We start from the raw sequence: 125,744 nt of genomic DNA on the forward strand, positions 1-125,744 counted from the left end.
GAAAACAGTCCACCACAAAGGACATTTCATAAAAATGTAAAAACTGCATCTGAAAAACTGTTGCATCATGATGTTTCCAATATAGGCACTTACTTAATAAAAAACAAAAACAAGCTTGTACTTTGCTGACATTTCCTGGGTCTTAGGAGGTTAATAAAAATAAATAAATAAAAAAATAAAAAATAAAGGAGTAATAACAATAATAACAATTTAAAAAATAAAAATAAATTATTATTAATAATAATAATAATAATAATAATAATAATAATAATAATAACGAGAAGCACACGGAGAGCGCAGACCTCCACCAAGGTGTATCAGTGGGCCCTCCAACCCCCATTCAAAGCCTGGGTATCGGTATCATAGCTGGGAAAGTCAGATCAGTGACTTTCTAGTTCATTTAAATATACATAAATATTCATTAAATTATGTGGGAAATATAAACTACTTTCTCATATAGAATAGACAAAGTACACAAACATTCTGTAATGCATTTTCCACCCCATTGCATACTATGTGTAGGGCGCTAAGTATCAAATGAAGGGAATAGAAATACATGGTACATTTCCACACATATACTGTTTAATTTTACATTTATGATAAGTGTACAGGGTTTGATTCCTATGACTGGAATCAGACATTTTTGGGATTTAGTCACCAAAACTACTTTTTTTCTTGGGCAGAGGGTGTCAGAATGCAACCAAATTGCCATATACACTCTTATATACATGTATTTCTTTTTAATCTCCAGACAAAACCAGGTGAGTTATTTCCCTTTCATTAGTCTTCATGCTAAGCTAGGCTAATCACTTCCCCATACTACAGTAAATCCATATTTAAGGCAAAACCACAAAGACAATGTTTTCAACTAACTTGTAAGGAATCAGACAAGGAAATTCCCAAATTATTCAACAACTGTAAAACTGTAACATAAAATTTGGATCTGAAAACACAGCACTTGAATATATGTAAGTGCAGTGGAATACAAAGCCAACCCCTGCAAATAAATCAAAATGCCTAATGTGGTGAAACACTGCATCAAATATACTGTACAGACCATAATTAAAACTTCATGGAATAAGAATTGCAATCATAAAGATGAAATAAAACACTGAAACGTGACTTCAAAAAGGACTGACAAAGCTCAAGTCATAGTGCATTTATGTCTTCTCAACACATACATTTGTAAATCAAGGCTCATGTCCTGAATCCGAATGTTCATAGACATTTTAAGTGCAATCAGAGTGTGTTAACAGTCTCTCAGTAAAAAAACCTCCAAGGAAATTAGTGTCAGCACTCAGACCGTAAGGCCTTGGACATCCAGTCAGACCTGGCCACCAGTAACTGCAGTCTGTCACCTGACGACTGGATCAGCTCCTTTCCACTGAGAGGAAAACAACGACACAAAACCAGGTCAGGTTGTCAAACTCTGAAATAGCAGATGTTTTTACATTCAGACTTCAGTCATTCTTACCCCTCGTAGTCCAGTCCAAGCAGACTGATCCCATTTACAGCCAGGATCCGGTCCCCAGGTACCAGCTTCTGACACCGGGCTGCAGGGGAGTCTGGGACCACCGCACGGATGAATAAGCCCTTCACCTTCAACAAAGTATCCTGGGAAATGGAGTCAAAATGTCAGGGAAACTCATTAAACGTCGATCTATCGTGCCTTGTACCGTAATTTTATTCTGTTAGGTGTCTTAAGTTAAGTTTTATTCATTTGTTTCTTCAGCCCTTTGTTGTTTATAGTTATCTTCCAGCTTTATAGTTATACTGCATTTTTTTTTTTTTTTTTTACTATGTTCCTTGATGCACTGTGAGCCTTAGAAATATGCAGTTTCACTCGTCTGTATGCACTGTTCATATGCAAAACTGACGTTAAAGCTGACTTTGAGTTTTAACTTGACTAAAGATATAATTTGTAAGATTAAAGGCCTGTTTTCAAACTGTTTATGTCATGAGTATATTAACACAGAACAGGAATATTCTGTGGCGAAAAAGCAGCGTTTTATTTTTTCCGAACAAGGCTTATTTTTCTTAACTTCTGCGGTGTAAATTAAGAAATAAAGCAATTATTTGTGTGAAACAGACATCGTGTAATAACAATGATGGACCTGGATCTGTTGATCTCCAGCCACATTGTTTAGTATGAAACAAACATAAGAATAAAGAAGAACTTGTGAAGCAGCAAAAAACAACTGAACTATCAGTGAGGAGTTTCTGTAATGTGAACGTTATATGAATTAAATACAGTCTGCACTGTGTGTTACTTTTTATCTGGACACTAGATGGAGACACCCATGCTACAAATATGACTCAATCACTATTTCTGTCAAACATCCTGGTGCAAACTCACATTGCCACCAGTGTGAATGGTTTTGACCAGTGGCAGCTGCTCGTCTTTCAGACAGGGGAAGCTCATTGTCGGCTTACATCAAAAAAAAAAAAAAAAAGTCAAGTTATTCAAACATACATTCGGCCCTCGGTTTCTTTTTAAGAAAATGGTCAGTGACCTTATTGTACCAAGTAGGCGTCTTTTCCAGGGACTGGACCAGTGTCCTCTGAATGTCCAGCAGAGCTAGGCTGCTTAGATTGCCTTGGCCCAGTGTGTTGCAGGTGTAAGACTTCAGCCTTTTGAAACAAGAGATGCTCCTTTCACTCCGACCTAGCCAACAGTTTGATTGATTTAACTATCTACAAAACAATATTAAACTTAAGGAAGAAATGATTAAATTATGTAACTGAAACAAGAAAATGCTGAAATTATGTTAAATTGAAACAAGGAAGTCCAATAAGTGTGTTTTATTTACAGTGCAAGAAATGAACGAGTAATTTCGTAGTGGTTTCCCTGATTTCGCAGCAGAATGTGTGACGGTATTAAACTGAACTGTGTCAGTGAAGGAGTAGATCTCAAAATAGCTGTCAATCAAACGGGATTCAGCCTTTCGACTGATCCTCCAATCAGCACGTGGGATTCTGGCATCCAGCCCGGCCGAGCTCCGCCCACAGCTCCATTCACCCCCAGAGACGCCCGGCGTCCGGGGGCGGGACAACATCGTGGCATTTATCCAATTACCGTCCAGTTTTGAGGCAATGAAAAAAACTGTTCCACTCAGTCTCATTGAAGCCCATAGACGCCCGGCGTCTACGGACAAATGCACTGAGCAGAGATCGAATGAGAAAACAGCGCAACGGGAATGTATGAGAAGTGAACAACTTTGAGTCTGTTGGTTTGTGATAAAGCTGATTCTGAACAAACTCGTCTGTGAGATGAACGTGTTCTAACACATTTGGAGTCAATAAAATGTCAACACTACTGTACATATTTAACCATTTGATTTTCGTAATTTTAGGGGAAGCCGGGCTTCCCTTGCAGTCTATGAGAAATCGCCACTGGTTTTGACAGGACACAAAAATGTGAAATATACACACACAAATATTTTACATTTTTGTGTTAATTATTTGCCATCTCCCTGGTGACTAAAGGTCTTAAAACTGTAGTACTAATTCCTTCTATTAACAGTGTAGAAGGATAAACAGCTCACGCATCTCCTGAGTTGGACCTTTGGAGATTCTGTTTATTGACTTTTTTTTTTTTTTTTTCTGACAGACAGCAGGGTTATAATTGCAGTTAAGTCATATCAAAATATTTTGGTTTGTTTGTAAGAGTTTACTATTAGCATCACTATTGGCTCACACCTCGTACTTCCCAAGTTCCACTCTGATTAACTTTAAATACAGTCGTGGAAAAAATTATTAGACCATCAAAAGTCATCAAAAACAATGGTTATTTTGGTTATCAAGAAAACCAAGAAATATGGCTAAATATCAGCTCTTAAATTAAACTCTTGTGAGCTATTTTTGTTATTATCATTATATTTGACTGAACAAATGTACCTTTAGTTGTACCAGACATTAAAATAGCTGAGAAATTGAAGAAAACAAGAGGTGGTCTAATAATTTTTTCCGCAACTGTAATGAGGCATACCTGTCCTCTACTCACCCGTGTGTCAACTAGTGCAAGTCCAATTCCTCTTTCACCTCGTTCCAGTTCCAAGCTGAAAACTTCATCGTTACCATCTTCATAATAATTATCGCTTTCATCCTCCTGCTCCTCCTCTTCCTCTTTAAGTTCCACAAGGGTTTTCATAGTATAGCAGTCTGGTTTGGACCGGTCTACTTTCAGTGCAGCTAAACATTCAAACACTAATCCACCTGAGTAAAAAAAACAACACATGTTCAGTTTCATGTTTCTAGATCAGGGGTGTCAAACTCATTTTAGTTCGGGGGCCACATTTAGCCCAAATTGAACTCAAGTGGGCCGGACCAGTAAAATAATAACAGTGAAAAAAGTAAAATTATAGTAAAATTATTAAAATTATGATCAGGTTTACATCTACAAAGTTTCCCTAAAAATCTAAATAACATGAACAAGCTGAATTATCTTAAGAAAAACAAGTGCAATTTTAACAATATTCTGTCTCGGTTTATCAGTTTATCATTTACACATGTGCATTACAATCGCACAAAACATTTAGTTACAGGCAGAATATTGGTAAAATTGCATTTACTTTTCGTAAGACATTTCCGTTTGTTCATATTTGTTCAGGTTGTTCAAATTTTTTTATAAAAGTATAGTTTGGTAATGTAAACATTTTCATGTCATTTTACTTTTTTGCACCAAAAAAACAAAGAGAAAATTTGGGGTTGTCATTATTTATAGGTTATTATGATAATATTTTACTGGTCTGACCCACTTGAAATCTAATTGGTCTGTATGTGTTTGTAGGTGGATTGATTGTTAATTTCTTCAGTGTAATTTTTGCATTTCACAAATTCATCCCAAGGGCCAGTTGGACCCTTTGGCGGGCTGGATTTGGCCCCCGGGCCGCATGTTTGACACCTGTGTTCTAGATTAATGGATCATAGCTATGAGTGTTAACAGTTACTGTACCTTCATCATGTACATTTCCATCAGACGACCAGGGAAATGTCTCACTGTCAGCTTTCAACCATTTATCCTGTTCTGCCTTGACTAAATCAGCATGATCTATAATATGAAGGGTGTTGGGTGGGGTGAGTAAACAGTAGGGGTCCAGTGCCACCTTCCTTGTGTCATCGCTTTCAGTGTCTCTACTCTGAAGCTCCAGATTACGAAGCTTCTGGGACAAAAGGAGTGCACCGCTGGAGTTGAAGTCCTCCAAATGGTATGGAGGAAGAGGACAGGATGGAGATGGAGGTGATGGAGGTAAGACAGGAGAGGTGGTGGAGGGAGATATGTGGTTCTGGTCATTCACCTGAGAGAGGGCAATCTCAGCTGGTAATGTGTCCAAGATTTTTAAGTTGGATTTTGGAAGAATATCAACACCATTCTCAACAGGAATGGGACTATCCTGGACAAAAATAAACAAAACAAGTGAGCATTACTCCTGAGCTTCCTTTCATATTAAGTCTCTCACAGTGCATGCATTTTACCCAGACAGTTCATCTGTTACAAGCCAAACCAATGGCAAAAATTCCACAAAAAGAAGCAACGTTAAAAGACTAAAGCTTCTGTTTATAAAATTTAGTGATATCTAGTGGCGAAGTTGTATACTGCAGACAACTATACACCCTTTATCCCTACAGTGACTATGGAATATGCTATGGACCAACACTCCAATATAATAGTTACATGAATGCAAAATAAGGCTGAAAAGAGAAAAAGACACTGTGATCATCCCACTCTGCATCCTATTCAATATAATGGCTTCTAAGGTGACAAGTGTTATGTAATTTCTGCAAGTATATTTTGTATATTATTATTATTATTATTATTATTATTATTATTATTATTATTATTATTATTATTATTATTATTATTATTATTATTATTATTATATTTTATTCTATTAGGACAGACCTTGATTTCTAAATGTGGAAATTTACATCTAATCAAATAAAGTAATCTACACTATTGCCCAAAAAATTAGAATGATTTTGTTTTCAGACATATTCCTCTTTTTATTCCTATTTATATAAATCTGTAACCACCTTTGACCAGATGCAATGATTACATACTGAATCCCACTTACACTTTATCTATCAAGTTTAAATTATATTGTCACAATCGTTTCATGAGAAGAAGTAAAAATATCTTATTACAATTTTATGGGCAACTGTGTATTTAAAGCAATGTCATATCTCCAGGTCACCAATAAATTAATGAGTGGATGCAAACTAACAAAGATCTAAGGAAAACACTTCAAAATTGGAAGGCAGGAACATCTGAATTAGAAAATATATATACACCTTGATTTCCTCCTAGTCTACATTAAAAGACAAAATATAAAGATAGATGATCCTGACGTCATTTCATGCCATTAATGGAAACTTCTATGTCAAGATATGGAGCAAAGTGGTCGAGTTACGTTCAGCTCATCAGACAGAATCTAATCGACAACCACATATTTAATCCTCTCTTCCTGTCTGAAAACACCTGTCATTAGACAAAATCGGTGTCACAAGGTAGATTTTCTACAGCACTAAAACATTGGCAAGAAGACGCAGAAGTCTCATGTCTTCTCAGACTACCTGGATTACAATATGGTGAAAAGTTCGTTGTTGTTTTTTTTTTTTTCACTGATGCTAAAACCTACAGTCCTACCTTTACCATTAATTACAAGACATATTCACCATGGTATCATTTATGCCACACCACGCTTATACAATGTTGCAATACACATTTTTTTTAAGCCCATAGATGCATTAAGTCTTCACCAAGATCTCAATGGGGTTTGAGTTTGGACGCTGGACTGATGTCTCATGCTCCCTGAATCATTTTTTCACAATTTGAGCTTGATGAATCCTGGCATCGTTCAGTCTTTATGCTCCCCCATAAACTGTTTATGAAATTAGAAGCTATTCACTGCATCAGTTATGGTTACATATATTAATAAACACAGTAATTATTCAATGGAAGGCTCTTACCTCTTTGTTTAGTTAAATTCAGGTTGGGACTTTTTGGTCTATTGTTCAGAAAAGCTATGATAATAACTGTAAAAATATGAAGTATTACAAAGCTACTATTAGTAAAGAAAAATAGATTAATCTCTCTGGAATCATTTGGCAGAGATGAGGTTTATGCCTATTCCTGCACTCCTTTTTTGTCCTCTAATCTACAACTTCACAGACCCTAGTCGATGCATCACATGCACCAATAGTTAGATATTGTACCACTTCCTGAATAGTGCCAGGACTTAGCTTCTGAAACTTGCCTTTGTTAGTATTATAATGGAAATAAAAGCAGAAAATTAGGGTTGGGATACATGTTTGACTCCTGATATGCCATCGTTGCCATCAGGGAAGAAAATGTTCCATTACTCAAATTTTCCACCCAATTATTTACTTTTTTGCTGTGCCTATTTCGTGTACTACGTAAAGCTTAAAACCATACAGGACACATGTTGTACCTGGTGATCCCCAGCGGCTGTGACTTCACTGGATGGTGAGTCAGAGAGTGTGGAAATAAACTCTTTGAGCTTGTCCAGTTGTTCCCTCAAGGCAAAATCTGTTAATGCCTGTCTCAGTTGGAGCTGGTAACCCATGTCTGGCAGCACTAGAGGATGGTGGGTATCAAAACTCTCCAGAATTTCAGCTAAAGACAAGGAGGCATAATGCAAATAAAATTACACCTAACAATAATCATAATGCTGATAGTCATATTTAAAATTTCTACTGCAAACTGCATGGTGCCAGTTTCCTGTTCAAACTTTAACAAAACATGCCTAACAAAATGTATGATTAACCCATAAAGACCCAGAGTTACTTTTGTGGCAGTTCCCAAATTAATTTTTCTCTATATTTAGCCTTTCTTAAATGATTTATCACCATTTATTATAATATTATCCTTTGTATTTTGCATTTTTTTTCAGTGTAAATCAGGTATTTTCCTATATTTAATTCAGTCATCATGTAGATGTTCATTAAAGCTCAGATTAAAGTTGAGGGTTATTATATCAAAAACTGAGAAACTGAGGAAAAAGTTACTTTTTCAGTGTAGATGTCAATAACTGAACATAAACCATGTGTGTCGATCCACTGTCATTGATCCAACTCCACTGGTTTTACTGGTGAATCAATGATGTAGAAGATGATGGTGTTTCCACGTTCACTATGGAGCGACCAAATGGGTCATATGTGATGACCGTGAAAAGATGATAAACTGCATTTACACCAATTTTTTCAACAAATTAATAGGTTTAGTGGATCAGAAGTTATTAAATATTTTATATCAGTGGATGATATTGGTCGACATTGTATGTTTGGGTCTTTGGGGTTTAGGAAGAAACAGTGTATTTAGCAAACATATGACATGATTTAAAAACTAATGCAGGTTTTTGCAAATACAAAATATATATGATGTAAATTTTAAAGTTGTAGCATAATAGGGAGTTCTGTCAAAATTAGCTCAGCAAGATGTAAATTCTGTTCTGAGAGAGTTCTAAAATGACTGTAAAATCAATATAAGCTAAGATACAAAATACACAGTAATGCAGGTAACATCATTTGATCCTTAACGTGTCTGGAAATAAACACCACGGGGATGCACTTTTTGGAAGAACTCTGCCTAACACCAGCACTTTTCATTTGACTCGTGGCACCACCTGCTGTGGTAGAGGACAAATTACTGCAAATTATGTTTGTGAGGATGTCATCAGCACAGTCACAGTGGAAAGACTAAAAAAGCGGAGGGACTTTTATTTTTGTTGATGATTTTATAAGATATGCATTTTGGTGAATGTGAGACATGCTGTAGCTGTTTCTGAAGCGTGACGTGATTATACTGTGTATGTGAAAAATATGTTTTGTGTTCATTAGTGAACTTATGCAGCACGCATTGTTTGTTTGGTGGTTTTTGGCAGGAAATTAGCTCCATAAACCCGCAGCAGAAACAGTAGGATACCAGTTTGTTGACCTCTCACCAGTTTTGTGTGCTGCTACATGGTCCTGTACAGATGGAGTCCAGGTGTGTCTGCAGGGAGACACTGGGCTGTAAAGACTCAGCAGGTGGTTCAGCTGAGCTGGACGCAGGGCAGGGTATTTAGACCGCAAGGACACCCAAGACGCCTACTCAAACATGTAGACAAACACACAGGCATTACAAAGTAAGACACATCACTGACAGCACTGACCAAAACATTACTTGGATTAAAAAGTTCATAATGAAAACAGTAAATCTGTTGGGTAAAGACATCAGATCCTGCATGGAAACTGTAATAGTGTCAATTTTGTGTTTACACTGATTAATTTATGACTATACTAATTTCTAGACTATAAAGGACAGGAAGCAAAGCATTTATGGACCTTGTCCATCTATCATCAGCATGTTTAGTGTTTATTTTACCTGTAGTAAATTCTTTCTTGGTGTAGCCAGCAGATTTATAGCTGATGAGAGCGTCTGTGTGTGCTCCAAAGCCAGTTCTCCCAGTCCAGTTGCATGGGCCCAGTCCAGGAGCAAGTCCAGGTTGGCACGCATTTGGACTCCTCTGGACCACTGGTAGAAACCTGGTTCTGAGCCTTTGTACAAGAGAACATCATTATTAAAATCAACAGCCTTTAACCTTTTCTTTCTGTATTTTAATATGAAGTTGAAATACATCTGTTAAAGTATACACCAGTGGTCTAGATGCTATCAGGTATACACTTAAACTAAACTGTACAATAGTATGTAACAATATGCTTTTGTTGTGGAAATCTGTCTTTAGTAAAGTTGAATAAATGTTTTCCAAACACTGAGTGAATGTATGTAGTAAAATTAAATTAGCTGGGGAAGGCATCTCCTGCTTTTACTTCTATTCATTAAATTCACATTGTGTGCTCTTTGTGTTACAAAAAGTGAAATATGATGGTTTCCTACGTAGGGGGGCGCACATGGTATCCATTAAGACAGACCCAGCAGCTGTTTGTACATTACGGAGAGTATTCCCAAGAACAGCCTGTGACAAAACAACTCTCTCACTCATTTTTCAAGTCATCTCACAGGTACTCACTGTGTTAGATGTGTTTACTGACAGCTAACAGCCATAGTTTCACATGTGTACATGTGCAACACAGTCCTCCTAGTGTTGCATGTGTAATATATCATGTTATGCTGTCAGTGAGATCATTTTTTTAGGCCTCAGGGATTTATTTTAGTAGAAGTACTGATATTACAATACTCCACTGCAGGTAAAAGTTCAGGGAAAAAAAACAAACTTAAGGAAAAATGTATTATCAGCAATAAAGAATGATCTGTGCAGTAAAATGGTCCCTGCCAGTGTATTACTGGTACTGTCAGTACTAGATGCAGATTTAAGTGTTACACTTTACTGCTATGTATTAATTTAACTTATTTAAAGACAGATGGGTAGTTTAACCCTTTGCTTGATAAGTGGGTCAAAAATGACCTGATGAAGTTGTTGTCTTTGCAACATCTTTATAATGAAAAGTTCTTATTATTTCATATTCCAGGTATTCCTCAAAAACATATTTTTGACATCTTGTTACTGAAATGTTTAATTTACATTTTATAGATTTTATGAAATTGTAGTTTTTATATTACTACCCCTAGTTTCAATAAGTGAGTCAAAAATTACCCACATTCATTTCTAATGGAATTTCATATCAGCCTTTGATTCATTCTACAATTCATTCATCCTATATTCTACAGCAAGACCAAATGATGTGGACCAGATGGTTTGTACCTACACCTGCAAATGTCAAGCACAAAGGTAATACACATTACACAGAGCCATGTGCCATTATATTATAGCATATGGACCACTACACTTGACACTGGCACCCTGAATGCCTTCACCTTTTTCATGGCTTAGCACCATGAATTGTGAGTGGTATCGCCACTGCACGATGGGTTTTCCTCAATAAGTTCTCAAAGGAGTTTGTCACACCATACATGAGAAGGCGATTGGAAGGTTGCCCCCAATGACAAACCCTGATCATTGAAGGAATGGGAAGGTGTGGGGTGACAAAAGCCAGAACTCAGCCACAGGAAAGAACCAGACAGGGCCAAACAAAGAGAAAGAGATCTGCCCAAGTAACGAAGATGGTTAAGTCAGCAGTCCATGTGTGGAATGATCACCAGAAACAGGTAGTTTATCACAAATGCATACACTGATGTGAGAGAAGGGAGGAAGAGAGAGAGAGGAACTGGACCGTTACTCACCCACTCAAACATACACTTGCGCACTTATACGTGGACTCACTCACTCACAAAATGGATGTTGACATTGTTCTATTGCTGTATACTATATACTATATATAGTTTGCTATTCACCTTGCTTGTCAAATTTTCAAAATACAAAAAAAAACATTTTAAAATCGTTTAAAATGTTAAAAACATGAAACAGAAAAATATTTTGAAAATGAAATCATTCTTTTGTGGACCAAAATATAATATAAATGATTATTTTTAAGATGACAAAAGTGACATAAAAGCACATTGAGTCCAACACAGGTCACGTAGTGTAGGGTCCAGACACATCGAAGGGTTAATCTCCATCATGTTCTATAGCATTGCGATCCTGTGAGAACCACATGTGAAAACAGACCTGGAACATTCTCTTGACATTCCACATAATCCAAGAGTTTATTTAGCTTCAGAAAAAAGGGAATTTGAAACTCAACCAGTCAAGGACCACTTTATCTTTCACATATATTTAGAGAAGTAACTAAAGCTGTCAGCAAAATATAGTTATGAGTGTAAAGTACAATATGTGCAGCTGTAAGTTGCATAAAATGGGAATATAAGTACATAAAAATCACATAGTATGAGTACAATACTCAAGTAAAACTACTTAGTTAGAGTCTACCAATGGTTGCAATCACTGTGTCCTCAAATATTTTACTACTACTGCTTGCATGTGGATGCATATATTCTATAAGCAAGTGGTGCTTTTTATCATTCTGCAAGCTTTGTAGATGAACTCAAATCAAAATGAATTGGTTCTGCAGCCTTTGCAATGTATTTTTATGGTCACTAGGGGGCAGGACACACTCAACCAACTGTCTGTCTATTCTGTCAAGGGGCAATTTATCTATCCTAAGTGACAATTTAGCAACATGGTCTATTATGTTCTAAGAGATATAACACATGAAGACACTTATGCAGTGGTACCTCTGTCCATAAGCAAGTTGAAGAGCGATGCGTTGATGAAATAGAAAAGGTAGGCGATGAGCTGGGAGGAAATCTCTGGATGAAGCTGACTGTCCAAGAGTAGCCTCCAGGTCTCAGTCAGGACCTCCACCATCTGTTTGATACCACCGGAAAGCTCCAGTTCTGGATTCTCCCTGAACAGATTGCAGTCCAGAAGACCCGGCAGGGTAGGGTACAGGGCCTGAAAAGACAGAATCGGTTGAAACAAAGAGGACACATGCAGCTCCATGCAGAGTGACTCACTTTACCATGAAGAAATGGAGACTGTTGACAATTCCTGTGGGTCAGCTTGAGGTTGGAAAAGTTACTTTGTGGAGTGGATTTATTGATTTCTGGAATAAACTAAAACATGTAACCCTCCAACCCAGATTTCGGACCACCCATACTACATCTGCATGTCAGTTTCTGCTTCTCACACCATTCCATATAATCTAGCTGGTATCAGATAAGTTTCACACAACCGGCTTTGTCCTCCCAGGGAATCAAAAGAAAGAAAGTGAGAATAAGACTGGAACATTTCCTTCATTTCAGCCAAAGGTCCATCCTGCTCTTCAGAGCAAATCCGGACAACGATAGCTTTGTTCAGGCTAATTGTACACAGACATCCCCCTTCCCCTCCAATCTCACTCTTACACCCACCAAGCTTCCGAGACCAGTGCCAGCCATAGATCCACATTCCTAAAAAGCTGAATATGGCTCGTGTGGGCTTGGCATGGTGCTGCAACAAGACTGCTGAGTGAAGACTTCTGAAGGAATCCACCCTGAGGAGATCGTTTTACATTTTACTGTAAGGCAGAACAGCAGAACATAAGCCACGGCTCCCATCACATGAGACAATGGAAATGGGTGAACATTAAGCCAAATAATCTTCCAGTATTTCTGGTTGGAAAATGTCACTCAGCAGGAGGATTCATTCATTCAGGAACCCTACATTCTGGGATTACCACATGCATTCATGGCACGTTCAACCCCACAGTAAGAAAAATAAAGTGTCTATTCTGTGTTGTCTGTCTGCTTGATAACTTTTTTGCATTCTGTGTGATAGAGAAGTAAACACGCTGTCTGCCCACAAGCCTGGATGTGTGGATCTGGATTCACCATGACATGTCTTTGGATAGAATAACTAGTCACCAATGGCGCCTTTTGTTTTCCATCCCACAGAAATCTTCACATTGAATAGATGAGGATAAATAACCCCATAAGTAAACAAAGATTTAAGAAAATGTTACTGCTTCTATTAATGTCATTGCTGTCCTTAACATGTCTTGTCATTCATAGTTCTCTGTGCATTCCCCATATGTTTAGTCAGACTTATTGTTCACACCCTGGAACATTGAAACGCCCCCTGCTGAAACTTGTTGTTCACACCCTGGAACATTGAAACGCCCCCTGCAGAAACTAAAACTGGGGTCAGACACTGGCTACACTCCAGTAACACCAATATAGATCACTGACAAAGCCGTGTATGGGAAAAGTAAAGAGCAGCTGCAAGAATACATCATTAGACCTTAACCAGGTTAATCCTAGTGTCCTTGCTGCATTCTTCACAAATCTTACTGTCAGTCCTGAAAAAAAATGGCTCTGAGCCTGCTGTGGAGTGACAGGCGTGATGGATGAAAATGGCACGCCTGGATTAAACAGCAAAATGAAGGAGAAAATGATGCAACACATAAAATGTTTGCTTATATTTCCATTTTTTTTCTCAAATTCACTTTAAAAATGCAGAAAACAGTGCATTTTTTCTTGAGTTTTTTTTTTTTTTTTTTTTTTTCTTATTTAGAATGTGAAAGGTCACTTGTTAGTGGTCTAAAAACCCACTGGTATAAAAAACCTTCACTCAGCCCAGCTGTCATGTAATAACTTGTTTTCTACCTTAACACGTTAAATACAGCATATGTGACATGTTGTTGAAATCCAACCTCTAGCACCAAGTATTATGTCTGTTCTTTGTTAAGTTATTAAGTGAAGTCATGTGGAGTGACAGACATGATGGATGACAAAGGGATTAAATAGCAAAGCCAAGGGGAAAAAACTAGCCTATACTAACCTCAACCATGTGAAAATGTTTGTGTAATGTATCTACTCTTTGTTAAATGAAATGAATAACCCTTAAAGACCCAAAAATCCACCATCTACCAAAATCATCTACTGACGTAAAATGTTTAAAACCCGTTGAAGCACTGATTCTATCAATAGATGGAAATAATTGGTGTAAAATGCAGTTTGTCATCTTTTCATGGTCATCAGATATGACCCATTTGGATGTTCGGAGGTGCCATAGCGAACGTGGAAACACCGTCATCTTCTACAACATTGATTCACCAGTAAAACCCATGGAGTTGGATTAGTGACAGTGGATTGACACACTTGGTTTATGATCAGTTAATGAGAGATTTTGCTGAAAAAGTCACTTTTTCTTCAGTTGTCTCTATTTTTGATATAATAATTCTCAACTTTACTCTGAGTTTTTGTGAACATCTATATTATTAGTAAATGAAATGTAGGAAAATTCATGATTTTCATCAAAGAAAACACAAAATAAAGAAGGTAGTATTACAACAAATGGTGATAAATCACTTAAGGGTGGTTAAATATAGAGAAAAATTCATTCTGGAACTGCCACAAATGTCACACTGGGTCCATATGGGATAATAACAAAACATATGTCTACAGCCATCACAACTAGCATCTGGTATAAGAAACAGTCATAAAACTATACTTCTACCGAACTACCAAACTTTTCTATAACTTCAAGTACAATATTTTACCAATACAACTACAATTTAGCCATTGCCATTCCCATTTCCTCTGCCAGGCTACATAAAAAACAGCATTTTAACTCTTAAGTATTTGCTGCATAAGGCAAAACTGTCATTTTCAAAGTCATCACCATCTATAAACTGTGTTTTCTTTATTCACACTATTTCTATGCTTGTCGTTTGTACAGCAGACACTGTTTTTCTCTGGTTTTTAGTGTAAAAAAAGTGTCAGAAAAGAAAACTGGCCAGAGCAGTGTGGACATGAGCCCACATAGGCACCAACTTACATGATAAATTGCATACTATATTTTTTCTTAAGAATCTACTGACACAGGACATCTGGAAGTCGTTTACAGGCTAGTCCGAGGCAGGTACTTAGATAACCACATCCCCTTGCACTGGCAAAAAAACACATATTCTCTAAAACTGTGATAGACAGCAGCTACTCAGGAATTTCTATAGTTTCCTCTTTCGGAGATACAGTGTCATATCACTGATTTCCTTCCTGCACAGGAAGCTGATATAGAAGATCCCTCAAACCTGGCACATCAGATACAAAGTGGATCTGAATCCTAACTGGCAGGACATGTGAGACGGTGGCTTGGCTGCTTCTGTCAGAGCAGCAGTGCGTTAATGTTATCCACTGATGTGGTTTGATACTTGACATGGCTTTCTTTTTTTCTCTGCCCCTTTGCTCGCTAATTGAGCATTGCCGGTAAGCAGCATCCAGGTCATTGGAAAGGCTTTGCTTCTTTTCTGTTTCATCTACTGGGAGAGAAATTTGGAATTTGTTGCTGTAGATGTGATTGTTTGAACCTAAATGGACCAATCTCCTCATTAGATTTTTTTTTTTTTTTCTTTGGACAGTGATTTGACACACACCCACACAGCTCAAATGGAAATCAGTCTGAAACTTTCCCGGCACAAATCCATGTAATGGGTGTGGTGCTTTAGTAAAAGTGCATAAAGCTGGATATTGTGGCTACAATGAAATACCACTCACTCTTTCTCTAAGTAACAGTGAGAACACAAGAACACTAGACAAAATGCAGCTTTTAAAACTGAGCAGACAGGGATCTTTGTTTGAACGACTTCATTACTAGATATACTTTGCTGCTGAAAAACCGTGTTGTAAACTTTTTTTCTAATTAACCACTGGGACTTACTGCACAAATCATTGTACTTTATTAGCAAAGACTGGGTAACTAATATTAAAACCTGACAGCTATTGTTTTTATTTATGCTGCACCACATCAGTTCTTTATTAAACCAGTTCCATTCATTATTCAGCTCACTGAAGTGACTGGCTAATGCTCAACATCCCCCGGGCAAAAAAAAAAAAAAAAAAAAAATGGAAAAAGAACTTTAGTTTCTGCCCGCAGTTGGAAACCTTTACAACACACATTAAAACCTAACACAATACCATGTTCTGTGGGTTAATGTAAAACAATGCTTACAACCTATTCGCTTTTATAACTATATGGTTTATTGAATTCTGGCACATTGTTATGGTTTTAAGTATTTATTTGGTTTTATTTGAGCCCTTGACAGCACTGAAAATGTGTCCAATGCAATGATTTAAACAAATGCCAAATGAATGAATGAATGAATGAGCAGAAGAAGAGTCATTTTTTAAATCGTTCCTTTTGACAGTGCGTTCTTCTGACCGAAGTCCATATGGTTCCCAATTATTTTTTATTTACTCTTGGAGTTTGTGTTTAACCCATAAATACCCTGTGTTACTTTTGTGGCAGTTTCTATAAGAATTTTTCTTTATATTGACCCATTTTTTAAGTGATTTATCACCATTTATGATCATATTATCATCTGTATTTTGCATTTTCAGTCTAAATCATGTATTTTCCTATATTTAATTCACTGATCATGTAGATGTTCATAAAAACTCAAAGTAAATTCAAAGGTTATTATATCAGAAACTGGAAAAAACTGAAAAAAAGCATCTTTTTCAAAAGATATCAATAACTGAACATAAACCTAGTGTGTCCATCCACTGTCACTGATCCAACTCCATGGGTTTTTCTGGTGAATCCATGTTGTAGAAGATGATGGTGTTTCGGCCTGTGAATGTCCAAATGGGTTATATCTGATGACCATGAAAAGACGATAAACTGTATTTTACAACAATTGTTTACATGTACTGATAGAATTCATGGATCAACAGGTATTAAACAGTTTAGATCAGTAAATTAAGGTTAAGAAATTTAAAAAGGAAGGATGAACAAATGCAGAATATTAAATATGTAAATATATTTATATATATTTTTACATATTCCATACAGTGCAAAACTTTTTTACTTTTGGACACCATAATAGTGAGGGAAAATAAAAATGACGCTAATATGACCAGAAATTAGATTTCATTTTATTTTGTGTTGGATTGTTCATTGTACTTTATATATTTACTTCAGTGGGGAAAAAAACATGTTTTTACTTGTAGTTTTAATTTTTTTTGTGTTATCTTTGTATGTGAACGATATAATAACTCAGCTCCTGACCATTATCTTTGTATTTTTATTCACCAGATGTTTCCTTATCACTTTCTGATGCCAACAGGAAGTGGTTTTAGAGGTGACTGATGAAAGTGATAGGGCTGAGTCAAAACATTACATTTTCAGGTCAGAAAACCACAATAAAGAGGTCAAAAATGTTAATATGCACCATAAACTAAGTGAGAGACACTAGGAGATAGAATCTGCTGATAACACCTGTGGGTGGGGACTTAAAGATGTGTCCTTTTGCAGCTTTTGGGCAACGTGTCACAGTCATTTGTGAGAATTATTTGTTCCCTTAGACGTTCCAAAGTCACCCTGGCACCACATGAAGACAGCCAGACTGATTTCTTCATCCTCTCTCCTCATAAACACACAAACACAAAAGCCTTCACTGTCCTGCCTCTGTCCCATGTCATAATGCCCCAGTGTGATCTGGCTGGTCAGTCTATTAGAACGTGTCAATGCAGCTAGCTGGGCTCTTTATTCCCAGCTTGTCTCTGATTATTTTCCTTTCTTTAAGAACACATCATAGCCATCAGTGAGAGGCCCACACGGAGCAGGGTTACACTCCAATGGACTGAAAATGTTCCCCTTGTAGCTAAATATAGGTAGAGAATTAGCTTACCTTGCACAATACTTCAGTTACAGATGTATGCAGGCCATTAGCTGATCAAATATCCCGTTACATTATTGACTTTAGCACAGACGGGCTATGTGCAACTGAGTTCTCACCTTAGTAATGTAGTACACACACTGCTGAAAGGAAAGCATGATGACCTCTTCCAGAACAGCTATTGTCTCCTCTGTGGCTGAACGAACGCGGGACAGTCGAAGTTCTAACAGGGCTGAAAAGCAAACATATAGACATACAATCGCGGAAAAAAATATTAGACCATCAAAAGGCATCGAAAACAATGGTTATGCAATCAAGTACCAACTCCTGTGTATATCATGTGACTTAAACAGACAGAAAAGAAAAAATGGAATGCCTAAAAGCACTGTTTTTGGCAGTACAATGCTATCGATGTAAAAACTTAAGTGATTTTGGTTATTATCAAGAAAACATGAAAAAATGGCTAAATGTCAGCTCTGAAATTAAACTCTTATGAGCTTTTTTTTGTTGTTATTGTTACATGTGTCCAAACAAATGTACCTTTAGTTGTACCCGGCATTTAAATGAACAAGAAATTGAAGAAAACAAGGGGTGGTCTACTAATTTTTTCCACGACTGTATAAAAAAAAAAAAAAGTTTAGTTTTTTTTTTTAAGTTTGTAAGCAGCCCAATGGGTTACTAACCAAAGTTCTCATCCTCCCTGTTGTCATCTCTCTCTTCCCTATCCTCTTGTCCATGCTCCATTTGGGTTCTCCACTCCAGAATAAGAGGTAGCTGGTACTGTATGAAGTGTAGCAGCTCCAGACTGTTGGACATCCACACCACCAGGGGGCGCAAACCTGAGATCACCTCCTCCACGCTGAGATGCTGCAGGAAGTCCTCTGAGTCTGAACTGTGATTGTGGTACATAAGGATACATCTGTCGTGTAGACTGTGACGTGTCACATAGAGAATATAGTGCAGAACACAGAAGTTAGAGTACACTTACGTTTCAGGCTGAACTGCAGCTAAGTCCTTTGTGATCTCCTGCAAGACAACAGAGAGAATTTGCATTAGGGAACAGCACATTTTTCTGTTAATACAGCATTGATCTAAAGGTCCTATCTATAACACTATAATAAGCGAAGACTTAACCTTACAGAAATGAGAACACCATATTTCTTTTAGAAGCTCATATTTCAATGTTTCCCAATGTTTTCTGGCTCGTGACCCCGTTTTAACATCACAAATTTCTGGACACCCCAGACATTCAAAACAGATTTTTTTTTTTTTTTGGCTAAAATTAATTTGTTTTTCGATCATGTAATAGTCTTCTATACTATGTTCCATCTAATCATTAATTTTAGATGACATTTAGTCTATATAATGTATATTATTATGGACGGAGGCAGAAAAGCCAGGTGTAGATTACTGCACAAAGTGAGAATTTTATTTTCCTTGGTCAGGATATGTACAGTCAGTCCAGCTTGGATTTACAAGGCTGACAATTAATACTGAACAAACAATAACTCAAACTATGAATTATGAAAGAGCTGCTGCATCTGAAACCGACCACAACGAACATTTGACAGATAAACAGTACCACAGTGCTTCAGTTTCAGCTTCAGAGTTTTTCATGTCTTTTATGTATTGTGATTGTTTCTCTCAACTCACAATATATATTTTTTATAAGCAATTTATTTTTTTAATCAATTACTAGAAATTCCCGGCGACCCCATGTGGAGTTGTGACCCCAAGGTTGAAAAACACTGTCATATTCCTTTCCCTCCCACTGTGCCACAGCTGGATCCAGCCCTAAAGTGCATTATATTACTTACTCTGTTGGATCAGAGTTAAAATCCTTTAGACTAGAAAGCCCAGAATGGACAAAACAAACATGCTCTTTGCTAAAATAGGGAAGGAGAACAGGGTATTTATTTGGGTGCAACTTCACCTCTGTATGTCACTAAATATTACACACTGAACCCTTAAATACCATTACAGATGTTTGGAATGAAGCTTAATTCAAATGACAGCGAAGTTATGCACCTTCACAGCATTCTCATTTCTTAAAGCATACATTTACCAGATTAAGTTTCTTTAATCCACGATTGTGATATTTGTGTAAATTTTAGGGTTGTGTAGGTTTCATAGTGTAGTGGTTATCACATCTGCTTCACACGCAGAAGGTCCTGGGTTCAAGCCCCAGTGAAACCATTGTATTTTATCCATGACCAGCAGAGAAATTGTTGGCTGAAGCGCCCTTGAGCAAGGCACTACACCCCCAATTTGTTCCCCAGGCATGGCATGGCAGTCCACTAATCCTAGTGTGTGTTGTGTAAAAAGCAGCGGTTCAATTTCAGTGAGAGTTGCATGTCCACATGTAAAATATATGCTGAGAAATAATGCTTATTCAACTGTTTTTCCTGCTGAGATCAGCCAAAAGTTTGCTGTTCACATTGAGTTGATTCAGATGTATATAATAGTGAGCCACACATTGTTTTAATGGGGCAATTTTTAAGATTAAGATTCTTAAGTACAAGGGTCATTGATAATCCTAGACTGTATTGTGGTTGATGTAATGGATACCAACCACAATGCAGTGGTTCCAATGTCGAAGTTTCATCAGTTTCATGGAAAATCCTACCATCAACCCCCCCAAGTACTTCACTGCATCTCTTCTTTTTTTCTGCAGCATCAACAATGTGCAATATTATCTGCGAAAATATTAATAATAACAATATAAAATGTATATCTATAATGTCTTTTTACAAAACTGTGATTTTTTTTTTTTGACAGGGCCAAATCAACTTGTGTATGGATGATATAATATAAAGTTATTTACTAAACGTTTATTTATGTTTTCTGTCTTTAATATAGGTGAAGGTGTTTATCTACTTAAAATACAATTTTACAAGCTAAGTAAGTCACTGTTTGTGAAAAAGATAGAAAAGTAACGAGTGAAATGTGTGAAACAGTCAGTGTACTGCATTATCACAGATGATACATATCACCAACACTAAAAAAGCTGTTGCTTGAGAATGACGTAAAAAAATAAAAAATAAAAAATGCAAAAATCACTACAAGTCTGGTCACGTTAAAGCTGTAGAGACATCTTCTATGATTCAGACTGTGGAGAGAGACAATTACGATGATGTCAACTCTGTGACTATTGGGTGTGTTGTCTCTCCATTTATGTTTTACAGTCTGCTACTTCAGCAGTTTTACAACATACATCATTTGTATAAATGCTGCATAATTAAAATGGGATGAAAAAGAAACCTTGTCTGTCACCATGAACTGTAATACTATTTAGTAACTTGTTTGTTTGTACGTTTAATATATTTTCAACAATTAATCCTATCAACACATTTAAATAATTCTGAAAAAATGCAGCTTTTAATCAAATATGACCCATTTGGATGTTCAGATTCTTTCTAGTGAATGTGGATTCACCATTAAAGCCTGTGTAGTTTGACAAATGGTAATGCTTGTAGATACTTGTTTCAATGTTCAGTTAATTAAATAGTTTGCTGAAAAAGTCACTATTTCTTCACTTTTCTCTGTTTTGATATAATAACCTCCGAATTTACACCCACAAGCTTTTATGAACATTTACATACAGTGAATTAAATACAGAAAAAAATCAGATTTTCAAAGAAAAGTGCAAAAGATAATATAATAAATGATGATGAATCACTTAGGAAAGTAGAGAGAGAGAAATTCTGCCATCATGCATATCTTATACAAGCATAGCAGATATTCTCACATCTGCTTTTCCATAACTCACCCATATGGTACTTTGAACTCCACTGGCAATGAGCAGTAGAAGCTTACGCTGGTCTGGTGCATGAAGACATGTGGATGAATACTGAACACACATGCACAGCAAAAATGCAACTGTCAGCGGTGGTCTGTCACTGGCGCTGCTACTTCCCAAAGCGACTATCTCCTTGATAATTTGATCCTCGTGCTCTGTCTCATAATTAAGAGTCAAACTGTGGCCTTGGGCTGATTTTAACAGGGGAGGATCTCTGTAAAGGGACTGTTTGCTGCTCGGGCTCTGCGGCTCAGTGCAAGTAGAGATGCAGGTGTTGCAGAGGATCATTTCCTCAGGGTTACTTGTCGTAGGAGAAGAAGTGGTCTGACCCAACAACCAGGGAGCAGCAGATAGGCTAGGCTCAGGATCATCTTTGTTTACATTCTTCATCACAGAGAAAGAAAGAAAACAATGAAGTGTAAATATTTTGCACAGACAGTGAAATCTCACCGTAATTAACCCTAAAAGACCCAAACAGCTACTGGCAACCAAAATCATCTACTGATCTAAAATGTTTAATAACTTCTGATCCACTAAACCTATCAATACATGTAAATAATTGAGGCAAAATGCAGTTTTTCATCTTTTCACAGTCATCAGATATGACCCATTTGGACATTCAGAGGCTTCGTAGTGAACATGGAAACACTGGTATCTTTGACAAATGACACTGATTGGAGACACCTGTTTTTACGTTTAGTTACAGATATATTTGCTGAAAAAAAATCACTTTTGTTTTTGGTTCGGTTTGTTTGTTTGTTTGCTAACACTCAAGAAGCAAAACTACTGGTTGAATTCATGCCAAATTTGGTTTATAGATTGCCAGTGACCCAGAATGGATGTCATTACATTTTGGGAAAAGTAGGTCAAAGTTCAAATTTTTTATGAATTTTTAAAATCGTTTTTCTTCTCCCATTTACTCATAATTGGTCAGATTTCAGATGTGTATAACAACATCTATTTTGTTTCAATATACTTCAAACTTGGCACATATATTGACCCTTTGCCTGTTATGTCACGTTCTGTTCATGCCATGACGGACGGTGGAAGTGCCGGACTGCACACTTTATGGCAAACCGGCTAATATAGAATTTGATCTGAATGTTTTGTTTGTTTTTTTAACCCTGCTTTACACGTACAGTGGTTGCACACAACAGTTCCATCCTTCTTCACAGACACTAGCCCTGCTATCACTAACTTCTCCAAATAGTGTTCTTTGTGCCATCCAGTAAGGTGAGTCACTTCACAGGACAACTCCAAAACTTTTTTTTTCAGTGCTGGTAGCCATAATCCGTTGCTCATTCGTTTGTTTGCTGCGTTGCTTTTGCCGTCCACCGTGGCATTGTACCCCTAGTCACGTGATAACTGTAGCGTCGGTGCAAAGGGTATGCAATTGATATGATGACATCAGCTGGATTGACGCCAAAATAAGATACAAAATGTGCGAGGGGCGGGGTTTGTTGTGCCTGGCACCACTTGTTTTTTTCTGTTTTGTCATATAATAAGCCTCAACTCAATCAGAGCTTTTATGAACATCTACCCAATCAGTTAATTAAATAAAGGAAAATACCTGATATTCACTGAAGAAACACAAAATACAGAGGATAATGTTATAATAAATGGTGATCAATCTCTTAATAAAAGTTAAATAGAGAGAAAAAATAAATTTGGGCACTGTCACAACAGTAGCACTGGGTCTTTATAGGTTTAGATACATAACCGATATTCACATGTTACCTTATGGGTCAAAGCTGCAGGGTCTTTAAACAGAAACAGGTAGTACTGTCCCAAGCCAATGACATCCCCAGGGTTCAGCTGCACTTCTTTGGTCAGAACCTCACCGTTCCTTGTGACCACAGCGTCCTGACAGGGGCACAGCGCCGTGGGGCTGCCCACTTGGTGGCGACGGAAATAGCAGTGTCTTGGCTTGATATCGGAGGCAAAGAGGGAGATGTCAGCCTTTGGTTCATTTTCATGGTCACCTTGACGACCAATGACAGTGCTGGGGCTCGCGAGAAGGTAGATGATAAAGTCCTGAGTGTAGAGAAATGGGACAAATGGTAGATAGACATTTAATATTACTAGACACTGTGGAACAAATGAGTAAATTACTTCATATTTATTAAGTTCTATCCTCCTTCTCTTTGTTTAGTCAGGCTTGCAATCACTACAATACAGTACTTTTCTTATTTTATAGATATTTAACCCATAAAGACCCAAACATCCACCGCTGACCGAAATCACCTACTGATCTAAACTGTTTAATACCTGTTGATCCACTAATCCTATTAATTTATGTAAATAATTGGTGTAAAATGCAGTTTGTCATCTTTTCATGGTCATCAGATATGACCCATTTGGACGTTCAGAGGCTTCGTAGTGAAACATTATCATCTAATACAACACTGATTCACTAGTAAAATTCATGAAGTTTGATAAATGACAGTGGATGGAGATACTTGGTTTATTCACTTAATGATATATTTTCCTGAAAAAGTCACTTTTTCTTCAGTTTCCTCTGTTTTTGATATAATAACCGTCTGAACTTTTATGAACATTTACATAATCAGTACTTGAAATATAGGAAAATACCAGATTTTCACTTAAAAATGCAAAATACAGAGCATAATATTAGAGTAAATCAGGGATCCTCACCATGTGTTGCATCTGAAGTTTGCCTTGATGCCTTCAGGCCGGCGTTACTATGCTCCTCAGAGGAGAACCAACAGATATTCAAAATTTTTTATTCCTTCAGCTATCACACTTTTAAACTCTGACAGAAGCCATTTTAGTAATTTTATATGATTTTTTTTTTTTTTTTTTTTTTTTTTTTTTTAATATTAGCGGAACCATTAGGGTCTTTTAGTCTTTTAGTCTGCATTGGTATTTATTGATTATTTATTGTTGATTATTTCAATGCATTTATTCATAGTTGCTTTCAATAGTCCTGTATTTGTGCACTGATTTATTTATGTTTATCACATTGCACTTTGGATATGGGCTGATGTCTGAGCTGATGTCTGTGGTAAGCTGCAAATGAATTGCCCGTATGGGATAAATAAAGTTTTTTGAATCTGAATCTGAGTAAATGGTGATAAATCACTTAAGAAAGGTTAAAAATAGAGAAAAAAAAATCCTATGAGAATTGCCACAAAAGTAGCACTGGGTCTTCATGGGTTAATTTTGTGGTAGAAGAGATTATATGCAGCAAAATAGTCAGTGATAAATGATGCACACCAGAATGCCTCAGCTTTCAGGTTTTTCTTAATAATACAACAGACTACATCTCAAATTGTACTAAAATTGTAAATTGTACTTATGTACCTGGCAACAAGCTGCAAAACACTTCTGTTATATTAGTCTATCACATCCTCCCATTGCCTGTTTTTATGTTCTTCTATCATTACATATTCTCTTCCTCATTTTTCCCTTGTACAATTTTAATGTTGTGACAATGACAACATGATAAAGTTCCAGTCTGACAAGCTAGTATAATGAGCAATGATACTCTGCTTCCTTCAAGGTTCACTACTGACATATCACATTGTACAAAAAAGTAAATGATTAGTGCAGCTTTAAGTTTCTGATATACACTGAAGAACACTGTATGAATAAATAAATCACATTTATGCAATTTATGTCCATTTGTGTCATTGCTAAAACTTTTGGCCACCACTGCATGTTTATTTTATGTTACCTACACTTTTTCATCCTTATTTTACACCATTATTTTACTGATCATATGCATGTATTCTCAGAATAAATTAAGATGTAAATCCATGATATACTGTAAGTGAATTAGCAACATAGCTTATGTGTTTTTATAGTTTCTATGTGCTTTATATGTTCAGTAAGTTCATATGATTGTATATTCAGTTACACTCAAACAATATAAAAACTGTTCATAAAATACTACAATTTGGATCATACATATTCAACATTCCATCATGTATTGTTGAAATGGCTCCATTACAACTGGCTGCATTGTATGCCTGCGCACATTCTTTAGTGAGCAAATGGGAAACCTGAGTACTGTAACAGCAAATCCATAGGATCATACCTTAATTGAAGTAATATTTTGAATACTTGTAATAAAATATGTTTTCTCTGTAGCCACGTTTATCTAAGCAAAAAATCTGAGTGGTTTTCCTACCACGGCAAAGAAACCACAGTTGCTCATGCATTAGCTACTGCATGCCTTTCACGACTCTGGCCTTGAAAAACAAATAGAGCTCTGGTCAGTGAAAAAACAGCAGATGTAATAAGCTGAAGTGAGTCTGAGTCTTTAATTTTTTGTATCAGTCTGCGACAAAAAGGAGGAAATTAGAGAATTACACCTCCAGTTACACAACTCCAGTCTCTCAGAGTGAAAACGTAATAGTCTGATCATGTGGAGGCTTTAGATTTGTGTTTTTGATCCATGCGGGATTATGCAAACAATGTTTAATTAATCACAGAGAGTGACGTGAACAGCATGCAGGGATTATTCTGTTTGTCATTTCCCTTGTGATGCCTTTGTTTTCCAAGGGGACAGATTTAATCAGATGAATTTATTCACAAATAAATCTCATCCATATTAGTATTTTGTGTGGTAGATGATTAAAACGCATTAATGTGACGTAGAATCAGAATCAAAGGGCTGTGGGAGTGTGTGTGTGAGTGGCAGTTAAAACCCACTGGTAATCATTCAGGAAGCAGCACTAGGTTTGTCTTTTTCTGTTTCCTGATCAGTGTTTGACACAGTTTTTCTTCGTACGGTTTGCTGACCTTTGACATAATGACTCTCCCCTTTGTCTTTGTCTCTTTGCATTGCAGCTCTGACGCATTTCTCTGCAAAATGTGCCAAAAGATTAACCCATAAAGACCCAAACATCCATCACTGACCAAAATTACCTACTGATCTAAACTGTTTAACACCTGTTGATCTACTAATCCTATCAAAACAAGTAAATAATTGGTGTAAAATGCAGTTTGTTGTCTTTTCATGGTCATCAGATATGACCCATTTGGACGTTCAGATGTTCTATAGTTACCGTGGATCTTCTACCGTCATCTTCTACAACATTGATTCACCAGTAAAACCCATGGAGTTGGATCATTGACAGTGGATGAACACACTGGCTGTATGTTCAGTGAGATTTTATTTAAAAAGTAACTTTTTCTGCACCTTTTTCATTTTCGGATGTAATAACCCTCAACTTTAATCTGCGTTTTTATGAACATCTACATGGTCAGTGAATTAAATACATGAAAATACCTGATTTATACTGATAAAATACAAAATATAGAAGATAATATAATAATGAATGGTGATAAATCACTTTAGAAAGGTTAGACAGAGAGAAAATTTCATTTGGGAACTGACATAAAAGTAGCTATGGGCGTTTATGGGTTAAAACTGATAAAAACTAATACACAGTGATAGGATAAATAGCATCTAAAACACAACCAAAAGATAAAACAAACAATGTAAGGTAAAAAAATAAATAAATTTAAAAAAATATATAATCTTCAACAACAGATTCACCAGTAAAATCCATGGAGTTGTATCAATGACCGTGGATGAAAATGCTTAGTTTATGTTCAATTAATGATATATTTTACTGAAAAAGTCATTTTTTCGTCAGTTTTCTCTGTTTTTGAAATAATAACCCCCAACTTTACTCTGAGTTTTTATGAACATCTTCATGATCGGTGACTTAAATACAGGAAAATACCTGATTTATACAGATAAAATACAAAATACAGAGGATACTATTATAAATCAGTGGTAATAAATCAGGGGTGTCAAACTCATTTTAGTTCAGTGGCCACATTCAGCTAAATTTGATCAGAAGTGGGCCGAACCAGTAAAATAATAACATAATAATATATAAATAATGTCAACTCCAAACTTTTCTCTGTCTTTTAGAGCGAAAAAAGTAAATTTACATTGTGAAAAGCTTTATATCTATAAACTATCTTTTCAAAAGATGTGAATAACATGAACAAACTGAAAAAATAAATATAATTTTAACAATATTCTGCCTCAGTTTATCATTTACACATTTACATTATCACTTACAGATCACAGTGGATCTACAAATACACAAAACATTTAATATCAGGCAGAATATTGTTAAAATTGTACTTACTTCACTTAAGACATTGCAGGTTATTCATATTTGTTCAGGTTATTCACATTTTTTGCGAAATTATACTTTGTTTTAGTGTAAACACATGAAAATATTTACACTTACAAAGAGAAAAATTTGGAGTTGTCATTATTTATATGTTATTATGATAGTATTTGACTGAATCCTGCCCACTGGAGATTGAATTGGTCTGAATGCGGAACCTGAACTAAAAGGATTGTTAATATCTTCAGTGTAATTTTTGCATTTCACAAATTCATCCCAGGGGCCCCCAATTTAGCCCCCGGGCCACATGTTTGACACCTGCATAATAAATCATTTAAGAAAGGTTAGATATAGTGAAAATTTCATGTGGGAACTGACATAAAAAGTACCACTGGGTCTTTATGGGTTAATTGAGCTGCTGTAGTAGTCGGTTTAGATGTGATACTATGTAAACTGTGAACATGTCTGCATGCGTGTGAATGATGACTGTGGGATTTGGTGATAGAAGAGTGTCTGAATGAGATACCTGTGTGAGGCTGCAGCCCTGTAGCAGCAGCAGGTATGGACAGTCATGAGGAGGATGAATGGAGTACTGTGTGGTGTTATCGTCGCTGCTCTCCGTCTCCTCCCTCTCCGTCTCCTCCCTCTCCAACTCCGCTCCTTCCCTCTCGGTTCTTGCCTTCATCTGACAGAGGGTCTCTGTTTTGGCCTGGGACCCGACGTCCCCCTCTGAGGGAACTACGACTCTTTGAGACTGAATGTGATTCTGTTCTGGGCTTGTTTTTGGGAGCACTGAAATATGCTCCAGGCTTTCATTTTCATGTTCCTGATTTTTATCGTGGTTTGTGTCCGGGTTGTTTTCTGTGTCAGAATCTAAGAGGTCCATCTCACTTTTGCTCCGCCACAGTTTTTGGCTTCGTGTCGTCGTCCTCTCGATGAGGGTGGAGGTCACTCTGGAGCGGCTCTTCTGCAGCTTACGAGCCTGGGCATTGATACCTAGCAGGGAGCCGGAAAAAAATTAGGTTTGGGCCTGCAACGTGATCTGCTGTATAAATACATGTAGTGATAGGGCGACACTATTTTTTTAAAATTTTTTTTCCTGAAGTAAAGTAAGGTGTGTGTGAGCTTGTGTGTTCAGTCATTAGTACATCATGTGTTTATGCCAGAATCAACATGGAGAAGCCACATACAGGAAACAGACCTCAGTGGAAAAAAAGACAGAGCTCATGGAAATAAAAAAAAGGTCACCCACACAGCAGGCATATACAAGCTGACACCGATAGAAGGCTATCACAAGCTGCACCATTCATAAAAGCAAAACACAAAACAGCACCACAGCTGTGTCAACCACAACCGGGGCCTCCAGTAGAGCGATAGTAGAAATGACAGAAAGGGGTCCACCCTGTGCACTGGTGTCAACCATGTATGGAAAATTATGGCTGTTTCTCTGTTGCATCATGTTGTGTTAATGTCAGTAGGCCACACATGTTATTGTGTAAAGCTTTTATAGAATCATGTTAAAACAGTGGATTGTTTAAGAGAGGGTGTGTCGCTGGAAAACATTTAATGAAATTACGCTATGTCTGCTGCAGGCATTATCTTAATATGTAAAGTTTTTGGACCATTTAATATCAGAAAGAAGGAGATTCAAGTCAAAATTTGTAGCAGAAATTGAAATAAAGGAAATAAAAAAGTAGACCCATTAAAATATAGTTTGGTCTCTGTGGTTTGGCAGATTTCTCACTGGAAATATGGTGCGCCAAGAACCCACATTTATACTGTGAGAACTCTAAAACTGGATTTAATACTGACAACTTTTTTTTTTTTAATGGTTAACGTCTCTTGTTCCAGGATGTGCAGACACCCTGAGTCAGGATGTGGTGCACTGAAGCACCCTGAGGCGACAGCGGAGTCAGGCTTTATACCGGCAGTGATGGTGTCTTTTTCTTTGGCAGTCTTCTCCTCCACCAAGCTCCTTCTCTGGATTTCAAACCGTCGCGCCAGGCCTTCTCTTGGTTTCCATAGGGACTGCAGGAGGAGGGGCTTCTCGTTGTCTCCGACGACCCGGAAGCCCTCCGTCTTCCACTGGTGCTCGCCGATGGAGCCAATGGCGTCGCAGAGCACGTAGGACTCTGCTTCCTCTTTACGCAGGCCATACCTAAATAAAACAGATACAAAACAACAACACAAATGAAGAAACATTTGCTGAAATTTAATTTTCAATGAAATCTAAATTAATCTGAGAGCCTGGCATTTGCAACAGTTGATGCTGGAGTGGATTAGCTGCTGTGATTTGTTATGCTGTTAGATTTAATGTTAAATGGTTGGTACTTATATGGCACTTTTCCACACTTTTATGGTGCCCAAACTGCTTTACAAAGCCTTCACTCATTCACCCATGCAAGGCACTACTGGGTCCAGTGTCTTACCCAAGGACACTTTGACATGGACAGTCGGAGGCAGGATTCGAATCGCTAACCCTTTGATCATTGGACAACCCGCTCCACCAACTGAGCCACAGCCACCCCAATGGCTGAAAGCAAACCCTAATAATAATAATAATAATAATAATAATAATAATAATAATAATAATAATAATAATAATAATTGATTAGATTTATATAGCGCTTTTCTATGAACGCATACTCAAAGCGTGTACAGAGGATCCATTATTCATTCACAAATTGTCTGTACTGTGAGGGCTACTCTTTTGTGTCTGTTTTTAATCTACTGTATTTATTTGAGAGTTTTGTCTTTCAAATCAAGCTTGTTATGAGCAAATTCTATAGAACGTTTATGAAATACCCAACCTGGCCCAACAGAGTTTCCACATGGATTTATCTACGCCAATACATCACATCCTTCCATTGGATAATTACTCCAGTCATTTATGTCTCAGCTGCAACAAGTTTTTTATTTCTTCATTTCTTAAACAACAGGTTGATAGGGAGCATAAAGATTGAAATAAATCAGCATTTTTATAAATTTGTAGATTTAGTAGACTGTAACATTTCATTGATCGTCTTAGCTAGCTCTTAAACTTGTGCAATCACTGCTTTTCCTTTGGTCATTTTGATTATTTATAGGAATAAGACTTGATAAAACCATTTTTACAGTAAAATCTCATTTAAGACGTTCATGAAAATTATTTCGACTATCCGTTAGCAGCAAGCAACATCAAACTTTGGGTAGAAGTAGTGGGTGATGAGAGGTTGTTTTTTTTTTTTTACCCATTTTTTACCCATTTAGAAGTTTCTTTTGTTGTTGTTGTTTTCCATTAATTCTACCCCTGTCCTTTACCTTGTTTATGGGAAACATAACAACCATTACCTTACAATCAAGTTAAGACTTAGCTAACATCAACACCATATAAAATCCACTACAATTCAACACAAATTGAATCTAAGTTTGCAACTCTTAAACATTGGAGCCTTAGTTTTCTGTTGTTTGCCTGTCTATTCCCTGTAAATGACCCTTGAATGCCGTGTCTATTGCACTAAAAGTCAAGAAAATGAACACTTATCTATACTGGATATTATATGAGAAGAAGTACATGATGACGATTGATACCACCCTCATTTCTGTGCATTGACTTGAAAGTAAATTGTGAAGCCACACTCTAATTGTTGCGCGTTAAACAAATCAAACTAAACCGAAGGGTTGGAGGTTCAAATCCCACTCTGTCCTAGTCAGTCTTTGGGCAAGACACTTCACCCTCCTTGCCTCCAGTGCCAGTCACACTGGTGAATGTTTGGTGGTGGTCAGAGGGGCCATAGGCATGAATTGGCAGCCACGCTTCTGTCAGCCAACCCCAGGGCAGCTGTGGCTACAAATGTAGTTTACCACCACCAGAGGGGGAATGTGAGAGCGAATGAATAACAGGTCAATAATGTAAAGTGCTTTGGGTGCCTAGAAAAGTGCTATAGAAATCTAACCCATTATTATTACTATTATTATTATTAAATCCTTATCATAAATACCCCATTAAGATATCACACAGTACTGAATGTAAAAAGAGTTATTGCCATGTGACTAATGTATTTGCTAATGCATTACCTAACATGTGTGATAATGATAACGTTAAACGTCAGTGTTACATTGTAAATTTCCAACTGAGGGCAGAAAAGTCTTTCTCCTACAAGCTAAATACCACTGGTATTAAATCACTCCATTATGTTTTTGGCTGAAACATAAGCAAACACTGACAGACATTCACCGCCTCAGAGTTCTGGCTGACACTGGCTGTCTTTCACACAAGTCTATGGTTAGTGCTACAGTTTTTCAGAACCACTAAATGAACTGTTTGGCATATACACACTGTGTGCATTGTACTGCAACCATAATAAACAGAAAATCGGATCAAGTCAACTTTATTCATCTCACATATACCAATCACAACAACATGGACATGCTGTGCTTTCATCTCACGCCAGAGTTGTTCGTATTCTGGCTGTTTTTATACACATATGATGTAGCCCAGAGGTGTTCTAGAGTAATGGAAGTGCATATTACTTACCCCGAGGAGCCACACAAGGACACATTTGCAAAGCAGACACATATGGCCTGCAGATTCACGCACAGATAACACATGGACTTACCGTTCAAGGGCCTCTTTGACTAGCTCTTTTGCACTGGAGTGTGTGGTGGCCAGGACACTCTTATAATGAGCTCCTTCACAGATTTCACTCCCAAAAATCTTCAGGATGCCTGGAGCTGTTATCTGATTGGACAGCTCAGATGGATCCTCCACAATCAGAGCATCTGTTGACGTCACTATATGGCAACAAGAGATGTAAAGACAGGGTTTTGATTGGGGTTCATTAGCACAATGCTCATACACCACTGAAGCAAGTAAGACTTTATTAGTAACCAATGGTTCTATCGGTTCATTAGCTCAAAAACTATAATCCTTTATTAACCCATAAAGACTATTACTATTTTTGTGGCAGTTTCCCAATGAATTTTTCTCTCAATCTAACTTTTTTTAAGTGATTTATCACCATTTATTAGAATATTATCCTCTTTATTTTGCACTTCTTCCAGGTACTTTCTCATATTTAATTTACTGATCATGTAGATGTTCATGAAAGCTAAGATTTAAGTTAATTGTCATAATATCAGAAACAGAAAAAATAACCATAACCTGACATTTTCAATAAAATGTCTCATTAACGGTATATAAACCCAGTGTTTCCATCCACTGTCATTGATCCAACTCCATGGGTTTTACTGGTGAATCAATGTTGTAGAAGATGATAGTGTTTCCACGGCAACTATGGAGCCTCTGAATGTCCAAATGTGTCATATCTGATGACCATGAAAAGATGATAAACTGTATTTTACACCAATTATTTACATGAATTGATAGGATTAATGGATTAGAAGTTATTAAATATCTTATATCGGTAGATGATTTTGGTTGCCGGTGGTTGTTTGGGTCTTTATGGGTAAATTAAACCTTATTAATACTAATAATGACCTAAGCAAATCTTCACATAATTTATTGTTAGCAATAAATTAGAGCTCATTAAAAAAAAAAAAAAAACTGTAGATGTTAGCTATCAGACATCTGTTTGGCTGGTTCTTCCATTTCCAATTTGTATACAAACAATTAAAAACTGCATTAAAATCAAGCAATTTGAGTATTTGAGAGTATATGCTTTGGCTCAGATTTTCTTTAGAAAGTGTTACATACTTTTTGATGTAGTTTTCCCTGTGTTGCACCTCTTTGCAGAATGTGAAAGCATAAAAAAAGACAGCACATATGTTCTTATCACCATTTTATGCAGCAATTCCTGATTTTAATGGATTACATATTTGGTAGAATTTATATTTATAAAGCATAAGTTATGTAGGCTTGCTTTTCCCTCCACTGAATGTGTGTGGTAGCAGAAAAAAGTACTTATATCCACAGCAAATAAAAACTAAACACAATTACATTTTGTCTTTTTTCATTTATTTTAAATTAGGATGAACCAGGCCTGCTACGAAAATCCTGAAATCTAATATGTAATAGCTATGAGAAACGTGGAGTCCATGTCAGACTTACAACTCGCCTTCTTGGTTTGGATGGACAGTGAAGACCTGAGGCTTGTGGCCATGGGGCCTGAACTTGAAGAGGGACCGCGGAGAAAGACGCCCGAGAGTCGGTTGGTATGGCGACGGATGCGGCTCTTGCTGGGCTGTCTGATGACCACGCCTTCAGCTGATCTGCTGGTCAACAAACTGCCAGTGGATGACCCAGATCTGACAAATGAAGATGGAAAAGAGAGTCGTTTAACCGTAGATCAACATGGATGCCGCTGGGAGTCTGCATCTTAAACTCTGACTATTCCTATGAGAGAGACAATAATACAAGAACTACAGCGGATGTACAACTCAATGAAGAAACAACAGTGAAAATAATCAAAAGAAATAGAATTAGCACTAACAGACATGTTGAGCTACTGCAATTGTAAAGAAGCCATCTTTGCATCCTGGCATGGCGGTCCTCAACTATGATTATCTTTATTAGAAATTAGAGGAAAAATTCACTTTTCGACGACAGCTGTTTGATTCAAAATTATATAGAGAAAACAAAGCTAATTTCCTAACTTAACCCTTTATAGGGCACTCATTGAAATACTCCGAAATTAAAAATTTTAACTTTAGTGTGTTATTGGACATCAGTTGTCGTCCTCTTGCCATAAAACATCCGAACAGCACTTGTTTAAAAGTAAATACGTACAATAAATCAACTGTTATAATGTCATAAACTGACAAAAAATCATTCATATTCACTATTTACAGCTTCAAAAATTCAATAAAATCTCTCTGAATCACTGTATAGTGTTAGAAAAACCAACATGCTTCTTCACCTCAGTGAGGCACAGGACTGTCCCCATATTTAATGTTTGTGGAAATTACCAAAAATAATCACTTGGCCAAAAAAGGGTTAACTTGATAAATTAACCTGTCAACAAGAGAAAGTCATGCTTGTTAAATCATGAAATAAGTAAATTAAAATAGGGCTGGGTGAGAAGAAGAAGAAGAAGAAGAAGAAGAAGAAGAAGTGTATCTTAAATTATCACAGTAGATATAAAATCATAGTTCCTTATTGTTAAAGTTTGATCCTCAGTGAAAGTTTAAGAAACCAGATGGTTATTTGTGGTTTTAAACCATTCTTTATGGTCACAACATAGAACACAGTACTTGCAAAGCAGTAGAATGTTTCAAAAATCTAGAGGCAGACCATTCAAAGCCATTTTACTGATGTAAAAAAAAATGCATGAGTAAAGTTAAATCAAACAATAATACATCTGATCGTTTCTTCAGTATTTTAACTGACAATAAGTAAAAGGATCTCCAAAAACAAGAGAAATTCTGTAAGTTTCAACAAATTAACATAAAATATGATGTGCATTTGTCATTACTGTTTTATCACCAAGTCCAAACACCTAACACACCATAAGGAAGTAATGCTTGAGATAACAGCTTTTAACAGCTTTTTAAAACCTGTGGATTCATTACAGATCAGGCACTGTTATTTTTTCCCCTCGTTTCACTAAAAAAACACCTGACTGAATGGATGACCAGTTGAAACAGGATGGAATGTATCAACAAGCAAAAGCACTACTATTAGACAGTTACAAATACATTTTAGGAGGAATAACAGGGTATTTGCAGTTCAACTCCTCACAGTTCTATTCAACATTGCAGTGTAAACCTACTGTGTATGTGTCCCCAAAACAAAGCTGTCCAGTCTCCTTCACCATGTCTCCATCAGCTCCGGCACATTAATGAAATAATGAAGTGTTGTTCTGAAGGTCTGATCGAGCCTGTAAGCCTCTTATCACTGTAGTGCAAAGGTTCTCTGCATTTGCACCAACACTTAGCTTTCAGGTTTCCAATTAATAATATTAGTGACAGTGGAGTTAGTCTATGAGGAAACTATAAGTACAGGATCATTTGTGCAAAAGCATGTATGTTTTCATGATGCAGGGTAATGTAAAGGCTTTTAAGGAATTTGTGGTTTTTCACTTTTACCCTTCATCCCAAAGCTGCATTTTGTAACCACAAACCAGTTAACCCATAAAGACCCAAACATCCACTAGTGATCAAAAGCCTCTACTGATGTAAACTGTTTAAAACCTGTTGATCCACTAATCAGTCAATACATAAATAAATGGTGTAAAATGCAGTTTGTCATCTTTTCATGGTCATCAGATATGACCCATTTGGACGTTCAGAGGCTCCGTAGTGAACGTGGAAACATCATCTTCTACAAAATGGATTCACCAGTAAACCCATGGAGTTTGATGAATGACAGTGAATGGAGACACTTGTTTTATGTTCATATTGTAAAAAAAAAAAATCCTGCTGTTTTTGCAGAAAAAAACTGGCAGCTGTGGTTACCAGAACAATACTGTAAAAAACACATCCAACTGTAAACATATTTATGGAGTAACATGTAGATTTAACATTTTAAACATGTATATTTAACATTGGATTTAAATGGACTGCACTTATTTAGCACATTTTCTACACCTTCATGGTGTCCAAAGCACTTTCCAAAGCCACCAGGTCTGACTGGGAGCAATTTAGGGTTCAGTGTCTTCCATGGACACTTTGACATATGGACAGTCGGAGCCAGGATTCGAACCACCAACCCTTTGGTTATTGGATGAGCTGCTCTACCAACTGTACCAACCCATTAATTTACAAGTTTAAATAGTTAAATGTTTACTTTTTTAGAACTTTTTTATTGAAAAAAAAATAAAAATAAAAGAGCAAATAGGCCGTTATTTCAACATTATGGTCTTTGCAATTTAAATGGCACCACATCGTTTTTCAATTTACAGTTTTATTTTCTAAAAACAATAGAAATACATCATTTCTACATACAAATCTGGTTTTGTCAACATACTCTTCCTGTAAGAACTACAGCTATATTAGATTTAATCGTTAACACAAAAATCTTTTCAAATAAACAACTTTGCATTGTATTGTCACTTAGTTTTTTTATGTTGCAATTTTACAACTTTTTGGTGTTAATTTTACAATCATTTTTTACAGTGCAGTTTTGTTTTGTTCTTTTTTACTGAAAAAGTCACTTTTTCTTCAGTTTTCTCTGTTTTGATGTATTAACCTTTGAATTTACACTGAGTTTTTAAGAGCACAGAAAATTAAATATAGGAAATATATGATTTATAGTGAAAATTGCAAAATATAGAGGTTCATATACTAATAAATGGTGATAAATCACTTAAGAAATGGTTAAATAGAGAGAAAAATTCATCTGGGAACTACCACAAAATTAGCACTGGGTCTTTATGGGTTAAACCACGTAATGATATAAGACATGACCCAGGTTTGGTAAAATAGTAGGGCAGATTGAAAGCCATAATGGTTATCTGTGAATTACAAGAAAGAAAAAAAAAAAAGTATTACCATGAAAGTGTAAAACATGTGCGTAAACCCACCTCTCAGAGCCATCACTGGTTTTCCTCCCCAGCTTCACAAAGCGTCTCTTTGGAGAATCTGCAGGTAAACTTGGTGGTCTCGGTGGGAGAGAACGCAGCTCCTCGGAGGAAAGTTTCATCTGATTCATTCCTTTTTGGTTTGTTCTGATCAAATCCAACACGTTTTTTTTTTTTTTAAGATCCAAAAGAAAGAAACACCAGGAGAGGTCCTAGTGGTGTCCCATCAGAGCGCACACGCCTCTGATGCGCACTAACTGCTTTGTTTGGTTCCTGGGATGTTTGGGGACATGCGGCACAGAGCCATTCAGCTGCTGCTTCATCCTAGAGCGCACATGTTTCCAGTTCTCATCCAGCTGTTTGGAACCGCTGTACGTGGCGTCACTTTTGCACCCACGGGACGCAGATCGACTAGAATATGCGCAAAATAGTGGAATTCCAACGGAGCAAAAATAAGAGAAGACAGTCCAGTAACGTTCAGTGTGAAAGACCGTTACGCACACTGAAGGATGCAACCCGTTTCAAATGCATCCATCCCGCTCTCCAGATGTGCGTCAACAGAGAAAACGCCTGTAGCTGCCAAGTGCGCACCCGCCCACCTTCAGTCCAGCCTTCAAAATAAGATAATTAAAAGAAAAACACATCATTTATAGATTTATCTGTGTCTGTCAATGCTGTTGGGCAGGGAACTTAAAAACACCCTATAAGGTCATGCAACAACTTGGTTTGCATTAGTGAAACTGTCCCACTTTTGCACCATGAACCGAGTGAACCAACGGACCGAACATTCCTGAACCCATGACTCCACCTGCTGCCAGGACACAGCAACTGACAGACAGGATTAGAGGACCACCACAGACTGGGCATACACATATGGACTATAGTGTGTAACGGGCAAGATCTGAGCTCAGTGTGTCCAAATAATAGTATTAGACCAGTTGGGGATAAGGCAGACAAGGCAAGTTTATTTTGCAATATTATCTTCTGTATTTTGTGCTTTTTTTTTTTTCCTGTGAAAATCGGGTATTTTCCTACATTTCGTTTACTGATCATGTAGATGTTCATAAAAGCTCAGAGTAAAGTTGAGGATTATTGTATCAAAAAGAAAGAAAACTGAAGAAGAAGTGACTCTGGTTGTTTAAAAGCTGTTTATTTTTTTTCTCTTAACCCATAAAGACCCAGTGCTACTTTAGTGGCAGCTCCCAAATGATTTTCCCTCTATATTCAACATTTCTTAAGTGATTTACAACTATTTATTTTAATATTAACTTCTTTATTTTGCTTTTTTTTTCTGTAAAAATCAGTTATTTTCCTATATTTAATTTACTGATCATGTAGATGTTCCTAAAAGCTCAGATTAAAGTTGAGGGTTATTATATCAAGAACAGAGAAAACTGACTTTTTCAGCAAAAATATCATTAACTGAACATAAAACGAGTGTCTCCATCCACTGTCACTGATCCAACTCCATGGGTTTTACTAGTGAATCAGTGTTGTAGAAGATGACGGTGTTTTCATGTTCACTACGACACCTCTGAACATCCAAATGCCTCATATCTGATGACCATGAAAAGATGACAAACTGCATTTTACACCAATTATTTATACTTAATAATAGGCTTAGTGGTTGAGAAGTTATTAAATATTTACATCAGTAGATGATTTTGGTCAATCCTGGATGTTTGAATCCTTATGACTTTTGTCTTTGCAGTTGCATTTATTTATTTATTATAGCTGATGACCATGAAAAGATGAAAACCTGTATTTTACACCAATGGATTAGTGGATCAACAGGGATTAAACAGTTTATGCCAGTGGATGATTTTGGTAGATGGTGGATGTTTGGATTGTTATGGGTTAAAAAGAATATTAAAACAAAAAAAATTAAAGAGTTCAGATAAAAAGAGGTGCAGATAAATAAAACTATTTCAGATGGAATATACGTAGAGCTACAAAAGAAATGCTGTCAGCTTGGACTTAATTTAATGTTGAGGCTTGTTTAATATCATCACAGAGAACACTACAGACTTTGACTGCATAAAACTGTTAAAACATTTTACTTCTTGTAATGAATAATGAATCATCCTGCCAACATAGGCTATTTTAACAAGAAGATCAATAAAAAGCAGTGATTTATTTATTTATTTGGATAGTTTACCAATTGACTGACTGACTGACTGACTGACTGACTAACTATCTAACTAATTAACTAACCAGTTAGTTTAGTTTGATTGACTGAGTTTTAAATGGCCCATTTTTTTTGGTTGCAATTATTTTTCTTCTTTCCCTTCATTGTATGTTTTTCATCATATAAATAGGCCTGTCCCTTGTATCATGCTTTTTTAATCCATAGTGCTGTGAATAGAATAGAATAGAATAGAATAGAATAGAATAGAATAGAATATTGTACACATATATATTTTTACAGGTTCCAATAGTAAACAAAACAAAACAAATTATATATATATATATATATATATATATATATATATATATATATACACACATAATATATATATATATATATATATATATATATATATATATATATATATATATATATATATTTTTTTTTTTTTTTTTTTTTTTTTTTTTTTTACTTGTTTTGAAGTTAATAAAATGTGTATAACTGCATTAATATTTGTTAAACTTTCTTCAGTAGTTGACTGTACTAGTTTACATCAGTCAACTAAATGCATTGATCATAATCACCTGATATTATTAAAATTATTCTTATTTGAGATATATATTTTTATTTATTTTTCTGTTTATTTATGTATGTATGTATGTATGTATGTATGTATGTATTTTTAACTTGTCTTGTCCAGCATCATAACAGCTGAATGGTGATCCAGCTGTCTTGTTGCACTGAACAAATTTGCTTTGCAAAAGGGAATGGACAATGTTTTTAATTGCAATTGCATTTATTTTTCTATTTAAATTCTAATATTTTTTCTTGTCTTCTAGTTGTTTTTTTTTTTACTATTATCTTCATTCTACTTTATTATCATTTATCACATGCAGATATTTCATGTCTGATCTTGACTGGAGCAACTGTAACAAACCCAATTTTCCCCTGGGATCATTAATGTATTCTGACTCTGATTCTGGTAATATCTGTTAATTTATCTTTGCCACTGCTGACATTCGGCTTTTAATCGCAGTAACACAACTAATATGACTTTTTTTCCCATGTTGTCATATTAACACTTCACTAATTATAATATTCTCACTTTCTGCTTGATCAAATGCAAGTGCTGTACATACATAAATTACACTGATTCTCATTTGTCCGCGTTTATCCAAATTGTCCACTAGATGGCGACCTCTGCACTGGAAGTAATGGGCGAAACACACTGGATCATTGACATAGAGCAGGGGTGTCAAACATGAGGCCCAGGGGCCAAATCCGGCCCGCCAAAGGGTCCAGTCCGGCCCATGGGATGAAATTGTGAAAAAAAACACACTAACATAGTAACAATCATTTTATCTCAGGTTCCACATTGAGACCACTTCAATCTCAAGGGGGTCGGACCTGTAAAATACGATCTTAACAACCTATAACTAATGACAACTCCATATTTTTCTCCTTGTAAATCTACAAATTTTCATGTAATTTTACTGTATTTACACTAAAACAAACTATCATTTCTCAAAAAACATGAATAACCTGAAGAAATATGAACTACCTTAAATGTCTTAAGAAGTACCATTTCACAACATTATGTCTGTTATTAAATGTTTTGTGCCTTTGAAGATCCACTTTGATCTGTAAGTTGTATTGCACATGAGTAAATAATAAAATGAAGCATAATATTGTTAAAATTGCACCTATTTTTCTTGAAAAATTTCAGTTTGTTTATGTTATTCACATTGTTTTAACGGATCATTGGTGCAGTAGATGTAAACATTTTCATAATGTAATTCTTGACCTTTTTCACTCTAAAACATGGAGGAAAGATTGGAGTTGACATTATTTATATATCATTATGTTAGTATTTTACTGGTCCAGTCCAGCTGGGGTCAAAATTGCCTGAATGTGACCCCGAACTAAATGAGTTTGACACCCCCGATATAAGTCGCTTATCCATTAGACATATGTACAAAACTTTACTGATAGTTACTAAATGTCGAAAAAACAGAAGTGCGTAATGTCAGTTTTTCCATTAAATCACAAATGTGATGATTTTTTAAATTTATTATTGCCAGATGACACGAGAAGTCATTCCATAAACATGGCAACGACCATAAATATTGTGTTGATTTACAGATATATTCATTATTATTATTATTATTTTTATTTATTTATTTATTTATTTTTATTACCCCTCTATCCCATACCAAATTGAAAAAATGAGTCAGTTTCCTGGTGTGTCCACACATACCACACCATGTTTCTTTTAAAACTCTTCTTCTTCAGTTGTTGTAAGGTCTTTCAACATCCATTTTTTTTGTTTGTTTGCATGACTCTAGCTGTGGAAAAAGGTCTTTCCATTGCAGTTTTGTGTGATATACCAATTGTGCAATGCCCAAAAAACCAACTCTTACCAGCGTAAAAACTTTTAATTGTAAAAAATGAGAGTTTTAGCGAAATTGTTGTTTTTCCATTTGCTAAATTTCTATGCACAAGTTATATTATATATTTGACGGTCAGTGGAAAAGCAACTATTGAGGATAACACCAAACGGAGAAGATTAACATTAAATATATATGCATACCACTTTGTAAACTGTAATTAATGTAGTTTAATCACATTTATCTATTTACTTTGTCATATTAAATGACCCCTCGAGGCGCCCCAGGCTTTTATTGACAGGTTTTTACAATGTTTGAGCATGCATCGCTGTATTTACTTTTTAATTCATCGCTATATGCCTGCGGATACAGCTTTAAGTCTCTTGTGTAAATCAACACCGCTCAGGCCTGCATGGAGCGCTAAATGGGCTTACGAGGCTCTGGGCGGAGCTGCTCAGTATAAGCTTACTTGCTAAACGTGACCCTTCTGATACCCTGAGGAGTTGTGACAGGGCCTTACAGGGTCAGGACATCCCTACATGTCATGATGAGGTCACACTATGCCAGGATCCTCTGCCAGGTACTTGTATTTTCCTACATCACATCAGAATGGGCATTTAACTAAACATGTACATTGAAGAGTCAAGGTCAGCTCTTCTCGGAACAGGTGAAAGGAACAGAAGGGCTTAACGTGGGGTAATCAGATCCTGTGTTGGGCAAGGCGGACTGACACCTGCAACAGGAGGCCTGGGACTTATCACAGCCTCACTTACTTGGTTCTTTTGGTACCAAAAAAAACAAACAAAAAAAACATATACAGTACATATATCATTGTTGCTGTTTGGATAGCAACAAAGGAATTCACTCTCAGAAGTAATACAGTTTATATTGCAAATCAAGTCCAAAAACAAACATAATCAATAAGAATAAAATAAAATTGGTTAAGTCTTGTGTAACTGTACTCTCTGCTGAATGTCTTTCTAGAGTTATACACTTGAATTCACTCAGAATATGTGACCTTCTTATTTCAAACTCTATCTTGTGGTTTGGTCAGAATCACATAAACCGCCCCCACAACTCAGAGATTAGAGGGAACAGTGAAGGCTGGTATTGCAGAACATCTTATCTCAGACAGATAAAACCACACAAACATAAAATAATTCTGCTCCTCATTTATTTTTGTGTGTAAATATCAAATATCATCAGATGGACACAAATACATAAAACATTATGCTGTTGCAAAGTACAAATACATATTCCTAAAAGTGTCAAAATGAAACACCTTTAAAAAAACAAAACAAAAAAAAACGAGAGCCACAGAGCAACAAGAAGAGGAAGTCGTTGAAATGTTCAGTATATTTACCAATGGTTAAACATGGATGAAGAGCTCATTTGGTGTTAACAGCAATTTGATTCAAAGACTGTAATGTATCTGCTACAATATAAATACTGGAAACTAGATTTAAAATGTTAAAGAAAAAAGCCAGGTCAAGGTAAATATACAGGTCCAATAATTCTTGATATGTAAGTACATGGTAAAAAATGGAAAATACATTGAATGTGATGTTGGATGTGTATACTGTATGTCAGTGAATTGTGTTTTTTTTTTTTTTTTTTCCCAATTACTCTGTAATTGGTCAGATTGACCAGCAAATGTTGATTCAAGTAAACACGACTATCCTTATGATATTGTTTTATTAGAAGTATTTATGTATGTATGTATGTATGTATGTATGTATGTATGTATGTATGTATGTATGTATGTATGTATGTATGTATGTATCTATCTATCTATCTATCTATCTATCTATCTATCTATCTATCTATCTATCTATCTATCTATCTATTTATTTATTTATTTTCTGCCAGAGACAAGCAAAGCCTGATGCTGCACATTTTAATTCAATTGTGGTACGTTCAGGGACACTGGAGTCAACAGGAAATGACATGTAATTGACAGGTTTTTAGTGAATGATGGTTATCAGGATAACTCTTGAAAGAATATATACAGTCACGGAAAAAATTATTAACCCGTCCTTGTTGTCTTTAGCTTCTTGTTAACTTTAATGCCTAGTAGAACTAAAGGTACATTTGTTTGGACAAATATAATGATAACAACAAAAATAGCTCATTAGAGTTTAATTTCAGAGTTGATATCTATCCATTTTCCATGTTCTTTTTGATAATAACCAAAATCACTTAAGTTCTTGCATCAATATCTATGGCATTGTACTGACAAAAACAGTGCTTTTAGGCATTCCATGTTTTCTTTCCTGTCTGTTTTAGTCACGATACACACTGGAGTTAGTACTTGATTGTGTAACCATTGTTTTTGGTGACTTTTGATGGTTTAATAATTTTTCTGTGATTGTATCTGTATTTCAGAATAAAATGACAAATTAAAGATAAAATATGCTTGTAACATTTATGTTGAAATTTGCATGTATTTGTACTTGTACCTCAAAAAGTGATCTTGTTCTGCACCAGTAGTTGGTTTCATTGGTGTTCAGGCAAAATGAATGAAACTTTATCAAATCTGGGTCAGTAACTAAAGTTTAAAGTGTCAATTAGCTCTTGTTTTGGTATAGTATTTGCATGCAAAATTAGTGAGAAACTGAGTTTTACTCAAAAACATTGTTTCACCTCAAAACAATGTCTGCCAATTACAATAGATTCACTTTCCAGATTCGTTCTGGTGTAAGATTTATAAATCTATAATATTAATACACAAACACCAAGTTATATATGTAATAATGCTTTATGATACATTTTGAAAACATTAGCCAAACTGCACTTTTGTCATTTATTTTCCATTTTCCATCCAATCAAAGTATGTATTTGCACATTTTTTCTCTAAAGCCGATAATCTCCCCAAAAAAATGTCAATAACTGTATTTCATCAAATTTAGATAAGTTAACTCAATTCTAAGCGTCCTGATTGTTACATCGTTTATTGATTTCTATATGAAGGGTAAGGGTCAGATTTTCTGGAAAAATCCAGTAGGTGACATTCAACTCACTGTTGGCTGCAGAATTGCCTCGCTCTGCTTCTCATCAGTGTGCAATGCTTCCTACTATTACCCTAGAAACTGAGTCAACAAGACTCCAACACAAACATAAGCATGTAAATATGTGCACGATGTCACATATTGGTCCACTAGGGTTTTAGAGACAAATAGAGGCTCTTAACCCTTTAAACCCTAAGCCTAAAATGGTCCACTTGAACTTTTTTTTTCTTATTTTGACTATAAAAAGGTTAGAAAATATGCTGTGGGTGAGTCTGTTTGCCCATTTTTCTAGAGCACTTTTTTCCCCCAGATCTTTCAAATGTAGCAATCATTTACAATTTACTGCATGTTATAATACTGCTAAAATGGCTCTTCTCCAGCTTCTAGTACAGGCATGAGTGAAATTACCGTAATGACCCAATAAGGCCTATAAAGTGCAACATCTCAAGTTTCAGAGACCGTCAGAATTTTGCCAATTGCAATTCCAATTCCAAAAAATGAAAGAGTTACAGCCATCCAAACTTCATATGCACAGGGTGTGTCAGCATTGACACGTCAGGTTTTAAAGAGTTAAATAATTCATGTACAGGTTACTTCTATTATTTTCTTCTTTGCAGAAATATATATCTAACAAAATGCCCAAAAGTACGTAACCAAACTGCTGTGAAAAAAATGAGATCTGCTGATAATTTGCTATCTGTACTTGGCAGCTTGAGTTGCATCAGATGGTGTTTGATGTGTGGGTCCCATTAGTGCCTTTCAAGCTGTTAGCTTAGAGCTTCATTAGCACTCAGTAAGCAGCTGTTTCACATTTGGATCCTAAAATGTGTGCTATCCCTCTGTGAACCTGGAGTTTACTTAATCCCACTCCGGCAGGCTTATTCCTGACCTTTCAAGGTGATCGCTAAAAGGAATGGTGAATGTACCCCCTCTGAGTCAACATTTAAACAAGTTTCACTTCTACACTTCATTGTTCCCTGTGCATTTGAATTCAGAGGAAGTTACCTGTTGTAAGACAACAAAACCCAGTTTAGCCCCAAAATGAACGCAAGAGGAAACACATCATATGATTAGTGCATTAAAAAAAATGCTGTGTCAAATGCTGTCTGCTTTCTGCTTTTATATAATGATTATAAACCTGGAACATGTTGTAAATACTGCGTTAAAACACATGTAAAATGGGGTTAACCCATAAAGACCCAGTGCTACTTTTGTGGCAGTTCCCAAGTAAATTTTTCTCTATATATTTAAACATTTTTAAGTGATTTATCACATTTATTCTAATATTATCCTCTGTATTTTTGCATTTTTGATTGTAAATCATTTATTTTCCTATATCTAATTCACTGACCATGTAGATGTTCATAAAAGCTCAGATTAAAGTTGAGGGTTATTGAATAAGAAACAGAAAAAAACGGACATTTTCAACAAAACATATCTTTAATTGAACATAAACCCAGTGTGTCCATCCACTGAAGTTGATCCAACTCCATGGGTTTTACTGGTGAATCAATGTAGAAAATGATGGTGTTTCCACATTCATTACGAAGCTGCTGAACATCCAAATGGGTCATATCTGATTATGATTTAAAACTGAGAAATTGTATTATCCCTCAATTATTTAAATTCACTGATAGAATAAGTGGATCAACAGTTATCAAACACTTCATATCAGTAGATGGTTTTGGTCGTCGTCGGCTGTTTGGGTCTTTATGGGTTAAAATAGCCCTGGGCTGCCTGTAACCTCCGGCATGGCTTCACAAAAATGCTTGTTCTGTGTCAGCTGCGGGTGAGCTAATCCGATACAAGAAGCATCTATTGTATCCAGAAGAGATCATTTTGTTCTAGGGACACTATATTTAAGGTCATAGTGAGATGCTTATCGCAATACCAAAAGTTTAAATAAAAAGCATATAATCTGTCACTAAACTGTAATTTCAATGGGGTTTTTTAGGCTCCTGTAGTTGCAGCAGCATTTATATTGCCTTGATTGTCCTTATTTCTATGTTCATGTTTGATGTGGTCGGGGATGGGAAGCCATATGAATCATGCGGGAAATTCCAAGACTGTCCCTCCGGTCCCGCAAAATATAACCCATAAGTACCAAAGCAAAAAAAGAATATATCTTGGATTTTAAAGGTTTACCACTCTTTCCTTTTCGGTGAAGCTTATTTTATTTACGTATTTTCAATAAATTATGATAATAATATAGTACTTCTTGCAGTTTAGTGTAGTAATGTACACTTATTCCAAAGCAAACACGCCTTCATAAATTCTTCGTACTGGATCAGATTTCTTTCACCAGTACTGGTTATGGCGGTTTCATTGCTCCTGTGTACTGTATGTGTGTATGCATGTATGGACGTACTGTGCAAATGTCCTGGGCCAGAGTTAGGTTTGTTGATTTAGTAAAGTTCTAATGACTACACATGTATTTCTCAGTATCTGTATTAAAATACAATCTGGATATATGGGAAGTATGTACAGCAGTAAAAACAAAATTCTAACCCATAAGGATCCAAACATCCAGGATTGACTAAATCATCTACTGATGTAAAATGTTTAATAACTTCTGAACCACTAAGCCTATTATTAAGTATAAATAATTAGTGTAAAATGCAGTTTGTCATCTTTTCATGGTCATCAGATATGAGGCATTTGGATGTTCAGAGGTGCCGTAGTGAGCGTGAAAACAGTGTCATCTTCTACAACACTGATTCACTAGTAAAACCCATGGAGATGGATCAATGACAGTGGATGGAGACACTTGTTTTATGTTCAGTTAATGATATTTTTGCTGAAAAAGTCAGTTTCCTCTGCTTTTGATGTAATAACCCTCAACTTTAATCTGAGTTTTTATGAACATCTACATGATCAGTAAATTAAACATAGGAAAATAACAGATTTTCACTGAAAAAAAGCAAAATAAAGAAGCTAATATTAGAATAAATGGTCATAAATCACTTAAGAAAGGTTGAATATAGATTGAAAAATCATTTGGGAGCTGCCACAAAAGTAGCACTGGGTCTTTATGGGTTAAGAGAAACAAAAATAGCTTCTAAACAACAAAAGTGGTAGTATTTAGTGTGACTTCCCTTGGCACTTCATATGTCTTTAACCCTTTGTCCTCACAAGTTGAGATTTATTGCATTAATTTTCTAATGTTTTATTAGGAGAATTAGGAGAATGTAATAAATGGTGACTTGGGAAAGACAAAAAAACAAAAAATGTGGGTCTTTAAGGGTTAAGTTGACTTTGCTAGAATAAATTAAGTAATGATTTACCTTAATACACAGGTGTCAAACATGCGGCCCGGGGGCCAAATCCGGCCCGCCAAACGGTCCAGTCTGGCCCTTGGGATAAATTTGTGAAATGCAAACATTACACTAAGATATTAACAATTCTTTTAGTTCAGGTTCCACATTCAGACCAATTCAATCTCGAGTGAGTAGGACCAGTAAAATACTATCATAATAACATAGAAATACTCACAACTCCAAATTTTTCTAATTGTAAATGTAAATATTTTCATGTATTTACACTAAAACAAAATATAATTTTGCAAAAAATGTGAATAACCTAAACAAATATGAACAACCTGAAATGTCTTAAGAGAAGTAAGTACAATATTAACAATATTCTGCCTGGACTTTGAACTTTAAGTATAAATAGGTAATGCCTGAGTTCTTCTTTTGCCACTAACTTTTCTTCCAGGTCTGATATATTTCTGCTCGAGTGAAAAGAGTATGTATCTAATAAGATCAGTTACACTTTCCAGCTCCATTCTCCTCTCCCCATGACGGTGCGTAAAGGCTTATCTTGTCGAGCCATGCTGTGTTTTGTTTTGTTTTTTTTCAACTTTATTAACAACATTTAAGTATACAGTACAACATTTTAAACAAACATGTCAAAAGGGAAAAAGCATTTGAACATATAAGTTTAAGAAAATAATGCATAGATTTAAAAATACAAAGCATAATATATAAATAATAGTAAAAAAAAACAAAAAAAGTAAATAAGTAAAAAATAATAATTCTGACAAATATAAATAAATAAATAAATAAATAAATAAATAAATGCAACAGAGAGTTCAATTAGTATTAAAAAATTGTTTATAAATAGCCAAGGTGTTAATACTTTTTTTTTTTTTTTTTTTAATTATAAATGAGTTCTAAAGATTTAATATAATTTCCAAATTCTAATAGGAAGATTTTAAAATTTGGGAGTGTTTTAGTATATTTGTTTTTATGTATATGACATTTTCCAAATAATATGAACAAATTTACAATAAATTCTAGATTGTTAGTATCATGTTTAAAATAAGTAATTACATTTTGGGATGTTATATTTATTTTATTGTTACTTTTAGATATGATAAAATTTTCCATGTTGGACCAAAAATTAGAAGAATGTTCACATAAAAAGAATAAGTGTAGTTTCAGATTCAGATTGACAAAAGTTGCATATTTCTTCCACATCATAAAATTGACCCAAAATAGCGCTGGAGGGATTTATGTTATGTAAAATTTTGAGATGTAAAATTCTAATTTTGTTTGTAATACAGTATTTATACAGTAATGTCCAAGCTTTTGACCACTAAATTTTAGAAAAAGTTGAATTCCATACTGCTTTACCTCTGGGGGAAATTTTCCTCTTTTCATTCAATGCATTGCGTATATGTCTGTTATTACAGCTCGAACTAAAAATATTAATGCCATTAATCAATAAACAAGGTTTATTTGTATGTGATGTTAGATAACTAAGATGTTGTCGAGTCATGTTTTTTTTTTTTTTTCATACTTTATTTACAAAATACTGTATACACATATACCAGAACATGGCATGGAGAAAAAAAAACATAATGCTTGAGGTGAGGCAGGAAGAAATTAAATACAATTACATAAATAGGTAAGTAAATTAGATAAAATAAAAGTAAAGGAATAAACAAGAAGAGAGAAAAAAAATACAAAAATAAAAAAAAAAAAAAAATTACAACTTAAATTCTTCACATAAGGCTTTAGTCTTCACAGCTTTAGGGTTAGTGCAAAAGTTAAGTGTGTCTAGATAGGATTTCAAATAAGATTTAAAGACCACAAAGCTGGGTTTCTGATTGGCAAATTTGCTTGTATGTATATGAAATTTAACTAATAAGGAAATGAGATTAAGAATAAACAATTTCCGAACAGGCAAATCAGTAATAAAGAAACCAAATAAAATATCTTCAATTTTGAAGTTAAAAGAAATATCCAGCTTTCTATTTAAAAAAAGATTGATATCACACCAAAAAATTTGACAAAAGGCACATTCCCAAAACAAATGAGTTAATGTTTCATCCGAATTATGACAAAATGAGCAAAAAGGGTCAACACTGATCTATACTTAACCCTTTCATGCATGAATTATGAGAACCTTAATCAAGATTTTTTTCCTGAGTGTTTTTATTCCTCTTTAGGCTTTAAAAAAAACAATGTGATTGAATTTTTTTTTTTTTTAATGAACCTATTTTTCATGGAGTTACAAAAATGTCCACTCAGCTGGACACCATGTGTTTAATTTTTGAAGCAAAGAAACATGTATTTACTGACATACTGTGTGAAAACTAGGAAATAAATGGTTTTTTTTAACGTTGCTAATCTGATGTTTTCTCACATTTTAACATACTATACTGTAGTAGTAGTTATTACTCACTCAAATAATGTGCAAAAAAACAACAAAACACAACAACGTAAAAACAAACAAACAAAAAAACTGTTAATTACAGTCTAATAACAATTAGCAATTGATTTACACTCAAATATGTTGCTGCAGATCAGGTTTATCAAGAACAGGAATGTTACAGTAATGATATGAATTGCAGTGCATTATGGGATGGTGCATAAGTATCCACAACAAAATCCATAAATATACAAGAGACCAGCTGTAGAATAACTGTCCACTGTAGTGACCACTGTGCATGAAAGGGTTAATCAGAGTGGAATTAGTTGGATAAGACCTATGTAACAGTTTTAAAGATACCCCTCTCACTTTATTCGAAAAAAAAAAAAAAAAAAATCTTCCTTGGTAATTGTCGAGTCATGTTGTGTGTATGTGAGAAAGGGGAGGGATGACGGCTGCGGAGGGGGGGCGTGGCCTCTTTAGCCACCGCCCACTCCCGTACTAACACTCCGTAATTCTTGGCAGAGTCCGAATCCGTTGACTGTTCCGTGTCTCGGCAGAGCGGAAGAAGCGGAGCGTTTCTTACCGGGAGTCCGTCCACGCTGTCGGGTGACGGAGGGAGGGGGGGCGACAGAAACCGAAGCGACCCCCGGAACACATACCTGTCTGTCTGTCTGTTTGTGTGTCTGTCTGAACGTGGCATGTGATAACCGAGCGCGAGGGGAAGAAAGTAAAGCTGCTTGTCAAGAAAGGGCTCGACCTGTACAGGGGCTAAGAGGCACTCCGGTAGCTCCCGTTCTCCCGCCGTGACGGAGATGGAGCGGCTGTGCGGACCAGACCTTCCCTTCTGGGTGAGTACCCTTCCGTTACCGGGGGTTCTCCCCATGTCACAAGATACCGTAACTCCATTGGCCTTGTGTTGACTTCGACGCTACCTGACAAGGTTGTACAGTGTTATGTCATTGGCCGCTTTTGTTTTCTTTCCGGGCAGCCATTCACAAGTACAGTAACGGACATGCTAGCTATAAATAACCCCCTTAATAGCATTTGCAGTGTTAACGAGCTCTCAATTAATGTACTGAATTACGAGCTTTCGGTTGCCTTTACGAAGACGAACTGATAAGTAATGTGATTTAACTCAATACACTTTTAATAGACAAACTTTAACCCTCAAAGACCCAAAGGCATGTTTAATAACTTTTGACCTACAAATCCTATTAATACTGTCAAAATACCTCAGGTAACACCATCATCTTCAGGTTCACCAGTAAAACCCTTGTAGTTTGATAACACTGGTCTACAATTTTTTAGAAATGATTTGCTTCAGAGATTAAATGTGCTAAATGTTATGTATTTTAATAAGATTAATTGGAAAATAGCCCTCCGATGAACTGGCGACTTGTCCAGGGTGTACCCCGCCTTCGCCCCTATGTAGCTGGGATAGGCTCCAAGCGACCCCCGTGACCCTAGTGAGGATAAAGCGGGTTCAGAAAATGAATGAATGAATGAATTGGAAAATAAATGACAAAAGTGCCGGTTTGCTGGTGTTTTCAAGGTATATGATTAAGTGTTATTACACATATATATTGGTTTATATACATTTATATAATAGTTTTATAGATCTTCCACTAAATAGAACCTGTAAAGTAAATGTATTCTAATATGCAGACAGTGTTTTGAAGTAGATCTTGTAGCTCTGAGACCAATATTCCTTTTGAGTCAAACCCATTCTCTCGTTAATTCTTGAATTTCACATTTTGACCCAAGGCTGTAAAGTTGTTGTAAAGCTTGGAAAGTTCAGCCAACCAGCATTTTTTACTTGATTTTTCTTTATCAGTGACTCTCATGTGGTAAAATTTCATTACTTTTATTCTGGAAGCATTTTCCTTGTAGACCAGTGTCACTGACAATGGTTGCAGATGCTTGTTTTTATATACATTTAATGATATATTTTGCTGTAAATGTCATGTTGTCTTTAATATTCTCCCTTTTGATGTAATGACCTTTGAATTTACTCTGAGCTTTTATGAACACCTATATGATAGGGCTGAACGATATGGACAAAATTTCATATCTCGATATTCACGCCAGATATCTCTATATCGATACAATATGACTATGGGCTTGGTGAAAACCAAGCATTTTTCAGAAAATTACAAACATCATAATACAAAAGAATGTGGAAAGTGCAGTTTTATTTATAACAACTCACTGCCAGTCATCAACATTAACATAAAGTACGAATAAATGAAATTTGTTGTGACTTCCAGAGCTGTACATGCAGGGCGAGTGTGGGGGAAATCTATATCGTTTATATTGTTGCTTTTTTGATATTAATATCTTGACTGTTCATATTTAGATATCGATACAATAATGATATATCTTTCAGTCAATCAAGATCAATTTTTTTTTTTTTTTTAAATTCAAGTTTTTATTGAAGTTTTCATAGGCTTGGTACATGGCGAACTTAATATGTTTCTCCATACAAGAACAGGTAGTATATAATTAACAATTAACTCTGGCGACAGACTCGACATACTCTTTATCTCAAAAACATAACAAATCAAAAATAAAATAAATAAAAGACAGGCAGCAGATACAAAAGAAGGTGGGTACATACTAATATCAACTAGTAAATATCTGTATAGACACACACACCCGTACATGCACTCATACATTCATACATACAGACCTATCTACTTTTATGTAATCCCAAAACACGTCCCAAAGGGTCGCCCCCTTCCCTCTGTCATCACTTAATCTACTCTACTAATGATCAATTTGTATTTTTTTTTTTTTTTTTTTTTTTAATTTCGAATATATATATATAAATAAAAGAAAAAAGGGTAAAAAAAAGGAGCGTGATGATGTACAACTTGTATACTCCCGCCCCCTTACTTCATCTTTTTTTCTACTGATCACAAAGTCCCATGTCAGTTCCTCAAAGTACCTTAACTAATTGTACACATATCAAAATAAATTGTAAACAATCCAGCACAAAACCCAAAAAATATTATACATATCAAAAATAAACTCTCCATATCAGTCATAGTTCACCTATAGATAGACTTCACTTCGAAAAGGAGGCAAAAGAAATTCCAGATCCAAAAGGACACTCCAATATATAAATATATTAATTCAATGAATTAAATATAGGAAAATACCTGATTTTCACTGTAAAAATGCAAAGGATAGTATTATAATGTATGATGATAAATCACTGTGTCATGGTAGAATCACCAGCAAAATTATAGATATAATTACATAAAGGATTATATATAGCTGCGTAGTTCTGGGTCTTTATGGGTTAAATATGTTAGTATAGTATTTGTAGCTGAGTATTAAAAAGTAATCGCTGGGATTTAATGAATGGGCAGCCTATTAATGTCATCCTATATTCCCAAAAGGAGCAGCTCTGTTTGTTAAGCTACACACATTAACTAGTGTCATAACTTCATATTTAATACATGACAAATACCACATAGAAGTTAAGATTCCCAGTAGCCCAGAGGTGTCAAACTCATTTTAGTTAAGGAGCCATATACAGCCCAATATGATCCCAAGCAGGCCGGACCAGTAAAATAACAGCATAATAACCTATAAATAATGACACCTCCAAACTTTTCTCTACATTTTAGAGTGGAAAAAAAAAGTTGCATTTACATTATGAAAATGTTTACATCTACAAACTATCCTTTAAAAAATGAGTAACATGAACAAACTGAAATTTCTTAAGAAAAATAGGTGGAATTTTAACAATATTATACTTCAGCTTATCCTTTACACATATGCATTACAACTTGCAGATCAAAGTGGACCTACAAATGCACAAAACATTTATTAACATGCACAATATTACTAATATTACACAAAATTGTCTTAAGAAATTTCACATTGTACATGGTTTCTCAGGTTATTCACATTATTTGTGAAAGGACAGTTTGAATTTTTTCAGGTAATTTAATTTTTTTACGTTAAAAGAAAGAGGAAAAAAATGAGTTGTCATTATTTACAGGTTTTTATGATAGTATTTTACTAGTCTGATCCACTTGAGATCACACTGGGCTATACAGTATATATCCCCTGAACTAAAATGTTTTTTACACTTGATTTTTAATGTAATTTTTGCATTTGCAGATTGAACCCTTTAGTGGGTCAGGTTCGGCTCATGTGCAGTATATTTGACACCCCTACGCATACGACATACTACTAAATGTGCCTTCAAACAGGAACTTGACCAGCCATTGATAGTTCTTGACATTTGACATTTATGTCAGCAATACTAAGGGGAAGTCAGCTTTATTACTGATCAAATCACTGCTTCCGACATGAAATGAACATCAAGCAGAGATAACTTGAAATCTGTAAATATTTGATGAGGACATGAAATGTGTCCAAGCAGATTTAAATTGATCTATTCTATAGATTGTTAAATTGAAAAGATGGATTAGCGTAGGTTTAACAAGTCCTGGAAATGTGAGTTTGACAAATGTGAGGAGAAAGGGAGAAGTGGCGATAAAGTGCAGCTCTACGGGTAGTTTTTAACTCAGAATGTACTGAGATGTAAAAACTTATTGAAGGTGGTCCTGGGTGCAGGTTTGCACATTCTCTTTGCAGTCTGAACACAAATACATCTAGAGATGAACTGAGAATCGCCCTCTCATCTGATGTTCTGTATGTGCGCCAAGTTCAGCATGGCAAGGGAGTCATGTGTCAGAAATGTTTGCAAAAATATATTTCAGGTAATGCCTCCTGAGTCAGCAACCCCTCCTAGACAAAATAGAGTAACTGCTCAGGGCTTTAGATTACCTTAATTTGGGCACATCAGATGCTGGAATCGGCGGAGGGGTGGGTGCGGGATTAGATTTTTCAACAGTAATTCCTGTTTTCTCAGACTATTTCAGATATATTCAAGAGTATGAAGGCATGGATTCCACAAGTCTAATTTCCAGAAGTATTGATCAGCATATGGCCAGCTGATTTTAATTCCAAAATCACAGGACTGCATGCAGGCAGATAATTCATATGTCATATGTTTCACTGCGTTTGTTATGTGAGCGGCCTGAACTTATAGGTCGCCCACGAGGCATGGTTGTTGAGAGAAAACCTTTGGCGTACAACGTACGAGTCAATCTCCAAGCTCTCATCACCTCTCATTGGCCGAAACGGGTGATTTAGACCAATCAAACGGCGCAAATATGTCATACCTGCTGCCAGACAATAGTCTGGTCTTGTCTGTCTTTTATGTTTTGTGTGTCACTTCCTGTTTTATTTTGTTAAGTTTTCCCTCATGTGTCTTGTCTGTCGTCTTTACTTCCTGTTCCCCGTTCATCCTGACCTCTGTCCTGATTACCTGTCTCCGCCCTAATTTGCTTCACCTGTGTCTAGTTGTCTTCCCTCCCTTTTGTGTATTTAAACCCTGTCTTTTCCCCTTGTTAGTCGCCAGTTTGTAACTCCAGTAGTTCAGACCAGCGTACTTGACCTCGTTTGTTCGTTTGCCTGCCTGTTTTTGATTCCTCGGTTTCTCGTCTTCTGCCTGATCCCTGTCGGTTTTTGTCTGCCTCATCTGATCTGGTTTTGACCTTCTCGCCCTGACTACCGGTACGTGAGTTTGCCTAGTCCTTATGTCCTGTTGCTCGATTGTTAGCCTGCCTGTGTATGACCTGTTTCCGTCCCTGACCTCCCTTTGCTTTTCCCCAGTCGGGGAAAATACTCCTAACACCGCTCGGGGAGACGGGCTGCTGCCCTCGATCCGGAGGACGAATCAGAGGAGGAAATCTCCAACCATTATCCTCAAGATTCTGTCACTCATAATATTTTTTCACCTGTGTGTGAACAATAAACTTTTTGGAACTAACTTTTGTTGTCGGAGTTCTGCATTTGGATTCTGTGTTTGTGCTAACGTTATCACAAAATATGACTTCTGCGGGAAGCATGAATACTTGTGCTTTCCTGTTCGGTACATATGTGTTGTTGTTGTCAATGTTTTCTCTGTCGTTATGAACAAGCCTTGTATATTATAACCGATGTGTTTTACGGGAGGAAAAAAGCAGGGGCGAGTGAGTCAATACTTTCGTTTACACTCTGCTCTGGCCTTTTTTTATTTTTAATTTGGGGACACTAATTTGGGGACATTTAATTTGGGCACACCGTTAGTCGGCCCAGCCAAGGTGTAATCTAAAGGCCTGCTGCTGTTCAGATAATCCATTAAAAGTCATATTTTATGTGCCTGAAGATTCATTTATTACAAAAGCATGTCATACAGGAGAACCTATAAAATAAATACAACAGACAAAGTTGTCATATTAGTCTTTTGTGGTGTATAGATTGATAAGCAGCTGCAGCTCGAGCTGTGAATAGCAGGCATTAAAATGTTTCACCTTTAAAGCTGCTGCCGGTAGCCTGTAAACAGTGCAGTGAAGTAAATTTCCAAAGAACCATCACAAAGCCAGCCTGTAAAACTCAAATGAAAGTGTGCCCTATGTTTCAATCTATAGATGAACTTACTTATTTGTTTATAGAGCAGGCAGGTGAGATCTAATTATGACTGATTACTTTATACGCATTTAGAGATACATTTTTATGCCTGGTCTGAACACGGCCTGAGAAGGGCAGATTAGTCGCCCTGTGTCCTGCACTGCCAAAAAGAAATCTCTGCCAAACACTAGAAATCTGAGGCATTTTGTTTGTTTCATCTGTGGACGTGATTACCCTTTGGCAAGATGTTACATTCAGGGCCTGCTTTTTTTGAGGCCATCTGAGGTCATCACTGAAGCTAGTTTAACCAGTTTCTGGAGTTTATGTCCATTTCAAACAAACTGATGGATGTTTTAATCAAGCTGCTCTGAAGTGCACGTGTTCAGTACAAGTTAAGTTAAACACTTAGGCCTGGCCAAGGACTTTATATGCAGTCTCACTGTTTGTCAAAGGTGTTTTTTATGTAACCAGGGCCTTTATCTGTATTTGATAACGTAAAAAGTTTTGTTTGTTTTTTAAAACCAGAACCAGTATAACTCATGACTTTGTCACCACATGGTTGAATTAACCATTATTTCATAGCTTTGCACAGTCTGAATGAAAATACTGTTTGGAAGCATGAGATTGTCATAGAATGGTCTTTTTAAAGGAATGATATTTTGCTTTTTTAAATGGAATTATACATTTTAAAACATTTCCCTGTGGTTTACATAAACTGTAAATGCTATACTTGGGTCTGAATTCTTCATTAATTAAACTCGACCGGTCCATCTTCAACCCTATTTCTGACTCCAGAACGGTCGTTTTGAGTGCTGGCCCTTTAAGTCCAAATGAGTCACTTCATGTCCCACCCCTTCCAGGTTGTTGACCATGCTTTCTGTCTTGTTCAGCCACTTGTGTTTGTTAGTACAACCAACAACTGAATATTTTAGGTAATTGGCTCAAAGTTTGGACATATTTTCAGCGTGGAGTACAACCGCTGCTGCTGACAAACAATGATGGGGTACTTGGAGAAATGGTCGTCAGAAGTCTTGACCTTATATGTGCAAATGTTGTGATATAACTAGTTATAAAATGTAACAAATTAAGCAAGCATTGAAACGAGTTGTAGAAATCCACTAGATTTTTGCCCGAGTTAATATAAAGATAGCTTTGCAGCACCTGGAGGGTTCAAATTCAACTTTTTGAACTATTAGGGTCCCCGAATACACAAATAAATGTACCAAAGACTAATAAAAGTGGGTTTAGCAAAATTTGATGCCTTTAAAAGGGCCATTTTTAATATTCATACATGAACTCCAAAATCAACAGTCATTTAGCCTACATGTTAATTATCAAACGTGATTTTTTTTTTCTTATTTTACTTTATTTTATTTTGTTCTTCTTCTTTCCTTTTTTTTTTTTTTTAGCTATTCTGATCCAAAAATTTTTTTGAATCAACTGACTACAGTAACTCAGTGACATTGCACAAGTGTAGATAAAGTGTACTGAAAACCGGAATGCATTTCTTACAGGTTAGTTTGGTATTCACGCTTAAACTTTAAAGTCAGTCAGGTTGTAGATGGTTCTAATAATATAATGATAGTGTAGGCTCAGCTGCAGTACGAACATCTCATATGTTTAGTCTGTTTGTTCTCTGAGTGATTAATATGTCATTCATCAGTTTACTGTGGTATGCAGAGTCTAGATGTACAGCTGGACAGGTTGGCTGCAGATTGACAAACATATGATAGATAATTTGCATATCATGAGGGTTATTATCAATTATACGATCTTTATCCTCAACTCAACCCCACAGGCAGTTGTTATGATGACATCTATGAGTAGCTCATGTTAGAAGGTGTAGCAGAGGCAGTATGTGTGGCATGTTAACAGGCTGATCCAAAGCCTATTTATCAGTAACCTCATACACCAACAGTTCAGTCTGTCAGCAGCAGCAGCTTGGATTACACTTGTACGCTGAGGGAAAGCACAGGCGGAGTTAGCCTCAAATGCGTTACGCTACCACAGGCCATAGTGTGCACTGTACGCATATTATATATATGGGTGGACAATAATGTACTTCAGAAGTCTGAAAAATCTATCCTAACAACTTTGGTTTTGCTGCTGGGTGTGTTACTGAGGATGATGGGAAACTGAAAGAGGGGAAGTTTGTATTTGAAGAAGTCTCTCATGATGACTAAACAGAAATTTGGTGGGAAAGTTTATCACTGCCCGTAGTTGGAGTGCATGTGTTGAAGTGACTTATCTCTAATAGTGAGAGCGTAATGCAGACATAATGTGTAGCAGAGAGGTTAAATGAATATTGACAGTTTTATGGGAAAACAATACAAGTACAGTTAAAGCATACATAATAAGTAGGACTCAGCAGTATGGTCAAAATATGTCAATATTTAAATGGAAAATCATTATTTATGTCACTCAGGCTGATATATATGATATATATTTAATGAGTAAAATTAAACATTTTGTGTTTAAACAAAATAATTGCGGTGCTGATAAAGTCGTGTCGGTCATCACTAATAATAATCTAATAATAAATTATTGTTTTTGTGGCCTTGTGTGTGCAATTTAATTGCAATACAATATCTAATGCTCACTTTAAAAACATAGTTTCTTCCTCTTTTAACAGTCATTAATGTGCCGTTTTATTCATAAAGCCTGATGAGTAATCTAACTGATATACTATCAAGGCCTATTTCATAGAATTCCCCTAATGGAGTTACTTTCTATTCCCCTTTAAAATACCACGGATCAAAAAAGCTTTTATTTTCATCTCAGTATGAGAAGTGATGTTGCAATTGGATGATAAAATGCCGCAAAAATCTGGTACTACATGTCAACCACATGATGTTAACTGGCTGGTCGAAGAATATCATGTGGAATTGGGGAGTGAAACAAACTGAATCACAAATTTCAGCCAGACCTTTTTCAAACAAAACCAAAAATTCTTCATAGGTACTTCAGGAAAACCTATCAGAGTTTTTCTTTGTTACTCAACTGCAGGTCCTGATGTGTTCTGTGATTTATTACTGTTAACGTTTGCACAGTCTCAGTTACTTCCTGTCTGTGCGTTGACATTTTTATTGGTTTTCATTTCTGTGTAATACTGTAAATTCCCTCTGAATCAGATCCTCAAGGCCTGTTTGAGGAATAGGAATTTCACTTCTTTAATTTGCATTTAAGGGAGCCAAAATTATGACGTTTTCAAGTTTGTGCTAATATTTCCCATGTTCAAGCATGGTGTCAGAGAACATAGCTAGCAGCGATTCTCGTCTTCCTGTAGCCTTTACTGTCGTCAGTCTCCCATTCATACCACTCGACAGCTTTTCAGTGTAAAGGAGAACAGATGGAAAGCTCACTGCAGTTTATTTCTCCAAAGCTCCAGAATGCATTAGCAAAGGTTGGAGAGGACTGGCACCTAGACCCCACCTGCTGTACTTCAGAAATGTGTTGATGGACAAAAACCCCCCAGCACTCCCATATTGATTTCATTTTCATTTCCCTTTAGAAACATATTTTCCTAATTTCACTCCAGACACTGGTACAGTGTGTCAGCACTGTACTGAGTGAACAGTTAGTAACACAGTCTCCAGTGTGTTCAGTTTTATCGATGATAAATCAAGTTTTATTCATGATTATTGATAAAAGTGGTTTTATTAGTCTGAGCAAAAAGACAAGGCTTATGTACTTTTAAGGAATTACTGATTAAGAATAGCAGTGTTGGATAAAAAATTACAGTATATCCATGCCACAGACTGGTACTGATAGTAGAAATTTCCATTTAACTACATCTTGTAGGTATCAAGATATCAATACTGCTTATTATTACAGTATTTTAACAGCATTCTTATTCGTTCTTTTTACAGGTCAGGGTAGGGATTACAGTTCAGATGACAACAGACTTATTTGCTTTGCTATTTTTCCCCAATTGGTCGTATAAATAAAATGTAACCTAATATTTTAGAAGGAAAGTGAACATTGTCTTCTTGAGCTAATTGCTATCACATGTTTTGATTTTGTCATGATAGTAATGTGAAACAAAAATCATAAGTAATTATTTACGGCAAAAGAAAATTGTTTTTTATGCATGATTTTAGAATAAAACTAAATCCAAGCCTTTTTCTTCATTAGTATTTTGACAGTGTCATAGTTTAGCTACAGCCTCCAGATCTCTAAATCTGACTGCTCTCATCTCTGAAACTGAACGACATGATTGATGATATTCTGACATTTCTGATATCTGACATTTCAGATCAAGTTTATGAGCAGGTCCATAGCAATAAAAAGTTATCTGCCGGTCACTTTTAATCTCATACATACACATACAGAATGATCTTAAAGTCAAAATGTGCAAATTGTTTTGTCATGCATTGGTGGTTTTTTGGCTGAAATATGTAAATGACTTGTTGGTCTTGACCCAGGTCTCTTATCTGGACTGAAAATTCCAGATAAACATCATATTAAGAAATGAAGTTAGTGAGAAAAGTGTGCAAGACAACTATTATGCTACTGTAATACACAGCAAATATACATTCTTTTTTTTCTGTCTCCAGTACTGTTATGAAAGCCAATATCGTCAGAGCTCATGGATACTCTGATCTTTAATTATTTGGTCCTGAGGCCCATGTAGTTCCAGGTTTTGGTACCCATCCCTTACATCTTCTAAATTCAGAATTAATCCTTAAATGGCCACAGACATTTTAAGCTGGAACTTTGATTTTGTATTTTGCTGTGTTTAAAGAAACCTACATTTGTCATTACATTGACGGTAACAAAATTCTTTCATCTGTTACTGTTGAAGTTTAAAGTTTAAACCGCTTTCTCTTCTTTTTTTGTATGAAAAATATTCCTATCACTGCTGTATATGAGACACTGGGAAGAAGAACACAACAAAGTCACAGTTTATATGTTAACCTTATTAGGTTAATCTGTCACTCTGAATCGCCCATAGGTGTTAATGTGAAAGTGAATGCTTGTTTGCCTCTGTACAGTATGTCAGCTCTGCAATGAACCAGAGATAGCTACATCCAGGGAGTACCTCGCCTTCACCCGATGGTAGCTGGGATAGGCTCCACCCTTGAGGATTGAGCGGTTCGGAAAATAAATGAAGGATTGTAGGTCAGAGTGTGCGTGCAAAGTTGTAGCATTATCACATCAGAATTCATCTCAACCCTGAAGACCAAATCAAATGTTGCATCGTCTTTGAATTCTAGTTTAGTTCCAACTAAATCCCAAGACTTCTCATGTGGCTCTTGTACTCTACACGGTCATTTGATTCCTTGTTGATGTAACAAAGATCGATTCATGTAACTGCAAGTAATGTTTCAATTTAATGATATTTTCTTAAATTTATAAAATGATGAGTGGAGTCTTGTCCACATCAATTATGGATATGCACCACTGAGTTTTGCACAAATGTCTAAATAATGTTGTGTCAGTGGAATTTACTAAATCGTTATTGAACTGGCGCCAGTATGCTGCATTTGCTGTCCCACTAAAGCTGCCTCAGTTAGTTATTCTCAATAATGTTCACTTATTATATAGACAAATCTAAATCATCATATGGCATCCATAGAAAATACTCAGTGTATGTTTCCAAGCCTTGTCTCAGACCATGACGTGTCCTGTTACTTTATATAGCAGATACTTAACATTGATGGGCTGCATGTACTCATTTAATGACCATTTTTATTTTCCCGTTAATGTGACAAGACATAACATCAGTCATATGGACTAATAACAGACTCGTTTCCCCAGTAGTGAAACTATCTTGAACATTTACTCAGTGTGCTGTGTTACATGCACTATATTCAAGTGTCTCAATGACACTACAGAGAGCATTATGGATATCAAATATCATGACACTAAACTTAAAAACTTATCAGGTAATCCAAAGTGCCTTTAAAGCCCTGGCGCGTTGCAGTCTTGAACAATATTCTATTCACAAGATGGGTCAAATCATGCAAAGAGGAAAGGTTTTTGGTGAATTAAGTACTTGAAATCGAATTACAAGGTAGGAGTTTAGTGGCAGTGAGTTCTAAATGATGTGACTGTGGTGAAGTCTCTTTACAGTCTAACATTAGCATTTTACTTTTGGCAGTTTGGTCATTTGTCAAAATTATTTTGCTGAGGAAACGGCAAATTTTTTGTATTGTATTTGCCTCTAAGCTTATTTTATGCAATGATGCAAAAGCCAGTGTAAAAACCCCAATTATTTTTTGTTGAGGGAACAGGGGAGATGGTACCTTGAAGGTTTTTCTATGAAACTACATCATCCCTGCTGCACTCTACAGCAACATAATTCATTTACAGAGGTTTGCTGTCGAGTTTGTTTAGTTTTAATTTGTGTCTGTGCATATATAAAGCAATCAGACATTGCAAAAAAGGCCAAATCAAACAAGACTGAAGAGAACACAAGGATAATGATTCAAGCCATGTCTACACAAAACCGCACCCTTTCCTATCCGATCGTTTTCTTTGTTGTTTTCAAAAAAGTGCTCTGTAAACATGGAGTTGTTTCAGGAAATATCTGTGTCCACACAAAACCACTGAAAACGATGTGGTACAAATGCCACGCCTGTATGTGGCATTGTAATACTCTCACAGAAAACAGAGAAGAAGACATGGAGCATGCGCATAAAGCTTACTTGGTTCTATGGGGTCTGATCCAGTATTTCCTTCTGGTTGCCCCTCTCCATGGTAGATCCAAGAGCATGCAGTGAATATTGTTAGCTACGGTTGTTTGTTGCTCATCGTAATGAAAGCACAGCCGAAGATTTTGATTTAATATTTCTAATAAGCTCAATAGCTGTTGTAGCATGAGTACTACTCTGAGGTCTGCCATGTTGTGAAGTGGCATCTTGCTTCCGGGGTGAAAGGTTAGAGAAGTGGGGCTATGACATCATCGTTTTAGAAAAGTTGCAGTTTGGTTGTACGGAAGAAGACATGAAACCGACGTTTTCAAATTTATCCACTCTGGGAACCGGTTTTAAAAAGTTGTGACTTCAGTGACTGAAAACACCGGTTTTGTGTGGACGAAAGACCTATCCAATACAAAACTTTTGCGGATACGACTGAAATCGCCTTTGTATGGGCAGGGCCTAAGTTTTGTTTGGCACCCATTTGGAAAAGACTGATGAGAAGGTCATTGTGTGCCTGTGTGTTTTATTTATCTCAAGGCGTATGGTACATTTGTCTATCTGGATGGGAAGATAATGAGAAAACATCTGATCTCCACATGCAGTCTGTCACCTGCTTACATTTTCATAAAGAAGTGACTATTAAACTGATGGAAGACTGCATTCATTAGCTCAGGTGGTAGCTGAGATTAAGTCCCCGTGGCTCTGAACCCATCCTTTGACTAACAAAGTGCTATGCAACAATCCCACTGAGACGTAAAGCACCTGTATCTCTATCTCAGCAATTATCTTCAGTGTCCTTTTTCCCTGTGTGGGTTTCACAAGCCAAGTGAAGTAATTTGTCTGGCCCTTTCCTTGCAAAGAGCCTCACCCTTTTCATCTCAGCTTTTGTAGTTTCAAGTTTCAGCTCTAAAGAAAAAAGACAACTGCCTTGACAGTTTAAGAAAGGAAGTGTAGACGTTCTGCATTTTGTTAAAGATGCAGAGCTTGAAGAGCAAGGGCACTGCTGTTTTGTTTTTTTTTGTTTTTTTGTGTGATTATCATTAGTAAGGGTCTGTTGTTGTGAAAAGATGATACATTCTTCAGTTCTTGTGATGGTCACGTTTTACACTAAGAATTATATCTTGTATGTCTAATAGCTTCTTTCTATTTGCCAGTTGTTATTTGTGAACCCAAACTGGATTGTTTTCTTTTGTGTGGGGTAAAATATTATGTTGTAAATGTATTTCAGGATCAGTGCATACAGTATGTTCTCCATTTTGTGTGTTTATCAAATCATTTCTCCTTTTTGACCTTGTGTAAGCTGGTATTTTTCATGCTAAAATTGTTTCAGGTGCCACCTAAATGGAAAAAGCCTTTCTGTCAGATGATCCGTTGCAATAATATTTTGCTTCCTTTTGTTTTTGTATTAATCAGTAACTGACAGGATCCCATTTCCTGTTTATGTTTAACCATGGCACCACCTAGCATTAAATGTTTGATGTTGTTCGGGTTTTAACCTGACAGTTATTTATTTGGCCCATCACAGACAAAACTAAAATATTGTGCCAAGATGTGACTAACTCTTACCAGAGGCAATATTTGGATCTCTGATCAATGAGCATTACTTTACCACTACCTATCTGTGCTAACCAAGGGATTTGTCATGTAGGTTTTCTATTAATTAATTTACTATGTGTATATTTTGCAAATGGAAATCCTGCACGTTTTTTTTTTTTTTTTGCAAGATTTCATTGGAGATGCACATGGAGCTGAATAATAAAGACAGGTGTGAAACGACTCACTACCAAAACTGATGTGATGAGCAATATCGACAGTAATCATAGGAGTTTTTTTTTTTTTTTTTACATTTGCCCATTCCACTAATATTAACCCAACTGCTGCAAACAAATATTTCTGAGCTCAATATTTTCTCTGTCTTGCAAACTCACATCAAACCCCCGTCTGAAAAATGAGCCACCATGCCAGGAACACATTAAACCACCCTTTACGCACTTCATTGCCTTTGTCACCTGGATAAGAATTAATGTGATGTATTTTCTTTTTTTTTTCTTTTATCTTGAACAAAGACAAGGCTTTGTTCATTCTGGTCAGTTTTTAAACACAGTATTTACTTTCCTCTTTTTTCTTAAGGGTATAGTGGAGATATCGGAAAGCTTTTAAAGCTGACATTTCCCTTTCAGCACTCAGTTTTGTGTTGAGCAAGAAATGCAAGAGATGTGTTGACTGTGTGAACACAAGTAATGTGTTGTTGGCTGTGCTCCTGGACCTTAATTTGACCTGAGGTTGTAGCACTCCCTCTAACATGTTTACATAGCTTCATTATTGTGTCTAATGCCAACTTTCCACATTAGTGTGGCTATTTTGCAAAACTAATATTTTTATCTATATTTGGGCCTCTCATTCACATCTAAACATTATCATAGCTTGCAAAAACAAATTTTAAAAACAGATTTTCAAAGACTTCATGTAGACAAGGAAAATTAAGAGATTAGAAAACAATGATATGACATTCCACTTCAAGAATTCCTTATGAACCTACACATGAAGCATCAAATATAGGTCATCTAGGTGTGTACATCAGCAGTCAAACAAGGTCAGCACAGACACATTTGGTATCATGTACCAGTGTTGATTGTATAAAGAATGACTTTAACAACCCAAACTCTAGTTGCATTTATGACCTAACTTGTCTTTGCTGCTTAGCTTCACGACAGACTTCAGCTTCTGCGTCTGCTATGTTCAGTATTATTTGTGGCGTCCTTTGGTTAAAGTTAAGAGATTTTGTAAAAAGGTGTCCACAGTAATAGAGAAACACATTTTTTCTTTTGATTGCTAAATATATATATTTTTTTTATGTATATATTTATGCAAAGATGGTATCTGTCACCACTACATATGCAGTATGTTTATCACTCATATAATAGTAACAATGTGGCACCAAATAGGATAGCTGATTGAGTTTAGGGATCTGCCTAACATAATAACCAGCAGCCTAGAGACCCTGGAGATCCTGCACCAGTCATATATGGACAGGTTTTTTTTCATGACATTTTCCACCATTAAGAGAAGCTGGCAACAGTTGTACTAATAGCCAGATATTGTTTGTATCTAGTTTGTATCTCAGAGACAGTGGGCTTATGGGAAAAAAAGACCATAAACAGTATGTGTAATTATTTTATAAATGTATATAGTTTCATATGATCTATTGCCTACACTGTGAGTGACAAACCACAATTGTTAAGGAAATAGTTTTATGATTTTTATCTGTTCATACAACACAGATACTGGCAGGAAAACTGGATAAGCAAGCAAATATTGAGTAGAGTGAATGTGGCACAGAACAAAGTAATTACTAACTAGAATCATTGGTGTGGAAATTCCAAATAAAAAATAAAATACAAAAAACAAATAAAAAAATATGCACTTTCTTTCAGGCAATAAAACTAGTTCAACAGCTTCTGTCCTAGACAGCCACTGTATATGTCACACAGTATAAATTACCTGTCACTAATTTTAATGCCATATATTCACACAGGCAGCACACAATGGACACACATGCCTCCGCAGATGGGTGTGGTGATGTAAGGAAAGTGGCTGGAGGCTGGCAGCTGTGTTTATCTTGACTCTGTCCGTGGGTGGGCCTTCCTCTGTGTTTGTCCAGTGTAGTACGATAACCACTGTGTCAGAGGTGCATCTCACTATGACTCATGTTTAGTTTATAATTCTGCACCGGAAATCCAATGTACTGTTTAGTGATCGTTCTTCGTCAACAAATTAATCACTGTGTTCTTACAACATGGCACAAAGGTTTAGCCTAACTTTAAACCCCTAAACAGATCCCAGTGTTCTGTTTTATAAATGAAGGTCGGGCTTGCCAATAAAATGACAAATACTGCAATATAACTTTTCCTCAGTAGAAATATGAGACATGCTCGATACAGTTTCGACAGAATTCATTCATCCATATTTTGACAGACATAAGAACAGCCAATCGTAATTAAGTAGTGGCGCACGGAACCAATCATGCTAAAGCCACGTCAAGCTAGGTTGATGCACACAGCACAAGTGTAAGAGCAGCCGCAGCACACACACTAATGCTTGGGCTGCAGCGGGAGGTAATGAGTGTTCCTTCAGGAAAAAATGTGACCGAGAATTCGGGCGACCAGGTTACTGAAAAGTGGTGTGTGGCATAGAAGCCGGTAGTCAGACATTCAAAGCATGTTAAATTTCATTGTCAGTTTATGCCAGTTATGGCAGTTAAGGAACACACCCCCATGTATACATCACCATATTGTTTCGTGAATATGGCCTGTTTTGTTTGTGTTCTCTTTTAAAACTTGAAAGCTTTTGCCAGAATTTTAGTTTTTAGTACCTGTTTTATTTATCTAAAATAGTTGTGTAATGTTCTTCAGCACATCTGTCAAGTTCAACCTCTGACAGACAATAAATTATATTTAAATCAAAAATAACTTTCTGATATTTTCACAACTAACTTATGAGTAACGGAAAATTTAAGCTTGACAACAATGATTTGATTTATATCGTGATACTTATCGATATCATCTGATATGAAAACAATTATTGTGATATGATTTTTTTTCCATATTGCCCAGCCCTAGTCAAAGGTTATTATTATTATTATTATTATTATTATTATTATTATTATTATTATTATTATGATGTACGTATGTGTTATCTACATAAGTACAATCAAGTCACAGTTACAACTGTCCACAATAATGGCAGTGCTATGTCACCAAATTTTGCAGCATCAGTCACAGTTTCTGTTATTGAATGTCCTTAAAAATGGTTCAAGTTATGAGGTAAGGGATACTTAGTCCCTACAAGCCAAAAGCTCATCCTTCAAATGCACTAAATGCTCAGTTTGAGACATTTTTTTCCCCCCATAAGCCAGGCTTTCTGGGTGGGACCTTCAGAAGAATGGCCTGTTTGAGACGGAAGCTGAACCAGGGGGCCAGAATGAGGTCATTTTATTGAGAGTTGTGTTTAGCTGTAAACCACGCAAAGCTATTTTAGTAAGTCTGTTATGTATAACCCCCATTTTTAAAGGAACAGTTCCCAAGATTTAGATTCAATCTTAAACGTAATTATTACCTCCGCCAAGGAGGTTATATTTTTGCCAGGGTTTGTTTGTTTGTTTGTCTGTCTGTTAGTGTGCAACATAACTCAAAAAGTTATGGACAGATTTGGATGAAATTTTCAGGGTTTGTTGGAAATGGGATAAGGAAGAAATGATTAAATTTTGGTGGTGATCGGGGGTGGGGGGGCCCACGGGGGGGGCCACGTTTGTCTGTCCGTTAGTGTGCAACATAACTCAAAAAGTTATGGACAGATTTTGGATGAAATTTTCAGGGTTTGTTGGAAACGGGATAAGGAAAAAATTATTAAATTTTGGTGGTGATCGGGGGTGGGGGGGGTGGGGGGCACTGATCAGCCTTGGCGGAGGTCTGCGCTCTCCGAGTGCTTCTAGTTTATGTACTATATTAACGCTCTAACATTATATAATTAGCTCTATAAACCATGCTAAGTTTTTGAAGCTGAAGGATATCAGTCATGCCTATACTTGGGGACTGTTGTGTTGCTACATAATTTGCCAATTTTATTATGTTTTAGATTCATTGCTTTAGTTTTTATCTTCCTTTTTAAAAGGATCGGCATATGCACTGACTGATTGAGCTTAAATTCTCTCAGAGCATTTTGCTGCCGAGTAATCAGTAAAATGGTGAATGCATGAATTTTGCTGACTAAGTTTTATGTTCACTTGAGGTGATATTTTGCAATTTTTGAAAAAGTTAATCAGTTTAATGGGAGATGGAAACAGGAAATACAAAATGATATTAAAAGACTGGATAAACTGTGGCTAGATTATCATGCTAATATGTTGACATCTATAACATGATATAAAATTCTTCTTCACTCTACTGGTATACTGATTATTAAAATACTTTTGTAATTCTTTAAACTAAAACACTGCATTGTGTTAATGTGTGAAATTCGGTATCACATTTTAGCAGCTGCTCTACGCTGATACATATTTTTAATTATTTTGTTTTTTTCCTTGTGACCAGACATATTCCTGTTCATACAGTCTGCTGTTGTAGTTAGGTGTAACAATGTCAATAATGGTAATTGCCCTTTTGGTGAGTGCTTAAAGTGACATAGATTCTACATGGTGCAATTTATTATATGTAATTTGGCTCACTTTTACTTATGCCACCTTCATTCAATTGCATTTTTACTTCCTGCAATGCAAAGTGTCATGTTAATTAAAACAAACGTGTAGCTGTCTTTGTCGGCAAAGTGTAAACTATACATACCTCACGAGAAGGTGTTGTACTTCCATTAATTTTTGATGTGGGACGGGTGTTTTAAAACCCATGACATACATTTTGCTCAGTCCAGAGGAATGTGGTCAGGTTTCCATGGCTTCCTTCTGTTTGGTTACTTATCAAGCTGGTAATCCTGGATTTTGAGGTTATTATGTTCTTATAAATGAGGGTGTCCGCCAAGTGTCTTAAATGGGATGAAGTCTTTTTTTAAATTATTCTCTCACCATAGGAACTGGTTAAGGCAAAATACAGCAAATGTGAAAGTGTTTACAGACTCTTGCTAAGTAAAAGTCTGGTATTATAAGTATGTGTGGTGAGTGTTTTGTGTGGGAAGCTGAGGTGGGATGATGCATTGTGCACTGTTTAAACTGTGTGTCAAAGTCTTGATTTTAGAAAGCTGCAGGTCAGTGAAAATGTTGAAATAGGACAGTTTGGGTTTATTTTAAAAGTGACTCAGATCTGGTTCTGTGTTGTTGCCTAAATGAACGTCCTACTATCTTGTCTGTCTTTGCAGGAAGCCAATCTGACGTTGCACACAGATCGGCCTGACCTTCCACAGTGCTTTCAGCTCTCGGTCCTGTCATGGCTGCCCTGTATTTACCTGTGGGCTGTGAGCCCCCTCTACATTTTCTATCTGAAGAGGAACAACAAAGGTTACATCATGATGTCCATTATGAATAGGTTCAAAACGGTAAGAAGGGAATTGATTCTGACCAATAGGGTGACATCATCAGAGCAGTTGGAAATTAACCATCTTTGACTTAAACAGAGATTAGATAATTGTTGAACTGAACGAGTCAAGTAAATAAATCTGGATCACTGTCCATCAAATTCAGAGAGGGAGTCTTTTATAGTATAATATTTGACCTCATTTCATTTAACCTTTTCTTCCTTATCTTCTCAAAATGAGTTGAGCTGTTCAGTGTGAAAGTCCACATTTCTGATATTGCAAATGATTAAATCTACAACTTACTGAATTTAACACTTTTACTTTTTACTCTCCTGTTGTTACTGGTTAAAAAATGCAAATTAACTTAATTTATTGTAATATTTGCATTCTATGTAAAACCTACTTCTGCACTGAATGCTCTAGATTTGGTTACATTTGTGTTACAAAGGTCTTAAAGGAGGGATATTTTGCATTTTTTAAATGGAATTATGCATTTTAAAACATTTTCCTGTTATGCTTGGGTCTGAATTCTTCATTAATTAAACTCCACAGGCCTATCTTAAACCTTATTTCTGAGTAATGACACCAGAAAGGTTGTTTTGAGCACTTGCTGTTTAAATGCAAATGAGCTTTTTTTCTTCCTTTTTTTTTCACCTACCATTTTTCATTTTGATGAGCTTCTGTGTAGTTAATCATCTCTTTGACTATTCTCTGCTTGTTAATGTCAGCTTCTCCATCTTGTCTCCCCATGTCTCAGCTGTTTGGCTTGTTGTTATGGATCGTGTGTTGGACAGATCTCTTCTATACATTTTATGAGCTGGGGAAGGAAAACACCCAGCCACCCATCTACTTTGTAACTCCGCTGGTGCTCGGCATGACCATGGTGAGTATGTCCATGGAAACACAACTGCATTGCAAAAGTATCAATATCTACAAGATCATAGATCATGGGGTAGCGTTAGGTCTTATTAGTAGTTTTTGATATCATCTGTCAAAACTGTTTTATAATGAAGTTTTCCTGGATATGTAATGCAATATCTGTGTAGATTACTAGATTACTGTGTGTCTATACAAACAAATCTGTTATATTGTCACCTTCCTAAAATAATTGCCTGAGTAATTTTTTTTTCAGATTTTTCAAGAAACACAAAAAACTTATTATAACTAGTATTTGATGATTTAGGTTAAAAAAAAAAAAAGCAATTTTTTTTAGGAAGATAGCGATACGAAAGCCACAGTCATGTCATTCAGTTTTGTTTCAGTAGGAACAAATTTAATATGCCGCTAAATAAATGTATTGAATGTACTACAGTATATTGCCAACATCACCTAAAAACTCTCAGGTAATTTGTTTAATCTGCTGGCATCAAGTTTAGCTTTTCTCATTCTCTCCTACAGCTTTGTGCCTCTCATAGACAAACATTTAGCCTGCGTATTTTACAGAGTGCTGCATCAATAGCATGTAGACACATTTCCATCCTTGCGTTTAGGGAAATAAATGATCCTGCTTTGTAGCAGCAACTTTGTCTTGTGCTTCATGAGGAAGCATGAAGGAGCAATCAACTAACTAATCGTGCATTAAATATTCACTGCATTTGAGGTTATTTGCCAGAAGTGTATCTGTATTTTACTAAGCTCATAAACTGAACTCTTTTCCTAAAAGGTAAAAAAAAAAGTATGTAAAAACAGTATTTTTCCTACCTATTCGCCAATTAGCAGACATCAGTAATTTCTTTTTCACATTTTTCGAGTTAAATGAAAGAAAATAAAATGTCATCATATCAGCAACATTATAAGAAGCTGCAGAGTTATTAAAAATATAATCCAGAGAGGAATGCTGTAAATTAAATAAAGGGTCATACAGGAGCAGCAGATTCAATAACTGTGGGTTTCAAAGGATGTAACTGGTCTTAATGTGGACATCAAACATTTAAGTTTGGATGTGCAGGGTATTCTAAATTAGAAGTTCTCAGAACTTAAAAAGCCTTTATTTTCAAAATTGTCTTTAAAACAGAACAAAGTCTTTAAAAGTGTGCCAGAATCAGCTGTACTGAAGGCCATGTCAGGCTACAGAACAGCGGGGACACTGGTACAGCAGCTCGTCTAACCCAGCTCAAGGCTTTTAATAGGGGAAGTAGTCAGCATAACAGACTGACCCAGTCACACTTACCTTGCATGCCCTCTGCAATCCTGTCGTGGGCAATCTAACTGAGTTTCCTCCACTGCCCCCCCCCCACTCTCTCTCCTGCCTCCTCTCTCAGCTGTTGGCCACGTTTCTGATCCAGTTTGAGAGGTTACGTGGGGTTCAGTCCTCAGGGGTCCTGTTTATCTTCTGGTTCTTGTCTGTACTGTGTGCCATTGTGCCTTTCCGCTCCAAGATCCTACAGGCCTCAACCCAGGTGAGTACAAGTAGTCCTCAAAAAGCTTTTTCTATGGTTGAATTGAACTTTTCTGCCCCTCCTCCACCCACACATCTTTCCCAGACTCTTCTTACATTCATCCTTCTACCATTCCTAGTTGCCTCAATCATTTTTTTTTTACTCTTACTTTTGACAACAATTCCCAGCTCCCCAGCTGCCTCAGTATTTCCTCAGTCAACATTGCCTCATTCCAGTCAGCTCCTATGGTTTTCTCTGTAGTTAGTCTGTAACTTGTAGTGAGTAGATGTTTTGAAAGGGGTCAGTTCAGGCCAAATCTAAGCATGGTGCTCCAGATTGAATAGTAGGTCTGTTGTTCCTGACATACTTATCTCACCTCTAGCGGGCACGGTGCACCAACCGAGCTGCAGCATTCAGCAAACAAACCCTGCAGCAATAAGATAAGACAGATACGCAGTGTATGGTAACAAACTGCAGGGAAAATACACTAAGGTCAAGTGGAAACTCGGAGTATGTATCAAATAAGCATAAGAGGCATAAGCTCCACAATATATAATCGTCACCATACAGTATATATCTATATCTATCTATATATATCTATATCTATCTATATATATCTATATATATATCTATATATATCTATATATATATATCTATATCTATATTTATTTATTTATTTATTTATTTATTTATTTTTTTTTTTTTTTTTTTTTTTTTTTTTTTAATTTTACCTTTATTTAACCAGGTAAGTTAGTTGAGAACTGATACTCATTTTCAATAATGACCTGGACATACAGAGACAAACAACTAATGACTGTCACACATTCATGCCTATGGGCAATTTTAGGTTGACCAATTAACCTATCAGTGCATGTCTTTGGATGGTGGGAGGAAGCCAGAGTACCAGGAGAGAACCCACGCAAACATGGGGAGAACATGCAAACTCCACACAGAAAGGTCCCTGGTTGGAATCAAACCCAGGACCAGGACTTGCTATGAGGCGACAGTGATAACCACTGCACCACCGTGCTGCCCACGTAGTAGAATATAGCTTTAATATGTAGCCTTCAAGTATAACTGATTTTCTATATATCTAACATTCACTAGTAGGCAGCAAAACATTGTTTCATTCACTCTTTTGATTTTTATTTTTTTATTTTTGATGTATTTGTAAAGAGACATTACAAAGTCATCCTGTTAAACATATTGTGCTGCATCTACAATGCCTGTAAGGAATATAAGGTTGGTTGGCTACATTTTAGGCTTATTGATGAGTTTGATTGTTTACACATAGGGCAAGGAAGTGAGATCTAATCCAAAGCTAAACATTGTTGAAGACCAAAATAGAACTAAATGGTGAAGTGAAAATAGAGCTGAGGGGGTGGAGGCAAAATGTAAGAACACAAAGCATTTTTCTTTTGCTGCCCATTTGCTACAATGTTAAATTATTTTAGAGTGTGTGGTTACACTCAATGACACTGCAAAGCAGTTCCTAAAACCCTGAATTAATGCAGTAATTTATGTTAGGATTTGTTTCGCTTTGATCTGTGCTGTTAGCATGCTTTCTAACCCCCATTGTTTAATTGTTAGCACCTATGTTTGCATGCCTATAATGATCAGATTATGGTTTCTAATCTTTTCTTAGCTGAGTTTATATACATCACATAGGTTTTTTGTTGAGTAATCTGATTATTTGCAAGGATTTTTCTTACCTAACCTGAGATGCTTTCCCAGATATGTCATTTGATTTCAGTCTACTAGAACAAATAATAACATGCAATGATAGTAAAGCTGAAGGTGACTGTGTAAAATCTTTGGTGCTGAATGGTGAATGAGATTTGCAACCATCCCTGAGCACTTTAAGGCATTGTTGTTTATTCCAAATTTACCCTAAACAAACCGCTCCTTAATAGGACTGAAAATTCGACTAAGAATTCTGATTTGGAGCCTCAGTCAGTTGGTCAGGCTGTAAACCTGGCAGTCGCTTGCAGGGGTCAGACGGGGATACCACAGACCTGTGCCTCTGTAATCATGCTGATCCAGAAATCCAGACCACACACAAATGTGACTCTGAAAATTGAAGGTTGTTTTGCACTGTCGTAGGTGAGGTCTCTATTCATAATTTTATTCAGCTGATTTAGATTTTCATGTGCAGCTAAGGAAGAAACAAATGTGTTGGGGGAGCTGTTGTCTGAGTGAAAGGAAGTTTTTTTTTTTTTTTTAACATTTGAATGCCTGCAAAGATCTTGCAAATTGTGAATGAATGCTCTCAATGAAGCATGTATCACATTAATTACAATGAACAGTGTTTTACCTCTATGAAAACATGCATTTTCATATGATTGTCTTTTTATGTTAGCGTTGTTGTGACCATTCTTTTACTTTAATATTTACTACAGTTTACTACTTGTGAACACAATTCTTGACAGGTCACACTTGCAGCTTCATATGTGAGTGTACTTGAAGAATTTCAAAGCACTGTATGTCCTTGCTTTACATTTCAGGGTGAAGGAAAAAGTGACAAGCTGCGATTCGCCACATTCTACTTGTACTTCAGCCTGGTGGTCTGCGAGCTCATCCTCTGCTGCTTCAATGAGAAGCCTCCCCTCTTCTCCAGTGTGGTTACAGATCCTGTGAGTCATGTATCCTGCTGAATTGTCTACTCACAGCCTGTACAACATGTGTGTGTGAAGACCACATTTAAGGATATCTTTTCATGCTGTTATTGTATATTCAGTGTTCTGTGCCGCTGACAGTCTGAGTGTGTGCTCTGGGGCCACTCTCTGCCTGTAAAAGGAGGTCACACACTCAACACAGCTTCTAGTGGTTGCTCAAAAAAATTTGTGCTTATCCTCGTATAACCTCTCCAACCTATTTTTCTGCACATTATTCATTTTTTTTCACAGAATCCTTGCCCTGAAAGCACAGCAGGTTTTCTTTCCACCATAACATTTTGGTGGTTCACCAGGTATGTTTTCTGCTCCAGTGCACACAATTTCAACAAACCCAAACTTTGATATATTATTGGTGGTAGATCGCATCTAAATGGGCTATGTTTTTGGTGTTCATTATTAATTAAAGGTGTCAGCAATAGTGTCAATTGTGTCAAAACCTTGTAAAATAATTTTAAGAAATAATTAAAACTTTAGTTGGTATGTTGTACAGTGATGAACATTTTTTTTAATATTTTCATTGTATTTAATCACAATAGGTAGATTGCTATTTTTAAAAGGCCTTTTAATAATTAAAATTACAGTCCTCTTTTTCTACAGGTGTACTGTGTCCTTGTTACCTTACTTCCTAAAAATACAGTGGTGATGAGCAAAAACTTATATCGATAGAACCTGTTGTTGCTAGGCTAGATAGTTTTTTTGTTCTTTTCCACATAATCAGGATAATCACATCCATTCACTTATAAAAAAAATAATGATATTTTTCTGATTGAAACAGAAAATTAAAAACATTTGCTCATTATTTCCACATTATTTTCTAGTTTGACTGGTGCTCCTTTAATCACATTATCTTGTTCAACAATTACCAATATTTTAGTAATGGCTATGCATAGTTAAGTCATGTTTCAAATTCCTCTGCTAATAAAAGTTGCTGTCTTCTTCACACAGTGGATTTGTATAATTTAGAATGATTCTACAGTGGTGACATGAACAAAATAAGCCAAATAGTGTCACTAATTACACTTATTTGTATGACAGTTCATGATTTCAAATTTCAATACTGTGACAGCCCTGTAATTAGCATGAAAGTAGTGAATGTTAGCAGAGATAGCTCACTTTGGCTCATCAGAGTTATATTTCTTTCTATGATGAACATAAGATGGAAAATGATGACTCCCAAATGCAAAATCTATTGAACTTTATTGAACATTTATTGAAGCCTAAGCCTCAAATAAGCCCTTCTTCTAGTGAAGTCTGATTCCTGCTGATCTTCCTGTTTGATGTAAAGCATCTTAATTCTGCTTTATTCTGTAAGCCAATCCACCCTTATGCTGGAAAATACATCAAGCCAATATCCGGTGAAATCCAATCCAATAATGCATAATGATGATTAGCAAATCCAGGAAACTCAATTAAGCATTTGTGGAGAGCATTCTGACTTGTCTCTAACATAAAGAATTGTAGTTTTGGACTCAAATTTCAGTTGATGGATGAAAAGACAGACAGCTCTGAAGTCACGGTCTTATTAATTGTATTTGTACTTGTTTTTGTGTTTATCATTGAATTGCTGTTCCTTCCTCTCTCTCAGTATGGCCATTAAAGGCTACAAAATGCCCCTGGAAGCCAAAGACCTGTGGTCTCTGAACCAGCGTGACAGCTCCAAAGTGATGGTGCCGAGACTCCTCAAAGAATGGGATAAGGAACAAGCCAAAGTAAAAAGGTACATACGATAAGACAAGAGGGGAATGGACGAGTGTTGCTTTAGTGTTTCTGGAATCCATAAGCTTTCTTATCTGCTAAATCTGGTGTATTTCTTCAATATAAGCCAGATAATAATGTTGCTATGTTACAGGGAAGTAAAGAAATCTTCATGTCTACTGTACATACAAAGATTGTAAGTTATTGAGATATATTAGGTAGTTACTTCATTCATGATAAATGTAATTAGTCATATATTACATTTCATTGCCAAGGCAAGGACTACTTGTCCCATTGGTGATGCTAGAGACAAGCTTTACCTCTTCTTTACAATGTGAAATGGGCTAATTTACACATATACCTCACTCAAACCCATTGGTTTTGTCCACATTGTATATTGTATATTTTGAAACTCTATCTTACTTGTTTACTGTTTGTCTTACTTGTTTATTTATTTTATTCTATTTTATTTAATTTTATTTTTTACTGCATGCTTCTTACCTACTCCATGTTCTACATATGCACCAAACCACTGAAGCAAATTCCTAGTAATGTGAACTCTGTTTACTCACATGGCAATTAATATGATTCTGATTTTTATATAAGTCTAATGTTCAGCTGCATGTTTTCTACTCAATTTTCTTGTCAAACACGACATTTAATTATATATACACAAAGCATTACAAAGTAAGACTGATTATTTCTTTATGCACATCACTGAGGACTACTTCGTCATTATGACATTGTTGTACTGCATATGCAAAAACTTGGCTCTCATGCTTCTTATTTGCATTACCTTCAGGTGTCAGGTTAACACAGAAACTGACCAAACCCATGTTACTCTTCATAAACTTACCAAAGTCAAAATCCTGTCATGCTTTGTTGTCCTTCCTTTTACTTTCCTTTCAGGCCACACAGGGGAAAGGATGTTGTCTTACAGGGTGTGTGCATGTTGCTGTAGATGTGCACAAGCATGTATATTTGTACAGTGAAATCAGTCTGAAACTACATCATGTTTTATATTTTGGTTATGTCAAGTTATTTTTAACCCTTTACAGTTATATAACAAAGACAGGCAGTAAACTATTACATGCTTTAAACAGAAGCTTAGGCTACCAATAACCTAAAATTAGAAAAAGTTCAAGGAAAGAGAAATGAGCTAACTCAGAGTTTTTAAGCAGTGGAAACAAGTGTCCTAAATTTTGCTGGTTGGTTAAAGCAGTGTCGGAGCAGACTTTGGAACAATATTTGGACAATATTGTTATTGTAAAATGCTACGACCAAAATTGACGGACAGATTATTGTGACCCTCATAAGTGTTGGTCATTTACTTTTTAAATAATCGGGATGTTCTGTAGCTTTTGACAGATGATGTACACATACATCAGAAAGAATGTACGAAACACATTTTTTTCATTTTTTACTGTTATGTTGCAGAAATAATCACTACATATATCCACTTCTCCAAGTGGTTTAGTTTTGCTTTTGATCATTTAAATGTGGTTGTATACTGGAAAATTGTGGTAGTTGCCTGATCAGGGAGAACAACATTTCAGCAAAGTGGGAATGTCTTGCACAAACACACTTGACAAGTCTGGTAAACTCTGACCTCTGTCTCTTTGTAAAGACAGCTGCTTCCTCTTACTGTGCTGCCATTTTCCTGTCAGTTTCATTGTAGTTTCTCAGTGAGAACAACCTGTAAAATGATATGGAATAAGCGCAGTTAGGTCTTTTCAGTTCTGTTTTAGAAACCTGTTTGGTGTGAAGTTGAATTCCATCCCAGTTGTCCCTTTGAGCTGTAATTAATTCACTGCTGGAATCCGACTCCACACTTTAAGCTGCTATTTAAATAGATTGTTAGTTTGCACATTCCACTGAAAACCTGAAGCATGTCTTGCACTTATTACATGAAATAACACGATAATATGATTTAACTTTTCTGATTTCATCTTTCACCGTCTGCTTTGTTCCATCAATCTCTCAGTGAACAGAACGTGTCCAGTCAGGCCATGTATTCTAAACCACCACCATCAACCACCAATCACATAGGAGGAGGAGCAGCAGGTGAGAGCAGCCCAGAGGAAGTGGAGGTCCTGTTATCCAATCAGAAAGCTTCACCCCGCCAGCCGTCATTCCTACGCGCCCTCATCAAAGCCTTCGGCCCATACTTTCTGATTGGCTCAGCCTACAAGCTTCTGCAAGATGTCATCACCTTTGTCAATCCTCAGCTACTCAGGTACAAACTTATCTAAAATCTGCAGGGAAAGCAGATGTGCAGTTGAAATTATCTGGTAGGATGTAAACTAGCATAGACTTTCTACACATCTCATAAACTGTACAGTGTTAATGTGTGAGAGAGACAGTAACAGTAATATGGTTAAATTTGATGTCAGGGTAAACAAACTGTTGTAAATTGTGTGTTCTTACAATGTAAAGTAGATTATGTACAGTTTGTTGAGTTTTCTCAAAATTCTAAACTAAACTGAGACACAAATTACTCTGTTCACATGCTGTCACGCCACATATCCATTTGTCACAGTGAGACAGCAATTTCAGAACAATATTGTTGGCAGCAAGCCATATGTTTCATTGAAATTCAGTATTGACGAACCTGTCTGCAGCACCAACAAAGTTGTAACTGTTATCTAGAGGAATTTTTTCACCTGTTCACCCCAGATTAGTTTGCATCTCTGTGTCTCTGTATTTGCAAGTGTCAGGGAGGAACAATATATGCTTATTGTGTTCTTATCAAATACTATTTTTAAAATGATTTTGCATGCTGGGTTTCTTGCTTTTGCATCTGTGGTAGCTTTATTGATGCAAAGTTATCACACACATGCGAGCCATCTTTGTTCTGGATGCAAAAGCATGTAAATATGTTTCCTCACTGAACATGTACTGTTTAGAGATAGAGATGCAATTCTATGCAAGCCTCCTCTAGAACTGAGTAAGATAAGCCATCAGGGACAGCTCATCATTTTAAGGATTTTGTTACCATTGCTGATTACATCCGTTCTTTAGGGGTGTCTGTTTTTAAGATGGTTCAGCAAGAGGCATTGTCAAATTTTGCCATCTCTATTCAATTGTAAACTTGTAGATCTTTTCTGCAGTCTCTTTTCACCAGTAAGCAGCTGTTAGCGTGCTGCTTTTGCCCTGCAACATTATCACATTGCAAGAGAAGATGGCTGTGCGCTGTCACAGTGTAACTGAATATATCAATTATTCAAGTAACAATGTCAAAGATGATGCTTATTCAATTAAACCAACTTACAAAACTATAAAAATAGAATTTTACAGCTACACAGTTACCAACTCTACTAGAACTGATCCCTGCAAACATGACAGTATATGACTTAACAACATGAATGTGTAGAATTGACTTTTCTGCTTTAACTACTTAATTGTGGAACATAAAATGAGTTATTTTTCATTACTCTATGTAGAATCCTCATCTGAAAAATAGGCTAACTGGTAACTACAGCTGCCAAATAAGTAAAAGGTACACAATTTGTCTCTCAGATGTTTTGGCGTAGAAATATAAAGTGTTTATTAGTTATTTTCTACCACTGCATCTGGGAATAATGCATTTTTGCTGAGTGTCTATTTCGTTTAAGAGAGGCTATTTTTTGGTGATTATATTAAATAACCTGTTCAAAACTTGTTATAAAGATCATGGAATGAAGACGATAATAGGATAATCAGTGATGACTTCTTACATTTGCAGAGGGCTTTATGAGTTGCATAACATGTGTGCCAAAATCAGCATTTCACGGTTCAGACAAGATCAATGATGTGGGTTTTATTTAAAGGATAATTTGTTCTTGTGTTTGTTTTTTTTCTTGAATAGGATGTTGATCTCATTCACCAAGGAACAGAACGCTCCTGCCTGGTGGGGTTACGCACTGGCCTTCCTCATGTTCTTTACGGCCTTTCTGCAGACTCTCATCCTCCACCAGCATTTTCAGTACTGTTTTGTCACCGGCATGAATGTGCGTACAGCCGTCATAGGAGCTATCTACAGGAAGGTACATAAACAAACAGCTCTGAATCAGGGTGACATGGGTGTGTATTTTGTTATGTCTGTATATGAACAGTGAAACAGATCAATGAATCGTTCTACTTTTTCTTACCACTGTTAAAAGGTCCCTTTTTGTGCTTTTTAATGTCACTACACTGGAAAAAATCCAAATCTTACCAAGTGTATTTTTCTCATTTCTAGTCAAAATATCTCATCACACTTAAAATAAGACATAATCACCTAAAGAGTAACTTTTCAGTGATAAATATGAACTTATTTTTAGACAATAGATCTTGAAAATCTTATTTCAAGAAATCTTACCAAGATCATTTTTACTGGTTCCATTGACAGATTTTTTTTTTTTTTTTGCTTAATTCAAGTTTTTTTATGGTTAATTCAAGCAAAAAAATTTGCCAGTGGAACAAGTGAAAGTTATCTTGGTAAGATTTCTTGAAATTCAAGATCTTTTGACTAAACATAAGTTCTTATATCTCACTGAAAAGTTACTCTTTAGGTGATTGTGTCTTATTTTAAGTGTGATGAGATATTTTGACTAGAAATGAGAAAAATACACTTGGTAAGATTTTGATTTTTTCCAGTGTAATACAATGCGACAAAATTCACATCATCACATTAACAATGTTAATTTTTCAAAGGCATTGAAATTTGCAGATTTAGTGGTAAAAACATGACCCGAACACAGCAAAATATTAAAGGAGTTGGTCTATACTAACCTGTATAAAAGAGAAGAAGGTAGTTCTATTCAAAATACAGAGTGCTGTTAATATGTTGTGTCTCACCCAACAATCCAAAACATCTCTTCTCTTGGTCTCTATTGTGCAGGCGCTGGTGATCACTAATGCTGCCAAGCGTGCATCTACCGTAGGAGAGGTGGTGAACCTGATGTCTGTAGATGCTCAGAGGTTCATGGACCTCACCACCTTCCTCAACATGCTCTGGTCAGCTCCTCTGCAGATCATGCTGGCTCTATATTTCCTGTGGCAGGTATGTCAAAAAATTCTGCATGTTAAATCATTTGTTTGGGGTAGAATAAACCTGAATATATGAATAAGAATATGCACAAATGTGACCGTTACAGGTTTTATTTGAGCAACTGTCCTGTGTTTTACAGAACCTTGGTCCATCTGTGCTGGCTGGGGTGGCTGTCATGATCTTACTAATCCCTTTTAATGCTGTCATCGCCATGAAAACTCGAGCCTACCAGGTATGACATAAGACACGCCAGTTAATCTGGTGAACACCAACACATCTTGTAATTCTTTTGGAAGGAGAGAATATCTTTTTTTTCTGTTAAATTGGAGTCCTTACAGAGTCTTAGAAATTTAATGATTTTATTTAATCATTTTAGGCTTTTTTTCCTCTGTCTTAAATACAGACCAAAGTTACTTTAATAAGTTGAATTAACTTCAGCCTCACTTTTGAAAATAGTATTTATTTTAGCTTCTGTTGAAATTTTTCCCAGCCAAGTAAATGTAAATTACGAAATTACAGGGAAAACAAACTATTGACTGAACAGGCTTTAGCTTATCACACCTACTCCTTGTACTTCACATGTTAAAACAGGCAGCTCTTTTGCTTTAAACTCTAGCAAGCACAACAGGTACAGAAACATCCAAACATGTCATAAACTGCTTTAGAAAAACTGCAGAAAATAGAAACACAAACACAATCTACAAATGTTTTCTTAAGAATCATATATCATGATCACACATCACTTCTATGTTTCTTTACCACCTTATTTATAAGCTTTTTTTTTTTGTGTGTAGTGAATTACACATCCTCGACTCCTTGTCTTAGCCTTTTCATATGTTTATCTAAAGGCATAACAGACACACATCTATATGTTACATTTGTCCTTAATGAATCCTTAATCTATTTGACTTCACTAATCTCTGAATGTAGTTTGGGTTAGAAAAAAATTACCATTGATCGCACTGTAACAAAAGTAGAGTAATGAAACCAAGTACTAACACAAACTGCTCACAGTAAGAGTCAAACCCATCTATAGTGTCAGGATGTGGGCTTACATTCAGATTAACTTTATTGATTCATTGGTGAAACTCATTAACACTCATTAACATAGCATAGCATGTCCTCATCAAAAAAACATTCTAAAAAAATAATGGGTTAAACATTTTTCTGTTATTTGGAACTTTGGGTACGCAACTATATTGTAAATATGTAAATAATATTTAAATATAAATGTATATAAATATTTATAGAAATAGAAGATTTCTTTTTTTCTCTTTGTTTCATGTTTCATTCGTATGTTTTCTGCCTGTCTTTCTGCACTTTTTTTTTGTATTTTGCTGCTGCTAACAGTGAAATTTCCCTATGGTGGGATCAATAAAGTCATATCTTATCTTATAAAGGCAGTAGAATCATGGGACAAGTCAGAAAAACCTATGCAGAGTTTTTTTGTAGTCACATCATGACAGCTAAGAGTGATTTTCTCTCATAGCCTATGTATGTTTTTGCCAGTATGGACATGAATTAGGTCTTAAACTGCATTAGTAATGGTCTTAAAAAAATGCTAAATTAAACTTGTTGAAACGTGTGGAAACTATTTCTCGTCTGGTTTTCCCTGTTTTCGTCTTCACTCATTCATCACTTTTTCCTCCATTGTCCTCTTCCTCATTTCCAGGTGGAACAGATGCAGTATAAAGACGCTCGTATCAAACTTATGAACGAGATCCTGAATGGCATTAAAGTGCTGAAGCTGTATGCCTGGGAGAACTCCTTTAAAGAAAAGGTCCTGGCCATCCGGCAACAGGAGCTCAATGTGCTACGAAAGACGGCCTATCTGGGAGCGCTGTCCACCATGGCCTGGACCAGTGCCCCTTTCCTGGTACACTCAATTCATATAATTGGAAAATGATCTCCAGGACAAGTGACTTTGTTTTGGATTAGTTCAACATTTAGTGGTCACTCATGTTGTGAAATGGCTGTAGAAAAGAATTATTAATGAGTGTTATAGCCCCACAGTCCATGTCTGTGTATTTACTATATTCTGAAGATGGTAACTGTTCTTTTCTAATGAAGACTTCATGATGAAGTGGTGCTGTCCTGAGGCAACAAATTAGTCAAATATGACTGTAAATATAGTTTGATATCCAACTCTGTTATCAGAAATGACAAAGGACCTTATTGAGACTCAGTCATAAAGAGCTACTTTGTGCAGCTCAGTTGAAGGAAATGGTTCTATGTTTATATTGTTACACTTCAGTATCTATAGGTTAATATTAATTGTATTGCCATTATTAACACTATTCATATTCTCAGTACAAAGACTTGATTTCATTTAGGATTTTATTTCATGCTGTCGTAGTCTGTGTAATGGATACGGTCAGAAACATTGTAGTTTCTTTTAGTCAAACCAAAGGACAAAAAACCCAGATGGAACTTGAAGCCAGTGCAGAGTAGCGTACCTCAAAGTTTAAAACCACTGATAGCTGATATATGCTGACTTCATTTGTATTTGTTCCTCTTCTAAATGCACTGCTGACCCTGTTGTAAACAATTGCTTCCTTAGTGGGATTTTCAAGCATTTCTATATCTTTAAAAGGCAACTCCACTGTAATTGTACCAACAGGATTATGTTCCAAAAATGTATCTTGAAGTTTTCCCGTAATTACAATACCCAACCTGTTGACATTACTTAATTGGTAATGTAGGCATTCATTTTAATATTGTATTATATCATCTATCAGCTAGTCTGCTAGCATGCTAATTAATTTGCTGACATTATACACATTTGACAATGCTATCATAAAGCATAAGCGCTTTAACATTTAGCAAATAGCTAAAGTTACTAGGTTTGTGACATTGCATTTGCAAGGTCAGTAAATTAGTGTTATCATTAGCATGGTAAGTTTTACCATTCGCACTTTCCCAGCTACAGTTAAGGCTTTAATTTTTCCTCAAAAAAGCCAAGGTGACCAGACTGTAAAAATGCCAAACAGCAGTTCAGAGGCTAATCCTCCTCTTCACTATATCTTCTTTAAAAATGTTTTTTTTTTTTTTTTTTTTTTTTTGCTTAAGAGACTTGCTCAGCAACTATATTTTGGCATAGAGGTTAGTTAAAAGGTAATTTAATAATCAGTACAGAACATTACAAGGTAGGAATCTGTTACTGCAAAGCAAAGTCAGACAAGCTCCAGCACAGTCACCATAGAAAATTTACTAGGGTGTATCTGTTTACTGTCATATGCTTTGACAAATGCCATCCAGTCCAGTAGCTGTTCAATTGTGTGTGAAGTACAGCTGAGAAGTCAGGCGAGTGAGTTTTCTGTCTGGTCCAGTTGTCTAAGGTGCATACCATGTAATCACCAGTGTCACCAGTTCCATTTGAGTCAGAGCAAGAATAAAATAAATCTGTGCAGTCATTGTTTGCTGCAGAACTGCTACAAGAAACCCTGCAGTGCATGCATGTATCTGGAACTATACTATTTGCTGAATCACCAGCTGCTGATAATCAGATTATTGCTGACCCACTGGTTGGCTAATGTACAAATTTATGTCTCCAGGTTGCCTTGACGACATTTGCCGTATATGTGACTGTGGACAAGAACAACATCCTGGATGCAGAGAAGGCCTTTGTGTCTCTCTCACTCTTTAATATCCTCAGGTTTCCTCTCAACATGCTTCCTCAAGTCATCAGCAGTATAGTCCAGGTCGGAACTGTTTCTTCTCACTCCCTTTTTTTTTCATTCCTTCCCTGTCTGTGTTTGTTTAGTGATTTTTTTTTTTTAGTGTCTTTGTGTTTACATTGTATTGTTTCTCAGGCGAGCGTCTCACTGAAGCGAATCCAAGGTTTTCTGAGTCATGATGAGCTGGATCCAAATTCAGTGGACAGAAAGAACACAGCAACAGGTAAAATGTAACACTTGGTTATTTGAGGCACTGACTGTAACACTTTTGCAACCATAACCTGCAGTACTGATCCTCGTTCTGACTCTTGCTTATCCTGTCTGCATTTTTTTTTTTTTTGCACTAGTTTGCAGTTCAGTAACTTGCATAGCATATCTAACTAACCATAATTACACAAACGTAGAGGGAAACGGAAATTTAACTGAGGAAGCAAAACAATTGTGAAACAACACGTGTAGCCAGAGAAAATATTTTAATCTGACTTAAATATTACTGTTTTTGTGAATAGAGAGTCAGTGTAATAATCTGTTTGATAGCCTTTTGATGGTCTAATTTTTGGAATTTGAATTACTTCTGCTGTTTTTCAACGTTAGATGGTTTTCATTTTATCCCACTTATTACTGGCAAAATTGTGTTTTTCTTGTCATTAGTTTGAATGCAAATTGTTGTTTTACTGATTTTATAAAGTAAGCATTTCACATGTATTTTGGCAGTATTTTGCACACAAGAACACCCTCATATCTTCAGTTACATTATGACAAATGTTGACTTTGCACTCTTTTTTCATGTTAATCTAATATTTTTTCCAAAACTATACATTCTGCAGCAGATCAGGTTCATGAACAATGGCAGGATGTTAATATGGTACCCATGCCCATAGGATATGGGTCTGTTTTTTTTTGTTTTTTTTTTTACTGCCATGCTATCTGCCCACACTACCTTCTCTCCTGCTCTAAATGCATTGGCCATACTATCAGTAGAAAAGACAGGCATTAGGGACATGCCTGACTTTAACAAAAGAGTCGTGGAAAAATGTGCATGTTTGAAGGATAGACAGGTGAAACTAACATATAAAAAATAAATGACTGAAAACACATACTGTATACTTTAATTTTAATTCATATTTTAAAATAGTGGTACTTTGGCATATCCCAGTGGTGATATGTGGTTATAGTGCATCCAAAAACTGACTTACTGCACCCCACCAAAAATTTTTTTCACCAGATGCCATTGCTCATGAATGATCTGTATGGCGCCAGATGAGGCCAGAAAACATTGTACATGTATATGAAGTACTGTAAACCAAAAATCTATATTCTTCTTTAAAATACACCTACAAAACTTATTTTGCTCCTACAAACCCATTTTTTGCTTGTAAAAAACACTTTCTGCATTTACAAAATTTTGTCTGCATTTACATAACAATTTTCTGTGGTTACAAACCATTCTGGCCTCCTTTTGACATGGGGGCATTGTTAGATGAGAGGCATGTCCAGACCTGGTCCAAAGAGGAAGCGATATTAGCGGTGATGGACAGACATCGCCTGATTCACTACAATGGAGCGATTATTTCCCCTTAAATAACACCACTTATTATTATCCGGCAGAGTGAAGTTGGTTCCATTCTCGAAACCAGTTCTGAGATCCATAAACAGAACAGAAAAAGAGGCCACAATGTTTTGTAAATGCAAAGAAAGTTTTGTAAAAAGCAGAAAGCGTTTTGTAAAAGAAAAAAAAGACTTTGTAGGAGTTAAATACGTTTTTTTAGGTGCATTTTTAAAAAGAAATATACATTTTTGGTTTACAAAACTTCATTTGCGCTTACAATACTACATGTACAATTTACAGTGTTATGTAGCCTCATCTTGATGCCATAGATCTGCATGTTACATATTCATTGTAGGGAAAGTAAAAGTTCAATAACCTATATACCTGTGCCTAGGATTAGGGTGTAGTGATACATATCGATTTTAAACAGTCACATTAGACTGTTTTGCATTTCTGACATAAATGATTTTTAGATCATAAGACAATATCTACTCTCTTTATGCTCTTTATATTGTGTAAATTGCATACGCTCCTGAAATACACTGATTCAATGCAGAGTCACTGTTTTTCACCATTCACCCAGTGACTCTAAGCCCGAGGTGTGTATGAATGACTCACAGTTCTGAAATGTGATAACAATTCAAAGGCCCTACCATGTTGAAAAGAAATTCCTATGGGTTTCTGTTTCCCAACAGAGTTTTCAGTTACAGTCGTCAATGGGAAATTCACTTGGGCTAAAGAAGATCCACCTGTTTTGCACAAGTATGACATGAAAATCCACATACCGTATGTTTTCATTGGTCATTTAATCAGCAATATGATGCAATCTTTGCTCACGTTGATGTTTATTCTGTTTATAGTATCAACGTAATGGTGCCTCAGGGCTCCCTCCTGGCTGTAGTGGGTCATGTTGGGTGTGGGAAATCCTCACTGATCTCTGCACTGCTGGGTGAAATGGAGAAACTAGAGGGGGAGGTTTCCATTCGGGTATGACTTTGTTATCGCTTCTCTGTCCCCACCTTTGTTGAAATCCCTACAATGAATCTAGTGCTATCAGTACACACAGGTCTCAGCGCCTATCAGTATGCTCACAAATGCTTTGTCCACATTTATTTAGATTTTCTCAATCATTACCTTTTATTTAAACAAATTAAGCATTAGAGTGCACTTCCGCTGTTTAACATTGGTGTGAAACAACACACACAAAACACAGGAAATTAAAAATTGCATAAGTTCATCAGTCTTTTTTATTTATCTAACTGTACATATGCATTGTTATTTAGTGAATTTTTTATTTTAATAAAACCATTGCATTCAGCTTTATTTATTTAAGAAGAGTAGTCGTAATCTAATCTGAGACAATATTTATTCTGCTTCACAACAAGACAGTTCGGTTACACACAAAGCAGTAATCACTCACACATGCAGATAGTAGACAATAGTTTTACGACACATAATTTTTTCTCGCTTTTTTATTAATGGTTTTATTGTTTTGTTTTTTTCATGCCTTTGTTTCAAGATTGCTTTATCTTTACCACCACTACTTTATTATTATTGAGTGTAAAGTGAGTTGGCTTTATGCAGGGTCGTCTGATGTCTCATTAAAGGAAGCAGTGTAACAGATATTTCCTCTCTTCAGGGCTCAGTGGCCTATGTACCTCAGCAGGCCTGGATACAAAATGCCACCCTGCGGGACAACATCCTGTTTGGGAAACCCTTCAATGAGCAGAAGTACCGCTGTGTTCTGGAGGCCTGTGCTTTGACCCCTGACCTTGAAGTGCTGCCTGGAGGTGACATGACTGAGATAGGAGAGAAGGTATAGAATAGTCCCTTCAGTTTCCTATGTAGTAGAAAGTCTCCACTGATCAAAATAGGAACTAAACAACTGTTCGTGTCATACTGTTGATGGTTCTCGTCCCCACAGGGCATCAACCTCTCAGGAGGCCAGAGACAGAGGGTGAGTCTGGCCAGAGCTCTGTACAGTGACGCTGAAGTCTACCTGCTGGACGACCCGCTATCTGCTGTGGACGCTCATGTATCCAAACACATCTTTGACAACCTCATCGGCCCAGAGGGAGCGCTTAAGGGCAAAGTAAGCAGTGTGTTCAGCTGGATTTCACTTTATCTTTTATATAAAAAAGTCAAGCTCAAAAATCCAGGGTTGAAAAATGAAGAAATGCAGGCCCACTTGACACTGGTTTCAAAACATGTCAATACCTATATACCACCATACCATTACAGCCAAAACCCACCCCCATTTGTACATGGCGTGAGTTTTTATAAAGGTTAAGGTTTTTAAGTAGGGGAATGGCCTTGGCTGGTTTGGGGCTACATTGGCAGCTTACTGGCTTGCTCAGTCAGCCTATTTTGTATTTTATTTAATTTTTTTTTTTACATTTTACCGAGGTTACATTATCAAGACTCAAGCATTTTTTTTTTTTATTAATATTCCAAGATGTTTACCAGTGCCTGCCCTGTTAGCATAACTCAGCTACATTAGATTATTTTTCATAAATTTGGTGTTGCATTACGTGTTAATTAATCAGTTAGGACAATTAGCATGTGCAATATGTTGAGTTGATATTGCTACTATTCAATATGTATTTGTAGTTGTAGTGGAAACTAAATGATGGCCTTTACCATCAATGTTTAACAGTCAAATCAAATCAATCAAATTTTATTTATATAACGCTAAATCATAACAAAAGTTATCTCATGACACTTTACATATTGAGCTGAAGCTGGAGAACAGTGCAGTTGATATTTTCAGCAGTTAGTGTTAGCTAGTTTTTAGCCTTAGTACATCCTCTTGTATACTTATGGTTACTTTTAAAAACTGGATAGCCATTGCAAACGGTGACACTACTGTGGTCATGTCCTCTTCTTTTATACAGTCTATGAGAAAGGTATTTATTTATAATTAAACAGAGAAAAAGTTTCTTTAACTGCATGTAACTAAACAACTTTTAGCATTACAGGGGGGAGGTTTGCAGAAAGAGGTATTTTTTTGGTAGTAATGCTAGTTTCCTTTTGTGATGTGTGATTTATAAATGTTGTAATATGGTAAGTTTTTCCTTGTACAATACTTACATTATGACCTTATGTAGTCGAAGCTGTTTCAGTGTCAACAATTTTTTTTTTTTTTTTCCCCAAAGAGGAAGTTGAACGTGATTTACCACTAAGTCTTATCTTCTGTGAGTTCATTACTTTTTTTTAATGACACCACTTTCATGTAAGACTAGTTGCTTCCTTTTATGACGCCATTGTTGTACACCACGGTTGTAGTAAAAGGTTTGGTTACATGTCTTTTAAGGCACTGTTGTAAACAGCCATGCTTTCATTTTATTGTTTTACTCCAGACACGTATTCTGGTGACACATGGTATCAGCTTCCTGCCTCAGGTTGATAACATAATGGTGCTAGTGGAGGGTAGAGTGTCAGAGATGGGATCCTACCAGGAACTGCTCAAACAGAATGGGGCCTTTGCTGAGTTTCTCCGAAATTACTCCTTGGAAGATATCATAGAGGAGGATGAGGCGACTGGTAAAGCAATACTTCCTCCACTTGTATTTTACCTCATCAATGAAATTGTAAAGATAGGTGGGTGATTAGGGATTTTTGTGGTGTAACAGAGTTTTGTCATTGCCTTTACAGATGATTTAATAGAGGAAGAGGAATTGTTCCCAGACGACGCCCTTAGTAACCACACAGACATGGTAGACAATGAACCGATGATCAATGAAGCCAAGAGAAATTTTATCAGGTAACCGTTATATTTTAAATTCTCAACATTTTTTGTAACTTTTACATTCCAGCTACCTTCCAGTATTGTTTCTTCATCGTTTTACAGGCAGATCAGCATCATTTCTGCAGATGGAGAGAACCCAAGGACCCGCTCAGTGAGGAGGCATGGCTGCTCCCAGAGGAAACACTCCGAGCCACAAGAGAAGAAGAAGCCACAAGAAGTAGAGAAACTCATCCAGGCAGAAACTGCAGAAACGGGCAAGGTCAGTCTAGAGATTGTTGAGATTGACTATGCATGAATGTTTCTGAATAAATACTTCCAAAAAAAAAAAAAAAAAAAAAAAAAAAAAAAAAGGTTCACTATTGAACATCTCAGATGATTCAGGGGTGATGGAATCATAAAAACAGTTGTACAATCAACATTAATGAGATTTGTCAGTTTTGATGGCTTAATAGTAGTATTGCAATCTTCCTCATCACCAGGTGAAAACGAAGGTGTACCTGGAATATGCCAAGGCAGTGGGGCCACTGTTGTCAGTACTCATCTGCTTCCTGTATGGATGTCAGAGTGCTGCCGCCATCGGAACAAACGTCTGGCTGAGCCAATGGACTAATGACGCCGCGACAAATCAGACTCAAGAGAGGATTAATTTGAGGGTGGGGGTGTACGCAGCACTGGGCATTGCACAAGGTAGGAACCTGGACACTGGCAGGTGAAATACATACTGTCACTGCCTGAAACACTTTTAACCAAGTGTTACTATAAAACCTAATACATTAAGTGCATATTTTACTGAAGTAGCCTTTTGTATAAATTGTTTTCTTGTTTAAATTGTTGTTAAATCACACTGCCAATATACTATTGAACATCTCCTTGTTACAGACTTCATTTTCATAAATCAGTATGAATTAATTTTCAGCCAGATGAAAGGTTCTTCTTCATAAGCTCAAAGAAGAGATGCTGGCCAGAGGAGAGTCATTAAAATAGTCGTCTGGTATTGTGGAAACCATGGACACAGCAGAAGAGATGCAAAATATTTTTTGCTATTCCATTTTTAGTGACCTCACTTTTGCATTTTTGTATTCAGGAGATGCTGCCTGTGTCTACTCGTGACTAAACTACGTTCTACTTTCACAACACCAACTTCCTCTCTGATGTCTTCCCCTCTCCTACTTTCTTGATTCACCCCCATCCTAGGTATCCTGGTCATGATCTCTTCCTTCACATTAGCCATGGGGAACATCGGCGCAGCACGGAAGCTGCACTTAAACCTGCTCGCCAACAAACTGCACACACCCCAGTCTTTCTTTGACACCACGCCTATAGGACGAATCATCAACCGCTTCTCCAAGGACATCTACGTGATAGATGAAGCTCTGCCCGCCACTGTGCTTATGTTCCTGGGAACCTTCTTTGTTTCTCTTTCCACTATGATTGTTATCATTTACAGCACACCCATCTTTGCAGTAGTCATAGCGCCCCTGGCTTTCATTTATGTCTTTGTCCAGGTACATATCAAAAGTCCTTGAAAAACTGTTGCTCAACTGTTGGATCCTCCTTTCTGTTCCTCTTTTCTGAATACATGCAGCGTGACCTTTCCTCTTCCTGGAATAGCATGCATGATGCCACATGCATGTCAGTTCCTTAACCCTTCCTATTTTTTGCTCCTGTTTTTCCACAGCCTCTGATGTTGTCCTTGTTGAGCACTTATTTACTGCAGTGATTATCTCCTTTTCAATCAGATGTCGTCTTCGCTCTCTCTGCAGCCACAGCACTTCCTGTCTGAGCCTGCTTTCCCTTTCACACATACATACACACCACCACACCAAGACATACTTGCACAGAGCCTGGCCCCAAAATGGATTCCAACACATAACCCAAAAATCATTCTTTTTAGGAACCACAAACCCTGAGGCTCAATCTCACATGATCCATAACCTCCCTCTAGTGGTGAACCAGTGTAAATGCAGTATTAGTAGTCTAGATTGACTAACTCCAGTGTTTTGATTTATTTTAGGGATTATGAAAGTGTTGTTCATGGCTCACCCGTGAGTGAAAAGCACTCGAGTCCTCATAATGACTAATTAGCTTTTAGATAAAAAGCATTTGTGTTTTCAGCAGTACTCGTGTGGATTACAGTGTACTATTGAATATAAGCCATTCAGCAAATGAAATGCTATAAGTAATGATTAAGTTCTACCGATTTTTTTACTTAATTTCCCTGACTCTGACAGTGTCTTTAGAGGCGATGTATCTTGTACACATTGTACAAACACTTAATTTGAATCTAGTATTTATTGGGCCCTGGTCAGACCTAGCTTTAACATACCCTTTTCATGATCCAATCCCAAGTGGACAGCTCTAGGTACATGATCATTCGCACTTTGTATTACATGGCAGCAATGCATGTGTCTCTCTTCCGCACTATAGGATATTGTTACTATATATGAATAGGTCCAAATGTAAAAAAATAGCAGATGGATGCATCATGAGTTGTTAAATAGGCCAAAAAGTAATCATCTGAAGAGTGAATGGCTAATAAAAGGATGTTTGGCAGCCTTTTTGCCTTCACTAATAACTTAATGTATGAGTTCAGACATCTTTAACACACTTTTAAGAGGATGTTAGCTGAGTTGGTAGTGTTAAAAGATGTATTTTGGTGGACACGGGTAATAAAATGTGGAGATGTGGAGAGTTTGTTCACCCAGATGCATGTTAATTCCAGGTCTGAACTTGGCCTCTGTTGCAGGAAGTAATTTTAAAGATCGGACACTGGCTGTCCTGACCTCTTTGTGAATTCCATAAAAAGCTTTGTTCTGCACAGCTGAGGTACATTTGTAGCAGAAAAGAGATCAGAAGGTCCTTCTCTGTAGAAAATGTTCATAATAACCTTGAAAGTAGCATCGTCTTTGTCATCCCCTCTGTTTCAGTCGGATTTGTATAAGATAGAGAATCATGTGAGGCCCCTGTGAGAATTCTCACACTAAAATTATCCTGTGCCACCAGCATGACACTGATGCTCCCCTGTATTTTTAGCCAAGTGGCACCTTTGTGTTATTTTCAGTTTTATGGGGTGCTCAATGTGCCTTTTTTGAACCTGCAGAAAGCTGCTGTTTCATTAGATTTTAGGAGTGACTCCAAATCCATTTAACACTGGTGTTGTTGTGTTGTCCCCCTCCCCCCATCTCGCAGGTGTGCTGTTGTTGGCTAACTGCCTGCTGTGCCGGGCCTACAGTATGCTGCGTGCAGCCAAAATCACACACAACAACATGCTGCATGGGGTCCTGCGGGCCCCACAGTCCTTCTTCGAGAGTACCCCCACTGGGCGGTTACTAAACCGCTTCAGCAAAGACGTGGATGCTATTGACTCCCACATTCCAGACAATATTGACATATGGATGCGCACTTTCTGGTACACACTGAATGTGCTGCTCATATGCTCTGCCCTCACCCCAATGTTCCTCATAGTCGTAGCCCCATTAATGGTGTTCTATTGGTGGGTTCAGGTAAATAGGAAACAAGTCTGCTAACTCATTAATACATAATGCATGTCTGAGAGTGCTGTGGAGTGTGTGTGCTGATAGGCTTCTGCATGTGGATGAAGTGTTGATCTGGTGTTGTAGTGGCAGTATGGTTTGATCTCTTAGACATAGCTAGAGGTGTGTCTTTGATCAGTGGTTAGTTTGTAGCTGGACACTAGGTAGCTGTGCCACCCGATCAGTCATTATACTAAGTTAAGGATGTACTATAGAATTGAAACATGACAGTTCGACATGCTTAATATAGATATCACAGAAATTACCTCAGATATGTGTATTTGTAAGCTCATGCATGTAGTTAAGTTTTAAAGGTTCCATATGTAAGATTTACACATGCTTGTGTCCTTACTTGAAGTTTGTATTGGAGTCTGGTTTGTGCTGTGAGCTGGATGACTGTTGACTCTCTTACTCCATTTCTAAGTAAAGAACTTTTTCAGTTGGTCACATGGATGATAGCAGCCTGTACACTGATTTTTGTGCAAAAGAGTTCAGTTGGTTTTTCCATTGATTAGCCAAGAAATGAAGGTAACTCAAGTCAACAACACAGGCTCTTACAAACACGTACATATTGAACCTTTAAAATATTTTGTAACTTGTGCATTTACTTCTAAGTGGACAGAAGAAAGAACGAAAGAGACAAGGAGAATGCAACTATTACATTTGCCCAGATACAGCTGAATGTTTATTCTAATATTTTTTTGTTAGGTGATAGATATTCAGTTTTCAGTTCTGGTATTTAGACATTCTCTTTTTTTTTTTTTTCTGATACATATCATTGGAGCTTGGGTGCCTGACATAACTCTCACTCAAAGCTGTATATGTCATGTCGTACTTAAGTTCACAATGGCCATTTTTCATTGTTTGGAAAAAACAGCCAAATTACTTATACCATGTAGTGAAATAATCTAAGCAATTTGTGCTGTCTTACAATTAATCATGATTATTTATTTATTTTTACATTACCTAAAACGACTCGTAGTGTTGGTTTTGGAAGATACTTTGATTTAAGTTGTACATCTATGTTGTAAGTATGATACATTTTCCATACATCTGCATTACAACCATGAATACGGCAGTGTCACTTAGGCTAGGATGTTACTATAAAGGGCAATTTTAATAAAAATGATGCCATGCTGCTGTAATAAGGAACACATGGCACCTATGTCAATACAACCTCTATAATGGTCATTGTTGCTGCTGCAAATATAGTGAATGTGAGCTGGGTGTCAGTTTTGTCAGTTACAGTATCCTCTTCCATCCACTTGGATTTTATTGGAGAGTTTTCCTCTCACTAGAGCAGCTCTGTTGAACATTGACCTGAAATGTGTAGTGGTGTTTAAGCCGGATGAACTGCGGAGGCTGGAGATATGCAGCTTTTAATGGTGGTGTGTCTAGTGGTTGTCACTGTGGTTCATATTGTATTTTATCAGAGTAATGGCTACTGAATGTGGATTCATGCTTAATCAATTAATCCAATGCCTTTAACACAGCTTTAACCGTCAAGCATTTAGTAGCCACTCCGATTTGGCAATATTCTGTTTAGTTATTAACGCATTCCTGCACCTGGCCTCAAGATGGCACAGTTTGGCTTGTTTCTACAACAATAGTTTGTAGAAGTCATACAAGTCAAATCAACCTGATTTCATACGAATCTATGTAATTTACAGCATTTTAGAGGCATTCTGCACAAGAGCCAAAATGATACGACAACATCATAAAATCATCATCATCAATCATATCACATCAAATTGCACATCATAAAATCAAGCAATAAAAAAATACTGCCATTAAAAGATGAAACCTTAACACGAAGAAGAAAGACAGGAATAATCTATTTTTATTTTAAAGTGGTCAGTACAGCCACTGAAAGCGCGAAGGTAAACGGGGCTACAGGATTTACGTGCTTTTCTGTCCAACTCACACTATTTAGACATGAAACTGACATAAAATTCAACTAAACTAACACAGACTTTTGATAAATGTGTATGTTTTTCCTTCGGCTTCGTCATGGCATCCATCCTGCATGGCTTTTGTCTTTGTTGGATTATATGTCTGTAACATTAATATCAGAGGATCCTGTTTGTCTGTCAAAAAATACTTGTACACAAACGCTGGGTTGAACCAACAAGGATTAATTTCTAAACCTGATTAAAGCATGGTTTAACTTCAATTATGTTGCACCAAACATTAAAACTAGCCTAAATAGATAGATAAATAGATACTTTCACATAGAAACTGAGAAACACTTTTGTTATTGTATGTTTTTGTCCAAGTTACTCTATTAATTCAGCAAACATGAAATTAGTGCTTTTCAGTTGAGTTACCATCATGAGTGGGCTAATTAGCTGATAGGAACTAATTAGTAATGATAATGTAACTTGGTTAAGGGATACAGAGGCAAGTTTTTTTTTTTTTTTTTTAAAGAAATTGAAGAGACAGACTATTTCAGCTTCTGTTATTTGGCTCTTTTGACACATTAATTCAGCCAACAGGTTTTTGTCAGACAAGAAGAAATTGGAAATAGTTATCCTACTCATAATGAGTCAGCTACTAAAGGTCCCATATTATTCTATTTTTCAGTCACGTCATACAGGTCTCAGAAGCCCAAAAACATAGTATTTAAGTTTGTTCGCCCCAAAATCATCCTTTGTTCGGAGTTTCAGCGGTCGAAAAAGTCACTCTCACCAGCCCTCCTAAGAACAGGCTGTTTCTGGGCCTGCTTCCGGGTATGCAAATGAACGCATCTGTTCACGCCCACTCCCCCTCCCCTCTCTGGGAGAGGACGCGGCTTACGCTAGCGGTACTACGCACTAATGTTGACTGTGAAGCCATGGCTCGTCAGGACACAGTAGTTCAGCCATACCAGTTCGACCCAGAGTCTGACCCAGAAGGAGAGGCCCGACGGAAAACGGCGGTGTTGTGTCGGGTTCGTGGACCTGACACGGAAAGACGCCTGCCGCCACTAATGCAGGCAGCTACTAACAAGCTTGATGCTAACTATACTGATGCCAACCACCAAAGGCCCGTGTTCAAAGTAGTTCTGTTGAATGTCTCTTGATATTATCAGCTCTTGCATGTTAATGGGGACGCAAATGTTAGCAGCAGTAACCGAGCTATGTTAGCTGCCATGCTAACGTTAGACGTACACATCAACAACCACCAGCTTATCCGTAATGTAGGGTTATGCAGTAAAGATACAAAAAAATGATAAAAACTTACATCTCCCACACTTGTACTTGGGTCACGAAGCGTTGGTACTGCGTCCTTCTTGATTCGGAGTCTTTGTGCTAAGCCGGAGCTGTATGGGCCCATGTTCGAAAAACACTCGTCCGTGAAATGCCGGGCACACACATACAAGCCTTTCGGAATGTTGTTTGGTACATGACCATCAAAGATATAATCCAGCCACTTTTTTCGGAGAGGCTCGGAAGTGGGGAGCAAAAATAAACTTTCGTGTTGGTGTGTGCAGCCAACAACACCACAACTTGTGTGTCTCGCCTTCGCCATGTTTGTTGTCCAAGAGGTACTTTGCCAGGGTGGGGCTCACCTTTTCATGCAGCGTGGGGGTACAGTCAGGGGGAGGAGTTAAATCCACTTATTTCGTCATAAGCGGACCCAACTCAAACTCGGCCGTTTGAGCAGTCATTTTCACAAAATGTGGTGTAGCAAGGCAAGGAGGAAACAGATAGTTTTCAAATTCGAACCTCATAATGAGGCTACTGCAACACACACTACTATAAGAAAACTTTCACAAAGTGAGATTTGCATAATATGGGACCTTAAGGTAACTTTGTAGCTAACCAGCTAACAGTATGTGACACTTATAAGGAATACAGAGCAGCCAGCAGTTCACACAACTGCAACCCTTTATAATAAATACATAGTGTCACTTTTCTTCTTGTTTTCAAGTATAATCTCTCATTAACATACTTAACAATGTACAGAGATTTCTGTACTTCATTACACTTAACCACTTAATTTTAAATCGGGATTTGTGGATTTACAGCCTAGTTCTGCTCAACTGATTATGCCTCATCACGTGCCCTGTCCACACTAACACAGGTATTTTTCTCAATGGATATTTTACTCCACTGTTTTTGGGGGTTATTTTGTTTGTTTTTGGGTTTTTTTGTTTGTTTTCAGTTCTGTCTGCACAGTCACTTTTTATACATTACATCTACACAGACCATATAGTAAAAATGACTATGAATGCACATACAAATCGTTTTTGACTTTAAACTGCAGACAGCACAGATAATATTGGACATAGCAGATGTAAAGGCTGTAGTTTATCATGAAGTTCATTAGCAACAACAAATCAAGTTCCAAACTTACATTACTTACATTACCTTAAGCGTCAGTTCTGGTTGTGAAAATATATTGTTCATATTATGTAGGTTTTAACACAACAATGTTATGTGTCCAGTCTGGTCCATGTATCAACACCGTCCACGCTGATCTCCTGGTAGTACACTGACTTATACATCTATATGGCCTGTATTCCATATTTCCCAATGCATGTTCATTACACAAAGAATCATGATGGGATGTGACGCCATCATTTTCTGTCTATATGAATACACACCAACCAGTGTTTTTTTTTTTTTTTTTTTTAAATCTAATTTTTTTCTACCTGAAATGCCACTTGTGTTTAGACAAGAGGCCCAAACCTAACAAAAGATCTGTTTTGCAAAATATCTCCATTAATGTGGATGGGGCATGAGACCAAAATAATCTTTGTTGGTGCAACTCAGTCAAAGATTTAAGGAAGTGTTGCTTTAAGCTTTTGCATTTTTAAATTGTATTTGATTTAATGCTAAATATATATTTATAAAGATAAAAACAAAACACCTGCAGTTTAGGTTCTGTGATTGGAATATGAAGAAACGTGTGCTTTAGGTTATGTGAATGGCACACACCTTGTTTTGTTTTACCCATTTGACAGATGTTATGCAACAAATTATTACAGCTCCTCTGAATAAGATGATTAATATGTTTAGCATGTAAAACATTCCTCAGATCAATGCAGGAGAGATTTCCATTCCGGTGTGGGAAAAAATACGGACCTTGTAAAATTTGGACCTATTTGGAATTTGCGCATGCGCGAGCGCAGCCTTACCGGATGTCAGGTTCAGCGACCCCTAACCCCAACCCCAACCCTAACCCCTAACCCTAACCCCTAATCCTAACCCTAACCCAAAAGCGCACAATTCTACTCGCAAGGTACTTATTTCATAAGCCTCGCTGAACCTGACATCCGGTAAGGCTGCGCTCGCGCATGCGCAAATTCCAAATAGGTCCATATTTTACAAGGTCCGTATTTTATGCCACACCGGCTTGGAAATCATCCAACAGAGGAGCTTATGTAACATTAGCTGGAGTTTGACCAACAGTGTAAAAACTGGAATATCAAATAAGCCCTGCAGGTGTTTTGTTACCACAGGCTTTGTTTATTACTGTGTGCGTGCGAGTGTGTGTGTGTCTGTGTGTTGTGTGCACATGCATCATGATTGTTTTTGAGTATCTCAACATGTGCAATGTCTTGTTCAGTTGTAATATTGTGTTTGTTTCTCTCCCCCTCAACGCCTTTAGAGATTTTATGTTGCCACGTCTCGGCAGCTAAAGCGTCTGGAGTCAGTCAGCCGCTCTCCCATATACTCCCATTTCTCTGAGACCATCACAGGCTCTAGTGTAATCAGAGCCTATAGCAGACACTCTGCCTTTGTTCTGATGAGTGATATGAAAGTGGATGAGAACCAAAAGAGTTACTACCCTGGTATAGTGTCCAACAGGTACGTGACAAATGTCAGCACAGAAGAACAGCAGCTGTGTCCCAGGAATGTTGATAGAACATGTTATCCTTAATAATACAACAGCGGCTCTGATGGATTAGGTTTTTAATCTCTTTCTTTTTCAACAGTAGCTAATATGTGCTAAAAGGGTCTAAGACATTGGCATGTTTTCAATCGGTGGCCATATGGATTATTTGACTTAACCCATAAAGACCCAAACATCCACCAATGGCCATAATCATCCACAGATATAAAATGTTTAATACCTGTTCATCCATTAATCCTATCAATACATGTAAATAATTGGTGTAAAGTACAGTTTGTCATCTTTTCATGGTCATCAGATATGACCCATTTGGACGTTCAGAGGCTCCGTAGTGAATGTGGAAACACCATCATCTTCTACAACATTGATTCACCAGTAAAACCCATGGAGTTTGATAAATGACAGTGGTTGGAGATGATTATTTTATGTACAGTTTATGATATATTTTGCCAAAAAATGTATCTTTTTCTTCAGTTTTCTGTTTTGAATATAATAACCTTCAACTTTCATCTGAGCTTTCATAAATATCTACATAATACATTAAACACAGGATTTTCACTTAAAAAAATCAAAATACAGAGTATATAATCAGAGTAAATGGTGATAAATTAGTTAAGAAAGGTTAAAAAAAAGGAGAAAAATTAATGTGAGAAGTGCCACAAAAGTAACACTGGGTCTATATGGGTTTAATCAGAGTCAGCTTCAGTGACCAAGTTTGACTCGGGTTTATACTTAGCTCTGACGCACTACAGAATAAATAGAATATAGAATTCAAGTAAAAAGCATATAATAATTAAAGTTCTACAAAATAATATAAAGAAAAGAGGTGCAAAGACATAATAGTGCACTATAAAAACCATAGTGCAGTATAAAATTAGTAGTAGTATATAGAAGTAGCAGTAAAAGTATTTGTATTAATTTCATTTAAAATTCAGGATTTCTTTTTACTTTCTCAAATGATCATTTTATTATTTGTTCCATAGAATCCACAAGAACAGTATCTCCATCCTACTCTCTTACAGACTAAATGAACTGTGTGAAGCTTTTTTTTCTGTCTTAAGAAAAGTTACAAAACCATATTTACGTAGGTAGTCCAGGTGAGGTGGAAGCTACTTGTCGCTGTTTTTCATTTTTGTGACAAGATATCCAAATAGAATTCATATATACAGGATGTCGCAAATCCTTGAAAAGTCTTAAATTTGATTATCTTAAATTAAGGCTTTAATTATCTTTAAAAGTGGTTATTAATTCTTCAATGTGACACTCAAAGGTGTTGAAAAAAATCCACAGATACAATAGATGATATTGCTGTATATGCATTAGAAATCTTTGTAAAGAATTTGTCAAATATGTAAGTATTGTTGATCATGTTAACGTAACGGAAATGGGAATGAGTGGAGCTTCCTACAGTCATATTTATGGGTGGAAGGGTTCAGGTGTGAGCTTTAGCAGCTTGAATGTCAGTATCAGAAACATTTGTCATAGACAAATGGAAATGTATCATTAGCAGGATTGAAACATGATTAAGACTGGCAATACTATAAGGCCCATTGTACTCTTATTTATGGAAATGTCACATCTTATTTTGACCAAAGACACCTTGAAAAATGTCTTAAAAAGTCAAATTTGACTTCCTCATACTGGAGATACCTCAGATAAGAGTTTTTTTTTTTCCCCATAACATTAAAGAAAGTCATTGTCCAGAGCTGCTTATACTGCTGCATAATGAATTAAATGGCACAACTTGTGTCATATTCTATAAGATCATCATAGGTTTGTATTGTCACAAACCTGAGACAACTGTATATCTCTCAAAATTCAATGTATTTTCCAGCAATCCAAGACTTTTGTAGAGTTTATGTATCTTAAGAAGGATCAGAAATGTAAACTTTGTAACAAATATTCAAAATCAACACATATGGACAGGAAGGGGATGAAAACCGTAACATGTCAAGTACTAAAGCTATGAGAAATGTAAAGTAAAAAATAAAATAAAAATGACGTATTTACCGCTGACATGTAGTGAAAGTAGACTTGTTAAACTGCAGAAAATGGAAATACTCGAGTGAAGAACAAGAACCTCACACTTGTACGTAAGTACAAAACTTGAGTAGTACTTGTAATCTCATGTTAGATCAGAAATGACTGATGCTGAATGTTGGAATCAAGGTGCTCGAGTAATTAACTACATTTTCCTAAATTTTAGGAGTCACAAATATGTACCATTGTGGCTGTGAAATAGGCATTAAATTCTGTTCCAAGTAGTCTTAGAACGGTCTGAAAAAGTCTTAAATTTAACTTGTAGAAACGTGCAGGAGCCCTGTAGTTTATATATTTATCTACCAGAAACAGAGTTATAGATTTGAATTCCATAAATTTAATGCAGTAGTTCAATATTTGGACTGAAAAATCTGCAAATAAATGGTGAAAGTGTGTTAAAAATACAAACAAATGTCAGGCTTTAGTAAATGAGCCATCCTTCAGAGTAGTGACTGAGCAGAGAAGGTGAATATTTCAACCCTGGAACACAGCTGCTGTCACATACAAAGAACATTCACACACAGCCTCATCACTGCAGAGGAATGAGGTTACATACATTCACATAGCAGACTTCAGTGGAGCTACTTAACCCTATAATGCCAAGCGTATCATATTTGATACATGAGTTTTGAAGCCCTCTACATGATCAGTGTGATTTTTTTTTTTTCTTGAAATACCTAAAGTATACAATTGGATACATGCAATACACAGATAATCCACCAGGGGGGAGGAATTTGTTCACCAGAGGCCTTTCCAGTGACCCTACAAGATTGTCATTAATGAGGAAGGAGGCAGAACTTTGCCAATTTTGAAAAGGAATTACCAATTTGTTAGACATGTTTGTGTTCCATTATGTTTTTGTTTGTACAAAAATAAGAATATTTGAGCATTGAGACCTGATGTATCAAATATGATGCAAAATTGAAACTCATACATGGAAATTGATATTTTTGGATTGTTCAGAAGGACCAATAAAGGCTCCAGTTTCAAAGAACTGGAATTTTCTGTCAGTGATTTCATGGTTCAGGCTTTACAGGGTTAAAAGAGGAAAACGACAGGTACACAGATGGAGTCAAAACATTAGCTCTAATGACACTTATAGGGAAAAAGAACTAAAAATGTATTGCATTTGACTGACAGAATTTAGCCTCTAGTTTCTATTTTGCACCTGCAACCTGAGCTCCTCAGTTTGTCCAGATTGCTAATTGCATCTGCAGCTGTAACGTTGCTCTAATGCTTTTCCATACAGGTGGCTCGGGGTGCGTATTGAGTTCATTGGGAACTGCATAGTGTTGTTTGCTGCTCTGTTCGCTGTGACAGGAAAAGACAACCTCGACCCAGGCCTCGTCGGTTTGTCAGTGTCTTACGCTTTACAGGTACATGAGAATCTACACACTGTAATGTGATTTAATTTGTACTGTTCAACTACACAACAGTAACACAAAAGAAGATAATTATTTTTCATAGAAGCTGAAATCTCAGCAACTAATTTATATTTGCAATGAATGTGTGTGCAAATTAAAGGCTGGATGTATTTGCACAGTTGATTGTTTCCAATGAAGGAAGTGTCTTTTTACTTCAAGAAGACCACAGAGTAAGAAATGTAGTATCATGCATAGTAAAGAAAGTATGTGTCTCAGGCATTTCCTGTGAAAAAAAAAAAAAAAAAAAAAAGCATTTTTTTCTGTCCCTTCTGTACAGATGGGAATATAAAAATGTGAACCCCTTCCATTTTACAAATGTGCATGGCTTACATTATTCAATTATTGTGTGAATTTTCTCTTAAATGTGTGTTTGTGTGTGAGGGGTTGTCATTTACTGATATAGAACAACAGACGCTGGTTATCAGACCTGCAAAAGACGACCATCAACCAAAAGATTCCTGTTTTGTTGAGTAGCTCAAACCGGATTCAGAACCTCATTTCATCCATCATTGTTTTGGTCAGCCTGCCTTGTATTATTTTGCTAATCAATCCTTTCCAAACAACCTGTTCAGAGAAGAAGAAGGCCCCTCCCTGCACTGATTCACCCAATATACTGTTTAGTAATGTCCCTGTGAGCTGAATGAATTATTATTATTTTGTTTATTAACCTTAATTTAACCAGGAAAAATGACTTTTTGAAATTAAAAATCTCTTTTGCAAGAGACACCAACAGCAGAAGTTACAGAAAATACAAAGTTCAGTCATACACCCACACTAAAACCATACTAAAAACATACATGTAGAACACCACCAGTAGTATAAAAGGTACTAATATTATACTGACATACTGGATGAATGAGTATCTTTTGTTTGCCTGTTATACATTATGAAATGTTCTTCATCTGGATGTGACCAACATTAAGAAGAAAGTCAATATTTAAGTGACAACTGGAAGCAAAAATCGGTGTAGCACTACTCATGCACAGTTATAAAATGCAGGGGGTTCACATTTTATCCCTCCTCTCACCACTTAAGTGACTGAAAGGTCTGAGTTTTTATAGGAGAAACTTATGACAAATACTGTCAAAATCATACATGTTACCTAATTTCCTGCTTTGTGGATTTTTTGATGTTTCAGGGGTGGAAATGTAGCGTCACCTATTTTATTTTTTATTTTTTTCTTTATAACAATGTCTCCACACAATCCATACTGAAAGCCTCATTTGTTACTTAATTATGTTGTCTTTATTTTTAATCATATATTTTTTAAAACTAGTTAAACAAAAGATAGTATTAATTTAAAGTTAATGACATATGCATAGAACACATTGCATCGATCATGTTTCACCATATTTCTTACAAATAAAAAAAAAAAAAACAGGAACTTAATTTTTTTTTTGTTAGCTTATTTATTTACCATTTTAGCGACTACATAGTTTCTTAGAAAGTCAGGGTGAGGTAAGGGCCAGGTTGTAAAAATGTGCTACAGAACTCATGAATGATTACAAATAATTTATCAGATAATGAATAAAAGTGTGTCCAGTTAGAGTCTTTAGCTTTAATTTAACTTAAAGGTCCCATATTATGCTATTTTTCAGTCACGTCATATAGGTCTCAGAAGCCCAAAAACATAGTATTTAAGTTTGTTCGCCCCAAAATCATCCTTTGTTCGGAGTTTCAGCGGTCGAAAAAGTCACTCTCACCAGCCCTCCTCAGAACAGTCTGTTTCTGGGCCTGCTTCCGGGTATGCAAATGAACGCATCTGTCCACGCCCACTCCCCCTCCCCTCTCTGGAAGAGGACGCGGCTTACGCTAGCGGTACTACGCGCTAATGTTGACTGTGAAGCCATGGCTCGTCGGGACGCAACAAGCTATGCTGTCAATAGTGTCACGTATTCTCCCGCTATATATTAATAACGAGAATACGCTGAAAAAACACGGGACTGATCTGTTCTGAATACACAAGTCACCTGTCTGAAATGCCCCTCTCTCGTCTACAATACACATGTCTCAGACAGAACGTCTTTCCAAACACTGGCTTTCTTTGCCTTGAGGCGTGATTGAGCCCCGACGGAAAACGGCGGTGTTGTGTCGGGTTCGTGGACCTGACACGGAAAGACGCCTGCCGCCACTAATGCAGGCAGCTACTAACAAGCTTGATGCTAACTATACTGATGCCAACCACCAAAGGCCCGTGTTCAAAGTAGTTCTGTTGAATGTCTCTTGATATTATCAGCTCTTGCATGTTAACGGGGACGCAAACGTTAGCAGCAGTAACCGAGCTATGTTAGCTGCCATGCTAACGTTAGACGTACATATCAACAACCACCAGCTTATCCGTAATGTAGGGTTATGTAGTAAAGATACAAAAAAATGATAAAAACTTACATCTCCCACACTTGTACTTGGGTCACGAAGCGTTGGTACTGCGTCCTTCTTGATTCGGAGTCTTTGTGCTAAGCCAGAGCTGTATGGGCCCATGTTCGAAAAACACTCGTCCGTGAAATGCCGGGCACACACATACAAGCCTTTCGGAATGTTGTTTGGTCCATGACCATCAAAGATATAATCCAGCCACTTTTTTCGGAGAGGCTCGGAAGTGGGGAGCAAAAATAAACTTTCGTGTTGGTGTGTGCAGCCAACAACACCACAACTTGTGTGTCTCGCCTTCGCCATGTTTGTTGTCCAAGAGGTACTTCCCAGGGTGGGGTTCACCTTTTCATGCAGGGTGGGGGCACAGTCAGGGGGAGGAGTTAAATCCGCTTATTTCGTCATAAGCGGACCCAACTCAAACTCGGCCGTTTGAGCAGGCATTTTCACTAAATGTGGTGTAGCAAGGCAGGGAGGAAACAGACAGTTTTCAAATTCGAACCTCATAATGAGGCTACTGCAACACACACTACTATAAGAAAACTTTCACAAAGTGAGATTTGCATAATATGGGACCTTTAATGTGCAAGGGTTGCCCAAAATGCTCTTTTTCGTATGTATTGATGATCAGCAGTTGAATCCACCAAACATGCCTTGACATGAAATAGCTTTTGGTGACGTTGCTATAAAATCATTAAATGAGACTGGTGTTTTGTTTTCACAGGTGACCATGTCTCTGAACTGGATGGTCCGCATGACCTCCGATCTGGAGAATAACATCGTAGCTGTGGAGAGAGTGAAGGAATACTCCGAGACCAAGACAGAGGTATGGAGTTAGGTGATGCGTGTGTTTTCATTCAGAGCTAGACGTGTTGGCTTTCTGTTTGTGCTGTGAAAACACATGCTGTTAAAATCTAGGAATTTACTCACATTAAAAAAACTGTCCAGATGCCAAGCATTCAAACAACACAAGACCTATAAACTATAACTAGATCCATAAATGTTATATTAGCTTGTGCCTTCGAGGGTCCTGTTACATAACATAAACAGGCATTTGTACTGTACACAGTGTACTTTTTCAGTGTGTGCCCTTCTAAAGCTGGTATAGTTCTTAGTGGAAACCTTTGTTTTGAGGACTCGCTATGTCCCTCAGGTGAAATAAACGTTTGGCAGCTCCGAGCGCTGTGCACATACAGACATCCAACTCTCCGAGCTTTCAGAGTGATAAACAAATCAGCTCTGCTAAGCGCCAAGCAGGTTAATGAGTTGTTCAGAAACTTTTCCTAGTCAGAAATGCTGCGTCTGTGTTCTCAGGCCCCGTGGGACATCGAGGACAAGAAGCCTCATCCTGATTGGCCCACGATGGGGAATGTGGAGTTCCACGACTATAGCGTTCGATACCGAGAGGGACTGGATCTGGTCCTGAAGAACATTAACCTGAGCGTCAAAGGAGGAGAGAAGGTGGGGAGGGTGTGATGAGGTCATCAGGGAGGAATCATGGGACAGCAGAGAGAGCTCATCACTGCTCTGTGTGTGTGTGTGTGTGTGTGTGTGTGTGTGTGTGTGTGTGTGTGTGTGTGTGTGTGTGTGTGTCTGTGCAGATCGGGATTGTGGGTCGTACAGGTGCTGGAAAGTCCTCCATGACCCTGTGTCTCTTCAGACTGTTGGAAGCTGCAGGAGGAGAGATCACCATCGACGACGTGAAGATCTCAGAGATAGGTCTGCATGACCTCAGGTCCAAACTCACCATCATTCCACAGGTACAGAAACTGAAACACACCAAAACTAGCAGTGACAAAAAAATTAAAGAATGAGAACAAAATAAAAATCTTTAATGAACCTTTCAATACAAACTAAAATGAAATCCATTTGCAGTCATTGAATCCCTCTGGCTTTGACAATAGTGACATTTTAGTTGATAATTAGCATACAAATAATTGTGATTCACAATTTACTTGCCTTTTTTTAGTTCATTTTATGTTAGTTTATAATGCTTACAAGGATTTGTTTATACACAAAATTAGATCTAATGAGGTAAAAGTGTCACTTATTTGCTAAAATAACAGTAAATTATGTAATGATAATTACAGACCTGGTTACTTTATCACTTTGAATAAACATAGGAAAATGTGAAATCTGTTAAAAAAAAAAAAAAAAAAAAAACCTTTGCACAGTATGGGAGTTAAGTACATCTTCGGTTTATAGAACCTTTGTCAACTTCTGTAAACCAAGGCTTTCCTCTGAACATCTAAACCTCTTGTCCATTGAACTAACAAAATAAATAAATAAATGTAATATGCATTTTTAAAGATAAACTGAAAAAAACCCAAAAACGCATGAATGAAATTATAGCTAATAGAAAAGTATGAAAAAAATCTGGTACACAACAAACATCTCACAACTTTTGTGTTAACTTGCATCATAAAAATCCATTGCATTTGCCTTTAAAATCTATGTGTATTTCAACCAAACATCAATTGTCTTATGTAATAGCAACCTTCAGGCTTGTAAACATACACCACTGTGAATTAAACATAGTTGGGTTTTTCATCATTTGTCGAATGCACACAAAGGCTTGAGCTTTGAATTAGGCATCAGTCACTCAAACTAAATGAGTAAAAACATCATGTAGTTTTGTTGCATCAGTAGATGATACATTGGAACTTATTAAAGTTTCTTTTTCACTAAAACCACAGGAGCCCGTGCTCTTCTCTGGGACTCTGAGAATGAACCTGGACCCCTTTGACAAATACAGTGATGAAGACGTGTGGAAAGCTGTGGAACATTCTCACCTCCACAAGTTTGTGAGCAACCAGCCGGCACAACTGCAGCTGGAGTGTTCAGAGGGAGGAGAGAACCTGAGGTGAGCTCAGAGTGTCTGAGGCTCTGAATGCAGAGCTGCAGTCGCTGTAGGCAGACATAAAGGAGGTGTATTTAACTGATTGTGTGCTGCTGTGTCTTCAGCGTTGGTCAGAGGCAGCTGGTGTGTTTGGCACGAGCTCTCCTGAGGAAGACCAGGATCCTGGTCCTGGACGAAGCTACAGCAGCAATAGACCTGGAGACAGATGATCTCATCCAGTCCACCATAAGGACTCAGTTTGAAGACTGCACTGTGTTTACCATCGCACACAGACTCAACACAATTATGGATTACACAAGGTTCAGTATCAATAACCAAATTAAATCCCCATAAAGGGAGACCAACCTGCCTCCCCTGTGCTGTGAGCTGTTGAACCTGGATTTTCACGTTAAATAAGAGGCTACAAATAATCTCTAATGCAGTAAAGACGAATAAAACCCACACTTCCCTCATACTACAGGAATCTCCGAGATGAGTTCAGGGGCAGTCCTTCTAAATTTGGGCAAACCACAGTCCTAAAAACTAATAAAATCAGATATTAATGGATTCAAAATAATGTGTGTAACATTAACCCTTTCATGCATGAATTATTGAGAAACAGAGACAATCAGACATGTCCACTTGGATTCAGATCTTATTTTGAGTAAGACGCACAGCTGCATATCTATGGTTGGAATGTAGTTTAATGTTAGATAAAATATTTTGCATAATCATGTTCATAAACACAGTGGGTTTATGACTCATCAGTATCCTCATTAATGACTCCATGATGTATTAAAGTAACAGGCGTTAATTATCAGATAATCCCTGTGGTAATTAAAATATTGCAGTTCTATGCATTACTATTTTGACTAGTTACGATGATTACATACTGTGTCCTAGTTACAACGTATCAAGAATAAACCACATTGTCTCAATCATTTTAATAAGAAGAGGTAAAAAATATTTTATTCCAACTTATTGGGCAACACTATGTATATATAAAACCATCAGTGGTGACCATTTTCACTTCTGTCACTTCTGAAACCTGCGTGGTGAGGAGTTACACTTTGAAAACAGCTATGTTTCTATCCAGCTTTTCAAATTGTGTGGTGGAAACCCTAAAAAGTTGAAAAAGCCACTAAATTATCACAAAGGAGTTGGGGAAATGGAAATATTAATGTATTAATAAGAGATACGTGTGAATAGGTGCTATAGATTTAGTGACTAGTTGTGTGTGTGCATGTGTGAGACTTCAGTATTAATAGAAGAAACAAACATAAATGTCATATTAAACGGAAAAGTGAACCAAAACAGCACAAGTGAAAGAGGGAATAGACAAAGCAAAGTCTTAAACCATTATGATGATGACCCAGGTTTTAATATTCTCATAACAGTAGTTGATGAAAAAACACATTTTATTTGCTGATTTTGCTCAAATTTTGCCAAAATTTGCTATACATTTTCATGGAAACCTGACTATTTTTTTTAGATCATTTTGACATGATCTCAAAGCTGTTAGTCAGTACATGTTTATCTCCTGTGTCTATTTGTATTGTTTTTGAGTGATGCATCCTTTCCTCTGTCTCCCCACAGAGTGCTGGTGTTGGACAAGGGACAGATCGCAGAGTTCGACACTCCGACAAACCTAATATCGCAGAAAGGAATCTTCTACGGCATGGCTAAAGACGCAGGGCTGGCACAGTAGAGCTGCCTTCTCGTCCCATCGAACATGGCTGGGATGGGCTTGGTTCACTTCAGTCTAACTCTGACTTTCACATCTGGCAGTGGAGCTGGTGTACCTTTCATGTGCACTTGTTATTTCAGGGCATGTCCTGCTCTGTCTGAATTCAGCTCGAGGCCAAGCCAGAACTCCTTCGCAGACTCGGTTCAATTAGCAATTGCAAATGATTCCAATGTTTATTTGAGGTCACATCAGGACACGTACGCACTTCTCTGATTGTCTTAAGTCTCTGGCACTGATTGTATTGTCCTATGTAATGAACACTATCCATTTGGCATCTAAACAGGAGAAAACAAGCCATATTTGCAATTTACTAATTGAGCAAAGTCTGCTCTTTAGTGCCTTCTGCCAGTGGGATGAAGAATGCCAGTGAATGTAACATTTTCTCATCAGCTGTCTGCTGCAAAACAACAACAAAAAAAAGCAACTTTTTTTATTTTATTTTTTTCTACGAAGAAAAATACTGTGCCACTGTACTTTCCTCATAAGACATAAACATACACTTTTGTGATAAACCCACTTATTTTTGTACTGTATCATTATTTAAGCTACTTTTTAAAGAAATGTCTCATCTAGGGAAGTTTGCTCAGTTACATTTGTGATTCTTTTGTGAACCAAATCTATAAAAACTTGAATTATGTACTACCAAAATATGAAACATGCTAATGCCTTTAATAAAAAAAGGAAGAAAGATGTTTGTGCTGTCTTTAAACCAAGCATAACAAGCAACAAGTGATTTTATTGACTCTATCATTTAACACAAATGTTCACTCTTTACTCAGAATGTCAAAACATAATAACACAACATATGATGTCTTCAGAGAGAGCTTTCTATTGGAGCTTCCTCTCCTTTGCACAGGATTGTGGGTAAATACAGCTTAAAGCTATTAATTTTGCAAAATGTGTTTAGAGGCAGTATTTAACACATTACTTATTGGGATGTTCTAAAATTTGTCTCTGGCATCATAGATACTGGTTCTATAGTTACTGGGATTTGATATGGGTCCTAGGGTACAGTCTTTAGCTACAAGGTACTGGCAAGTTGCATTGTGGGAAATGTAGGAGCATAGAACTTAAAACTCTGTTGCTTTGATTTTGTCCATTGTTTATTGACTGTTAAGCATGTTCCTACACCCTGGAAAACAATTTGACCAATTTCTAGAAAATGTATGGATGATGAGAGTACACTACAATGTCACAGGGAAATATTGAAACTAACATAGAACTATAGGTGGTGTTACAAGCATGAGTCGTACTTAGAAATCCAAGAAAACCTCCAACTTTGAAGTGATATTCAGCCTGGGTTCCATCAGGCTATGCACTGATCTCCCTGACTTTTATATTGTACCTTTTTTTTTTTTAACAAAACAAGAGCCAGATACAGTTGTTTTGTCCTTGTTTTGTTTTTTTCTCTTAACCTTCTTATTTGTCACAGAAAGACTCTGAAGACCAGTGGGAATCTGATTGGACAACCTGATACAACTCCTTAAATTACCTGATGTCAGCAGAGGTTGAAAAAGTACGTACAGTCCTTACTCAGTAAGAATTATTAATGTCTGATTCACATTGTTGTCTTTTCACATCTTTTGTATTCCCGTATTCTTCTTTTCATCTGGTTTAATCTTATTAATCATTTTACATTTATTATGAAAGTTAAGCACAGATGGATAAACCAAGAGATTGTGTTTTCTATGTGTCAGCATCTCATCTTTTTTTGGCAGAGACTTCTCTTGATGTTTGGAAGATGGTGCTTAGCGATACAACATAAAAGTAATGTACTGGTAGTTCCAATTAAATGCAGATAGTGTGAACGTAAAGAACAAAAAATACACCTTAACATGCTACTTACTGTTAATAAGTCTTTGTAATGCAGACTTAATTCAAGGTAGATCACAGGATAGTAGGTTTTGACAGTAAATAGAACTCCCTCAATGTACCTTGTTAAATTATCCACTAGAGGGCGCTCAAGGTCAGGTTATGCCTTTTCACTGATTGACGGGTAATTGTGTAAATAAGTGCAATCCCTACTCATGTTTTTTCTCCTCATTTCACACACTTCATATCTAACATGAGCATGTTTAATGTTTTGAGATGATGTCAAACATGGTCAGATTTTCATCCAAATCTTTGGTAATTTTAACCAAATTTTAAATGTGACACTCACTTACAATATAACAGTTCATGAGATTTAGTGAGTTTCTCCTGAGGTTGAATGATGTTTACAGCTCACTGCATGGACAGTGTTAAAGCTTACTGATACAAAAACAAACAGGAATAGTGTGTTCTCTGATGCAAACAGCTGTATGTTCTGTACTCACCTGCCAAATTTGTGCAAAACTCACCTGAGATTCCTTGTGTGAAGTCATTTCCACCCATGCATGTTCAGGGGGTATCCTGGTCCACTTTAATAATAAACAGGTCAGAGCATGACAATATTTTAACTGCTCATTTGACAGAAAAGGCTGACAATGATAAGTATGGAACCTTAATCAATAAGATCATGTTTTTTTGTTTCCTCAGTGTTTTTATATCCAAATCTAACATTAATATAAAAAAAACAACTTGATGGAACAGCTTATCACATACAACCATAAAAAATGTGAATTGTATCTTCCTTTTATGTTATATTACAAATACTGCAGCACTGCTTTTTATTTTACATAAGTTATATGGGATATAATGTACCCAGTTTAGACCAAGACCAAATTAGACAAAAATTACTAAATCTGCAAGTATTTGTCAGCATTTAAAACCTGCCCCACATTGTCCCAAACAAACATTCTCTCTGTCCAACATTTAGTTTGTTGGTGATTTGGTCATGCATGGATGGTTTACTAGATAAGATAAGATAAGATAAGATAAGATAAGATAAGATAAGATAAGATAAGATAAGGTAAGATAAAAAGTAAAAAGTACATGCAAAATATAAAAATAAACTAGAAAAGCACTCTGAGAGCGTAGACCTCCGCCAAGGCACATCAGTACCCCCACCCCAATCACCACCAAAATTTAATCATTTGTTCCTTATGCCAGTATCAATATTTCCTGAAATTTTCATCCAAATCCATCCATAACTTTTTGAGTTATCTTGCACACGGACAGACAGAAAGACAAACCAAAGCCAGCAAAAACATAACCTCCTTGGCGGAGGTAATAAAGCATCTCACAATACAACTAGTATTGATAAATAAGTGCAGAAAATATATGTGGAAAAATATGTCTTGCTCCTTGCAGATTGCTGTTTACTCTATCGTAGTTGCACATTGTGGGAGAAGGATTCTAAATAAATTCAATAAACACACACACAGCATTATGACAGGACTAAAAAGACTAGTTCACCTTAGGTTCTCCACAGCACACACACTCACATGGACACACATGTTTTACAGAGTTACTGCCGTTAGCATTTCCCTGCTGTTTTTCTCCAATTACTGATGACACACACACACATACACCATCCCTCTCTGACTCTCCGACATGCCAAAACTGAAAGATGCTGATGGCTCTGGATGAATGTTCGCTCGGTTGCCAGCTCGCTGGGTAATGTCCCTGCCTATGGGCAAAGCATGAAATAGCAGGGAGCTTTGTCTGCTGACTTGCCCTGTCGGTTTGTGCTGCAGGGGCAGGATCCAGACAGAACAAGAAGATTGAAAACAACTTCAGCAAAGTGGTGACAAAGCAAGAAGATCCTTGTTTTGCTTTTGATCATGTTGCTCAATGATGGTGTTTGTTGCTCAATGTTAAGTCTGGGTGCATGGGAGTTTGCATCATGGTATCCTGTGGTTGGTGGTGCTGGAGTATGGGGTATTATATCCACTGGTAATTGCCCCCCTAGACTCTATTTGGGGCTCAGACTCCACCAGGCCTGTCTTCTGTCACAGTTTCTACCCCTAACTTTCATGTACAGAATTTCAATGTGTAGCCAAGGGCTGGGGGATGTCTGGTGACCCTGGAATTTAATAAATAAATTCACGTTCAAGACTTTCCCTGTGATGAATTAGTGATCAATGGCAGATGGCGGAATTATTTTTTGGTGGGGCCGCAGTATGCAAGTCAATTTTTGGATGCACTATAACCACATATAGCATAACCATTAGCATATGACAAAGCACATGCACCATTATTTTACAACATTAATTAAAATAAAATAAAATAAATAAAAGTAGAAGTTACCAAATGGGCTAAATTAAATGGAATGTTATCTCCACAGCCAGGATTCAAACCCCAATCTCCCACATCAATGTCAGTAATGTTACCTAATGAGCTGTCTCTGCCTTTTTGCTTGAGTATTTGTTCTTTGTTTGCCCTTTTGTATTAGCTCTGTATCTGTTCCATAACTGTCTCTACCCATTTGTTGTGTGTTTGTCCCTTGGCTGCTTATTGTAATGCGTATTTGAGTACCTAGAAAAGCGTAATATAAAATTGATGTATTATTATTATTATTATTATTATTATTATTATTATTATTATTATTATTATTATTATTATTATTATTATTATTATTATTATGCAGGGGTTGTTATATCCAGTGGTAGTTTTTTTTGTATTGAAGTGTTTGGTGATATATAATATATATTGATAAATAGTGGATGTACATCTTTTCATCTTAGTCATATTAAACAAAGCTCACAAGCCAAAAAAGTGCGGGTACCTTTGGTTTAGACGATCTTGTGACATTGCATTTCTGAGGAAGGTCTTGATTCATTTCAAGATGTGACATTTACTCCTGTGGGTGGCGCTTGGGCGCAATTTATTTGCCCCGAGGCTCTCCCACCTCTTGTATGGGGGTGGTGTCTACTGCGCATGTGCCATTTACAATGATAGTCTATATGGTAAAGGGAGAGCCTTGGGTGCAGATTTTTGTGCCCCAAACAGGAAACATGTGACTTGACTGGTCACTAAACGACGAGAACATTTTTAAACTATACTTGAAAGCAGATTACATACATTTCTCACGGGCTGTATCGTGTATACCTCATTTATATAAAATTCATATTTTTGTAAATGACTTTGTGCGTGTGTGTGTGGGGTGAATGACTGGTGAAGAGCTTTTTAATTTCATTGAATTGTACAATGCAATGAAAACAAATTATTCTATTCTATTCTATTCTATTCTATTCTATTCTATTCTATTCTATTCTATTCTATTCTATTCTATTCTATCATCTTCTTCTTCATATGAGACAGGTGGGGTAGCACCCTAGTGCCCTCTACTGATGACTCGCCACTGCTGGTAATACATGAAGGGTGTACCCCACTCTGGCCAGTTGGTAGCTAGGATAGCCTCTGGTGCCCCCTGCAACCCTCTCAAAGACTAAGCTGTTTGGAAAATGAATGAATGAAGTTCAAAACTCCTAATATCTTTTCATATTCATAGACAATATGCAATCACAAAGGAATACATTAGGTTTTACTGAACAAACCTAAATCTATAGAGCTATATCAGATCCACTGTGGGAGAATAATTGTCCAAAACATCCCTCAATGCAATTAAATTATGACTTTTTTTTACTGAAACATGAACCCTTAAAGAGCCACTCACCATCAAACGATTTTGTGCTGTTCATTGTTCCTTGTTTTTAATTCCACTGACAAAATAATATGTCATGTCTTACTTACATGTTCATAGCCTGGAGAGGTATCCATCTTCACAGGGTTTGACAGGAGTTTATTAATCCTGCACCTACTTGAAAAATCTGACTTGTGAATGATGGATTCAGGGGCCATTTGAGGTGAGATGTCTTCTTCCTGAAAGTGATAAGATGTTACAAAACAACAGAGTGATTAGATTTTAATTACTATCATTTCCATTCATCTGGAGCTCTTGACAATGTAAAGTGTGTGCAAGTGTTTGTAGAGTTTATTAGTGAGGGGCCTTTTTCAGAATATTCTCATGAAAGATTTTGGTTATGAAGACAGTTAATGCATCATGGTAGAGAGCTGAGCACACAAGAAGTAATTGTTAAACTCAGTTATAAGCTGATGTTCTCAAACATACATGCAGAATATGTGCCTTTGTTTGTGAAATGGAGCAAATGTAATCCTTCTTACAGGATTGTGGATGTGGAATCTGGGTGAGTTTCAGCGTAGTAAACAAGGGTTGGTTATCTGTACAGACACACAGGCACAACAATCACAATGTCTGCATCAAGAAACAAACACTTGGACACAGCATGGGTCTGCTGTTATTGCACTGGAAGGCGGTCTAATAGCCCCCTTGTCCTCAGCTGAACTGTGAAGGAAACCAATCGAAGGGGTTTACACAGAGGAGGAATGAGCAGAGAAAATTACAAGAACACCTTCATTCATTAAGTCTGCTGCCAACACACACCCACATCACCTTATCTCCAAAGTTCTTTTTTTTTTTTTTCTTAAGTTGCAAAAGTTGCATTGTCCTCATCTCACCTTTCCTGGAGTCAGGTTTGTGCTCTAAGCTAGAGGGCTGTTTGCTATTTTAAGTCCTAGACAGGAAGCCAAACTCAAATGCAAAGCAGAGTGTCTGTCGGGTGATAACCTGTTAGAATGCTGCAATTAAGCTTTCTGTGTCTATATAATGTCCCACTGCTTTTATTCACAAAGCTCTGCTTCCCTTTTTCAGGTATTCGTATTTCTTCAGTGAGACTGCAAATTTGCATAATTCCACAGACAGCGCTGCCTGTACTGACACAACTAATCTTATGCACAAAGACAAGCTTTGTAGTACATACAGCATGTGTACTGTAATGGATAAAGTCCATGTTGAATGTTAGAAGCAGTCACGTATCACTGGTCTCATGGTCAGAAAAAAACCCAACTTATATTACAGTCACAATACATACAGTGTCTCTGAGAAAATAGAAATATATATATAACTTTTTAGTTTTTTTTTATTTATTTCTGGCATTTATTTAACAGTAACTGACATTAACAACACATTTTTGAAAATGTACATACAAAATATAATAGTGTGTTAAATAAATATGAAGAAGTGTCTATGGTTGCTCATAAAATGCAACATTCAATTGCCAAAAAATGTTCAAGAATATACAGTAATTTGCAGAATTAGTTTATTAGTTCTACAAAAATGATTTCTGAAACATTATATATGTGTTGATCATCCATTTAGTTAAATATTTTTACAAAATAGTCTTATTACACATGAAGACAGAGAATAGATGCCAAGAACAACAACATATTACTATCAATAGGCTAATAATTATTCCATTTCATAAAACTTGAATTAACGTTACAAATTGTGCCCTATATATCTTTTGACAAATCAGATAACACATGTTAGTGTATGAATTAAAATGGTACAAATACATGTCTTCAGAGAATAGTTTAATGTGAATAAGAATTCATAACTGAAAATTTAAGAAGGTGACAGAAAATCCGATGTTTATTTTCAGCATTTAAAATGTACTCATACAGTAAAATGAGAATTAATACAATTTTGACGATCATTAATAACAAATATAATATTCTCTGTTAACTTTCTAAGTGGGAGTATATTGATTTTCATGTTCACAGGGAAACTGGGTTATATTCCACATAAAAGCAGTGCAGTAGTATTTGTAATTATTTTCAAATGAGAACATACAGTCCTGGGCTTATGCTCTCAATTTGTGTTCACTTCACATGTGGTTTACATTTAACGTCTCTGTATTTTTTTTTTTTTTTTTTTAATGAAACAAATGACTTCGCTCCATGCGTCTTTGCGCTTCGTGCGCTCTGGCGCCGCTGGAACCCGCAAAGGGTTAAATGGGGTTACCAGCAATCCTTTTAACAGACAGGTGCCCCGCCAGCCCCAACCCAAAGCAACCACTGACTTTTTTATAAAGCATCTCAGGAGCAACTCAGAACCGTCATGTTGGAGTTTGTTGTTGGGTCACATCAGCGGTGAGAGTCGAGAATAAACAGAGCAGGAGCATCATCATCCAGCAGAGGGATAACTAAGTGGATTTATCAGCTGACCCGCACATGAACACAAATGTCCTGCGCTTTTGACTTCGTCGTTTCACGTACTTTTATCCTTAAGAAACTCTGAAGAAATTATTTCACTGCCTGATCACAGACATCTCCAACTTTTATTTATTTATTTGTTTTTAATCTTCACCACTTGTTGCGTTGTGCTCCGCTCTGGCCATGTGGTGGATGCTGTTTCCACGGTGGATTTGGTTCCTGATGTGTGTGTCGGTGTGGATGGAGCTCCAGGTCGGAGTTTTGCCCCACATCACCTATTCACACGCGGGGATCTGCCCCAATGACATGAACCCGAACCTGTGGGTGGATGCCATGAGTACATGTACACGGGAGTGTGAGTCTGACCAGGTAATGACATTTACTCACCTGTTAGATTTAGGAGTTCATATTTGTCCTGTGCATGCAAACTCTGAAAACATTATTATAGTGATGATTTTTTTTTTAATTAAATTGCATCCTTAAATTGTACTTCAAACTGACTTTGTCTGAAGTTTTTTTTCACTTTGACAAATGTGTTTTTGGTTGTTAAAAGCAAGCAAAACAAGGATACTATTATTATTAATGGCTCTGTTCCACTGAACTGGTGCCCGAGGCCATTCCACTCTACGATTCCAAGGCCTGAAACAAGAACTCCTAGAATTAGATGCAGCCCATTTTTAATGATACCAATTACACTTGTGTGTTTTCTGCCATAATCAGTCAACATGTCATGAAAGAGGTCTAGTAAACGTCTTGCACACATGTATTATCCTGCATCAGTCCTTTCTGTCTTCTCTTCTTACAGGAGTGTGAGACCTTTGAGAAGTGTTGCCAAAATGTGTGTGGCAATCGGAGCTGTGTGGCAGCCCGATATATGGACGAAAAGAAAGGCCCGGTGGGAATGCCCAAAGAAGCAACATGTGCCAGCTTTATGTGCACCCAGCAGGGCTCGGAGTGTGACATCTGGGATGGGCAGCCGGTCTGCAAATGCAAAGATCGTTGTGAGAGGGAGCCTCATTTCACCTGCGCCTCTGATGGGATGACCTACTACAACAAATGCTACATGGACGCAGAGGCGTGCTCCAAAGGTATCACCCTGTCTGTTGTCACCTGCCGCTTCCACCTCACCTGGCCCAACACCAGCCCCTCGTTGCCCCAGGCAACCACTCTCCGTCCTACCACTGCGCCTCTCCAGGCCACTATCCCTCCTCCTACTGAACCTCAGCCACCTGCTGTGGTCAGCAGTCCCTCTCACCAGACTATAAATGTTGGCGACACAGCCAGCTTTTTGTGTGACGTGATTGGTCGTCCAAGGCCTGACATCACTTGGGAAAAGCAGCAGCCAGAGGGCACTGATCGGGTAGTCATGAGGCCCAATCATGTACGAGGTAACATGGTGGTCACTAACATCGGTCAGCTGGTAATCTATAATGCTGAGCCACATGACTCGGGGGTCTACACCTGCACAGCCCAGAATCCATCTGGTTCAGTGCAGGCCCACCACCCACTCACTGTGTTGCCCACAGAACCATCAAAGAGCCCAGAAGTTAAGAATGTGACCCGCTGCCTGCCTGAAGAGTGTCAAAAGCCTTCTGATGCCCCAGAGGACTGTGGGAGTGAGATGGAGAAAGTCAGCTGGTACTATGAACCCAAAACCAACAACTGCCTGTCCTTCACACACTGTCACAGCAACACCAATGAAAACGAGCCAAAGAAGGTGTTTGACATGTATGAAGAGTGCATGCAGTGCTGTGGTCCAGAACTGTCAGGACCCTGTGGCCTCCCCAGCCTGCAGGGCCCCTGTAAGGCCTATGAGCCACGATGGGCCTACAGCAGCACCCTGCGCCAGTGTCAGTCCTTCATATATGGAGGATGTGACGGCAATGATAACAACTTTGAATCCAAAGAAGCATGTGAGGAGATGTGCCCCTACCCAAAAAACCACCACTGCAAAGCCTGCAAGCCAAGAGGCAAGATGGTGACCAGCTTCTGCAGGAGCGACTTTGTCATTCTGGGTCGCATGACGGAGCTGATAGAGGAGAGGGACTCAGGCCATGCCCTTGTGACTGTGGAAGAGATCCTCAAAGATGAAAAGATGGGTCTTCGTTTCTTTGGCAAGGAGCCTCTTGAGGTCACATTCCTCAACATGGACTGGAACTGCCCCTGCCCTAACATCACAGGCGCCGCAGCTGAGGGCCAGGTCATCATCATGGGCAATGTAAACGATGGTATGGCCGTCCTACAGCCAGAGAGCTTTGTGGGTATTTCCAGTCCTCGCCGGGTACGGAAGCTGAAAGAAGTCATCTCCAAAAACACGTGTGACATTCTCAAAGCTATCACCAACAGTCCACTGTAGGTTTAGGGTGTTTTATACAGAACTGGCATTAAAAACCTTACCTGACTGCAAATACAATAACTTGTTATCTTCTGAACATTTATTGCAGTAATGTTTTATTTGTAGAGACCATTTGTGCTTCACTCTATGGATTTCTTTCTGTTTCTGGAAGAATTCGAGAAATCAACAGTCTCTCATTTGACATTTTGTATATTTCTTTGTATGGCCTGTGGAGCTTCTCTGTTATGTGTACTCTTTGGTGTTGTTAATTGAAATACCACATATGTGAACACAGAAGACATCCATCATGATACTCTTGTTTCCTTAATCCCCAAGACTCCATCTTCCCTCATGCCCTCATTTGTCTAGAGCAGAAATGGAGGTTGCAGACTTGCACTAAAGCACTAAGCAGACACAACCAAGCTCAATTTGTTTGTACATATTTTGATCATCACAATTTTCTTTCTCATACATCCTTCCTTCCTCTTATATGGCACTTTGAATATGTAAACATGCAGCAGTTTTATGTGTTGGTGTTCTCTTAAGATTTCTTGTGTTACATAACCAGCACTTGCACAGAGAGTTGCACATACAGTATAAAAAAAGATGGAGTTGGTTCATGCAAATGAATGAGCTGTAATATATTGTGTTAATCACTACATTCTCAGTCAATCTTACTGCAGATTTCTTTGTGCCTTTCATTTTGGCTATTTATTATCATTTAAGCTTGTCTTTTGTCTTATTTTTGTACTTCACATCCACTGAAATGATGTGATATTTTGAATCATGTTGTGTAATTTGTTAAGAAAATAAAGATTTGTAATTTTCCATGACTGTCTTCCTTATAAATCTTTGTTAACATAGTTAATATGATGCACTTTAGTCTAATCTCCATAGATATAGCCTATACAGAGTCCCAAATGCACTGTCCTGATTTATACAACCTTTTAGCTCAGTTGTACCTGTTGGACACAGCGAGTACATTACCTGTGTGGTGCTCCTGACAGGATATGATGAAAGAGATGAGGGAATAGTATATTCTCAACCAACTACCCCCTTATCCCACCACCCAAACAGAGCCCATCTATTCAGAAGACCCCTGTGGCATTGTAAAAACTTCACCCTATTTGGCTTTGCCTCCATAATCCAGTCTAATTGGGTAAGGAGCCCAGGCTGTAAACCTTAGATCCACTCCCATACAAGAGTTATGTGTTTCATGGCGTGCCAGCAGGCATCTCTGGGTTACTAGGAACAGGCCTTGGTGGGCTTCGACGAGGGTGTTCTACTTCCCAGATGAGATTCTGTTTCTCCCATCCACAGTGGCGAGAGATCAGCCCATGTACGGTGTTCCTTTACTGGCAAAACCACCAGGGAGTGCAGACATACACTTCAGCAGCTGTTGAGGCTCTAGAGAGGAGAAATATTGGATCTGCAGCACCTTGGATCACATTAGAAAGCAATAGCAAAAAACAAACACATTTTATTGCTGGCCATCTTACGTGTATTGCTTTTCAATATTTTCCTCTTTTCAAAATCTTTCCCTCATGTATTGTGTCACTGATTCACACAAAATGCATCTGCTGACATCTTGTGTAAGGTTTAAGTGGGTCATTCACATTATCAGTTACAACAATCTAATCTAATAAAAGGGAAGCTTAAGTCTGGGGATAGTCAAAATCATTTTTATTATCAGCAAATATATTAACACAACTATAAAGTGCTGACAAAAAGTTTTTATTTTCCATAATTAGTCTATTTGAAAGCCCTTCGTGTGGTATTTATGACAGAGTTTTCCAGTTGGAAGGTGTTTGATGACATCATCAGAGCTGAAATAGCCAAAATCCCTGAGAAAACAGCAGAATTTGAAAATACACATCTTCTGTCTAAATCAGAAGATTAAATATTGATGGGGTCCAGTTTGGGGACCACAGGATTTCATCTCTGCTTTTTGTGGATGATGTTGTCCCATTGGCCTCATTGAACCTGGACCTTCAGCCTGCACTGGGGTGGTTTGCAGCCGAGTATGAAGCGAGCGGGATGAGGATCAGCACCTCCAAATCCGAGGCCATGGTTCTCGACCGTAAAAAGGTGGTTTGCCCTCTTCGGGTCAGTGGGGAGTCCTTGCCCCAAGTGGAGGAGCTCAAGTATCTTGGGGTCTTGTTCATGGGTGAAGGAAGGATGGAGCGTGAGACTGACAGACAGATCAGTGCAGCATCTGCAGTGATGCAATCATTGTATCAGTCTGTCATGGTGAAGAAGGAGCTGAGCCAAGAGGCGAAGCTCTCAATTTACCGGTCAATCTACGTTCCTACTTTCATCTATGGTCATGAGTGTTGGGTCAGGACTAAAAGGACAAGATCCCAGATACAAGTGGTCAAAATGAGCTTCCTCTATAGGGTGGCTGGGTGCACCCTTAGGGATAGGGTGAGGAGCTCAGTCACCAGGGAGGAGCTCGGAGTAGAGCCGCTGCTCCTCCACATCGAGAGGGGCCAGCTGAGGTGGCTCGGGCATCTGTTTCGGATGCCTCCTTGACGCCTCCCTGGGGAGGTGTTCCGGGCATGTCCCACCAGGAGGGGAACTCGGGGAAGACCTAGGACACACTGGAGAGACTATGTCTCTCGGCTGGCCTGGGAACGCCATGGGGTCCCCCTGGAAGAGCTGGAGGAGGTGTCTGGGGAGAGGGAAGTCTGGGCATCCCTGCTTAGACTGTTACCGCCGCGACCTGGCCCCGGATAAGCAGAAGAAAATGGATGGATGGATGGATGGATAAATATTGGTATAAATGTCTGGATATGTGGTCTTTGTAAAATTATGTTAAACTTTGATGCATGGCTAAAAATCTCAGTGTTTTCAGTCAAGAAGTTCAGCTTCATGTCTCAGTCGTACCTTCAGATTTCCTACAGTACTTTACTAACTTATTAACTAGCTAAATTGTTAGCTTCAGTCACTTCAAACCTGTGCTATGAAACATTTGCTTGTGCTGACATGAAGTTTGTTTTGTGCCAAGGCCCGATTGTTTGTTAACCTCAACTAACTCAGTTAAAAAACTAATGACAATATTGCTCATGTCAACAAGAACATCAATCATTTGACTGGAAAGGACTGGAAATTTTCATTCTCAACAGTGTTCAATGCTAAATAAGCTTATAAATGCATCCACATGTTATTATGTAGGAATCCCAGTACAACACATGTTCTGACACAAACTTCACATAAGCACATCAGCAGATCTTACAAAGAAAAACTTTAAATCACATACGCGCTAATATTAACCACTGGAAAAGGCTACATTCAGGAATACTGTAAGTCCTGTTACCAGGGCTAACGCTAAGCCAACCACTTTGACTGTACAGGTGTTGTATTTTTTAAGAGCTCCACTGATTTAGGAGTTATGTAACTACAGATGTGTTTGTTGTTTGGTGAGGTGTTGGGCTCCCACATGCCTTAAAAACAGCTTTACTGTACCTTGGCATTAATTCTACAAGTCTCTGAACTCTATACACCACCATTCCTCAAAATCATGTTATGATGATGATGATGATGATGATGGGCACTGTCTGCTGTCTGGTATATCATACATAAACTTCCTATAAGCTTATAATTTATTGTGTTTTTAGGATCCCTATTAGCTGAGCCCTACTACTTTTAAATATATACATCTACAAAAAGACGACATTCTCTTTGATGCATCTTAGATCGATTTCAGACACACAAAAATGCATTTAAGACCATCAGACGTCACAGTTCATTCAAGTGAACACATCCAAATTCATCAAATCCTATACTTGAAATAATCTATTAAATATAATAGCAGCAGCGACACACAACATCCTACAGATATGATGTTCCAAGGAAGTTCCTTTTTTGACATATGTATAAGACTGTAAATTGTGTTGTAGTCGACAGCACCTATATGATGGGACTTTTTAACCAGTCAAGATTAAATTCATACTGTTAACAGTAAGGTCGTCCAGACATTGAAGAACAAGACATGCAGCCTTATTCTGTACTACCTAGAGTTTGTTGAAATATTTATTTTTGGCATTTGCTCATATTATCTAGTATTTTCAAAAAGTTTAATTAATTTGAAAGTTTTCTGCAACAATTTTCCACAACACCTTTAGTATTTTAATGACAATTTTCTCAATAAGTTTTGACCATGACAGTTTAT

General features: G+C 37.0%; 3 protein-coding genes, 1 long non-coding RNA gene and 1 other non-coding gene across 9 annotated transcripts; 4 read left to right on the forward strand and 1 right to left on the reverse strand.

Annotated features, from left to right (window-relative positions):
• Positions 1–1,186: 1,186 nt before the first annotated feature.
• On the reverse strand, positions 1,187–37,891 carry LOC115410001 (ras-associating and dilute domain-containing protein-like). Of its 3 annotated transcripts, none has more exons than XM_030121399.1 (18): positions 37,458–37,891; positions 34,046–34,242; positions 32,595–32,769; positions 29,922–30,154; positions 28,523–28,992; positions 23,615–23,911; positions 21,848–22,261; positions 19,067–19,104; positions 18,762–18,970; positions 18,198–18,310; positions 12,155–12,374; positions 9,386–9,558; positions 8,964–9,108; positions 7,452–7,636; positions 4,955–5,393; positions 4,004–4,215; positions 1,475–1,614; positions 1,187–1,384 (listed from the first exon to the last, which is right to left on the reverse strand). In XM_030121399.1, the coding sequence occupies exons 1-18, from the start codon at positions 37,583–37,585 to the stop codon at positions 1,291–1,293; spliced, it is 3,882 nt and encodes a 1,293-aa protein (XP_029977259.1). In that variant the 5' UTR covers positions 37,586–37,891; the 3' UTR covers positions 1,187–1,290. The 3 variants fall into 3 exon arrangements, with proteins under 3 accessions (XP_029977259.1, XP_029977258.1, XP_029977261.1); XM_030121398.1 differs by having other exon boundaries at positions 18,762–18,976; positions 37,458–37,890; XM_030121401.1 differs by lacking the exon at positions 37,458–37,891 and adding an exon at positions 35,706–35,762 and having other exon boundaries at positions 18,762–18,976.
• Positions 20,202–20,274, forward strand: trnav-cac (transfer RNA valine (anticodon CAC)). Its single transcript has one exon. It is a non-coding gene; the product is annotated as a tRNA-Val (tRNA).
• Positions 37,892–51,147: 13,256 nt separating the features above from the next.
• abcc3 (ATP-binding cassette, sub-family C (CFTR/MRP), member 3) lies at positions 51,148–111,988 on the forward strand. 3 transcript variants are annotated; one of them, XM_030121383.1, is made up of 31 exons: positions 51,148–51,483; positions 70,618–70,794; positions 71,531–71,656; positions 73,035–73,172; positions 75,656–75,784; positions 76,058–76,119; positions 77,412–77,543; positions 79,506–79,757; positions 81,369–81,546; positions 82,383–82,544; positions 82,672–82,764; positions 84,205–84,408; positions 86,087–86,233; positions 86,345–86,432; positions 88,454–88,520; positions 88,619–88,745; positions 89,398–89,574; positions 89,683–89,850; positions 91,118–91,301; positions 91,413–91,521; positions 91,609–91,765; positions 91,986–92,193; positions 92,701–93,011; positions 100,635–100,834; positions 104,170–104,296; positions 107,439–107,540; positions 108,029–108,175; positions 108,316–108,474; positions 109,411–109,577; positions 109,679–109,873; positions 111,150–111,988. In XM_030121383.1, exons 1-31 carry the CDS (start codon positions 51,448–51,450, stop codon positions 111,259–111,261), a joined length of 4,641 nt encoding a protein of 1,546 aa, XP_029977243.1. In that variant the 5' UTR covers positions 51,148–51,447; the 3' UTR covers positions 111,262–111,988. The 3 variants fall into 3 exon arrangements, with proteins under 3 accessions (XP_029977243.1, XP_029977242.1, XP_029977244.1); XM_030121382.1 differs by lacking the exon at positions 92,701–93,011 and adding an exon at positions 94,696–95,009; XM_030121384.1 differs by lacking the exon at positions 92,701–93,011 and adding an exon at positions 94,696–95,009 and having other exon boundaries at positions 86,345–86,423; positions 88,448–88,520.
• Positions 101,286–103,317, forward strand: LOC115410038 (uncharacterized). The gene is made up of 2 exons (XR_003934040.1): positions 101,286–101,971; positions 102,023–103,317. It is a non-coding gene; the product is annotated as an uncharacterized LOC115410038 (long non-coding RNA).
• A 7,336-nt stretch (positions 111,989–119,324) lies between the features above and the next one.
• Positions 119,325–122,401, forward strand: LOC115410005 (WAP, Kazal, immunoglobulin, Kunitz and NTR domain-containing protein 2-like). Its single transcript, XM_030121405.1, has 2 exons — positions 119,325–119,607; positions 120,044–122,401. Exons 1-2 carry the CDS (start codon positions 119,422–119,424, stop codon positions 121,592–121,594), a joined length of 1,737 nt encoding a protein of 578 aa, XP_029977265.1. The 5' UTR covers positions 119,325–119,421; the 3' UTR covers positions 121,595–122,401.
• The last annotated feature ends 3,343 nt before the right edge of the window (positions 122,402–125,744 follow it).

Source organism: Sphaeramia orbicularis, chromosome 19 (genome assembly GCF_902148855.1).
Source record: "Sphaeramia orbicularis chromosome 19, fSphaOr1.1, whole genome shotgun sequence".
Lineage (NCBI taxonomy): Eukaryota > Metazoa > Chordata > Actinopteri > Kurtiformes > Apogonidae > Sphaeramia > Sphaeramia orbicularis.

Coding starts and splice junctions, on each gene's coding strand:
- LOC115410001 (XM_030121398.1), bottom strand. CDS start 37,585: ATGAATCAGATGAAACTTTCCTCCGAGGAGCTGCGTTCTCTCCCACCG. Junction 34,243..37,457: donor ACCAGTGATGGCTCTGAGAG/GTGGGTTTACGC, acceptor TTCATTTGTCAG/ATCTGGGTCATCCACTGGCA. Junction 30,155..32,594: donor GTCAAAGAGGCCCTTGAACG/GTAAGTCCATGT, acceptor TGTTTTATTTAG/GTATGGCCTGCGTAAAGAGG.
- abcc3 (XM_030121382.1), top strand. CDS start 51,448: ATGGAGCGGCTGTGCGGACCAGACCTTCCCTTCTGG. Junction 73,173..75,655: donor TCCTACAGGCCTCAACCCAG/GTGAGTACAAGT, acceptor TTTACATTTCAG/GGTGAAGGAAAAAGTGACAA. Junction 108,176..108,315: donor GCGTCAAAGGAGGAGAGAAG/GTGGGGAGGGTG, acceptor GTGTCTGTGCAG/ATCGGGATTGTGGGTCGTAC.
- LOC115410005 (XM_030121405.1), top strand. CDS start 119,422: ATGTGGTGGATGCTGTTTCCACGGTGGATTTGGTTCCTGATGTGTGTG. Junction 119,608..120,043: donor GGGAGTGTGAGTCTGACCAG/GTAATGACATTT, acceptor CTCTTCTTACAG/GAGTGTGAGACCTTTGAGAA.